The sequence below is a fragment of the Eucyclogobius newberryi genome, unplaced genomic scaffold (assembly GCF_026437365.1).
Source record: "Eucyclogobius newberryi isolate DKJ021-1_F unplaced genomic scaffold, fEucNew1.0.hap1 SCAF_8, whole genome shotgun sequence".
Classification (NCBI taxonomy): Eukaryota; Metazoa; Chordata; class Actinopteri; order Gobiiformes; family Gobiidae; genus Eucyclogobius; species Eucyclogobius newberryi.
The window spans coordinates 6,392,341-6,536,519 of record NW_027316500.1 but is presented as its reverse complement, the minus strand read 5'-3'; the positions used below and the strand labels follow the sequence as shown (position 1 = coordinate 6,536,519).

Sequence of the window (144,179 nt, the reverse complement as noted above, 5' to 3'; positions counted from 1 at the left end):
TCCAACCAGAGATATTTCTGTCCTGGTATTTGAGCCTTTTATCATCGTTTGACACGGTATAAAGTCGCATTCCAATTGCATTGTGTAGCAGGCTATTTGCTGTGGTATCTGTAAATTAAGAATGATGGTGAACTACAGTATAACTACAATAAAGTACTGCTAGTTTGTGCTGAAATGTTGCGTTGTTGCACTGATTGTCTGACCGTCAGTTTGACCATTACAGTCAGGTCATTGTCAGGACAAAATTACGTGAAGCGGAGGAAACAGGATGCACCGTTCTGTGAAGCCGAATGTCCAGAAATGTCCGTTGAATGTAAAACTGTCAAATGTTTTGTTAATGTATTTTTAAAACCGTTGTTTACATGTTATTTTGGTGATATCTTGAGTGTTGTAACTAAAAGTTCAAACTCGATTTCAATACTGAGGAAAAGGGCCGATACTTCTTGTTGACGGTAATATATCAGTTATATTTTTAAGACAAGTGACTGTAGTTTTCATCTCAAAATAATGCTTTCTTAAATACTATGTGATCTCGGATAGACATCATTTTCATTCATAAATTGCTTTTTTTTGGCCTAATTTTCGAGGTATCGTTTCGCTCAAAAGGAGTAATTTCTCAGAGCTTACCTAGCTTGATTGCTAACTGTACAGGGAGATAAAGGACACTTCAACTCGCCCCATAACAATTCAATTCCTTTCCTCAACAAAGTCACAAGCTCAGAAACATAGTACTCGCTTGCTTTTCCTTTTAGATGTCAGGGATGAACTAAATATTTACCTAAATTCTATACTTATTGTTATTATTATTAGCTTATTCCCATTTTCCATGTGTTTTGAGCTTTTATAGGACATTTCATTACTCACCATTGACATTCTATTCGGATCAAGACCAACTAGAAACGTCCAATATTGTCCTGTTTATGTCCTACTTTATTATTCATAACATTGGTACTTGTTTGAACTGCACCCGCTCACCCCTATAAGAGATCTAATTCATATTCAGGTAAAAGTCTTCTGGCGTTGCGCTCCAATCATTACATCTGAAGTTCCCCAGCTCTCGTGACTTATGTTTTTAATTACCTGTCCATCAAATCTGTGTGTTTCAAATGTCATAGAAAGGTTTTTTTCTGCGGGGCTGATCTTATAACCTTCCCTCTGTCACAAACACTTTTCACAGGAAGGAAGCTGGAAAAGATCCTCAACAAAGTCCAGGTGCAAAGCTTTACAATGTTATATAAGTAAAGATGTGATTTGAATGGGCACTTTTGTTTGACATTTTTGTTAAATATTGCACTGCGTCTGGAACATTGTGGGGATTTTAACAATTATATAAAGCGGGTAATTATCATGTTTTCCAGCCTGTGTGGGCATGTAAGCACTCAAAACACCACCCTTTTACTCATCTGGGAGAAAATTATGGTTATGAGTAGTTTAACTGTGTATATGTTTCTGAAGCAGTTTGGGGAGACGACAAAATAAGTGTCTAATGTTTATTTAATGTTTTGATACAGTCTTTTAACAGTAGTATTTATTTATTTACTGATGGATTAAGAATAGCCCCTTGAGAGGCATAATCTCTTTTTCGATAGGGTCCAGTAACAAAGAATTACTTGACAACATAGAAAGCATATTACAGTTGCATGTACACATATATTACCACATATATTAGTACACATTATATACAAGAAATCCTGCTCTTCACACCCGAGAGCTCCTCAATATGAGACTATACTGAAATACAGAGCCGTCATACAGAAACATGACGTTTTTAACTCGACAACATATGAACATTTTACCATGAAACATCACAAAGGCTGCGCTCACACTTTATGTCTTTATCTGTTCACAAATAGAGCTCACTTTATTCTATTTTATTCCTAATGTGGACTTGACTTAACGTGGTTCGTTCCTGGTTTTCATCTCGGGTCCAGTCAAAATTTGATGTGGTGGTGTGTGAGCATGAGCGCACCCTTGATAACATGTACGTGGAGAATCCAACTGACATACAGAGCTGCTTTATATAGATGAAATGAAGTTATGGACATTAGCTACGCATATTTTCCGGACTATAAGTCGCACCAGCCCAAAAATGCATAACAGAGAAGAAAAAAACATAGCACTTGAGTATGAAGTATATAAGTATAAATATAAGAATAAGTCGCATCCCGGGCAAAACTATGAAAAAAGGTGCGGAAAATACAGTAATTAGTTTATAAGCAATTAGTACTTCGTAGAGAACAGAAAAAGGCAGCTGATTACCCGACTTGTATTCCATTTTATTTTATATAAGTTAAATAAATGGATATTCGTCTCAAGTAAACATAATAAACAACAAACAAAATTCTACTGATGCAGCAGAAAAAACTAAAGCGTTGTTGTTTGTTATAGTTCATTACGATCAGGATATTTAGACATTTTTATCAGTTTTATTTCATATTCGGACACCCTTGGCAATAGATTGAGCTGCATAAACAAGCTTGATACAAATCTCACTTCTGATTTGAGGAGGATGTGAGACTAAAACCTGCATCGCCCAGTGTTACAAAATAATGAAACCATAGCAACGTGTTATTGACTTAAACGTGCACTGTGTAGCCTAACGTTCCATCTGCAGTCCCTGGGCAGGTAAATACAACGTTAATTAAGAAAAAGAACACATTTCAATACAATTACAACACATTTTTAACATTAGCGCAATAAAATACACAATAAAATGTCACCAGTTCAAAAACATTGGATAATTTCCTAGAATTACAACATCGGTTCACACCAAAAATGCCCAGTTTTACAGTAAAATGACAAATACAATGTAACTTTTTATGAATTATGATATCCCTCATCTCGTTTTGCTTTTTTTCTATTACTTGTTTATTTTTTGGTCATGCATCTCTACGGACGTTTTGCACATTTTCACAATAAAATAAAGTTTCTGACCTCCAATTCCAAGCTCCGTAGGTTTATATAATATAGAACCTACAATGTACCACCCACTGCATTGTTGGTGGTGAAGTGAACCACGGTACATGTTATTCTTGTTGTATAAGTTGTGCATTTCTCGCCTCGTCGCCTTCACAGACAGTGCATCACTGTTGTTTTAGTTTGTTGACCCGTTGCCTGGAAACCACTGAAACCACCACCAATCACATGCCCCCTTCAAAAACAACCAAAACTGTATTTCCTCCTTCTGCATAATGCAAAAATGCCGAACTGTATTTAGATCATGCACTGTTTTGTTAGAGGAACAAATGGTTTGTACATTAATCTAGACTTTAATTGAAGCTGTTTGGCTGTAACACCCAATATATCTTGCCTTAGTTAGTTTTGTATTATGCTTAGTCCTGTTAGATACACAAATACAACCAAACATATCATTATATATGTATTTTGCTTGCTTGTTGTTGTTCATGAAGGGTTAAATGCTCTTGTGGTGAGCGTGCTGCGTTGGTATGAAGTGTGGCAACATTACCTTCGATGTTTCTCTACCTGCTGCTCCTCTGTGTGTCTTGGGAGGTTCTTTCCAGTTAACAATAAGGGATTGTCTCCGAGCGTTTTGTCCATCAGCCTCGGTTGCATCATTTCCTGGGCTATTTCAGGCCCCGGAGCAATGCGGCTGGTTAAGTACATGTTTCAACTCCATTCGAGGGGTAATGAAGCACAAGAATCACAGATCTTCTTATCTCAAATGCCTCTTGGTTTCAGTCCAACTGCTGTAGCCTGAATGCCCCTGAGAGCAGGAGTCAGGTGGGTTTTTATGAAGAGGACGGGGCTGGAAAAATAAGAAATATATAGTGTGTGTCCATTAGTTGGGTTTATGCCAGATTTCTGATACAGAGTGAGCACCATTTTGATTCTATAATATGAACCGAATCTCCAAAATTGCAGCTCATCGCCCTGTGCCAATGTAACATGGAAGTTTATCTCTGCCACAGTTGTTTATTATGCCCCGATAATCACATAATTGCAGTTATTATGATGCCAGGGTCCACCGTCTGAAAGTGTAACCACTTTAGTCATGTATTATAATGCTCTATAATTAGATTTGCATTTACGTTCTTCACTGTTGTGTGGGGATTTAAATGTTTGAGACCACAACAAACAAAACATCAATGTGTTTGTTTGTTTGTTTGTTTGTTTGATTGGATCCCCATTAGCAATCACCTTGACATCTTAAAAACACTTTACATTCACTACTAAAAGCACCAGTAATTGCATTGTTTAAAGTTTAAAGTGTGCTGTAATATTAAGATAAGATAAGATAAGCCTTTATTTCTCCACACAAAGGGGAAATTTCGGTGTTGCACACAAGTACACACTGAAGTAAAAGAACAGATAACTTATAGGAAGCTTTAAAAAAAACACTCTTAATAGAAAAACTCTTTTAAACAAAACTTTTAAAGACAAAAACCTCTCATATTCTTAATAAGGAATAGAAAGAAAAAATAAAAAGAACATAAGACAAAGAATTATAATAATCGTATAATCTTATTTACAGTTATTTAAAAAGACTACGAATTGACTATAAAACTGCACTGTCTTTATACCCATTGCTACACACGTCAATTAAACAATACATATTATATAAATAACACTCATTTGGGTTTAAATTGCGTATAATTGCTTAACAATCAGATTATTAGTAAGTAAATAAGTACATTTTATTTGGATTGCACCTTTCACAGACAGAAGTCACAAAATGCTTCACAAAAACACAGAATAAAACAATAAAAACACACAAAAAACGTACAGTGAGCAATACACAAACAACAATATACAGTCAAATCAGCCCCTAAAGCAAATGCAATAAAAGTCGCGACTAAATCAAAAGGTTTTTGTGAAGACTCCTGCAGTAAATGTCACAGATTTGACTCAGATTGGCTGGTAACGGTCAGTTTTGTCCGGTAAAGCGGGTTTACGCGTGTGACTCGTGCGCTTTGCGCGTCGTTCCCGTTTCCGCCGCTGTCCCGGGGCAGCAGGAGTGATCAAAGCGCGAGGCGGGGCGCGAGCTTCCACTCAAACTCACTCGCTGCTTTTTCCTCTCAAACATTTCTTTCTTTCGTTTTTTTGTTTTTTTGGTGTGCCTTAAGCGTGACAGCAAACTGGTTTATCTAGAACAGAGACGATCAGAGGCGATGTGTCCCGTGGAGCGCAGACGCCGCAGTCCCGTCGGTGGATATTATGCGCCAAAATGAGCGGATCGACGCGTGAGACGGAGCGAGCGTGACGCGGAGAGAGCAACGCGGTGAGTCGAGCTTCTTACGTGGCCAAACGGACCAACTTAAGCCGTTTGTAAAGCTTGTATTTGTCACGAAAAGCGTGGTTTGCGTCGTGGCTGTGGCTGTAAATGGGCTTGCGTAATCGTGCGTAAAGATCTGACGTAAACGGCACAAAAACGCTTCTGAAATAAGTTGGATTTTTGCGCTAAAACTCTGCGCCGTGTTCGTTTGTGAAGCGGGGTGTTGTTTCCCCTCAGAGCAGGTTAGACAAGTGTTTTATTAGCTGCTTTTGGTGCTTTTTTAACATATGTGAGCGGTGACTTTACGTGAACTTGTAAAAGAGCATTTTGTCCGGAGGGCGGAGCCACGCCCTGCAGCAGAAAGTCTCATTCATGACCACAAAATACTGCACTTAGTCAAGTAAAAATACAAATATATAAAGTATTTACTGTTGGGACTGATCTACAGCTGTTAACGACATGAGCTCAAGGGTCAAGGTTTGAGGAGACATAAGCAGAAGATGTGGAACTCTGGGTCTATTCTCTTTACACATTATATAACATTTTCTTTTTTAGTGGCACTTGTTACTTGGCCATGATGCACCATGACATTTTTAAAGAATAGAGGCTGTTTTTTTTATTTATTTGCCTTGTCACAATAATAATGTCTATTCTAAAAAAATCGTTCAGTGAATAAAAGCTGGCACAATATGTTCAATGTCATTTTATTTGCACTTGTGGAGGATTTTGAGTTAATTCTCTGCAGTACAATATGATTTGAGCTGTCGGGGGCTGAACAAGTCACTTTTATGATTCACTAGAATTCGAGGTTGGGCAATATTGACATGAATCAATGTTTAACTGTAAAAATTTAAGTCTAATCATCAAACAAAAGTGAAATGTCTACAAAATGAATTGCAAAAGTGCGGAAATATCACCTTATACTCTCATTTGAAAGTTTTCATTTTGATTCAGGTCTTTCTGTATATATATTTTTAACTATAAACGACATACTTCATGTTCAAACTTTGCATAGCTTCAAAACAACATTCAGGATTTTATCTACATTTCAATATATTATCTACCTCTGCTTCTAACTAACAAGTGACGTGTTTATTCTGCTGTTTATTTATCACAGCTCGTGTTTTTTTAACTACATCTCTCATCGTGACAGGCTTAGCATTCATGCAACTCGGCAGAAACTCTGAGGTGCACATAATATTCTGTCATTATCATTCTATTACTGGTTTCAGCCGTTCAGACTTGTTGGCTTGGCATCGAAATAAATCCCTTCTAATAAATCGTCTTGTCAACGTTCTGAACTTCCTTGTATTTGTTTTTTTTACTTTAAATTCAGCATGATGATGATGTTGAATGATCCAATGTAAGGACAATAATCAAGTCAGTCGAACCTTATTTGTGTAGCGCTTTAAATCAACAGCAAATGAGCCAAAGCGCTCTCCATTTGTGCATTAAAATGTGTAAAAATGACTATACAAAAGAACAGACACACAACAACATAACATCCACCGTGTGACAATTATTAAACATAGATTCTTCTCAGGTTCAGCAGGGATTGTCAGTCGACTTTGTTATATCTGCTTTATTTGATTTGCAGCCGTCTGTTTATAGTGTGCCATAGAGCTGATACATGGTGTACACGCGCTAATACACTGTGGACTTTGTATTGTAGTTACAGTCAGTTAACACCAATTTGCGATCAAATTAAAATAGTGTCAACAAGTGTTAGTGTGTAAGCTCCAAGTACCATGAAAAATACACAGTGGGCCCTCTTTGTTTGTAGCAGTTATTGTAGTAAACAGTATTATTTGTAGCAGCCGACTGTATACTATAAATGGAGCAAAGTGCAGCAGTGGCAACATAATATCCATGTCGCAGTAAAACAAATGTATCGCAGTCACATTGTATTCATTTTTCCAAATTTAAAACATAAAACGACAAAGACCAGAGAGAACAAAATAGATATAAATAAAGGAGAGAAGACATCCAAAGAGAGGGAAATGAAGGCAAGTCCAAAATAAAAGTCCCATTTAGTCCAAAGTCGGTCAAAACTGTCCATTTTCCAAGTCCAAATGTGATAATTATTATTTTATTAATTTTTCGTATGTCAGTTAAATATGTCGGGCCTTAAATGTCAGCGCAGTTTGTTTATTCCTAGTCCTAACATAGCCTTGGTTTGATCAGGGTTTTGTTTCCTTTCCTCCTTTCCTCCTTGTCACCATGGGGATGTGATTTCTTTGGCATTAAATGTATCCGTCTTTGTGTTGCTAAAATAAAAACACCTTGATTCTGATGGTGAGCAGGGCCGCCCGCCTCTCCACAGACCTGACCTACCTGTGACTAGGGCTGGTGGCGTTTGCCTGCTTGTTTCCATGGTGATGAATATATGTAATGCTGTGCCATGGAGTATTCCAGGCAAAGCAGGCACATCTTCATGGAGACAAGCAGGTCGCGGACTTTACACAGTGCACTATCATCAAGTTTTACTCATAACACAGTAAATTAATTGAATAATCGAAATGTTTGCTCTAATTTAACTGAACTTACTGTTATTAAAGTAAATATATCATGTAATGGCCTTTTTCTTATGTCGTGAGCCTTTTATTCAAGAGGCGGGACATATTCACACATTTTAAGATCTTGATATGTCTTTGCATCATCTCGATAATCATATTCAGACGATATTTTAAGTATTAAGTATACGGAAATGGGCTGAAATTTGCTTGTAAAATGTCTTGATTGAGGTTCGAGAGTGGCACAAAACGTGAATGGATCATAAATTTAATCACAAAAGAGCAGAAATATCACTTTATGCTCTCGATTACGCTAGACGTTTCTGTGGAATTTACTTTTACTCATCTCTTTTTGGGGTCATTTTTGTTTTAAAGTACAAACAATATACTCAATATTCTAATTTCGTATATTTCCTCAACAACAATAATGCAATATTATCAGTTTTTTAAATATATCTCCCACTTTTTGAGCTCTTTTCTGTCTTCTAGTCAACATTTATCTGCATTAGTCTTTGTGTTCTACTATTTACTTAGGCAAGCATGTAAACATGTAAAGTGTGTGTAGGCAAATCCCCAAGGAAACAAAGTGGCCTGTGTCCTTTGTGATCGGAATCTGAAAACCCCAAGCGGAGAATGTGACTCAGTGGAGCATTAATAAAAGAAAATTGTTGCGCTTCTGTTGCACAACTCCCATTGAAAGGCAGCGTTACGCCAGGTCAGTCCGAACACGAAGTGCTGCAGGGTCAGCGTGTCTCTGAGATTCAAGTGACGCACCTTTGCTAATTTTGTGTAAAAGAATATTTTGTAAAACTCCTAGAACTGTGTAAATCCCTCCCGGGGGGAAAAGCGTATTTTATGACACAACCTGAAAGCAGCGTGTGTCTAATTTATGAGCTTCACGTCCCGTCTCTGTCTCCTGTTTTATCTTCATTTGACTACATCTCTTTCAAGCCGCTCCAGTGTCATAGCTACGGTTCAAAAGCAAAATAGTGATCGCAATGGCTGGATTTAACTTTAGTCAGTTGTGTTTGGATATTTGGACAAGATGAACAAAAGTCGTCAAGGCAGTTTTGTCAAAGGATTCGAAACACAAATAAGAACGCAGCGTCATTAGCTTAAGTAACTGACGATACATGTTATACTACAGTCATTTTGTGTATTTCGGTATAATTACTCTTTCATCTGGTTCGTAAATCGTTACTTTCCTAAAATCAAAGAAATATATTGTGGTGCTTGATCCAGCAATTGAGGCTTCAAACTTTACTGTTTTAGTGAGAAAAAATTGAAAAAAAAACTGTACTTGTGGTGTGTGGAAGTGCATTTTTTTCCTTTTCTAATCAGTTATAAATAAATACAAACAACAGTGCAACAAATATATAGTTGTTTTAATCAAATTTCGCGTTTCAATTTGTATTCTTTGCAACACTGTTTCTCTTTTGACTTCAAGACAAGTTCCTATATTTGTGAATTTTGTTCTTTGACAATGGCAATAAACCTTTTCCGATTCTGATTCTGATTCTGAGTCTGATTAGCGACTACATGTGAGATAGATGATTATCATGGCCAAAATAATTTCATCACTATTGCTGGCAGGCTAAAATGTTATGAATATTTCAAATTGTAATATGATGAATAGCTTGCGCGTTTTAAAAAAAGTATTATGGACCTGTACTTTGTCATAAGTGAAAACACAACCTTGGCGAGAGTATCGTGCAGAAGAGGCTTTTTTTGGCACGATCTGGTGTTGTTTTTGTCACCTATCATCACGATTGTGCAAAATGTGCCACAAGCTTCCTTCATGCCAACCGCAAGCACGTGCCTGAAGAATAAGAACCTGTCGCAAACCAGTATCAATCAGGCCGAATTCTTTCAATCAAATACATTTAATAATTGAATAAATCCAATAGTGCTGAATATTCCAAACAAATCTATAACATCTCCATGGACACAAGCAGATGGCAAATGTTTAAAGTTAAATCCACTTGAAACCAAGAGCACTTATTTCTAATTATTTGGTGGTTTTGAATATATTTTAAGATGTAACTTGGGGAAAGGATCCTGCAGTATATTCTGTACGACATTGTGCTTTACTGTAATTGCACAGTAATCGTATATTACCTCACCGAAACTTATTATCAACTGCAGACAGACTAATATCTTATCCTGCCAATCCTGTCGTATACGAGGTCCCATATGTTAAGTGGTGTTAGAGACTGTTTTATCAAGGACAAAGACAGTGTAGTAAAGTCACAGAACATGAAAATGAAAGATTAGGTGGCATATTTTGTAGCTTTGTCTGGTATAAGGGCTTTTATTGGCTCATTTGAGAGAAACACAAACCCAAAGATGCTTCACTTCAGAGCGTCCTTTGAAAAGTCTACACTCAGAGAGAGTTAGGCGCTCTTCTGTCCTCCAGAGACTGACATTTTAAATCTTCGAATATCAGCTCATGTCTTTTTAATCAAACGTCTACAGCCAATCCAGCTACAACAGTGGTTTGGAGCAGAGATTAGACTTTTGAGAAAGAAATGTGACTCTTTTTTGTGGTAAATGGCACTAATTAAAAGTTTCTACAGGAATTCAAATAAAAGAAGAAGATATTTATTGATTTTGATTTATTATTTACTGCCCAGCCCTAATCTGGTGTGTGGTGTTTGTAGTACAATAATATAAAAAAACAACAAAGTATTGAAAAGGGTAACACTTTATAACACTTTCATCAGCCTTAATAAACATGAACAAAGACTTCATTCATAATCATAACAAAATCATAGTTTATTATTCTGGGTTAGTAACTGCTTGAAACCCAAAGGTCAGTGAAAAGTGTTGTGAACAAAACAGTCAGAGTAGTTGTTGTTGTTGTTGTTGTTGTTGTTGTAGTAGCAGAAATGTGTAGTTGTCGCGGTTTTACTTTTGTGTACCATACTTGACGTTTCACTTTCTTCTCTCCTCTTTCGCCAGACCTCACCATGGCTCGTCGGTCGCAGTGCTCCGAGTCGGGGGACAATCCGCTGGACCCAAACTACCTGCCGGCTCACTACAGAGAGGAATACCGCTTGGCCATAGACGCTCTGATCGAGGAGGACTTGGACGGATACTACAAATTCCTCCAGCTCTCCGATGTTGTGGACTTCCTCGCCCCCTCGGAGATTGAGTACATTCAGAACTCTATTCAGCTCCCCAAGCAGAGCGCCCTCCCTGACAATAGATACTTAGACACTGGAGATGGGTCTTCCGATACGTATTGGCCCATGCATTCGGATTTGGACGCGCCCGGACTCGACCTGGGATGGCCTCAGACTCACCATTTCATTGGGCCGACGGAGGTGACGACCTTAGTGAACCCTGCCGCTCCTGACATGCCCAGTATAAAAGAGCAGGCGAGAAGACTCATCAAGAATGCCCAGATGGTGAGTTTTTGTACCTTCATATCGGCCCTTGTGGTTTTTGGTCTTTCCCTTTGGGGTTTTGAAAAGTATCGAAAAGCAGATACTCAAACTACGGTAGATACTCACTATTATGAATATTACAGAAACAGCACACATTTTTACCTTCCCTGAACAGTTTTAGGATGAACTAGTATAAGACCAGATGGTAACATAAAGAAAAAACAATTGTTTTGTGTTGAATATGACATTGATTAAAAAGTGTGTTTTTTTATGGTCATTGTTGTATCAAAAATCGGTATCGAGTATCAAGCCTATTTTTTTAGTATTAAATCGAGTTGGATATTTTAGTATTCTAACACAATTTTACTTAAAATGCTTAAAATAACTGCACCATAATTAGCTTTACATAAAGCACGAACAAAAATCTAATACATAATGTAGTAATTAAAGGGTTAGGAGCTAAGGTAATAAGATTGTAGTTACTAAACCTGATAATCAATTTGTTCATTATGAATTAAGGTTTTATACATTTAAAATCCCCCATAGATCCTTAATATTCAGTTCTCTACAGATGAAATCTCCTAACATGTACAGCCTCTGTGATTTGCTAATTGGGAGAATTAAAATTATTCTTGCAGGCCTTAGATTAACTTACAGACTATTCTCATAAACCAAGCAATAGTTTTGTTCTGTTCTCTGTTGGATGGGATTTAACTCACCCTTTAACTTCTCTTTCACTTTCTTTTTTATTTATTTCAATATTTTTTTTAAAGAGCAAGATATACAAACAAAAAACAGGACGGCGTAACAACAGAACAAGAGCACAAGTTATAAAACACGCAAACATATCTGTCCAAATGTGTCATCAATTTTCTTATGATTGCCTTTTCCTCTGTCGCCAAACGATATCCATCCATTGTTTTTATTTCAGGAGTTGTATGTCCCAGATACGTGATCTTCAAGTTTAGTGCAATCCTCTTTAACATTCACATTGCTTGTCCGTTTGCTTGCAGGTGATCGCCGTAGTGATGGACGTGTTCTCAGACGTGGACATTTTCGCAGACATCCTGAACGCCGCCATGAGGAACGTGGCTGTGTATCTGCTCCTGGACGAGGCCAATGTGCAGGACTTCATCAAGATGGTCAACAACTGCAGAGTCAACCTGGAGGCCATACAGGTTACAAAACACTGCTTTTAGACTTTCAGACATTTACTTTTCATGGTATTAAGTATTAAACTACAATATACAAAGATTAGTATTTGACTTCCTGTTCAAAACTGCAGAACTGACTCGTGGCATGTCAGCATAGCAAGCAGCAGATTTTCATGTATGTCTTTTTATTGTTCAAAATTAGCTACGTAACATTTTTTTAAACCTACTGCAGAGTCGAAGTACAGAGCTGAGGGCGGACATAGGAATAGGAATTTTCCAAGCCCTGAAGCTTCAAATACATGAAAATACAGAATAAATCCAAATGAAAACAAATACAACACTGTTATAATATGGTTAGTTCATCAAAAGTACATTTTATATAATTTGTTTAGTTTTACTCTGAAAATAAAATTCAAACAGTTATTTAGATTAAACGCTGAACACAGGTTAAGATTGGAAAAGTGGAGCATGACTATTGTGATCACTTTAAGGGACAGCTAGAGTACATTCCTACACCAAAGACAGTGTTGTTGTGTTTTAGACTAAACTTGGATGAACTAGATTTTTAGTTCCCATTTTTAGTTCCCTTAGACGTTTGACCTACACACTAACTTTTTCCACCGACCTTTTAATCTCGGTTTATGAGATTCTTTAAGAAGTGTATAATTTCTTGAGGAATCCTAATCCTCAAATACAAACTACAGTGTGTCACGTCTGCTCCCTGTGTATAGATCTATGTCTCATGTACCAGCTGCACACTTACTACAGATCATATGGTCCTGAACATGTACTTATGCTTTGTGTTCGCTGACAAAGTATGCAGCCATTTTCTGTAATTCGAGCTCCAAGGCTGTGGGCGAATACTGCCATCTAGTGTGTAGCGTGTACTTAAGTGTCCTTTGTCACAGTATTCCAATCGTGTCCGGAGTAAATGACTAGGTTGGATTTTACAAGGTGACTGATCTTTTTTTCTTTCTTTTTTAGTTTTTACGCGTGAGGACGGTGTCGGGGATCTCGTATCACTGTCGCACAGGGAAGTCCTTCAAAGGCCAAATGTTGGACCGCTTCATTCTCACAGACTGTAGAGCTGTGCTCAGTGGAAACTACAGGTAAAACAGATTCATAATTGTTCATTTGACTTCAGGTAAAATTAAAATGCATTAGACTTTATAATTTTCCCATATTGATACTGGTTTAAAAAGCATAATAACCGTGACCCATTAGAACACATGTTACAAGTATTTAACTGTCTCACAAACAAAAAAGTGAAGAGGCAAAAGGCGTGGAAAAATTTAAAAATGAAAAAATAATCAATTGTCAAATGCATTCCTCTTAAGTCTGAACACTTTTAATGACAGAAGATTAAAAAGACCCAAGCTGATCATTGATGAATTTCAATCTTGATTCAAATTCATATTAATAGCACAGCCCTTGATCTGATACTGTTTTCACTCATTTGTGTTTCTAACTACTCTTCTTATGTCCCAGTTTCATGTGGTCCTATGAGAAGCTCCACCGCTGCATGGCTCACCTCTTTCTGGGACAACTGGTATCGACGTTCGACGAGGAGTTCAGGATCTTGTTCGCTCAGTCTGAACCTTTGGACCTCAGAAACATGGAGGATTTGACCGTTTTACCCAAGCATCCCGGAGACCGCCCCATGCTTCGAGGGAAATATGGACCAGGACAGGCAGAGGAGTGGAATAGACCTACTTACGAGGAAAACAGGGACTGGAGAGGGACGCCGGTTAAAAGACAGACTTTTCACGGACCTTTGGATATTTACAATCGCTATCCATCCCCGCAGTCCAGGCTGGACCCACAAACTAGACTGGAACCTCCATTTGACCAAGGCCCCCCGAGAATAATGGATAAAATACACAGTTTTGGAGAAGGTGGACCAGGTAGATATAGTCTTCCATATCAGCAACCAGGATTACCTGAAATCGAGCCACCTGGGCGGCCGTTTTACAGAGGGCAACAACACCTCCCATCGGGAAACGAGCCAGACTATGGGGGGCAAATGGACAAATTTTGGAACCAGGACTTTCAACAGGAAGAGCCCTATCCCGATCAAGGATACCCACGGCAAATAGACCCACAAAACTTTGATCCTCTCTCAAATTATTTTTCGTCAACAAGAAATACAGACGTTGAACAGAGCTCAGATAAATTGATTCCAGGGCCAGATTTGCCTCACGCCACAACGCACTCACGTAGACATATTGGTCAGACTTATGCTTGTCAAACGTCACCTACTCCTTCGAATACAACGGAGAAAAAGTTCATGCCAGACCATTCAAGCGATCGCAAAGACCCCACAGTGAAAAAAGGGTTAAGAAACTGGAGGATTAGCTCGTATCTTAGCGCTTGCGATTTAGGAGAGCCAGAAGGTTTACCAATGGGACAAGGCCAAGACCCTTTTGATGACTATCCACACCCGACTCAACAACCCACACCTCCACCACCGCAAGCTGCAGATTTAGCTGTCTCGAAAATTCCAAATGTAAGAGAGTACAAGGTTCCGGCGTTACCAAGAGCTAGTCAAATGCTCGCTTATGGCAAAATGACTCACAGAGATTTATCTAAAAAACAGGAAATTCCACAAATAATGGTGCATCCAGAACCTAAAGCTCCTACGCCAACTCCATCCGACTCTTCGTCAACAACCGATGGGGAAAAGCAAGAAGAGGTTGAACCAAGGGACCCCATTACATCTGTACTAAGACGAGATGGGAAGTATAATCCCGCTGTGCAGAGGATTTCAAGGTTAAAATCATCTTTCATATTCACATCGTTGAATCAAGATAATAGTGAACAAGAGGATGATAAAAGTAAAACAGAATCAGACCAGACTAAATTGCCATATGGTAGTCAGAGAAGGTCAGGGCCGAGAGAACCATTTGAGTGGAGGAGTTATATTAAATCATCTGATAATGCTAAAACGGAGGAAGACACTGGAAAACAAGCTGAGAAAGATTCAGAAAATAAATTGCAAAGTCTATCAGAAAATCTAGAACTAGCCAAGTCAACAGAAGCAAAAACAAAAGGGGTTGCTAAGTCCCCAGAAGTTACCCCAAAGGTAGATAATATAGAAGTTGAACCAAAACGTGATCAGCCACCTTTGCCACAACCGTCTGCATTTCTGTTAAATGAGTCGTTTTTAGATATGAACGACCCCAACCAGAGATTGTTGTTTTTCAAAGAGTTAGCTGCAAAACGTCGAGCAGAAAAAGCAGCCGAGGAGGCAAAATTAAAACAAATAAGTGCAACGAAAGAAAAGAAAGAGGAACAGAAAGAAGAGGAACAGGTGCAGAACGGTGTAGCCGGGTCAAAGAGTGAAACATCCAAAGAGGATAGCAAGAAAATTGATGCAAAATCTTTAGGTTTAACTGAAGAAGTTGATAGAGAGGTGAAAGAAAAGCCTTCTTCAACACAAATTCAACAGCAATTACAAACTAACGCTGCAACCGATTCAGAGAAGGTTGCGTTTAAACAAAGCCAACCCTCTCAACCTGCATCTACTGAAAAACTAACCCATGAAAATCAAGCTCCACAAAGAATAGATGCTCCAAAACTCACTGAAAAACAAGACAAGCCAAAAGAAACAAATAAAGCTAGCCTACCTGCTGATGTTAAACAAGTTACTGTAGAAAACAAACCAGCTGATGCGACCTCTGATGCTACCTCAAAAGAATCACAGGTAAAAGACAGCAGTTCACTTCCTGATGTTACAAAAGCTTTAGGGATGGATCAACGTTTGCCATCAGCGAGAATCTACGAACGGTCGCAATCACAGGAAGCTAACAAAGAAGCGATACCTAAGTCTAGGTTATGGACACCATCTATACACAGAAGAGAGTTTCTGAAGCCATTCGGAGATAAACAAAAGATTACGTCCACTGTTATTCAAATTGAGGAGGCAACAGAGGAAACTAGTCCGACCGTGGAAAGCGACGCATCTAAAGAACACGACAAAGTTCGAAAGTTGGAAATTGATGACGAAACGGAGATCGGCCAAGTCTCAAAACAAAGTGAGAGGGAAGAAATTGCAAAAGGAAAACAAACACAAATGTCTAAAAAAGATGATCTGAAATCTAGTGGCACTGAAATTAAGATTGGCTTGGAAAAACCTAGTCCGCCACAGTCAGAGCTATCATCCCAAGACAAGCCAAAAATTGAGCCAAAACAACCAATCGATCCAAGTGGAAACGTTAAACAAGTTGAAGAGGGTGCTCGAAAGTCTACAGACCAAGAGAATGAATCACAAAATACTTCTGAAAAGGTTGAACCCCAGAAACAAGATGAAACTGCAGAAAAAATTAAAAACACTGAAGATCAAAATAGCACCAAAGTGGCCAGTTTAAAGGATGTTGCCAAAACTATAGAAAAGCCAGATGAATTGCCGCCAACATCTGGAAAAGCAACTCCAGCCACATCTGGAGAAGCGACAATTGACAAAAATGTACAAGTGGCAACGTCAAGTAGCAAAGATGACGCTAAAGAAGTAAATTCAGTTGAGAAAAAGGCAAGTATAGCTACTCAAGAAGTGGTAGACAAATCCAACTTGCAAAAAGATGTAAGTGTAATCGAAGAAAAAGCTGGTAGAACTTTGTCATCTGATAAAACAGAGCCAGTTTCTTTGTTCATGGATGAATCCAAACAGAAATATCCCATCACTTATACTGAGGAAGTGCCTTCGCTCGAGTCTCATTCAAATACATCGAGCCCTGCCTCGTTTGCCACGGCCCTCGAGTTTATCTCCTCAGAAGAGTCGGACATGTTTTCACCATCTAGAAATGACCCCCAGCATCTGTTCAAGTCAGGCAATCTTGAGTCGAGTCTGTCCGATATGTCAGATTTCGCAACGCCAAATTCAGAGATAAGCATGTCGCCAATGCCATCTACTCTCGATATGGATGATACGTTTGAAGATAATGTGTCTATCGCGGAAACAGTCATAGAGGCATCTTCGAGGCGGAAAGTAGCGACAACTAAAGAGGTGAAAGGGCCCAAATCGAATGAAAGTGAGCCACAACAAGATCGTCAACCTACAGAAACAAGCTTTGGTAGTTTGAACTCAGCTACCGCCCAATTGGAAGATCGAGTCGGAACTACGCAATTGACAAAAGCGGCAGATGTTACAGAACGTGCTGCACCGACCCAAAATGAAGCCGCAAAATCTAATGAACACGGAAAACTGAAAGACAAGATGGTTGATAGCGCCGAGTTAGAAATACAAGAAGAAAGTAATACACAAATTGAAGTAAACAGTGCGATAGGGGAATCTCCAAGTCCAGCAGCGTCACAAGTTGAACAAGAAACAAAAGCAGCAGAGAAAGCTACGGAAATGACCGCGGAAAGAAACACAAAAGATACACTCTCTAATAAAGTAAAAACTCAAGGTCTAACAGGCCATTCAGAAGCAAGTGCGGTGTTGAGCAAAGACAGTGTGTCATCTCCGGCTACCTCGGAAGAGAAGACAAAAATGACAACCGAAGATGCATTGATGTCTACTGAGAGGAGCAAAGAATCCGTAGATGTTAAAAGTTTAGATCCCAAAGTATCTACGATAAAGAGTGAAGCCGAGACAAGTTCAACTAACGTTACAAAAGACACGACCACTGAGGATGAAGGGTCCGAAATTGGTAGTAAAGACGGTGAGTTTAAATATGAAACGAAAACTAAAAAAGTTCAAATGGAACCGAGCGATGCACTATCGGCGACCGAAGCAAGTACGGTTGCTTCAAAAGTGGCAAAGGAGGTCAATACAGGGGCTCGAACTACTGAAATTAAAGAGGAATCCAAACCTATGACAGAAGAAACTTGTTTGCAGAGTACGACGGAGGGCGTCGGTCCAAACGTCCAGGAATCTGAATCGGAAGCGAAACCAGTCAAAAGTCCTACAAATAATGACTTAAGTAAAGTGGAGACCAAAGCTAGTCCAGCAACACAGGAAACGGTTGACAAAACCTCAGAAATTACAACTCATGAGGCATCTGCAGCTACTGGCAATGTAGCTCATGGAAAAGGTGGATCCAAAACAGTAATGACAAGTAATGCAAGCGAAGTTAACCAGTCGTCAACTTCTCCAATAAATTCCGAAGTTAAAAAAGAAACAAAATCTTTGGATAACGCATCTGCAACTACTAAAGATGTGTCTAAATCTGCTGAAACAACTAATATTAATACACAGAAAGATAGTAGCAATGAAACTGCACCGACAGATGGGAAAAGTGAATTGAAAACTGAGATTTCAAGTGGTGCAAGTGAAACTAACCAATCCACAAGTTCAGCTACCTCAGAAACGACTGCAAAAACTTCAGACAAAGAATCTAAAACGGTCAATAAAGAAATGTCCAAATCTGCCAGTGGCGAAAATGAACAGAAGAGCAAAGACACCAATGACAATACCAAGGAAAACACAAGCGTATCTGAATCGGCGTCATCTGCAGCTCAGCCCAAACAAAGCTCAAAGTCGCGCTACCTTACTTCCACCGCTAATGTGATTTCGTGCAGTAATTTAAGAGACGATACTAAAATATTACTTGAACAAATATCCGCGAATAGTCAAACCCGGAATGAGTCAAGTCCTGCCAAAGAAGCTCCAGTGACCGACGATGAGAAGGAGGATGAGGCCGATAAAAATGCAAAACGCAAAAATGATTTGAGGTCGTCTCTGGGGCAACAAAAGACGAGCCAGGAGCGAGATAAACTACTGGAGAGGATTCAGACCATGAGGAAAGATAGGAAAGTGTACAGTAGATTTGAAGTATGATGATAGTTAAACAAAATAGCAACAGTAGTTAAGGTTTTAAAGCCCCAAAAACAGCAGTCATCGTGTTGGGCTTCGCAAAATTATTGATTGAACAAACAGAAAGTTAGAAAATGGAAGGGTAAAACAGACATGGGTCAATAAAAGATAAGCAAATTAACCAAATTTAAGCTGCAAATTATTTTATGAGGAATGGAAGAAATTATTTCCAGTTAGAGCACCATTTTATATGCTGATTTTTGCATTTATATTTGCCAATTTTGAGGGGCAAAATGATTATAGTTACACCAATGGGAGATTAAAACAATGCCTTCAGAGTGATGTAGTACTTTTATTTATTTATTTTATTTTATTTCAATGTTACAATGAGTTATTTTCTACCATGAACCAGATCTCTGTTTTGTTCTCAGACTTTAAGCTCTGTAACGTTTATGAACTTAAGTGCCCGTGTACGAGACGCTCCAATGCCACTGAGTAGAAAGTACTAGTGTTGCATTGTGGATAGTTTTATGAATAAGAAATGCATAAAGAAAGTGCCAAATTAATTTGTCTTTGGATGTTTGCATTAGGAAGGACTGAGACCAAATGTAAGAGTGAATTGAGGGCGTTAACTGAGGAAAGAAGACTTAGAGTTTATTTTAAATGAATATTAATTTACTACTACTGAACAAGATCCACCTTAAGTAAGAGCAATTAGTAATTAATCGATCCCTAAAAGATGTTGTTTTTGTTTGTCATATAAAATGTTCAAAATCCCATCCATTAAGACAAAAATAAACTATTATATCCTTTAGACCCTTTTATAGGAAGTGTACAATGTTTCCTCTCCGGATATTAGCAGTTCACATTGTGTAAATATGGCCTTACTGAAAATGATCTTGTTTTTAATATGTTTTACAGATATTATTAAATGATCCGTAAAATTGCTGACTTAATGGGTTCAGTGCAATGTAAGTGACTGTTTTGCGTTGTACAGCATTGTCTGAAAATATTAGTATTTCACCAAAACTGTGATTTCTACACGTAATCAATTTGTATAGGCTGATACTTGCATTTAATGATGTTGGTGGACACTGTATTGTGGATGTACTTAGATTAAATCAAGTAACAAATCAGGCACAAAATGTTATGATTTTGAACAATGGACACTGTTTCTTTTTTGTGTGCTTTTTAATGATATTGTTCTCAAACATTGTACGTCATGTGTACGTCATGATTTGAATGTACTGCAATGTTGCCAGTGTCATGTTCATTATAAAAGCAATTTCTGATTCTATTTTCTAGCCTTCAATTTTCCAGCATTTTTTTTTTTCTTCTTACAAATATATGTCTTTTTTTCTTAAGATACTCCAAATACATTATTTTTGGAGATTATTAGTCAGATTCTATAACCACAGCTGGCTTAAGACTTTGTAAACTTAAAAAACATACAAATAAACTGTAAAAAAAACCTGAAACTCTTGTTCAGTGTATATACTATTCTGTTTTAAGTCTCAATTATGGTGTGGGGCGTTTTGTTTTACCCTCTGCCGTTTAAACCAATCATATTTCACCACACTTATGGCGTCACACAGGTAAACCTCAAATCTCCTCGTGAGCTCTTCCTCTCCTCACTGGGTGCGGTGGCGCGCGCCTGTAATCCAAGTTACCGGGAGGTTGAGGCTGAGGACCGTTTGAGCTCAGGAGCTCTGAGCTGCAGTGGACTATGTTGATCGGGTGTCCGCACTAAGTTCAGTATCGATGTGGTTCTCCTGGGGGAGCCCGGGACCACCAGGTCGTCTAAGGAGGGGTGCACCGGCCCAGGACCGAAACGGAGCAGGTCAAAGCCCCCGTGCCGCTCAGTAGTGAGATCACACCTGTGAATAGATGCTGTAGTGCAGCCTGAAGAATACAGCGGGACCCAGTCTTTTTACATTCCTCTTTATTTAACAAACTGAAAACATTCAACACACCAGAGCTTTTCGTGCTGTTTGTGCAGATATGATTGGACTGGAGGAGAGCTAAAACAGCCTGTATATTCTTTTATAATGTTTCAAGGAGTGATGGGCAAAGTGAAGCCTGAAACAGCAAAGCATTTGAACCAAACGTTTTGAGGCTTTTAAACAAAGTTTAAAACACTTATCCAGAGTGATATCTAGTTGTATGTTTTAGTACTACCACATCCACAGTGGTTCTAACCACATTCTATGGTCTATGGTTGCCAATAAAATAACTTTGCATTTTAGTTTAGTGTGAATTATTGATGAAACTGTGTCTTGAATAATATAAAATGATGTGATCAAACAAAGTTATTTTTATTTTTTTTACATTTGAGGTTTTATTTAAAAATGGACCTACATTTTCCTTCTGTGGAGAGACGCAGTCAATTTTATTTCATTTATTTGTGCTTTTATCCTCTTACTTTGGAAAAGCAGCAAAAATTGAAAAGGACAGGGCAGGTCTTGTAACACAAACTTTAGTCCTGTACGGGCCTCGAACTCAGAAAGCCCACAAACAATCACCTTTTTTAAACTTTATGGAGCAGGTTAACACACATCATATTGACTGTGTTATTATCACGCTTGTAAATGCAGAAAAAAGATAGCATATTGTTTATAATTGGCCCATGTTATAATTTGTGTCAGAAGTTAGGGGTGTGAAGTGGGACTGGTCCAGCAGGGGGAGCTCGTACGTCATCAGTCCCTTCTCAGTTCCCTTCTTCAACCTCATTCATAGTTTTACTCCCTCCTCCCCAAAACATAGAGAAAAACCATGAGACCATGATAAATCATTTTCAAAAAATGAAAATGATTTATCATGGTCTCATTTTTTTTTACATCATAAAACCTGACATTAACAGAGGAGTGTAGACTTTTTAAACCAGCACAATCAGGTGGATATTATTTAGACACAATAACAGACAAACAGATTCATTGTGAGCAGGGTTTTAAACAAACAGATTGAAATGAACTTCAAATTGTTTCAACTTCATCTTTTATTGGAAAACCATCCATCCATCTTCTGCCGCTTTATCCGGGGCCGGGTCGCGGGGGCAGCAGTCTGAGCAAGGACTCCCATACTTCCTTCTCCCCAGACACTTCCTCTAACTCCTCCGGGGGGGATCCCGAGGCGTTCCCAGGCCAGAGACATAGTCTCTCCAGCTTGTCCTGTGTCTTCCCCGGGGCCTCTTCCCGGTGGGACATGCCTGAAACACCTCCCGAGGGAGGCGCCCAGGAGGCATCCGGAACAGATGCCCGAGCCACCTCAGCTGGCTCCTCTCAACGTGGAGGAGCAGCGGCTCTACTCCGAGCTCCCCCCGTGTGACCGAGCTCCTCACCTTATCTCTAAGGGAGCGCCCAGCCACACGGCGGAGGAAACTCATTTCGACCGCTTGTATCTGCGATCTTGTTCTTTCGGTCACTACCCAAAGCTCATGACCATAGGTGAGGGTAGGAACGTAGACCGACCGGTAAATAAAGAGCTTTGCCTTTCGGCTCAGCTCCCTCTTTACCACAACAGTCCGATGCAGCAACTGCATCACTGCAGCCGCAGCACCGATCCGCCTGTCGATCTCACGCTCCATCCTTCCCTCACTCGTGAACAAGACCCCGAGATACTTGAACTCCTCCACTTGGGGCAAGGACACCCCACCCATCTGAAGAGGGAAAGCCACCTTTTTCCGGTCGAGAACCATGGCCTCGGATTTGGAGGTGCTGATTCTCATCCCAGCCGCTTCACACTCGGCTGCAAACCGTCCCAGTGCATGTTGCAGGTCCGGGTTTGATGGAGCCATCAGTACAACATCGTCTGCAAACAGCAGAGATGAGATCCTGTGGTCCCCAAACCGGACACCCTCCGACCCCTGACTGCGCCTAGAAATTCTGTCCATAAAAACTATGAACAGAACCGGTGACAAAGGGCAGCCCTGGCGGAGTCCAACATGCACTGGGAACAGGTCTGACTTACTGCCGGCAATGCGAACACAGCTCCTGGTCCGGTCATACAGGGACCGGACAGCCCTGAGCAAAGGGCCCCGGACCCCGTACTCCCGGAGCACCCCCCAAAGGACACCCCGAGGGACACGGTCGAAAGCCTTTTCCAGATCCACAAAGCACATGTGGACTGGTTGGGCAAACTCCCATGAGCCCTCGAGCACCCGATGGAGGGTATAGAGCTGGTCCGACGAAAACCACTCTGCTCCTCCTGAATCCGAGGTTCGACTATCGGTCGGATTCTCCTCTCCAGTACCTTGGAATAGACCTTACCCGGGAGGCTGAGAAGTGTGATCCCTCTGTAGTTGGAACACACCCTCCGGTCCCCCTTCTTGAACAGAGGGACCACCACCCCGGTCTGCCAGTCCAGAGGCACGGTCCCCGACCGCCACGCAATGTTGCAGAGACGTGTCAACCAAGACAGTCCTACAACATCCAGATACTTTAGGTACTCAGGGCGGATCTCATCCACCCCTGGAGCCCTGCCACCGAGGAGTTTGCGAACAACCTCAGTGACTTCAGCTTGGGTGATGGATGAGCCAGCCTCCGAGTCCCCGGTCTCTATTTCCTCTTCGGAAGACGTGACTGAGGGATTAAGGAGATCCTCAAAGTATTCCTTCCACCGTCCGACGACATCCCCAGTCGAGGTCAGCAGGCCTCCACCTGCACCGTAAACGGTGTTGGTGAGACACTGCTTCCCCCTCCTGAGGCGCCGGACGGTTTGCCAGAATTTCTTTGGTGCCGACCGATAGTCCTCCTCCATGGCCTCCCCGAACTCCTCCCAGGCCCGGGTTTTTGCCTCTGCGACAGCACGAGCCGCGGCTCGCTTGGCCTGCCGATACCTGTCGATGACCTCCGGAGACCCACAAGCCAGAATGGCCTGATATGCCTCCTTCTTCAGTCTGACGGCATCCCTTACTTCCGGTGCCACGACAGGCACCGGAGACCTTGCGACCACAGCTCCGAGCAGCCGCATCAACAATGGAGGCGGAGAACATGGTCCACTCGGACTCAATGTCCCCAACCTCCCCCGGGACATGGGAGAAGCTCTCCCGGAGGTGAGAGTTGAATACCCCACTGACAGAGGGCTCCACTAGACGTTCCCAACAGACCCTCACAATGTTCTTGGGTCTGGCAAGTCTGTCCGGCTTCCTCCTCCGCCAGCGGATCCAACTCACCACCAGGTTGTGATCAGTTGACAACTCTGCCCCTCGCTTCACCCGAGTGTCCAAGACACGCGGCCGGAGGTCTGATGACACGACAACAAAGTCGATCATTGACCTCCGGCCTAGGGTGCACTGATGGACACCCTTGTGGAAAACCATTTGTTTCATGTTTAATTGATATGCAAACACATTCTGTTGGCTTGAAAAAAGAAAATTTGATCTATTTTTAGCAATTTATGTCTCAATGTTTAATTCTGTATAAATAAAACAATGCCTTGACAGTTAAGCGTATACAATTAAATTCAATATAGAGTAAATATGCAGGCTACATCCATGAACAGTCTGCTGTTTTCTGCAATGTGGACAAACCTATATCTGTGATAAACTTCTTGTCAATGGGATATTTGCATTCTTGGCATCGCAGTATTTTTACTCATTTAGAAAATAAACAATGTTCGTTTCTTGTTCAGTTCAGATGTTAAATAAAAATCAAAAATAAACTTACTCAGTAGCCAATATAAAAACAGTGCAATTAAAACAAACATAACATTTAATACAAATAAATGATACATTCATAGATGGACCCAAGCTATTATACTTTAGTTATAATTTAAAATTATGATGTAATGTACAATACATTACATCATAATTTTAAATTATAACTAAAGTATAATAGCTTGGGTCCATCTATGAATGTATCATTTATTTGTATTAAATGTTATGTTTGTTTTAATTGCACTGTTTTTATATTGGCTACTGAGTAAGTTTATTTTTGATTTTGAGTCTCCCCAATGTGATGTCATCGATATGTTTTAGAACTCTGCTCCCCAAAAGGGAACAAGCGGTAGAAAATGGATGGATGGATGGTGTGTGATTAATTGAAAGCTATTATCTATATTCATGCCACATATTATCCCAGCAAATTAAGTCAAAATTCAAAAAATCATACAAATTTATTTTTCTTATTTTATTTGTATTTTTTTCTCTGCCTCGTTCTGGCCCAGCACAACTCACAAAACAACCTGGAATTACATTACACAGAGAAAAGCTGCACAACAATAAAACATAATCATATTCACAAAGAACAACACAAAGATACTTGTATATTCTTTTTAAATGGAGTTTAAATTAATTGAAGATTGAAGATTAATTAAGTAGAAATTGATAACTGCTGTCACAGGCAGTTGGTGTTCTACGTAACTACAGCAACAGAAAACTTCAGATGAATGTTCTATCTCCATGGATACGGAATGTTACTCATTGTGACATCATCAGTCCATGTGATGTAATAACGCCTTTGTTTGAAAATAAAGTTTATTCTTTTTTTGTTTTTTCTTGCGGCGTAGTGTAGAACACATACTTTGAAGACGCACAACTAAATGAAGTCTACAGAAGAGTAGATCGGTGGTCGAAGACGTTCTGGACGGCGTGGAGGAGCAGCCTTTTCTGGCTGCACGTGCCCGGAAACGTAAAAAGTCCCTTAGCTCGTCCGAGGGTTCTGGGAATGAGCAGCAGGATGAGGCTGAAGCTATTGATATCCGGGGTGAGAGCAGAGACTGTAAGGTGATCATAAAGCTTGCACAGGATAGTGCATCCTTTAAGGAGTGGAATTCAGTGGCATTGTCAAAGAGCCTAACTGTAGCTGTGGGAGTGATCAAGAGTGCGAGTGTCCTTAGAGATGGCTCGCTGCTGGTCGTGTGCAAGGACGCGGCTCAGCAACGGAAGGCGATTGGAACTAAACGTCTGGGTGGAAAGGACATTCTTGTGTCTGATGCTGAAAGAAACATGGTCAGAGGAGTTATCGTAGGCGTCCCTACGGCGACGTCTGTGGATGAAGTTAAGGAGAATTTGACTGGAGCTACGGTGGTGGACGCTAGGCGGTTGAAGGTGACCCGGTCTGGGGTAAGATGTGACAGCTTGTCGGTAATGGTAACACTTGAAGGGAGGTGCCTGCCTAGTAAGGTGTTCATTGGGTACATGTGCTATAGCGTCAGGCCATATGTTCCGCCGCCCCTGCGTTGCTTTAAGTGCCAGCGCTTTGGGCATATTGCAGCGGTCTGTAGAGGGAGGCAAAGATGTGGTAAATGTGCAGGAGATCACGAGTATGGGAAGTGTGACGTGGGAGCAAAACTGAAGTGCTGTAACTGTGGGGAAGAACATAGCTCTGCCTACGGGGGATGCAGGTTTAGCAAAAGAGCTGCTGAGGTGCATAAAATAAAGGTCTCTCAAGGTATATCCTATGCAGATGCAGTCAAGAAAGTTTCAAGTAACGAGTTTAGAGTAAATACAGAGAGAGGAGCCAGCGCTGCTCCCAGCCAGGGCGAAATGAGAAAGGCCAGCGTGGCTCCCAAGAAGTGTGAAGGTTTCAAGAGTGGAGGTCCCAAGTGTGCAGGTTCCAGAATTAATGAGAATACCCTGGTTGTGGATAGAGAGGATTTTGTACTCTTTATGGTGGATGTTGTAAACTGTGCTGCTCAGACTCAAAGCAGAACTGAAAGGATCAGGATCATTGCTAAAGCTGCAGGGAGATTCCTTGGAACAAAGGAGCTTGATTGGGCAGATATAGAAAACAGGCTAAAGGCGCTAAATGGGAGTCGGAGTGATGGGGGTCTGCTTTTGGGGAGTCAGAGTGATCAGAGTGACGAGATGGGGGTGGGGGTGGTCTCCTGTCCTCGCCCAGTCTCGTAGACGCACGGCTACCAAGCGGCGACATCAGTGGACATATTAAAGCCTATAGAATGAAGCCTAAAGAATAAAGCTGTACGGTGGAAGCACCGAACGTCAAAGAAGGAGAGGAAGATGAAGAAGAGTCTCCCTGGAATAAAGCCGGTTGGTCTCTGAAACAACAACAACTATTCTAGTCACAAAGACATATCATGACCTCATGGGCTTTGTAACACCAAAGCAATGGAAGGAGTACTTTTACGGACTACGACAGAGTCTGAGGACAAAGCACTGGAAGTCAAGGCACTGGAAGAAGAACTTTTAGGACTACGACAAAGTCTAAGGAATAAAGTCTGGCGGTAATGCAACACTCGGATGTCAACCGCCATAAAACAACAACAACAACAACAACAACTACGAAAAGTCTGAGGAATAAAGTCTGGCGGTAATGCAACAATTGGATGCCAACCGCCATAAAACAACAACAACAACAACAACAACTTGGATGCCAACCGCCATAAAACAACAACAACAACAAGACGCACAACTACAGTAGGTGGCGGTAAATGCTTTTCAGTTGGCTGCCAAACGCCATTGAAAGTAAGACAACAACAGTGTGTGGTCGTAGGGGGAGCAGGAGTTTAGCTTTTTAGCCCAGGAATCTCTGAACCAAAGTATTTTTTGAATCACATAATCGAGAGTTAGTTTGGTAGAAGTAGAAAGTTTAAATGGAGATTCAGGGAGTTTCATCCCTGCAAATCCTCCAAGCGCTGTCGGCTTTCATAAATCCACAAACAGAACAAGAGGACAAGGACGGCGAGACACTGACCCCTTCTGCGCGACTGGGACCTGGAAACATTGGACCCACACCAAAGGACACACCAGTTCTAAGTGCCAGTGTCTCTAACAGTAAAGACATCTGGAGCGAGGAGGAAGTGGCAGAAGGATCACATTGTGATGACCACGGCGACACTCGACCTCAGCCAGAATACGAGGTGATCATGAAGCAGAGCGTTGGGGCTGAAGACGTGTTTCTGGGCCTCAGTGGAAAAGATCCCTCGTCCATGAGCTGTGAAGCTTTACTGGTGAAAATCAAACTGCCCGACACCAGACTGGCTGATGTGGTCTTAGACATAAACGAGACATTTCTGGATCTACGGACACCAAAATTTAAGCTCGGTCTGCATCTGCCGCATCCGGTGCTCAGTCAGGAGGGGAAAGCGCAGTTTTTCAGTGAAAAGGAGGAGCTGGAGGTGACTTTACTGATGAAACGACCTCATGACTTCATCAATGGGAGATAAAACTATCTTCCTCAGACAGACAAGAGACTGAATGGAATTTGAAGATATGTTTGTTTTTAGCCAGTTTGTATTCATTAAATGTTTGTCCTAAAAAGAGGAGGAGCGTGGCCCTGGAGCTTTGCATCAGGTCTTTGTGCTGATGGAGAACCTACTGGAGAAGCTCAAGGTGCTGTGCTACGTGGAGCTGCTGGCACGGCACAACATGAGGCCCTTGCACCGACATTACGTTGTCTCCAGTCCGTACCTGATGGCTAAACCTGGGGAGCAGTTCTTTTTGTTTTCCATGCTGGTCATACATCACTTCCTGTGCCACCAGAACCTCCCCGCCCCCTTTTGGGTGAAAAAGTGTTAACAGATAGGCGGGAGATACACATTTTTAAAATGATATAGTTTTGCTCCAAAATACAACAAAACATGGATACTAGCGACACAGCAAACAAACAGAGAAGTTGAATGTTTTAATTTAACAGATACGACACCCCACTATGTGGGGTCATTGTGCAAAAGGATTCTGGCAAGCTAAACGGACATCTCCCAACCCCTATTTCTTGCACTTTTTCTTATAATGATCCCGATATTGGGATTTAATTAAAATAATCACCAACTTCTCTGTCCATGGCTGCTATGTCACCAGTGTCAATATTGTGTTGTATTTTGGAGCAAAAGGATAACATTTTAACCATTTGTATCTCTCGTCAATCTGTTAAAGGCATAATGGACGATTTTTCGCCGATTTGAGAACTCAGGCGGAAGTTCGGATGCGCACTCGCCCTGTGCGGACGGACAAACAAGCAAAGTGCGTTTGTTCGTGACGGATCGTATCGCGTCTCTCGTCTCCCGTAGATTTCCGTCTCTTCTGAGCCAGCTCTAACTGCCTTTCTCTGTCTTCATTTTGTCCCGTACACTGAGGGAACTATATTAAGATAGATCCATGCGCTCAGACACAGGGAAACGTGCTGCTCTCCTGTGGACGAGCCGACGTGGCTGCAGGTGTGCGTTCTATGATTGATACATGGCAGGACTAATCGGCAGTCCACGCCACGAGGAAATAAGACTCAGATTTGGTGCCAAAAATCGTCCATTCAACCTTTAACATAGTTTGTGTTTTCACCTAAAATGGGCGTGGTCGTAGCGCTAGCCCAAAAGTTCCCATATGACCGGAGACCTCTCGCCACGATGGTCACACCTCATGTGGAGCGGCGTATTTTTCCGGTGATCTTTCAAAATAAGGCAGCGTTTTTTTCCAGGGTGTTTTGGAAAGTGGGAAAGTATTGTGGTGTAAACATTAGCATTTCGTCTTTGATTTGGGGTGATATCTGGATTGTTTCGAGCAGATTTGAACAGTCTTATTAATGTGTTAGCTTAACATTTGCATATCAGGAGCTAATTCCACATTTGTATTTCAGTTTCAGTTTTACGGTTGGTCTAAGAGGACAATAGTAATGCTGTTCTTCAATAAATCAGCAAGAAAAAAAAGTCTGTTTATTGGAGCACCGTTATCTCGCAGTCTAGCCTTGCAAAGACAGAAGCTTTGGGCGAGGACAGCACAGAGATCAAACAATGATAACGTTCCATGGAGAACCTCAGTGAAGGCACCTGGAACAGCAGCGGCTAAACTGAACCAGCCTTTGTGAAGCCTCATGGCACTGTGTCTGCTGATTTTGAAGTTTCCCGTTTGGAGCAGCATGAGTTTGCGCTTCGCTCACATTCTCTGGCCAAAAAGGCTAAAGATGAAGGACTGCTGCAGGATGTGATCTCTTTCAGAGTGCCAAACCGTGATATTGTTTCCAAAGACAACAGTATCGTCCTATCCTCCATGGAACAGATGGTTAAACTGAAACCAGTGTCACATGACTGCATAAAGGTCAAGGGTCGTGAATGTCACTTCCTCTTCCTGGGCAGGCCGGAGCACATGTTGGTGGCTGATGAGCGGATGATTGCTTTTGATGTTTTAACCTTGTTTGTAAAAATACTGATTTGTATATTTAATACTTTTTAAAGGGCCTGTGTTGTTTTTAAAGGTACACTTTTATATTTTATATTTTATGTTTAACTAATGTAACTGTCTAATACAATTGCAACCGCATTATGTTTACAGGAGAAGTGCGGGTTGCCGTTTATATAGTCCGTTTTATATAGTCTGTTTTATATAGTTTTTGTACAGTTTTATATTGCTTAGTTTTAACAGTAGTTGGTGTCGGTCCTGAGGGTGCCGGGGAAGATTGGGGCTCACTTTAGTGGGTGTAGTTATTGGTGATGGTGGCACAGAGTGTTTTAAGTTATGGTAATGGTTTGTTTTCTTTAATCTTGTTTCTTTTGTCACTCGTAGTAGGCCTCTCCCTCCCCAGCTAGAGTGGACCCTCACCAACTCTTTATCAGACCTTTTTATATGGTTTTAAATAAAAGCTGCCTTTAAGGCTTTGACCCACACTGACTGACTTGTTTTGTTATCAAAGCAGACTCGCACCCACAGAACACCTAACCAGTGTTACACCAGCCTTTGTGAAGCCTCATGGCCCTGTAACTGCTGCCAACTCCTCCTGACTGACTGAGCCTCTACTGTTCTCATGTCAGAAGAGAAGGCTTTGACCATGGTGTAGCTGTCACAGAAAATGTTTTTGTAAAGAACATATTCGGTGTTTTTTGGTTCACAAGTGGGAACCGTTATCTTGTGCTCTGCCGCTGACCACTCCTGAAAGTTTTGGTCAGAAGGCGCACACGGTAATTGTACTTTATTTTGTTTCAACCTGTGGGACGGCTCTCTTTCTCTGGGCCGTCCGTCCGGTGCCACCGGCTGTTTTTTATATATACATTTTGTTGAAAAAGCCTGTGGTGTATTGTTCCATTTTGTAATAAATATTTTAGTTAAATTGTTGTGCCTTTTTAATACATCAAAATACAACTATTTAACATGAAGATAGAAACACTTGATGAATTGACAGACAAGATGCTTGCACACCAATTTACAGCAGATATCATCTTTAAATAATACATTTTAGCTTGGTAAATTCTATACTAATTATATAATGTGTGTTTTCACGGTGTATGGGATTTGCAACAGTCTAAAATTAGCCCTGTTTAAACCATCACGGTGCTCTTAATGCTATAAATATCTTTACAATTCTGTGTAAATAGTTTGGTCTATGAGTCTGTTGTTAAGATTAAAACTCTTGACGTCAGTGCAAAGAAATGTAGATTTATGTAAGAATTAGGCCTGTACTATATAAGGAGCTTAGAAATACTCTACCAGATATTTACTGTTTGAGTCGTCTGTACTAAACCTAGAAAACCTGTAATTAAATAACTGCAAGCTGAAGTTAATGCCATAGATAAAGCAACAGAAAAGTTAGAGCATCTTCCATATGAAAACCTAAATTGTGAAGTGAAGAAACAGCTTTTTCCATGTGTTATTACTGTGATATTTTTATTCTGATGCCATTAAAATGTTTAGGGTACAAGTAGGATTTAGCAGTGGCGTGCGGTGACTTTTATGGATGGACAAGCAGACCCCGGGTGTTCATCAATATTTAGAGCATAATAGAAAAGTGGAAAAAGAAATAGGGAAATAAACTAACTTCACCTACCAATTCATTACATAAATTAGTGTTCTGTGTTGTTAAATTACTGCCTGTATTCCTCACTAACATCTAATCATTGGAGACATGAACAGAGCCTTAGCTACAAACAAAGACTTGTCTCTAAAAGATTGTTTTTATGTCCGTTTGTTGAAACTTCGCACATGCGCAGTTAGGGCAAAACCTGCAAACATCCTTACTTCCCACAGGTTTATTCAGCGTGGTTTGAGCTTAGATCCATGTGTTTGAGGCTGTGTGGTCCTCAGAGCGCATGTGCAGAGCTCTAAAACAAGCTGCTTTCTGCTCTGGTTCTAAAAGCTAATGTTAGAGAGCGGAGCGTGAACGGGCATCTGAACACGATCACAAAATGAGCCGCTGCGGGAGAAGAAGAACCATGCTTCCCGTGCAGTAATGCCCAATAAATAAATTCATTCTTTCTAATGTTGTGAATTGCACCTTTTTCTAAACCAGTCGTAACAGGTCAGAGAGCACTTTCCTTTTCCTTTAACGCAAAAGGGTTTTGTTTATGGAGTATTTCATTTAGATGTCTGAAAAACTTGTTGAATAACGCAATAATAACATGTTATAAAAGTCTGTGTTTTGGGTTCTGGGTCACTGTTTCTTCCAAATGTTATGTCACGCTGAACTTGACACATTTAGGTCAAATCTTCGTTCCACAATTTCCCTTTTTTTTTACTTTCACGCAACTGCCTCATAATGATGTGACTGTTCCAACTTGTGTCTATTTCTGTTCTGTCAGAATTGTAGACCGAATGTTTCCACACAAACCATTTACAAGTCACTGACCGTTTTATGTCCATATTTGATCTCGTGTGTTATTTAAAGGTTTAAATGTTAAAGGTGCACTCTGCAACTGGTGGTTCTGCCATGCTCCTGGAATGTTCCACAGGATGGCATAAAATAATTCTTATCTCCTTGGAGAAAAGGTGAAGCATTCGAGTTACAGCTCAGAGTAGAGACCATTTCACCCACGGTAACAACGCTTTGGTATTTTTGAGCAAGATAAGATCTGTAATAAATAATACAACATACAGTATATGTTTTATGACATACTGTGTGTGGAACATTCCAGTCAAAGCAATAAGAAGGTCAACATCCCATCAGAAAAGCTACATAGTGCACCTTTAAAATGTGAGGACAGGTGTTCCTTGCTCACGTTAAAGCAGAGCTAAGTAACATTTTGGTCTCATTAAACATCTTTGTAAGTCCCTGTGATTGTTAGCTCGTTTGAAGTGTCCGTCGTCGCCTCTTGCTGTCTCTGTGCGGAAAACCTGCGGAAAAATTGACCTGAAGACAACTCTCCTGGAAAACTCTATATTAATAAAATATTATAATATATATACATACATAAATATTTGGCAATGTGAAATGTTTTTGTAAGTGATTATACTGAAAGAAAGAAAGACTGACCATGGAGATGCAGAGGAAGCTCTATCGCTAGGGTTACTTAGTTCTGCTTTTTTCACCTACCCCCTATTCCCGTCCACATCTCTGCACTTACTCCGAGTGATACATGTAGGTTCGACTATGTCATGTAGCCTCTTTTCAAAAATAAAAACATGTTAATGACAAGCTGCTGCTTGTTACAGTGAAATGTGACTATGAAGAGGCGGGGCTTATCAGTTCGGCCCCTTTGAACAAGAAGCCAATTAACCTGTTTCTATTACTAAGCCTTTTTAAATCAAAATTGTGGTTTATAATGAACAAACTATACATGTGTCATTCAGCCTCAAAATCATGTGCAATACTGTGACATAATGTCAATCATCCTGGTGCAATATTGTCTGTCCATATAACTTATTACACCATTTTCCAGATTTTTCAATTTATCTGTTTTTTATTATGATACTTCTGTTCCTAATCTGTCAAATCGTCAAATCTATGTTGCAACACTGGAATATCTCCATTGAGTAACAAATAAAGGTTACAGTTGACATTGGGATGTCATGTGGGCTTGAATCTGTTGGTGACAAATAGTCATGTTTACGTGTGTGAAGAGTCCGCGCAATGATATCAGGACCTACATTTTCTGTTCCCGTGATTGGCTGAACGTCGCCTCACAACTGCATAGCGATCACTACGCTGGTAAAAAGAGCACGCCAATAAACATTTTAGTATGAGACTCTTCAGTATATTTGTAATATTATTAGGGATATGGAATTTTAGTGGAACGGAACTGAACGATAGATCCATGGATACAGCGCTCTGACTGTGGCCTAGCGTCAAGGAGGCCATTTTTGTAAAAGAAAAAAAGAGAATCCCTCAATAAACAGAAATAGAAGTTTAAGGTTCAACTTATCGGTCATATCCAATAATGGTTTGAATCATGGTGTGGGAGGGGAGATTCTGAAGCTCAATGCTTTTGTAAACTGGCTATAAGATAAGTCTTTATTTGAAATTCCAGAAATGGGAAAATTCCATTTTAGGAGACAAAGAAGAATAGTCTCAAGTAAAAATGTAAATGCCTATCATCAGATCAGGTTAAACCCGGTGGGCAGGGCCTACTGCGACAATAAATATCTGAGTTCTCACACTTGATCCGGAGATTGAGAATGACTCTTTGGTGTGAGACGAAATATTTGTATATTATCTATTCTAAAATATATAATAATGATGCACTTTAATTATAGTTCAATATTAACTATCTGGGGGAAACATATGTCTACTTTATGTATGTATTTTTAACGTTTTAGTACATCTGTAATTGAAGAAATGCAAGCTAAACAACATTCTTGACTGTAACAGATGAAGGAAATACTCAGGTCTAGAGTGAAAAATATCTCTCAAGTTGAAGTGAAACTAAATTGTGCAATAATTATAAGATATAAAAAAACAAAAGGAAAGGAGAGTTCACAATTTCCATTTTCTACTTCTCAAACTGCGGCTCACTCCTCTATACTGCAGTATCTTGATTAAGTAAGTCCATTTTATTCGATTCGTGCTCCTTGTCTAATTCCTCCTGGCCTCTGTCTCTTACTAAACCAGATAATCTCACTGTAACGTAACAGCGAGTCACATGTAACACAGGCCTGATTATGAAAGCCCGCCGCGTTTGACAGAAGGCCCCTTGTTTTGAAGTGGCCACCATATAAAGGATCCGAGCCGCACTAATCTTCAAACCCCGAGCAGCAGCTGCAGACAGAGCGGACACAGCCGGTCGTATCGTGCACCCAAATGGCTCTGAACCTGAGGACTGCGTTTCACATTTTAGTTTTCAGCTGGTACGCGTTTGTGGTTCAGAGTCTTGCGGCTAAAGATGGGGAAGAGCTGCCACCGGGGATTTTTGTGTACGGCGGGCCATGGAAATACCTCACGTTCCTCAACCTGGTGAGTAAGGCCGCAGTTATTTTATTACTTGGTTTACGGATTTTGAAATGAAATGTATTGCACAGGCGGACGGAATATAAATATGAATATAATTTCAATTTCAAAAGATGTTTTCTTCCGGGTTTGCACAAAACGCACCACGGGAGGAGAGGGGGGGAGACGCTGCAAGAGTTTGGCGAAAAATTGCTTCACGCGCTCTTGTCTTTTGACTTAAAACCGCTTTTTACATTAAATTTTTTACATTTTATTTTGCTTCGTCGGCGGTACTTTATAAAATAATAATAATAATAATAATAATAATTTATTTTATTTATATTGTAAAATCAATAATCTAAGTGCGGCGGATCCGTAAACCAAGTAATAAAATAACTAAGGCCTAATTAGTGACATTCTTAGTTTTCCAATAATAATTGTTAACTCTCCACTTTGCTGAGGCTGAGTTTGTTCTACGTAACACTTATTATCTCGCATTTATGGGGTGTTTCGACTATAACGTGTATTTTAAATGTGCAAAAAGTGTTATAATGGTGTCATGTGCAGGGCCGGCCCCAGGCACTCGCCTAGTGTCATGTGTAAAGTATGATGTTGCCCTGTTCGTTCCCAGTTGTTGCAGATGACATTCTTCGGCCTGGCTGCAGCCTCGGACCTGCAGGACGGGAAGAAGTCTCAGGGCGCTCTGAACAAATGCAAAGACCTGCTGTTCGCCGTGTTTGGGTTTCCGGTGGGAATGGTGAGCGACCACGACCACACACCACTTCTAACTGTAATTATTATCCGAAACGAGCAGTGACGGTGTTAATATGAACCTACCGAATAAACTGTGGACAGTAGATGGAGAGCCGTGCATAAGATAAGATAAGATATGCCTTTTTTTGTCCACACATGGGGAAATTTTGGTGTTGCAACGCATGTAGATACAGAAGAAAAGGAACAGATAACAGTCTTAATAGAAAAAACCCTCTTATAAACAAAACTCTTATGTACAGAACCTTTCATATTCTTAATAGGGAATAGAGAAATATTTTTTTAACTAAATAAAATAAATAAAATAAATAAAATAAATAAAATAAATAAAATAAATAAAATAAATAAAATAAATAAAATAAATAAAAATAAGCTAACATAAGACAAAATAATACTAATAATAGTGGTAAAGTAAACACTCTTATTTACAGCAGCTATGTGCACATGAATATGACATTATTTCGTCTGGGTATTACACGTGAATGTGACATTATTGCGTAAAATATGACAGTAATTGCACATGAATTCGTGTGCAATTCGTGTTCAGGGCTAACAGTGTTTGTTTGCAATGCAATCGTTGCCTTATTTGAGAGGTTAATGCAGAGATTGTTGCACGGAAAAGAAACTGAATCTTTACTCCCGTCGGCTCAGGACAAAACCAGCAGTGCCATGAGTGTACCTGAGTTAAAATTAGCACAATCATATTTAACGTCTTCAGGCGCTGCCAACAATTCTGTCAAACTGAACCAACAAACCGCAATCGTCTTTTCATCTTGTTGAGATCAAACTGGTTTCATTTTTGTGTGACGAGGCCAATTCAATAGAGATATTTGTGCTCTGCTGCCATGGATTGTTTCACGGTATGGCACTAAATATAATCTATCTATGGAGACGATCAGGTCACGTTACAGGCGGGATCTGCGGAGAGACGGCCTCGCTCACAATAAGAATGTGTGTTATTTTTGAGCACTTCAAATTGAATAAATGCAAGATCAACGCGTTTACTGCCATACTGCGGAACATTCCAGGCAAAGCAATAACATCTCCATGGAGACAAGCAGGAAAAGTTGCTGCGTTCACCTTTTCATACCGTTTGAGCATGGATTATGAAAAGTTATTGATCGTTTCAACACAGTATGCTCTGAATTGCCGTAAAATCTGCCGCGTTTCTTACTCTTAAGCACTTTGACTGGCTTTTTGTCGTTTATTTTGACCGTTGTTAACCACCCTGACTTGCTTTTATGACCGGTGCTGGTATAAATCCGTTTCCGTTGTCCTGTCTTAAGTGTCTTTTGCGTTTTCTGCAGTTCGTCGTCCTGCTGTTTTGGTCCATTTTCGCCTACGACAGAGAGTTGGTTTACCCGGCCTCGATCGACGCCTTCTTCCCTCCTTGGATGAACCACGCCATGGTCCGTCGCTCTTCATCCTCGCACTTTTTGAAGGTTCACGACCACATTGTAGACACATGTTTTGACAAATGCTGACCCTTCTCTCCGCAGCACACGTTCGTCTTCCCCATCTTATTAGCGGAGGTGACGCTTCAGCCGCATTTTTACCCAAAGACCAAACACGCTGTGACCGCCCTGAGCCTCGTGGGCGTGTCCTATTTATCCTGGTAAGTGTCAAAACTCATTTAGATGAAAAGAATCGGATGTATCATGTGCTTCATAGAGATCTGGGCGTGGAAGGCAGGCCAAACTATCCCTATACGTCTAATACATCTCAAAGTTAAGCTGTAACATGGTAGACTTAATAGTATGCTTAATAATAGACTTCTGACATATTTTGTATGCATTCATTCCCAAAATTGCAACTTAAACGGGAGAAAAGCAGTTCATTGTTACACAGCCCTGGGCCCAGATCGAGCTGATTAAAGGTGCATTTGAGTGTCACATGAGTTGTCACGTTCTCATGTGATTGAAATGAAGGGGAAAACACTTTTAAATGAGGTTGTAGTGCACTGTTTTCTCCCTGTAGAACCGCGTCTCCTTTTATGATGTTATTGATGTTATTAACCAGAGAACGCTCCAGAATCCTTATGAAAGAGTCTCAAGGAATGTGGCAAGGAGTTAAGTCCGTTTTCCACTAGGATTAGGGCGTAAAATATGAACATAAACCAGAAAAATAATCCAACACGGCAAAATTATACCTTCTTAAAACCAAAAAAATGCACCTGTTTTAGGCAGAATTGTCCTTGAAATAAGTGAACTTATCTGCAGCAAGTGAAAAGTACTTGAAATATGCTTAATAATCCTACTTATTTAGCGTTTTAGTAGAAATGTCTTGAACCTAGACAAAAAATCAGAATTATTTAGTTTGAGGTGAATAAATCCTGGTTAGTATTATGACATTTGTAGTACAATATTAAACGACCGTACCTGCTTAATTCTGTTGATGTCGGGAAACAAAAGTATTTTTATTTATTTATATGTTTTGTTTTTATCTTTGAACGTGTTCATACAATTTACTTTTATTTTTATTTTATTTAGAGTTTATTTTTTTGCCAAAGAATGTCATTTCAAAGCAAGGAATTAATTTGGCTTAAATATAGTTGAGTTATAAAACATAAACATTTACATCACATAATCCATCATAAAACCGTTTTAAATACCACAGTCAGAAAATCCCTCTTTCCAACAACAAATATGTCTTTGTACTGATCTTGAATTGCAGTAAAACCCGTAACTGTTATAGAGATGCCATCTCTGCACACACTGACTGCTTCACCGACCATGAAAGATGTCTTGTGCTTTTAGAACAAACTGTTTCACCTGGTTTCATGAACTGTAACGCACATATTTCACATATTTCACTAATATTTCAGAGCTGAAGTGTCATGGCAATTCCAGTTACATAACAAGACTCCACGTGCTTTGCAAAACTCACTTTGAATCAAATAAAAATGCTTTGAGGATATAGTGTTACATCATTTAACATTTACGCTGAGCAAAAGTGTTGCGAGTAGTTTGGTAATAAACCCTTTAAAATGAAGACATTGCACATTTTAAACCTGTCCAGGAGCATTAACATTTTAGATAAGGCTCAAATATGAACTGACAAACTAATTACGATATAAAATGCCTTTCAAAGCATGAGTGCAGAGCTCTGAAGAAGAACAAGAGCAGAATTTATCTACTATATAATAATACAATGTGATTTGCAGAAGACATTACGTGACTGAAATAATTGCAGTCTTTAATTTTATTTCCTACCGCAATTGCAAAGATGTTTATTTGGTTTTGATTCATCTTGAGGCCAGTAAATGTGATTTTTTTTCTTCATTTTTTGAATTGCACAAGCCTTAAATTAAAAGCCGTTTGTTCATAGTGTCTTAAATATTTATAGCATTTTTTAAAGTGCTATTTGCAGCCATTGGAGTTGTAATTCTGATTTGATTGCGTCAACATCTCATCGCACACCACAAAAGTTCTGACACAATAAATGCATTTAGTCAAAAGCATGTTTATTTTGCCCATATCTTGCATTACATTAGTACATACGTCTGCATATTGTCTACAGCGATGGCACTTTTGCACCTGAAAAAACAGTTTCCTTGCCGTTGACGACGTTTGCTCTTTTGTGCTCCGGTTTAGGATCATCTGGGTCTATTTGTCGACCGGGATCTGGGTCTATCCCCTCCTCAAATACTTCAGCGGTGTGGGACTGGTGGGATTTTTCACCTTCAACATGACCGTGGTGACCCTGTTGTATGTGGTCGGAGAGAAACTCAACTACAAACTGTGGGGTAAGACACGGGCAAAGGGAAAACGCATTCCAAGTGTTCATTTAAGAAAGTAAAAAAGGCAATAAAATGTAACCGCGGACATTTACAGGAGTCTCAGTGAACATAAACGTTGCTCTTGACAAGAATGGGTCAAATGCAGAGGATAAATGTCCCTCAGGAGACTATGAAGTGTTCCTCACGTCACCTTTTATAAACATGATGTAAAACAGTGTGTTATTTTAGTGCCATAAACTAATAAACCCTTGCTCCTTGATTAAATCCTTTTTTCATCCATCCATCCATCCATTTTCTACCGCTTGTTTTTCATTCACTTCAAAACTAAATACATACTTTAAATACATTCAATAAGTCATCTTTCTTCTTGATGTTAGTTGAATGTATACATTGTAGATATATCGTCACCAAAAATGTATTGACATGTATTTTAAAGGTACACAATGTAATTCATCAGCCGCCTGCTTGACATAGTGCACCTTTAAGTAAAAAAAAGTTATCTGTTGAACAAGCACATCAGGACATAATTGAACTGGGACAAAGTTCACCGTATTTGACGACGAGAGAACATTTTGTCATCAAAGTTGACAAGAATCGTGCGTGAGAATTTGACTTAGTTTTGTAAATGATGAATTGTAATTGCTTGAGAGACGATAGACTCACATTTTAAAAGATTAACAACTGAAGTGTCAAATAGTTTGATTGAAATATGACAAGAAAATGCCCGAAACGACACCATGTTTTGCCCGGTCTCTGCAAATTGACCCGTACAACTTTCTATCACGATTTTTTAACATAATTCTTTTTCTCTCTAGGTAAAGACATTGAACAGGTGACTTCAAAGTTACGATAATCTCTCGACAGTCTCAGCATCTCTGGGCCATCGCTGGACTTGCAAAACAAGCTTTACCGAGGACAATCACGGTGCAACAATCTTCATATGCAAAGCGTGACTGAGAATCAATGTATAGTACTGTTAGTATAATAAATATACACTTATAAGGCCGTCGCAAAGAGCTACAAAGTCCTTCTTTTGAAGCCTTTTATCCACATTCAGTGCGTCATCGACTTGTCTGCGATGCTTTGACCGATGCCGCCGCTCGCCGTGGCATTGCCGCATCTCCAGACAAAATCGGGAGGGAATTTCTGTCTCGTCCAACTCAAACGGAGAAGTCGTAGATGAGTGTTCGGACTTCAGCCTCCTCGAAGGTCCCGGTAGCCTTTCAGGTGGTGGAGATAGTTGGGGTCGGCGTCCACCAAACCCAACGACAGGATCCGGGCCAAAAGGTGAACGTCCTCGTCGCTCAGAGGCTTCTGCGGGAAAGACGAGGCGGAATTATTCACAAACGGTGTCGATGTGAAGCGTCTGTGTGTCAGATGATGTTTGATGTGCACTTGTAAATACTTTTGAACTTGAACGTGCGCCTTTGGGCTGCACGATGCATGTGTTCTGTCACTATAATCTGTCATCTTTTAGTCCAGAGACTCACGACGGTTAAAAACGCACTCCTCCGACACGACACTCGAGAAACTATGAAGAATGTAACACTGATCAGTCTTATAATAGCCATAGTCACCAATGGGAACAATTGAAATGTTCTTTAACAAACAAATAATGTTTTAAAGATATTGTATTGTGAAAATTGTAATGTTTTTTTCCAATAACGCTTTGAAATAATGTTCCTTAATCATCCATTTAGCCTATAAAGCATTAATAAGCACTAGTTATTTGTTTATAAGCGCTTATAAAGCATTTACCACTTAACTCATTTAATAAGAGGCAAAATGAGTTTAATAACACACACATGTTTCTGTTAATGTCTTATTAACATTTATAAGGTATTATAAGCAATATGCAAATGCTAGAGAATGCTTTTTAAGTGCTTATAAACAAATAACTAGTGCTTATTAATGCCTTATAAATAGTTTTCCACGAACCTTACTTTAAAGTGTTTTCCAATTAAATGTTAATTAAAATTTGGAGGAGCCGCTTTGTAATAATAATAATAATAATAATGATAATATTAATAATAATGAATGTATTTGTTTGAACTATTACTGCAATTGTGTAAATACAGTACTTTGGTATGACATGAAAATTGGGCACAATTTGTTTTTTCTCTCTCATATTCGATTTGATTTTGTTTTGTCAAACCAAAACACCTTTTTACATTGATTTCCTGAACATGAACGATACAATCCGATAATCCGTGTCATTCTAAACAAACAAAACAGTCAAACGTCGTCTTCCAAAGTCTGAAATCCGCTCCAAACCACACGCTTTTTCCTGACAGAGGATTGGCTGTAAACCTTTAAAAAGATGATTATTACAGCTAATTTAATCTAGATCTTGATTAGAATTCCATCAGCTGCACAGCCCTTATTTCTACGACTCTGTGGTTAAACCTTCTTGCCGATAACCATCACTAAAGTGCATTTAAAGTTAAAAAAGAGGTGTGTTTTCGACTGAATTACCACAGAAAGAATGCGCTCGAACCACTTGTGCAGAGACAAGCCCAGTGGTGTGATTTAAAGGCTTGTCAATGCAACACCCAAATAAATGTGCACGACCGGATCAGCTCGTCCAAATTAAAGCGCAATTAATTAATCATCAAGTCCTTTTTCAAACAGGAAATGAAAGTTGACAATGATCTTCTGTCACTTTTGTCACTTTTGTCCCGCATAATGTTCCTACCGCACGCTCACAGTTGTTTTCTCAAGGTGTGTTTGAGCTGTAAAAACATCTGTAACTGAATAAATGCAAGATAGACACGTTTAATGCCGCACTGTGAACATTCAATGCACGTTCGATTTGCCTTTTCTAATACCACGTTGTCTTTTTTTGTCGTATAATTTGTCATTTTTACACCTTAACTGTCACAAATGTTCATTATTATACACCGCCCATGTCAAATGAATACATAAACTGCATTTGTACATATGTGTTTTCACATTTTGAGGTGGTAAACTAGATTTTAGAGCATATTTAAAGCAGGAAAAAGTCCATAGTTATCGACAAAATGTAGTTAAACAGGAAGGAAGTCGGTCGTTTTATGCCTAGACGTTAAGGTAAAACATGAAAGTGTGTAGAAAAACCCCCTGACGTCTTTGTGTCGACAGAAAATGACAACTTAATCACTGAGAGAAACCTGGAAAATGCCACGAGTGTTTATCATGTGATGAGCAAGAGTCGTGTGACAGAAACAGCATTTCGACACGGCAGTTTCCACACGAGGCTTGTTTTGAAATCTACCTGAGGAAATAATGTAAATGACTAGGCATATAAGATTAAACTGATATAAACTGGCCTTTTTTGTCTTTCCGTTTTAATAGTTTTAAATGAAAAGTCGATTCATTTGTCCGAATAATTGACTATTTTCTATTATTTCTCTGTGACTTTTATCGCAATAACTCCACTGTCTTTATGAGCTGCTGATATTCTACAGAAGTGGTCAGTAACTATAGATTTACTCAAGTACTTGGGCTGTGTTTTAGCTGTGTACTTATTACTTTGACTCCACTACATTCGAAAGGCAAATATAATACTTTCTAAAGTCGTTTTGTGGAGGATTTTTACACTTCTTTGTCCCATTCAAAGCTTTTCTCCTGCACATCTTCTGGCTTTTTGTTCAGCTTTCATCCATTTTGAAGGTCGTTAACAATATTATTCCACTTAGGTGCCTAGTCTGTGTTGCAACAGTGCAATTCCCCCGTCGTGGGACAAATAAAGGTTCTCTTATCTTATCTGTTGAAGTTCTAACGAGCTTTGAGTCGACTTAATCTTGCTTTTGTTTTGGAAAAAGTAAATGTAAAAACTATTGTCTGATTTAATTCCTTAATCCAATGTTCCTTTTATAACCAAATATGCCTTTCTAATGTTATCTTTTACATAATTTATAATAGTTTTACACGATGGACTGAACAGGATGTGACAAAAACACAATTTGCCAATTTTTTTTAGAAAAAGACGACTTATATTTGTATTATTTCTTTGAAACTGCAGTGGGAAAATCATGTAAACATTCATCAAAAAGTATATTAGATACTCAAGTAGATTCTACAGTACTTTAACTTAAGTAATCATTTCACTGAGCTACTTTTACTTGTACATGAGTAATATTTGACAAGTACTTTTACTCGAGTCATGCAAAACAGTACTTTGACCACTGATATTATGTGCTTGTTTTAACTCGGGATTACTACCAATTTAATTGAATTGAATAAACAGTTTTAACGAATGCATTCTAATCTTAAATCTTAAACTCCTTCCATGGACACAGTAAATTGATACTTTGAAGCAAACCTTAGGCGGCAGGAAAAAGAAAAATAAGGCCATAAAAAAAGAACCGTATGACACAAAAGGAACCAACAATCATGGCCTGGACTCGTATAATAACTGCTTTTGTACACAATTTGACAAACTTTGGACTAATCGGGACAAAAATACCAGACTTAAATGTTTGTTTGAATGTTCCGTCGCTCATAAACTGATAAAAAACAAAAGGACAATCTTCATAAAATGTTGAGTTGCCGCGAGGGCATTATCAACGTTCATTATCTGAGTGAAAATCGCACTGATCCAATGTGTTTTTCTTACCGTTTTAGTGGCGGCGGGAGATTCGGGCACCAGGGACTTTTGCCACTGATTTCCCTGTTGGATAAAACACAACGTTACTTTCCTTCAGTGACAAATACCATTTGAGAGCAAAATGCAGTAGTTTGACCAGTGACGTATCACAGGTTGAACCGAGCAAAGTCGAGAGCAGTTTCTGATTCAAAAACTGCTCTAAACTACATAATATCGCTATTGTTGATTTGTAAATGTGCAAAATGCCAATGTTAAGTGCTCTGTCTATATGCATGTATTACAAATGAGTTCCAAAAGAGTGTGAAGTGATGGTTCTGCACTTTTAAGGTTCATTTTATGGTTTTAGGCTTGACTTGCATCTCAACCAAGTGCAATGACAGGCACATTTGAACCCTCTGAGCCCCAAAAAGCTGGAAAAGAGCACATTTTATACCAAAACGGCCACTCAAAGAAGCAGAATATAGCGCCATCATCGAAGAATGCCTTACAAAGTACCATTAACAAACAAATACAACTGTAAAACAAGACGAATCCACGGCCAATTCAGCACAAATCTTAGTTCATTTTGTGTACATAATAAGCCTATTTTTATTTTTATCCTATAGCAGATTTAAATTGTTATTCTTTTTGATTTTATACAGGTTATTTTATCACTGTTCATTGTTTTATGTTGCAACGTATCACCAGAGCATGTTCCTATGTTTGTGAATTCTGTTCATTGGCAATGGCAATAAACCTTTTCTGATTCTGAAGTGACTAAAACGCATCAGGAATGTGGTACTTAAAGATGCCTTGACTTGACTTCAACGTGTTAAAATAAGACCACCATTTTAACTTACCTCATTGAGTCCTTTTGAGAGCCACATTATGACCATCAGCAGACCGACCGCGGCCTAAAACAAAGAAAACGCTCCAATCAGCATCCAAAGTCACATCACTTTAACCTTCAAACTGTTTACATCAAAAACATCTCAAAAACACATCAAAAACACATCAAAAACACCTCAAAAACACCTCAAAAACACATCAAAATCACATCAAAATCACATCAAAATCACATCAAAAACACATCAAAATCACACAAAAAACACATTAAAAACATCTCAAAAACACATCAAAATCACCTCAAAAACACACAAAAATCACACAAAAAACACATCAAAATCACATCAAAAACACACCAAAAACACATCAAAAACACACCAAAATCACACAAAAAACACATCAAAAACATCTCAAAAACACATCAAAATCACCTCAAAAACACACAAAAATCACACAAAAAACACATCAAAATCACATCAAAAACACACCAAAAACACATCAAAAACACACCAAAAACACATCAAAAACACACCAAAATCACATCAAAATCACCTCAAAAACATACAAAAATCACATCAAAATCACATCAAAAACACACCAAAAACACATCAAAAACACACCAAAATCACATCAAAATCACCTCAAAAACATACAAAAATCACATCAAAATCACATCAAAAACACACCAAAAACACATCAAAAACACCTCAAAAACACATCAAAATCACCTCAAAAACACACAAAAATCACACAAAAAACACATCAAAATCACATCATAAACACACCAAAAACACATCAAAATCACCTCAAAAACATACAAAAATCACATCAAAATCACATCAAAAACACACCAAAAACACATCAAAATCACATCAAAAACACATCAAAAACACACCAAAATCACATCAAAATCACCTCAAAAACATACAAAAATCACATCAAAATCACATCAAAAACACACCAAAAACACATCAAAAACACCTCAAAAACACATCAAAATCACCTCAAAAACACACAAAAATCACACAAAAAACACATCAAAATCACATCATAAACACACCAAAAACACATCAAAAACACACCAAAAACACATCAAAAACACACCAAAATCACATCAAAATCACCTCAAAAACATACAAAAATCACATCAAAATCACATCAAAAACACACCAAAAACACATCAAAAACACCTCAAAAACACATCAAAAACACATCAAAATTACACCAAAAACACATTAAAATCACAATCGTTGCTCACCCCGACGAGGTGCAGCATCTTCTCCGTCTTTGTCTGTCTTCTCACTCTGCTTTGAATGTGTGGAATAAAAACACGGGGCCAAACTGCGACAGGTGAAGCAGAAAACACCCTGAGGAAACCGGCCGTACAAGATCAACCGCAAAGACACGAGACAAAGACGTTGCGCAAACCGTGTGAGTGAAATGTGAAATGTGGCTGCTTGGAACCAGGTTGTGACTGACGTTGCTGTAAATAGCACGGGAAGACAATACAAAAGGGTGTATTTATTTATTTAGTTGTTGGCGGAGTCTGGTTTGAGTTGGTGAGTCAAGCTTTGATGCACGTTTAAAGGTTAAAATTAGACGTTGTATTTGTCTGTTGGAGCTGAATAAAGAGCAGAATAATAATCAGTGATGCACAAAGATGTATGACAGAACAGACTATCGCGTCAATGTGTCTTTCAAAATCACAACCTGCCTTTATTTCATCTTTAAGTTTGACCAGTTGATGTAGCTATATAGGAATCGTGATTAAAGGCGGGAGGACTTGATGAAAAGGAATATCTTGATCATTTTTGGAGCAGCCTGATAATAATAATCAGGAGATATTGTGGCAAATAATTATAAATGTGCTAAAACAATGTATTTACTTCTATTACCTCCATTAAATTAAAGTGAATTAAGCAAAAAATCTCTTTGAAATTAGAACATTAATCTTCTTAATCAGCTCTTTTTGACGCAATTTTAGTTAGATTTAAAAATAATAATCAACAATAGACCTGATATTCAAATGATATTATTATAAATATTTTAGATTTCTCCATCTCTAATCATAATCCTCATAAGTGGAGAGAAACATCTATTATTATAGTAGAAAAAGCTTCAGTTGTAGTCATCTGGACTCAGTTTGAAAAAATATTTTTTTCAAACTGAGTCCAGATGACTACAACTGAAGCTTTATCTACTATGGAACACGCCTGGACGAATGAGGGATTACACCGACATCTATTATTATGTCAAATCCATGCACTTTTTTGAGCTTTTGACTTGGTTATAATGTTGTTCCTGCATAATTTGTTGTAGCCCCTATCCCCGCCCACTTCTCTGACCTCACTGGAGCAGCTCAGACGCTGAGTGAACCGTGTAGGGTTAAAACATTTCACTTTTCAGCCACTTTCCAGCAGTGATATGATAAAAATGCATACATAAAATGCTTGGTAGAAGAAAATGTCACGTCAGTTTTGCAGTTTCGAACATGAAGTCAATGCACTTGTTTCTATTTTCTGGCAGTTTTAGGTCAATATTGCAGTTTACAGTGAACACAATGTCAAATGATGATGTACATAATGTTAAAGTTGAATGCTCAATAACTGAAAAAAGTCTGAGATGCTTTTATTTTTGCTGCGAGGTCAAGTTAAGCACAGAAACACTTGAATTCAAAATATAGCTGTGAACCTTTCCATCTAGACCACACAGAATTGGCCAAAACGTCTGCTTTTATCTTCTTTTTTTAAGAAAATTTTGAAACGTACGGTGTCAGAAAGCGTGCAAAGAAAGTCTGTACGTAGCTCCTTTCATTTCTTGTGATTCGACTCTGGGTAAGTCCTCAGAACCTCACTCAAAACCTCAAAACCTTTTCTGATTCTGACCTTTCTCCAGTCCTTTGAGAATAAAATCTGCAAATAGTCTTTCCCCGTCTCATGAAATACTTTAAAAACTCTGTATACACACATTATTTCATTTTTCCTTAATATGTAATTTATCTCTGTGCGTGTTGGCTTCACATCACAGTTTGAAAAGGAAATTTGCTCTGGAAATCTCTGCTTTTGACTCAAAACCGCCGGGAAAACACGTCTGGAACATCGCGACCGAGGACTCTTTTCCAGACCACGACATTGGTGAGGAATATTTGAGAATTGTGCTTTTTTAAAACCGAGATTGACTTCAAATATTAGAGAGAGTTTGTGAGTTCTCCGCAGTGGGAGCAGCTCTGATGATGAAAGGTCACAAACAGGGGAAATGACTGTCATTGATCAAAGGCTCAAAACCGGCTTAAGTGAGTAAAGACACAGAGTAAACATAGAACTACCAGGATTATTTTAGTATTTCTAATGTACACACAGAGGAAGACATATTGATTTACTGTTTACTTTAAAATATTTACTATTGGCTTGAGTTGTGATGATTAGATCTGGTTAAAGAAGTTATTTTCTCATGCGTTGAGGACAAAATCAAATTAAAAATGATAACAATTTGTGTGCAGCGTCTTTGAGCGTTTATGACAATCTTTTACAAAAACTATGAATAAACACCTCCATTTGGTTGTAACGTTATGTCTCTCAATTTTTCTTTAGACTTTTGGTTATTAAATTTTCACATTTGAAAACATTTACCATTGGGCGGAGCCTTCCTGAAGTACTACTATTACTTCAGGAAGGCTCCTCCCAATGGGCTGGTCTTACCACAGAACAGTATTAATATCGGAGTTCTCGATCTAAATTCTGTTATTGACAATGACTCTTGGATGAGAGTCGAAACGTCTATTTTTTCTAACTGAGTCCAGATGACTACAACTGAAGCTTTTTCTACTATGGAACACGCCTGGACGAATGAGGGATTACACCGACATTAATAATTAACTGTACATCCTAAATTTAGAATCAGATTGTTGGGATAATCTGATAAAAGTGACACAATTAATAAAGCTAATCCTCTGTTGGATTATGAAGCCTGTCAAAATAACAGTTATTTTTGGTTTAGTTCCATACTATTTGAGATTAAATATATGATAAGGTGGATTTCCCATGATCCTCAGCTCCGGTAAATTTGATCATGTTTCTCACCTTGATTTCCTACAGTTCTGTTTAATACTGTACATCCGCATTGATGATTGTAAAAACATCCGTATCATACAATGTGCTCTTTGTTTAGTGTTCATTCTCTTCCTGTTATTGTGGAGTCAGAGTCGTCTCATTCTCTCTCTCACTTACAAACTCACTGTTACAAGACTTTGGAGATGTATGAATGAGGCCCAAGTAATTCACTTATATCTGCAATGTCACAAGTAAAATGTTTGTGTTATGGTTATTGGAAGAAAAAAACGTCATGTTTTTAAGATTATTCATGATTATTGACACACAGATGCCCAAAAATGATTCAATTCTCAATTTGTTCTAATTCAAACAGTCTGGGTGACTCATTTCTCTTCTATATGTGACAAGCTGCATAAAATAATATGGCATCAAAGACAAACTACTTAAATGTTTCAAGAGTTCACATAAAATTAAAATTAACCTTTTTTTATTTTTTTACATTTAAAAGTCCACAATGTTGTGACATATGAATAATCAAGATAATAGATGAATTGATTAATTTTGACATCCTCAAAAACTTCATATTTGTTCTATTTACCAAGCAAACAAAAAATACAACACAATTTGATAATGACCTGCAGAGTTCAAACTCCACATGACTCCATGCCACCCGGGAGTCAAACACACAACCTTCTCATTGCAAGGTTGAAGCACTAAATACTGTGCCACCGCATCACCCAATGTAATATAAATTCACCCTAAAACTTTATTAAAATATATAAATTAAAAATAAAGTCAATAGCTCCACAATGTTGAGGCCAAAGCTGCAGTTCACGTTTACCACCAGCAGAGGGAGACAAAGAACAGTGTCTGGAGAAAGCTGAGGACATGAACTGTTTTATTTCATTGAGATGACTAATTAGATGAATATTTTTTTATGTAATATCATAAGGATTTTAAGCATGTTTTTAAGTGATTTTAGAAGCAAAAAGTGGTCGTTTTTCAGTGTTATTAATACTTGATAATAATAATCCAATGTAAAAACGCTGTCTCATGCATCACTGGGCTAGATATAGACTTTACATCAGCGTAATGTCGGGTTCCCTAAATAACAAGCAGGTTTTTGCTCTCCGAGTTTGGAAAACACCCTTATAAAGTATTATTGTGTAATTCTAGGCATGCTTCATGGATCGTTTTACTACAGAGAGGTGCGCATGCGCGGTCTGTTCCCGTCTAGAACCTTTAGGATGGTTCGCGACATTTCTTCACTCCAATGAAAGACAGATCGTTACGACAGGTGAACTTCCGGTCTGTCCAGGGCAGCTCCAAAGTAAAAGTCCCTTTGTATGTTAGTCCAATCTGCAAATAGACTGCAAGAGACACAAAAGCTAAACAAAAAGAAAATAGCCAGAAACAAAGACTCAGTGAGAGCTACAGATGGTGAAAATATCAAACTACTGTCGACAAGGTTTGTAATATGAATGAATGTATTATTGAACAATTTAAAATATCCATTGTACAAACAGCTATGCTAATGTGATGAGCTAGTAACAGTGATTATATGGACAAAAGTTTAATTATCTCTCTCTCCTTTTTTAATGGTATAGTGTAAAACAACAACAACAACAACAACAACAACAACAACAACAACAACAACAACAACGTCTGTGCATTCGATTCCTTTCCACTTTGATCCCGTGGGCGTTGAAGACATAAACAGAGGTACGAGTCAGCTCTCTCGTCTGGCTCTCTCTTTCTCTCTCTCCTTTTTCTTTTTTACAGTATAGTCTAAAACACACACTTTGAAGATGTACAACTACAGCAGGTGGTGGTAAATGCACCTTTTCAGTCGGCTGCCAAACCGCCACACAGAGAGCGGTCTGTGTGTGACGGTTGTGGACCCGCAGTGGTAAAAGTGATCCACACTGACGAGAAGTACCGTGAGTGCGTCTTCTCCTTAAAACGCTGTATTTACGACAGTGAGGGGCCAATTCTGCCTGTCCCAGAGGCTGTGGGGGGCGTGGATACTGTTTTATCTCCCAAGGGGGGCGCGCCAGAAAAGGTTTGAGACGCTCTGGACAAATAGATCTAAAGGTTACAGTTTAGAGGAGATTCAAAGAAATAGGGCCGGTCCTACTCTATATACACACCAGCAGCTGCATAAGAGGCCCCCAAAATCAGCAGAGGGCCCCCAAGAACTCCTCACATTTGATTGCAAATGATGGAAAATGTTGCTTTGCATTTAAACCAACTGGGTAACTTTAAACATTGTCAAGACCTCATACTTCCACCTCCGCCGCATCGCCAAAATCCGACACTGCCTCACCCTCCCCGCTGCTGAATCCCTCATCCATGCCTTCATCTCCTCCCGCCTTGACTACTGCAACTCCCTCCTCACTGGCATCTCCTCCCATTCCCTCCATAGACTCCAAATGGTCCAAAACTCTGCTGCCCGCCTCCTCACCCACACCCGGTCCCGTGATCACATCACTCCCGTTCTCCGCTCTCTCCACTGGCTCCCCATCAAGCAGCGCATAAACTTTAAAATACTCCTCCTCACCTTCAAAGCTCTTCACCACCTTGCCCCCCCCTACCTGTCTGACCTCCTCATCCCCCACCGCCCCACCCGAGCTCTCCGATCCTCCTCCTCTCTCACCCTGACTGCACCAACATCCCGACTCAAAACTTTTGGCGACAGAGCATTCTCCCGAACAGCACCCCGACTCTGGAACTCCCTCCCCCAACCTGTCCGCCACTCTCCCTCACTCACAACATTCAAATCCCGCCTAAAACATACCTCTTCACCCAAGCCTATGACCTCCCCTACCCCTAGCCTCCTCTACCCCATTGCCTACTCTTCTACCCCCTGTTACATCCCCATCTTTTTCTCTCTACTTCTTCTGTCTTGTTCATTTTATCTGTATATTAATGTGTTCTGTACGTGTTGTCCCCCCTGTCTGTAAATACCCCCCCCCCCCCTTTTTTATTATGTTCAGCGTCTTTGGGTCACTGAAAAGCGCTATATAAATAAAAGTTATTATTATTATTATTATTAAACATTTTTGTTTAAAGTTACCCAGTTCCAGGTAAAGCTAAAAAATAAGAAGACTATCTCAATATTTTATATGTTCTAATATTGTCAAACGTGCCAAAAGGTGTCTTTATCAGTTGAGATTTAAGTATCAGACAAATGTGAACAAAAATATGCACTTCACCGTACACCCTTGTTTAAAATATTACAACGTAAGACCATTTTTCTTTTTTTGGCAACATTTGAAGCAATTATTATATTTTCTTATGTAACTGATGTACCTGATATTCAATTTGATATTTAACGCGTCGACTTTTATTTTGAAATGTGCCGGAAGTCGCCTCGCGCTCACTGCCGTAAACTGCACAGACGTCTCCACACCGCTTCTCACTACAGCGGTTGTTGACATCTAACTAGCCTCAGAGTTGTGGCTGTTCCGGACTTAAAACCGAACTGTGCGTGACTCTTCTGTGGTTTTGGACAATGCGCTTCTGCGGCTACAATGTCCAGTGCTAAATGTCCAGTGCTAAATGTGACTTTATCCAGCGAAACGAAACGAAAAGTGAGCAGATAACTGGCCGGTTTTGGTAAGAAATGTCTGTCATACTCGTGCTAAATGCATTACGAACAGCCCGAATAAGCCTGTTATGGTCAGAATTACCTTAAGTCCATGTCACGAACTCGTATATCCAACAACGGAGCTAATTTCTTACAAATTAGCCCAGGCTTGGTGTCAGATTGTGCTAACATTAGCCGCTAACACTTGACAGTAAAGCGTGTTTAAATCGCCTCTTATAATTCTTCCTGTTGGCAAACCTGGGTATTTTTCTTCGTAGTTGCTAATCCACAGCTTGCTTATGTAGTATTATGGTTATTTAAGATTGTTATTTGCCATAAAAAGCTTGCAGTAGTAGTTGTAGTTGGGCTTGTCAATAGAAGGAGCCACTTCAGCAGAATTAAAACATTTGCTTTGTAGTTTTGGCTTCAGGGGTGCTTGTAGCACTAGCACATATATTAGCATATTTTCAATAACTAAACGTCTTTTAACACTTTTGCAGGTGTTATGTCGCAGTGCTGTGGTGTTCGTGTGGGGGTTTATTCATAGGTGTTCGTAAATATGTCCTAAAAGTCTGAGAAATTACTGTCAAAGTAAAGTTACACCTCAAATTAAGCTGAAACTGTCTCTGAACCCTTTGGAGTACAAACAAATGACTGAAATCTTTGTAAAACTGACAATCAGATTTAAACCGTGCTGAGATTTGGAGAATAAATGACTTGTAATAATGTAAAATGTTTGATTTGACAGGAAATGGGTGAGTTATAGCTTTGATTATAGTCTCACAGGCCCAAAAATTACATTAGCCATAAAAAATTTGACATAATGGCTTCAAATTCCTTCATCTGGTTTTAATGTTTTCGTTGTGAACCGCAAAACTGTTCCATATTTGACAAACTGGGATTAGAAATATTACTGACGTTGCATGACATTGTAAAAAGACTATGATTTGATGTATCTATATTGTAATAATCCAGATATTTTAAACAACACTCTTTTCAGGATGAAAACCGTGTAAAGGACTTCACAACTTCACTGCTGAAAATCAGATGGGACTGTTATGTCTCAGTATGTAACGTATTCAACATTTCTAAACATAAACTTCCAAAAAGCTGCTTGAATGTGAATATTTTCTGTCTAAATACGACTGCTTTGTTTCCATTTTCCTGTTTGATAAATATTAAAATGTATATTGTGTTAATAGAGCTCGACTTCTTTATCTTCTGGTTAAATCATAAACAAAAGCACAACTTCAGCACCGGATATGCATCTTTTCAGACGTTATTTGAATTCAGGACGATGTTTTCTTTCATTATTTCGTTAGATCTAGTCAAATATGACACAGTGAGTTCTCTTTTACTGTATTGTGACTTTTCAGGACCAAGATCAGCTCACGTTTGAGCTTGGCCTCATTTGTAATCTGCTTATTCAGCTACAGGAAACTTCTAGAAGGACGTTCCTCACAGTGAAGGAATTTAACAAGGCTGTACATGTAGACACGGTAGTATCTTTTATGGGAGCATGGACAACACAGTAATGAACAAATATAAAGTTATACATGTTGTAAAAGGTGACTTGAAAGGCTTTTAACCTTGTATTAACAATGTCCCCTCCTGATTGGAGAACTCTTTTCTTTTGTACTTTTTTATGATTTATGTATGTCTGAGTTATCCTGTGTTTTCCTGTATTTGTGATTTGTTTACGCCTATCCCCTATCTCCGCCCACTTCTCTGCAATTTCTTGCGATTGTTTTTAAAATTCAGAATCCAAGTCATACATGTAGGGTTAAAAAATGTTGCGTAGTCATTTCAACAATAAAAACACATGAAAAATGGTCACAGTTCTGCAATTTTGAACAGGAAGTCAAGGTGCCCATTTTAGGTCAATATGCTGAATAATCTTCTGCAAATGATGAGTTTAATATCAAATACTTCAGCGAAAGAAGAAGAAAAGCACAATACTGTATGTGTTCTTTAACGGAATTAATTTGTTGGGACTAGTTATTTCTGATTTAGAGCTGTGACATTTGGACAGAAGGATTGTTTTGGGGATTCGGTATGCAAGTCATACTAGAATCACATGCACTTCAGAAAATGCTTCGCTGCATAAATGCTTTATAAATAATAAGAGACAGTCAGACATTATGAGGAGAACAATGCTCACATCTTGACTCAATAGTACTATAAAAACTCTTATTTTGCTCCTCTTTTCAAAACAATTAGTCCTCTTATAAACTTGCTTATTACAAAGACAGAATTAATTGCTTTTCCTCTTTCATTAAACTTTGATATCACTCATCAGTACCAGATTTTGTGTATATTATTAACACGTGTAACTTAAATGTGTGTGTTTTGACAGAGACGGTGGCACGTTGGGTTGGCCGTGGAAGGGGGGGACGACCATGCTGTGTTGGGGCAACGCTTCGTACGGACAACTGGGCCTGGGCGGCATCGACGAGGAGATTGTAGTGGAGCCGCGCAAATGCGACTTCTTCCACGGCAAGCGGGTGTGCGGGGTCGGCTGCGGCACCCGACACTCGGCCTTCCTGCTCGACGACGGAACGGTCTACACCTGTGGCTGCAACGACCTCGGGCAGCTCGGCCACGACAAGGCCAGGAAGAAACCAGGTGAGGATTGAAGTTAAGGTTAGTCAGGTAGTAGCTATGGTTAAAGGACACATTATGTAATGTTTCCTTTTTTAAACTTTTTAAAAAACAACTTTTAACCATGTCACAACATTGTTCCCTCATAAATAACATACTCGAAGTTGTATTTAGCTTCATTCACACATCTTTGTCGTCCTCCTTACTAAGTCCTCCTTTCTGAGCCGCATAAAAACTCCGCTCCAAGTTTGCCAGTTTTGTGACATCAGTTGAGTTCTGAGCTCTTATCTACTGTTTTATGTCCATAACTCATCACCAGACTTGTTCAAAGCATTTTTGCCGTCACATTGTGTTTGTAACAACCATTTGTCTGCATTAGCATGACAGAGGAAAGCTAGCTTTTGTTTATGGTAATTCCCCCTGGTGCCAGTAAATGGATTTCTAAAACCATTCTAGATTAGGAAACGCCTGACTAAGAGTAAGTCCTGTGTGCTAGATTATTTTAAATTCTAAAACATGCGATGACAAATAAATTAAAGAGTTAGCTCTAACTCAGGGGTGTTTTTGACTGGGGGCCGCATTCTGAAACCTATACGGAGCAGAGGGCCACAAACAAACCTGACAATGTTGAATTTGTCAAATGTGAATAATTTGAAATGTTGCATTTGACATAGTTTCGATGAGCCTCTACACCTTTAATAAGACTTTGACCATTAATATTAGGTTGGTATAACATAAACATGAATGAATTTTCCAATTTCACAGTAAAAAGTACTACTTTTTGTTGTTTGGACAAACCGCATCAAGCCAGAGGGCCAACAAATATTGGTATGAGGGCTGTAGTTTGGACATGCCTGTGCTAAATAGTCGGGTCCAGAGGGATGGAAGTGACCTGGTTGTCATGGTAATGAGTTGCCTTCTGTTGCTAAACTATATTTGTGACTGATTTATGTTTTATTTTATAGCATAAGATGAGATAAGGCTAAGAGTTTTTAACCATTTACCTTAATGTTGTTCCTGACCTTATGCATTACCCTAAACTTCATAACTTTGAATGATCAATCAGCGCTGACTGTTCCTCCAAAGTAAAGGTACTCAAGAGCATGTTTAAAGGTAAATAAGAATACAAGCATAATATGTGTCCTTTAAGGTTAGGATTGGTCTCCAGGAAGATGATGTTTAAGTCAGTGTAAGTTCTGGCTCATTCCCAGTGTTCTTTTCTTCCAGAGCAGGTTGTCGCTCTGGACGCACAGATCATCGAGGCGCTGTCGTGTGGAGAGTCTCACACTTTGGCGCTGAACGATAAAGGGCAAGTCTTCTCGTGGGGCCTGGGCTCCGACGGACAGCTCGGACTCAACAACTTTGATGAATGTGTTCGTGTGCCTCGGTAAATACTGAAGGGATTAATGCTAATGTTGTGATTCATGCTACGGCAAGTATTGTGATATCAACCCAATACCAATACAAGTGAGTTTTTATTAAAATGCATTCAAACTCAAGAACTCATTTTACCTTTGCAAATAGAGGCTTTCAATAACTTTGCTCCTCCCCGGCTTGAACTTATTAAGAATTAATTATACGCCCCATGTGCAGATAAACAAAAATTTAAACAGTGTATTTCAAAAAAAGATAAAAATTAGACTGAAAAACAGAATGTATCGACTGTTTGAATTAGATAATTGATTGTTTTGATGTGTTGTTGTCCAGTATAATCACCTTGTACCTATTCATTCATATTAAAAAGCAGATTAATAAGGTTAAAATCATCATAAGTCCTACATTGGCAGCAATATTTGATTTGTGAATTGATTTGAGAGCAGCAGGGTGACGTATGTTTTGTTCCTTGGTGTTGTGTGACATATGTGGCTCAAATGGCATTTTGAAAATCCCTTGTGCGTCACTAGAAAAGCAGGGTTTTAAAAGTTTCCGTTGTTGTGTGAGATTATTACAGTATGTAGGTTGAGAGTTTTGAAACGAAGGCACATTCAAATATAGTTTAGGAGTAGACGAGGGTAAAATGAATGGGTTAATGTTTTTTCTTTCTTAATTCATTTTTGTTCCTTCTTTTCAGTAACATCAAGAGTTTGTCAGATGTACAAATCACTCAGGTCGCTTGTGGATACCGACACTCCCATGCACTTTCAAAAGGTTGGTACACGTTATAGGCATGACTAAACCCAAAACTGAACCTGGACGACATCAGGACTAAACAAGGACTTGAACAGGACCAAACAAGTCCAAATCAGGATGAAAATGGGCTCAATTTAGGACCAAATAAGGACAAGTGTGAACAATACAACAACAGGTTTGATCTCCACTCATGGCATTGAACACTATTGTAATGTCCTTGGGCAAGACACTTATGAACGTGTCACTGTATCTGTGGGAAACCGAGGGGAAAACGGCAGCCACACCTCTTGTCAGTCTGCCCCGGGCACCAACAAGACTGAAGAGTTCTCTATTAGTATTAGAATTTGTCGAAAGAGTATTTTTCCATGTTTCAAGTTCAGTTTATTTGTCATTTGCAGTTTAAAATCACATTGGAAAGACGTGCAAAAAAGCTAAAAAGAACAACCACACAAACACACAATGGACATAACTTACAAAACACAAAAAGTACCATGACAAATTTGACACTGTGAAAGTAAACAAGCTAAAAAGATAAAGTTTATGTGATATTTTTGTTAGATATTATGAATGAAAATAATGTCTAGTGGATTTTATTAAGGAGTGATGGAATAATAATTTGATTGCAGTAAAATACATTTGGCTTTTGAAAACATTACTTTACAAAGAGCAAACTGCAAGCCTCTGATTACGTTTTAAAATGGCACTTATCTGTCATTGGAGTGATTTAAACTAGCTGTACTGTAATGGAGTCAAAGGTGTCCTGCTTCAGTACAGATTTATTGTAAAAGCAGCTGTTTTCAGGTCAAAATGAGACGACTGTGTGCTGTCGGCATCTAATGACATGGAGTTTTATTCTCCGTGAAATTAGCTTTACTGTTATAGAAAACTCTTGCCTGGGATCCAGAAGATGCACTAGAGTTAGACAAACCCAAAGAATATCGTTTGTATACATTGGACATCTATTAATAATGCTCAAAATGTGGTATTTTCATATGATGGACATGGAAATGAGAACAAAATAATTAATATTTGAGGGAGTGGTGCAAGAAACGCATGTTCAAACCATCTCATATTATTCAATGTTGGTGTGAAAGTAGGATGTCTGAAAACTCCTTTATCATTACAGAGTTTACGTTTTTTTGAGTAATATTTAGTTAAAGTATGAAGTAATCACCTCTGCAAATGTTTTTATATATCAGCGTTTTCCCCGACCGTGTGCTTTTGTTCCGTAGGCGGCCACATATTTTCGTGGGGCCAAAACCGTTCCGGTCAGCTGGGTCTGGGGATAAACGGCCAGAGCATCTGCACGCCTCAGCTGGTCCAGTCTCTTCAGGGCATTCCCTTTGCTCAGATAACAGCAGGGGGCGCTCACAGCTTCGCACGCACTTTCTCAGGAGCCGTGTTCGGCTGGGGATGCAACAAGTTTGGTCAACTCGGACTCAGCGACACTAATAGTAAGAATATTTACTGGTATTTGTGTTTCCGTTCACTTTATAAACAAATATAGTTGGAAGACCTACATTTTATCACGTTAATACAGTGTTTTTGGTCCACACTTTCATTGAAGTAAATCAGTGGTCCCCAAACTTTTTGACTCGAGGGCCACATTGGGTTCTAAAATTTGACCGAGGGGCCGGGCCAGGAAAATATGGATGGTGTGTTTGTGTGAACTAATGAATTACTATAAATTACACGCAAGATTTGACCTGTAACTTGTAACAAAGCAACAAATGCAAGGCTCAATGTACAAATTGTTTTCCAAATGCATTAAATAATGATTAATTTAATTACATTTCAGTTGAATAAACACAGCAGGAAAATTGACCTTCAATTTCAGTGGGAACAGTGTTGTTGATCTCCCTGTTTTGCATCAAAGTCTGGTGTAAGTTTTGTTGTGGGAATTCTCAGGATCGATCCTTTAGTGTTGATCAGTGAAACTGGATCTGTGACGGGCTTTGTTCATGTTCATGACACTGAATGTCTCACATATGCAGGTCGAGCCAAACAAGACCAGCATCTTCTGTACGTCCTCCGGAGGTTTTGTTTCGTTCAGTGAAGCATAAAAGTCGTTAAGTTTAAGAGTGTTGGACCGTTTTTTTATTAGCATTTCTTCTACCCATAAATTATCTAGTAGTAACAGCATGGAATGATTAATATCCATAAATAAAAAATCTTAATAAATGTCACCAGAATATGCAAACATTTTGACTTTAATGTTACATTTTTGCACTTCTGTCCTTCTCACGTCTCCAGTGGTTGGACACTTTGTCCAGGTTGATGCTTCGTTTGCTTCTTGCTTTGACTTTATGCTCATCAACTGCTCCAAAATGTGCCACTTCAAGACCATTTCTGGATGATATTATTCATAAACTAACAGGGCCGCATCTGTCATAAACCGCAGGTGCCCACGTTGTAACATGAGATATTTACACATAAATAAACGCAGTTTTTATGCGTCTTTTAAACCGGGGCCTCGTGGCACACGCGGCGCACTGGCGGTCCGCTTTAGTCCTGCTTTAGACCCGCTTTAGAACAAATCACAGCTTGCAGCTCCTTGAAGACTCTATGAGAGCTGATTTACCTGTGTCTTCACATCAGGATCATCTGCTCCTGAGCTCATACTCATCGAGTGAGTGTTACTGTGACATGAGATATTTACACAAATATGGTCCAGATAATGATGCACATGTGTCTTTTGACTCGTGAGTCAGGTCTGGCCAAGAAAGTCTCATCTACACAATAGTGACACGTCAGTTGTCTATTGAACGTGCCCGCGGTCCGCGCTGCGCCCCGGTCCGCGCTGCTCCGCGGTCCGCGCTGCGCCCCTGGTCGCTCTGCGCTGCGGGACTAATAAGACTAATTTCTCAGTGAATATGATTCTGATTGTAATAAAACACACAGCATTTTGAAACTAAAAATGTAGAGAACACGACGTGTCCCCTGGACAGTGCTTCTACTGTCCACAAGATCTACAGTGTGTCAAAAACTTGCGCTTCCTGGTTGATTGACCCCTGTGGCCGTTTGTGGTGAATTTTATTTTCTGCGCGCCATAGATCTTATGTGCGAGCAGTGCGCAATCGCGCAGGCGCAGCTTAGAGGGAACAGTGCCATCGCTTGGGGAAGTATGGGCATTATAGGCGAAATGTAAAGTGAACGGCCAGCCACAGTATCGCGAGTTTGACTCCAATATTTGCTTTAAAAAAAAAAAAAAATATATATATATATATATATATATAATATATTATATATATATATATATATATATATTATATATATATATATATATATATATATATATTATATATATATATATATATATATATATATATTTTATATATATATATATATATATATATATATTATATATATATATATATATATATATATATATATATTATATATATATATATATATATATAATATATATATATATATATATTATATATATATATATATATAATTTTTTTTTTTTTCCAAATAATTTTTTTATTTAACTTGGACAAGCTTGGCGGGCCGGATTGAAAGGCCCAGCGGGCCGGATGGTTTGGGGACCACTGAAGTAAATGATTGTGTGCTGATGTGCTATAGGCTAAGGCCAACAAGCTAATTAAAAAAAATAAATCAAAGGCTGAAATGGCCGTTTTTGTCATTTTTAATCATATCATGCTCTAATTTTGTTGCATTTTTTATTTAGCAAAACCATAAATCTAAAATAATATTGCAATAAAAATAAATGCAAATAAATATTCAGGATGCTTCGCTCAGTGACAGGACCCAAGCTCCGCCCCTGGGTTAAGTGTTTAATCGTTAACCATGAACACTCCTAGTATTTGTAAAGTTACCATCTATAATGAGTAATTGGAGCTACTTTTTTGACCCTCTACACCAGGCAATTATTTTCCTCCGAGGGCCATATTCAAATCATTGGTGTAAAAAAAAGAGAAAAATGTAAAATAAAATAAAATATCACTTTTCTGTCAAGTATAGGCTATTGAATCTATTATTTAATTAATTTCATCTCATCTTTATTAAGTATACAAGTGCAGACAGATGTTACAAACAGTTAGAAAATAGAAACTAAAATCTTTCCAGGGGCCGGATTAAAACATGCCGAGGGCCACATCTTGCCCCTGGGGCCACAAATGCCCGGGTCTGGTCTACACAGAAGTGATGCTAGACTTTTTTTTCTACCGGTCATTTGAGAAAACGGCTGCTTAAACATTTTAATTATGAAATAATAAATAAAAGAACTCACATTGTTGTTTTTATTTCTTAGATCGGTATTTCCCTGCTCTGCTGAAGTCGCTGCGATCACAGAGAGTGGTTTATATTTGTTGTGGAGAAGATCACACGGCGGTGCTCACAAAGGCAAGTCACGTTTACAGCAGGGATTTTCCTAATGTTTGTTATTTAATGCTTCACTATGTAACTTTCTGTTCGATAAGCGGTCCACGAGTGAGACGCTTGAGATGTTATTGCTAGTAGATGGTGCCACTTTTTTCTGGCTGATCATTATTTCCCAAAAAAGTACATCTTATTTATAACGTGTAATATTTAACTACAGCAGCCCAGCAGTGGTGAACTCTTAATTCATGTTTATTTGATTCTCTGGATTTGGGGACGAGCTGCTCATTTTGAAAAGACTCGCACACTTCTTTTGACTCTAGACTTGTAGTTGTTTTCCTTTTATAGTTTTTTTTGTGGTTGTCGGCTTTTGATGTGAATTTTTCTGTTCTTTGCTGCAGAACAAAGAACGGGTCAGAGTCGGGCTTGATTAAATGCATTTGAACGTTTTCCTGTATAAAAAGTGAAATCGGATGAATAAAAATGCATCTTATTTTTCATAACGCTTTTCAGGACACTCAAAGATGCTTCACAGAACAATGATGAAACAGTCAGACATTAAAACAAAATAAATCAACCAATATAATGTGATCAATTATCTGTATAAGAGGATTAGACATCTATGTTCAGGACATTTTAAGCTTGAGAGGTTTTTGCAGCTTTACAATAACTCTGACTCGGCATAAAACGATACGCTGTAGTTTTCACTTAAGAAAACGACGGCTTGTTTTTGCCCTTATGATGACACGACCCTGTGGTTTGGTGTTTGGGGTTGAAATGTGTTTTCCAGGAGGGAGGTGTGTTTACTTTCGGAGCTGGGGGATACGGGCAGCTGGGACACAACGCCACAAACCACGAGATCAACCCCAGGAAGGTCTTTGAGCTCATGGGAAATGTAGTCACTCAGATTGCATGTGGAAGGTGAGGAAACGGGTCAATATATTACTGAAATGAGTACACTCTTAGTCACCGCTACGACAATCATATTTATTATGATCTATTTAACGACCTTGAAAACATTATCTTACCCTCAAGAAAAGTGTTTTTATTCACTTCACTGGTTCTGATGAAAATGTGCCAGTAGAAGGCAAGCGAATGAAAGGAAATAAGACTGGTTTATAAAAGTACACAAAGAGAAACTGCAGCTGAGATGAACAGTTTTATTAAACATACAAAAAAGCAAGTAGAGTACTTTAAAAGAATAAGAAATCATAGAAAAAAGTTTCAAAGGTATTTTAAAACATTGTCCAGACGTCTACCTTTGAAACTGTTTATGAGTTAATGTAATTGGACGGACAAAACCTAAAATAATACACAGATTTTACGCATTTCAAAAGAACACACAAAAAATACCACAACAAACAATTTTTGAAAGCAACGTGTAAGAAACAAAAACTTAAAGCTTTGTCACTTTTTCACAGTGGGACAATTAACCACAACTTTCATTAAAATTAGAGCACGTCAAACTAAATATCACTATAGTAAAAGTATGGTGTTAGAAAAACTACTCTTAAAATGTATGGTTTATTCAAAAGGTAAATGTAACTTCCCACACAAACAAAACACAACTATGTAATTGATGATGAAATTGGATAAGTTCAGCGTGCCATACTGTGGGACATCTTTCTTCCAGGCAGCACACGTTGGCCTACACGCCATTGTCTGGGAAAATGTACTCGTTTGGCCTCGGGGGAAACGGACAGCTCGGCCTCAAAGCCACCTTCAACAGAAAGAGTCCGGCCTCCGTGAAGGGGCCCTGGACGATCAACGAAAACATGGAAAACAGCTCAGGTGAGGACGGGACGGTCGGCCATTTTAACCAGGCCTAGGTTTGACCCCTGCTGCACTCAAACCACGACGCAAACCACTGTATCCTGAGCCACAGAATACCCTTTGTTGTTGTTGTTGTTTTATTGTTGAGTGTTATCAATTATTATAAATCGATTTTTAAGCAATTTACAATGCTTAACATCACGCCCAGGAGTGAGCAATAGTGACAGAAATGAGTATCTCTGCAGTTTGTCCATGATCTCTTTGAGGATATTCAGACAATATTTCAACAATGCATCAGGAATTTGCCAAAATGTGAATTTAAATGTCATAGTTGAGGTTCAAGTCCAGCTCAAAATGCGAATGGACCATAAAATAAACCATAAATCTAATTTTGCAATTCTCCAAAGCAACAATGGTGATATTATACATTTTTCTAAACATCTAGCACCACTAATCATGCCTTGGAAGCGTTCAATATATTATTATTATAATTTTTATTACCCGTATTCTCTGGACTATAAGTGGCACCGGAGTATAAGTCGCACCAGCCATAAAATGCATAATAGAGAAGTAAAAAACATAAACATACGTTTTTTTTCACATATGAAATTCACATATGAAATTTCCCCATGTGTGGACAATAAAGGATTATCTTATATATAAGTCGCACTGGAGTATGAAATGTGGTTGCAAGTGTGAAAATAACAAATAATATCACATATAAGTTGCTCCGGAGTATAAGTATATAAGTATAAATATAAGTAGAAGTTGCACCCCGGCCAAAACTATGAAAAAAGCGATTTATAGTCCGGAAAATACGGTATTTAGTTATTTTTTTTATTCATGCCTTATTATATATATATTTTGTTTATATTTTGCTATTATATTTATACTGAAGAAAGTTCCTAGTTCTTGTTTTTATTCACTGACGATAGCAATAAACCCTTTTTCTGACACTCAAAGCACTTTACTGTACATTGCATTATTCATTCACTCCTCAAACTCTGAAGACGCAGCTGCCTTGGGGCTGACAAACAGAAATGTGGCTGAAAATCTGCACCAATCCCTGCGAGTGTGAGCTGTAACTGACCGTGATTAGTCATCGCTCTGCCACTTGTTTTGCAGAGTCGGAGGAATGCTGCCTCGTCAAAATGATCTTCGCTGGAGGAGATCAGAGTTTCGCTCATTACCGAACTTCAAATGTACGCGTCTGTGTACTTTCACATACTTTTTTATTACAGTATTTTCATTTCTGTGTTAAAGTCTGATTCTTTTTATCCTTTTTGACAGAGTACTCCGGTCACAGACGATGAAAACAGCCAAAAAAAGATTTGCACCTTAGACGGAGACTTGATTCAGAAATGGCATTCGTACTCATCAGGGCGACTCCCACTGGACATAACCAAGTAATTTAGCTTTATTTGGATTGCAATTCCAATTATCTTATACTTTTACATGAACATTTAAAGTAAGAAAACTCTCTCGTCCCTGTTTAGCCGTTTATGTGCATCAAAATGTACTATTACTGCTAATACAACTAATACTTTGACGTCTGTGTTTTACTGTGATATCCTGCAGTGTTTCTAGTCCAGGGGTGCCCAAAATGTTTACTTTACTATTGCTATTAAGTGTTAAAAAGTTAATCTGCAAAGGCATTTGGAAAGACAGATTTGGTCTCCTTTGCAACTACTGACTGTCTTTTCAAACCGCAATTTAATCAAAATAAATAGTCTTTACAAATCCCGCTGCACCCATGTTCTAGTTCAAATAATTAACCTGTTTTGTCATTTCTGATGTTTATGTTCTAGTGAGATCGACCTTGTGTTTTCGTCTGCGAGTTGTCTAAACGGATCATTTCTCTCCACGAGGTAAACACACTTTATACGCATAATTTACTGCCTCTAATTTGTTTGTTTTGTTTTAGTTCTTCCTCAATAATGGGACTTTGTAGAGTATCTGCCTTTGGTGAATTAAATGATTTCAGATTGATGCATTTGAGAATACATTTGCTGCTTTGAATATTAGATTTTTTTATTGAATGTTAATCTCCAGTAAATCTATTATGATACATCAGCCACAACATTACGACTACCGTATTTTCGGGACTATAAGTCGCACCGGAGAATAAGTCGCACCAGCCAAAAAATGCATAATAGAGAAGAAAAAAATATATACCGTATTTTGCGCACGAAAAGGCGCACCGGATTATTAAGCGCACCATCAGCTATCTGTGTACCATGTGTACTGGTCCATACATAAAGCGCACCGGATGATAAAGCGCATAAGATAAACAAAACAGACCGATAAGTCAGTCAGTTGAGCTTTATGAAACACGTTCAACTCATTCAGATCAACATTGTTCAACATCAAAACACACTCTGCTATCGCTAACAGATATGTTAGCATATCCAAATCAATTCTCAGTCAAGATCACTTGTAAACCCGTAAAATACAAACACAGAACACACTCTGCTACCACTAAAAGACACGTTAGCGTATTCACAACATCTCCCAGCCTCGCTCAGTTGCAACACGTAAAATACATCACAATACACTCACTTTTTCAGTTCATTCCTCGTCATCAAATCCTTCAAATGCAGCTGAAGTACATCCCGCATAGCTATGACCAGACGTCCCGATTTACCTGGGACAGCCCCGATTGTTTACGTCCCGTGTTCCGGTGCATTTGTCCTGGTTTCGCACAGACTTTGTCCTGTGTGTCCCGGTTTAATGTCTGCTGGGGCGCATAATGGTAAAAGCAGCCAAAACGCCGATAGTGCTCCGTGCTAAAATCTCTTTGGTCATGTGATGCCGCTTCTCGGATCCACGCGGCAGTTCAGTCATGATTCCGGCCTTCCTGCCTTCCGGCCTCTGACCACAGTTGACTGATAATTGTCCGTAATAGTCCGTAAGCGCATTTCTTGGGATAATATAACAGATCCAATGGTCTCTTGGCAGCAGCCATCTTGGGACAAGATTCTTGGGGTCCTTCATTTGTGCCTGACTGAAAATGTTGTTTACGTTTTGACAGTTTTGCGTGCGCCGCGTGTAGCAGAAGACTACTGTTCCCAGAATGCTTTGCACACATGTTGTTGGGACTTCCGGTTCCGGAGTACTGTAATTCTAGTCGCGCATCGCGTCTCATGTCCAAAATCTTCTGTATATACCGTGTACCACACAAAATATCTTCGCGGTCAGTAAGCACAACCAGAAATAAACCATATATTAAGCGCACCGGACTATTAAGCGCACGGACGGCTTTTGAGGATGTTAAAAGACTTCTACGTGCGCCTTATAGTGCGAAAAATACGGTATAAGTTGTACTGGAGTATGAAATGCGGTTGCAAGTGTGAAAATAACAAATAATATCACACATAAGTCGCTCCGGAGTATAAATATATAAGTATAAATACAAGTATAAGTCGCACCCCAGCCAAAACTATGAAAAAACGTATAGTCCAGAAAATACGGTCATTCAAAACCAATTGCAAAAAGGAAGGTTGAATTCTGCAAACATCTATAGAAAGGCTTTAGCCAAGAAGATGTATCCTAAGCTAAACAGCAGACGTCTGAGCCTCTTGTGTCCTGTGCTCATGCTGTTTTATTGTTCATTTCTCTTCATCGTTTGCGCTCTATCGTTCGACAGTAACCCAGATCACTACAGCACGAGCGGGAAATGTTCGGGAGTCGACACGACCACGGCTCGACTCCTGTTCGATCGACTCATTCAACAAGATCACTCCGAGGTCTCTCAACTGGTCAGTATTTATGCGTTTGTGCACTCTAAATGAAAAAAGATCCAAATTATTACAAAAGTCTCATCATATAAAAACCGTACTGCATTTTTCTTCTTTTCCACAGCTCTTAAATGCATAAATATCGGAACTAAAACGCACATACGGTACACAAACTTGCTACATTAAAATCCAAGAATCAGACGTCTGTTGTTGAATAATGCACCACGTTTTGAAGTTGTAGTGAAAATATTTTTGTTGTATATGTTTGTTTATGTGGATATACTCAGTAATTGAGTATATTAAGCTTAAACCAGGTAAAAAAAAAAGTCAAATCAAAATCACTTAATTTATCGACACAACACATCCATCCATAAAAATCAGAATACAAAGGAATCAGAATAGTAAATGGCAAATTTGACCATTCTCCAATTCTGTCCTGTCTCCATTTAAAATTTAAACTATTTGTTCTAGATTGTTGTGTATCAAAGTGAATTTCCCAATCTCAACCTTGATGCAAACACACCCATAGAGCACTTTCCATACTTTACCCATCCCGTGTTGTCTCTGTAGATTGCCGCCAGTCTGGAGAAGAACCTGATTCCCAGATTACCCAGCTCTCCTCCCGACATCGAAGCCCTCAGACTCTACCTCACGCTGCCCGAGTGCCCGCTCTTCAGGGACAGGAACAACTTTGTGACCATCACCATCCCCTTTGCCAAATCTGTGCTCAGCCTGAAAGAACCGCCGCTTAAAGTCCTGGGTACGTTTAGGAACAAAAAGTGCCCCAAACATCTAAATAGTGCTTTTCATTGCTTTCAGCTTCTTGTTTTATGCAACATTTTGATGTTTTTTTTTTCATTCAAATTATATAATATTTTGTTTTAAATGGTTTATAGCTATGGCAACAGTGTTTTACAATTACGGTAGTTTTAAGTGAGTAGGTTATTATAGGAGTGTTAAGCGAGTATGTTGAAATTGCCAAAATGTTCCTTAGTTTTACTATTTCATTTACATTTCCGTTTAATATCTTTCGTCTTGATGTTTCAGGAAACTGGTGGAGCTGCTTGGAGGCCCCGGTCTTCCAGCACCTGGTGGAGCTTTACAAAGAGGTGGTGGTTTATCTGCTGCAGATGCACAAAGTGGGAATCCCTCATGTCGAGCAGAGGATCTTCTCCTGTTTTTTAGACACATCTCTGCAACTCTTAGAGGCGCTGCATATGGTGAGCAGATTAAAAAACGTGGGATAAAAAGACACTTGGGACAAAATCATATAGTCGCCAGTTTAATTTACTTGGAGGGAAACATTTTTACAGTCCGAGAGGCAAAAAATTTCAAAGTACAGCAAATGTGAAAGGAGCGTTATATTTATGTAGAAGGTGAGTTGATATGATTTAATGTCTTCTGATCAGGACGAGACATTTTACTGGAGATTATGCATATGTCATTTTATGTTTTACCACAAATATGAATATAGTATAATGATGATTTTAAAAAAAAATCTTACTAAAGAAACTCAACATGTTGTAATTGAAAAATACAATTCATTTCCTCCTGTTTTGCCCCTCAAAAGCTGGAGAAACACCACTTTTCTAATCTACTAAACTTTTACAAAAAATGTAAGACAAATAATTGTGGATATGAATTTGTTTAGTCCTTATTTGGTCCTTGTTTAGTCCTTATTTGGTCCATGTTTGGTCCTGGTTTGGTCCTTGTTTAGTCCTTGTTTAGTCCTTGTTGCGTTTTAGACTTAAATCAATTTTAACTTTTACATTTCTCTTTGAAATAATAGAACCCAAATGAAATAAATACACTGTAATATTTATGTTGCCACACGTATCTTTTTCTTCTAAATACTATCTGTCCTCAAACTAATTCTGTTGTGTTTTCTGCGTCAGGTGAACGAGAAATCTGGACAGATAATCCAGTACGATAAGTTCTACATTCATGAACTGGACGACCTCATAGACATACGGCACGATTACGTCATGTGGGCTCAGAAGCAAATGTATCCAAGGGTGAGTTAAATATATTTAACCCACAGAGACGTCATTTATTCACTACTTTTTAAATTTGTCGCAGGAGCACGACGGCCTGGTGACTTTGTGTCGGTATTCGTTTGTGTTTGACGCACAAGCAAAGACCACGCTTCTTCAGACCGATGCAGTTTGGCAGATGCAGGTGAAGAATCTAATGCACGAGTTTTCTTTTTTTTTTATGTATTTGTAGCAATTCTTGACTCCCATTTTTTTTCTCTACATTTAAATATTTTTTGTAATTTATCTGTACATTTTTCACTTTTAATTAATTTTATGAGCGTGAACAAGACATTTTAATCAGGAATAAAACACAAATATGAGTGCTTCAAGGTACTATTTAGCAGCCGATTAAGTCATGTAATCAATCGGCCTGCCAAATGGGACAACCGTGAATACAATACAAATAAAACTCAATTGGAGAAATGTATGAATGATGAATGATCAGTGGCAGAGACAGTGAGCGTTAACATCATCATAAGAGCCATAACTGTTTCCGGTTGCTATTGTTTTTTAGTATTTTAAGTTTTTTGAAGGCTGGGAATTTTCCTTTTCCTCCTCACTTTCTCCTCACTCATCATCAGAGTTCCTTCATCAGAGGCAAAGAATATTTTGATCTCGGTGGCTTCTTAATAACAAATATAGAGATAAAATAAAGTTCTGAGAATGTAAATGGCCTATAAAGTGTGCATGATGTTAATATAGTCACAAATGATGAGTAACACAAGTTAAAATGCCTTATATTCCAGACTAATATTAATATCAGTGCTTCTTACACATCGTCGTGATAATTTAAAAAAGCACAATTCACTTTTTTGAGGTGACAGACTGCGACCATTTTAGTTAAATTCAGTTAATGTTACGTGTCAAACGCATAGGAATTTCATAAATACAGTGTTTTCCAGAGCAAATACTGTGTCTCAGCCTGGGTTTCTCTTTTATTTTGAAATCCTCACTCTTCTTTCAGCACAAACAGGTCAAATTTCTCCCTCCAAAGTCTGAACTCTGCTCCAAACGACTCGGCTTTTACTGACAGTGTGTTGGCTTTGTCGTTATGTTTGCGTCAGATGGCGGTGGACCAGGCGCAGATGCAGAACTTCAGCTCCATGTTCCATCCCGCGGTGGAGTCGGTGAATCCCTGCCTAATCCTCATCGTACGGCGAGAAAACATCGTCGGAGACACGATGGAAGTGCTGAGGAAATCCAAAAATGTCGACTATAAAAAGCCCCTCAAGGTAATAAAGAGAGAGATGCAAGATATGTATACATCTCTGTTCAAATATGCGACAATTATAGCTGAGGTCTCGTTTATAAAGTTACGTACGGGACTTTCTATGCAAGTCTGTGATGTTAAAAAGACAAGTTCAGCTGGAAATGAGTGATGTTCAGTCCAAAAACGAAGCAGAAGGAGGTCTGAGCTCAGAGAACAAGTGTGAGGAACTTTGTGTCGTTTGTGTCGTTTGCCTACACTTATAGTAAGAATTCCACCTAAAGCTTTATAAACAAGACGCCTGGATTGTAGCTGTGAACTTTTCTTACCTGCCCAGGAAATCTAATACTGATGTACTAAAAGTGTGTGGTATTGGCAGGTTGGTAGTTTGAATTCCCACGTTATAGGCATATCATACTTTTGTTGTGTCATTGGGGAAGACATTTCAACCGCCATGCTGTGTATTAATGTTTAGCATAAATCTGACTTCTGGAGTTATCAGATTATTGAAATATGTAAACGGTTACATCTGAAGTGAGTAAATCTGATTTCTTTCTGGTTTTGACAAGGAAAATTAAGCAAAGAGGGCAAAGTAATGTGGGCAAAAACAAAAATGAAACGGAAAATGTTAAAGATTGTTTTGTGTCTTACAAATGCCACACTTTGGGCTTTTAAAGTTATAAGTGTGCTTTATAAATAAACTTTGGCATTGACACTAAATTATAAATACATACTCCATTCATCCATTGATTTTCTGACACATTTCTCCCTAGTTTTGATGATCAGATACTTTTTCATGTAAACATACACCAAAAACCAGATTTGTACTGTCCATTTTCAGCATTTTTATATTTGTCTTATTGATGTTCTAATTTAACGACTTCCTGGTCAATAATCTCCTTGCTTCTTCTCCTGTTTCATCTTCTTGTTTCACCCGTCGCTGCTGTTGTGTGGATCGCAGGTGATCTTCGTCGCCGAGGAGGCAGTCGACGCCGGAGGAGTGAGGAAAGAGTTCTTCCTGCTGATCATGAAGGAGCTGCTCGACCCCAAGTACGGCATGTTCAGATACTTCGAGGACTCACGGCTCATCTGGTTTTCACACAAGGTTCGTTCGCTCGCCGATCCAAAATAAACTCGCCGCGACAGGAGGGCAAGCCGTTTCTTCTTTTTCCCCCTCATAGACGTTTGAGGACATCGACTTGTTCAACCTAATCGGAGTCATCTGCGGTTTGGCCATTTACAATCTGACGATAGTCGAGTTGAACTTTCCAGTGGCGCTTTATAAGAAACTGTTGAAGAAGAAACCAACGCTGGACGATCTTAAAGAGCTGATGCCAGACGTGGGAAGGTAAGAAAAGGTTACAAATATGAATCATATTAGCCAAAACCATTTAAATAAGTAAAGGAAAAGCTAAAGAACAAGGAAGAAATCATACTTTTTGGAGTAGTTTTCAGATTTTGTGCTACTTTTACCACTCAAAATGTTTACATCACTGACAATTTAAAATGATTTGTGTTTCTTGCACTCTTCCTTCAGATTCAATTTATTTTTTCTAATTTTTGTCGTCTGAATTTGAAATACTAGATTTTTTTTTTTACATATCCAATGTTTATCCATCCATCCATCCATTTTCTGCCGCTTTATCCGAGGCCGGGTCGCGGGGGCAGCAGTCTGAGCAGGGACTCCCAGACTTCCTTCTCCCCAGACACTTCCTCCAACTCCTCCGGGGGAATCCCGAGGCGTTCCCAGGCCAGCCGAGAGACATAGTCTCTCCAGCGTGTCCTGGGTCTTCCCTGGGGCCTCTTCCCGGTGGGACATGCCTGAAACACCTCCCGAGGGAGGCGCCCAGGAGGCATCCGGAACAGATGCCCGAGCCACCTCAGCTGGCTCCTCTCGACGTGGAGGAGCAGCGGCTCTACTCCGAGCTCCCCCCGTGTGGCCGAGCTCCTCACCTTATCTCTAAGGGAGCGCCCAGCCACACGGCGGAGGAAACTCATTTCGACCGCTTGTATCCGCGATCTTGTTCTTTCGGTCATTACCCAAAGCTCATGACCATAGGTGAGGGTAGGAACGTAGACCGACCAGTAAATAGAGAGCTTTGCCTTTCGGCTCAGCTCCCTCTTCACCACAACGGTCCGATGCAGCGACTGCATCACTGCAGCCGCTCGTCGATCTCACGCTCCATCCTTCCCTCACTCGTGAACAAGACCCCGAGATACTTGAACTCCTCCACTTGGGGCAAGGACTCCCCACCCACCTGAAGAGGGAAAGCCACCTTTTTCCGGTCGAGAACCATGGCCTCGGATTTGGAGGTGCTGATTCTCATCCCAGCCGCTTTACACTCGGCTGCAAACCGTCCCAGTGCATGTTGCAGGTCCGGGTTTGATGGAGCCATCAGGACAACATTGTCTGCAAACAGCAGAGATGGAATCCTGTGGTCCCCAAACCGGACACCCTCCGACCCCTGACTGCGCCTAGAAAGTCTGTCCATAAAAACTATGAACAGAACCGGTGACAAAGGGCAGCCCTGGCGGAGTCCAACATGCACTGGGAACAGGTCTGACTTACTGCCGGCAATGCAAACACAGCTCCAGCTCCGGTCATACAGGGACCGGACAGCCCTGAGCAATGGGCCCCGGACCCCGTACTCCCGGAGCACCCCCCAAAGGACACCCCGAGGGACACGGTCGAAAGCCTTCTCCAGATCCACAAAGCACATGTGGACTGGTTGGGCAAACTCCCATGAACCCTCGAGCACCCGATGGAGAGTATAGAGCTGGTCCAGTGTTCCACGACCGGGACGAAAACCACTCTGCTCCTCCTGAATCCGAGGTTCAACTATCGGTCGGATTCTCCTCTCCAGTACCTTGGAATAGACCTTACTTGGGAGGCTGAGGAGTGTGATCCCTCTGTAGTTGGAACACACCCTCCGGTCCCCCTTCTTGAACAGAGGGACCACCACCCCGGTCTGCCAGTCCAGAGGCACGGTCCCTGACGCGATGTTGCAGAGACGTGTCAACCAAGACAGTCCTACAACATCCAGATACTTTAGGTACTCAGGGCGGATCTCATCCACCCCCGGAGCCCTGCCACCGAGGAGTTTGCGAACAACCTCAGTGACTTCAGCTTGGGTGATGGATGAGCAAGTCTCCGAGTCCCCGGTCTCTACTTCCTCTTCGGAAGACGTGACTGAGGGATTAAGGAGATCCTCAAAGTATTCCTTCCACCGTCCGACGACATCCCCAGTCGAGGTCAGCAGGCCTCCACCTGCACCGTAAACGGTGTTGGTGAGGCACTGCTTCCCCCTCCTGAGGCGCCGGACGGTTTGCCTGAATTTCTTTGGTGCCGACCGATAGTCCTCCTCCATGGCCTCCCCGAACTCCTCCCAGGCCCGGGTTTTTGCCTCTGCGACAGCACGAGCCGCGGCTCGCTTGGCCTGCCTATACCTGTCGATGACCTCCGGAGACCCACAAGCCAGAGTGGCCTGATAGGCCTCCTTCTTCAGTCTGACGGCATCCCTTACTTCCGGTGTCCACCACCGGGTTCGGGGGTTGCCGCCACAACAGGCACCGGAGACCTTGCGATCACAGCTCCGAGCAGCCGCATCAACATTGGAGGCGGAGAACATGGTCCACTCGGACTCAATGTCCCCAACCTCCCCCGGGACATGGGAGAAGCTCTCCCGGAGGTGCGAGTTGAATACCCTACTGACAGAGGCCTCCACTAGACGTTCCCAACAGACCCTCACAATGCGTTTGGGTCTGCCAAGTCTGTCCGGCTTCCTCCTCCGCCAGCGGGTCCAACTCACCACCAGGTGGTGATCGGTTGACAACTCTGCCCCTCTTTTCACCCGAGTGTCCAAGACACGCGGCCGGAGGTCAGATGACACGACAACAAAGTCGATCATCGACCTCCGGCCTAGGGTGTCCTGGTGCCATGTGCACTGATGGACACCCTTGTGCTTGAACATGGTGTTCGTTATGGACAATCCGTGGCTAGCACAGAAGTCCAATAACTGAACACCGCTTGGGTTCAGATCGGGGAAGCCGTTCTTCCCGATCACCCCTCTCCAGGTGTCACTGTCATTGCCCACGTGGGCGTTGAAGTCCCCCAGTAGAACAACGGAGTCCCCGGTCGGTGCACTGTCCAATACTCCTCCCAAGGACTCCAAGAAGGCTGGGTACTCTGCACTGCTGTTCGGCCCGTAGGCCGCCACAACAGTGAGAGACCTGTCCCCCACCCGAAGGCGGAGGGACGCGACCCTCTTGTTCACTGGGGTGAACTCCAACACGTGGCGGCTGAGCTGAGGGGCTATAAGCAAGCCCACACCAGCCCACCGCATCTCCCTGCGGGCAACACCGGAGAAGTGGAGCGTCAAGCCCCTCTCGAGGAGATGGGTTCCAGAGCCCAAACTGTGCGTGGAGGTGAGGCCGACTATATCTAGTCGGTATCGCTCAACCTCCCGCACAAGCTCAGGCTTTTTCCCCCCCAGCGAGGTGACATTCCATGTCCCCAGAGTTAGTCTCTGTGTCTGGAGATCTGGTCGTCGAGGCCCCTGCCGTCGACTGCCGCCCAGATCTCTCTGCACCGGCCCCTTATGGATCCTCCTGCGGGTGGTGGGCCCACGGGAGGGCGGCCCCACGTCGCTCTTTCGGGCTGTGCCCGGCCAGGCCCCATGGGGTTAGACCCGGCCACCAGGCGCTCGCCATTGAGCACCCATCCCAGGCCTGGCTCCAGGATGGGGCCCCGGTGACGCCGATCCAGGCGACGTAAACAGCCTTGTTTTTGTTGTCATCATAAGAGGCAAATTTATGCAATACAATTTATAGCTGGGTTTGCTGATTATTCACACCTCGAAACCAGAAGTGTCCAGCTCATCTTCAGCTCTCACGAACCCTTTGGCGGTGGATCTGGAGTGGCTGTGCTTGGGAGGTCCAATCAGAACGCTGAATTAAGCTCTTACTTCCGGCTTGAAGGAACAAAAAACACTTTATTATTATCAGCTGCAGACGGGACGTCTCATTTTTGTCCCAACGTGCTGCTTTTTCAACATACGCTTTGAGGGAAAACACAACATTTACCAGAAAAGTCAGGTACCCCCAGCTTTAAATCGACAGTCACTCTTACTTTTGAGTCTTTTCTAGGGCCACTACTTTGTACTTCCGCTTGAGTCATCTTATTTTGAAGTAACTTTTACTCATGGTCAAGATGTCTAACACTGTGGTTCACCAAGTACCACCGTAAGACAGATTTAGATTCCGAGAGTACCACCAGCTCTAAATCAGGTCTGAACTGGGGCTCTGGTGAAGAAGCTGCTGGTCCCAACTGTACAAGCACTTCAGACAGATTTATTGTCTTGATTTTAGGAAACATTTGAAAACTTTGACTTTGAACTTAGTTTAATTTTATATTGTTGTTCTTACCACCTATATTTTATTGCATTTTTATTGTTTAATTGGGTCTGTCACGTTGCACTGGAAAGCACTTTGTTCAGAAAAGTATAAAGAGTATTATTATTATTATTATTATTGTTGTAAACCAGGTCTAAAATTGGACCTAAACTATTGGTACAGTTGTTGTAATCAAGAACCAGAGGACGATAAAATGTACTCTAAATTAAGTAAATATTAAAACTGTAGAGGAGCTTTTGAACCACGAGACGGAGCTCTAACTGATGTGTGAATGAAAATAATAGACAATAATAATAATAATAATAATAACTTTTATTTATATAGCGCTTTTCAGTGACCCAAAGACGCTGAACATAATAAAAAAGGGGAGGGTATTTACAGACAGGGGGGGACAACACGTACAATACACATTAATATACAGATAAAATGAAGACAGACGAAGTAGAGAGAAAAAGATGGGGATGTAACAGGGGGTAGAAGAGTAGGCAATGGGGTAGAGGAGGCTAGGGGTAGGGGAGGTCATAGGCTTGGGTGAAGAGGTATGTTTTAGGCGGGATTTGAATGTTGTGAGTGAGGGAGAGTGGCGGACAGGTTGGGGGAGGGAGTTCCAGAGTCGGGGTGCTGTTCGGGAGAATGCTCTGTCGCCAAAAGTTTTGAGTCGGGATGTTGGTGCAGTCAGGGTGAGAGAGGAGGAGGATCGGAGAGCTCGGGTGGGGCGGTGGGGGATGAGGAGGTCAGACAGGTAGGGGGGGGCAAGGTGGTGAAGAGCTTTGAAGGTGATGAGGAGTATTTTAAAGTTTATGCGCTGCCACAAATATGAGATGACTATTATTTAGGTTATTTAAGCTTGTATCTCTTATTACTATGTTCGTTTTGACATACAGGTACTTTGTTCTGACTGGAGTTTTTTGGCGTTTCGTTCCCGTTGAAAGTACTTGTTGGATAACTGGTCTTTTGTTTTGCCGACAGGAGCCTGCAGCAGTTACTCGATTACACAGAGGACGACCTGGAGGAGACGTTCTGCTTGAACTTCACAGTAAGAATAAAAGAAAGCACCAGGACTGAAAACAGTGATCCTTTAACTTCAGCCGTTCGTCGCGTATTTACTCCTTTTAATAGCCACTAAATCCATGTGCCATGTGCAATACTGAATTAACCATGTGCAATACCTGTAAATAAGAGTGTTTTTTTTTTTTTTTTTTTTTTTCGGTTTACTTACCTGCTAATAGTATTACCTAGTCTTGTGCTAGCTATTTTTACTTTATTTTATTTTTATTTTATTCTATTATCATTATTTCATTATCTTATTTTTATCTTTTTATTTTTATCAATTTTATTTTATTTCCCCCCCTCAATTCCCTATTAAGATAGGAGAGGAGTTTTTGTTAATAAGAGTTTTTTTGTTTTTGTTCATAAGAGTTCTATTAAGAGTGTGTTTTTGAAACTTCCTATAATCTGTCCTTTCCTCCTGTTCTACTGTGTTGTAAGGATTATCTTATCTTATCACATGAGTGTTTAAAAGTCCAGTATATGTGTTGTACTTCGATACTTGCTCCCATTATTTGGTGTTTCTCTTTTTGAGAGGCACTCTATAAGGGTCCGCCCCCTGCTTGTCTCCATGGAGATGTTATTGCTTTGCCTGGGATGTTCCTAAATATGACTTTAAACGTATCGATCCTGCATTTATTCAATCGCCAGTGTTTTTATTGAGAGAGTACTTTGAAAATTTGCATTCTGGCAGCCAGACGCTCACAAAATCAATATATCGACTTATTGATTGATAAAAGGCTGGAATTTTTGTCCATTATTTTAGTTTTCTTGTAATACAGCAATAATTGAGCTGCAGAGGGTGAAATATGACTTATTATAAAGACTAAATAAGTGTTTAGTTCTGCTGTTTATTTATCACAGCTTGTGTTTTTTTTTTTAATATATCACATATATTTGCTGGGTCTGTCCTGCTTTGGAGTTTTTTTTTATTGTGATATTTTTCTGCAGTGAGATTTTGCATTTCAGAATTTTTTGGTATCGTGACTGGCCTCGTCGCCGCTCCAGAGATCTGACCTGTAACCCTGGCGATAACAGACTCTCCACCTGAAAATGTACAAACCTGTTTTCCCAGATCACAGAGGAACACTTTGGTGCCACTGAAGTCCTGGAGTTGGCGCCTAATGGAGAAAATATCGACGTCACCAAATCAAACCGGTACAAACCAAACTGTACATTATACGTTTGACAATATATACAGTGTTTTATGTGTTCACATATGTTTCATTTAGATTTTATTGCCTATAAAATGTCTAAATGCTGCAAAATGAGGAACATAAACATGCTTTAGGCGTGGTTCAGCCCATTGTAAAGGGAATAAATTAAGATGTTAATTTTTGTCAGTATCGCTAATTATGGCTGCGATATTTACACATTTTTGGGAATTTTCTGATAATGATAGTCAAACGAAATCAGGGCAGTCCAACAGAAATGTGTTAAAATGTGTCTTTTAAAAGTATTAGTTGTGTTATGTCAGTAAGATGAATCATAAAAGTGCATAAATATCACTATATATGCTTATTTTAAAGTTTACAACTGAACTTTTTATTTTTAATCCTTTCTTTTTGCAGCATTTTTCACTATAAACGACATAAACGATGTTCTAATTTAGCGTATCTTCCCAACAGGGTTCACAATATTTCCCACATTTCGATTTACTGCCCCCTTCAGGCCCTAATTAGAAGTGCAACATAAAATGGATATGTTGTTGTTTGAGACGTGCAAAAATATATCGTCTATATTTAAAACTATTACCATTTAATTTTAAAGAATAGATGGTGAGTATGAAGTGGTATTTCTGCACTTTTGTGGTTTATTGTATGGCCCAGTCACGTTTAGTGCTGCACTGGAATTTACATTCCAGCACATTCCCGACACATTGTCTAAATATCGTTATTGAAAGATTCATTTTTGTCAGCATCGTCGTCCGTAGCTGTATTTTCGTTGTAAATCGGTACTTCTCCGTGCAGGCAGGAGTTTGTGGACGCTTATGTGGACTACGTGTTCAACCGAGCGGTGGCGCCTCTGTTCGAGTGCTTTTACGCCGGGTTCCACAAAGTCTGCGGCGGCAAAGTCCTGGAGTTGTTCCAACCCAACGAGCTGCAGGCAATGGTCATCGGCAACACCAACTACGACTGGGCCGAGCTGGAGAAGGTGTCCGTGTTTTTCAATTGGGTTTGACGCTGAAGCTGAATAACTGAACAGTGTGTGTGTGTGTGTGTGTGTTTATTGTCCGCAGAGCACTGAATATAAAGGGGAGTACTGGGCCGAACATCCGACGATACGCCTGTTCTGGGACACGTTTCATCAGCTGCCTTTAGACAAGAAAAAACAGTTTCTACGTAAGTCACCGGTGTTCTCACATAAAAAAACACACACACATAAAAAAACACACACACATAAAAAAAACACACACGCATAAAAAACACACACACATAAAAAACACACACACATAAAAAACACACACATAAAAAACACAAACACAGAAAAACACACACACAGAAAAAACACACACACACATAAAACACACATAAAAAAACACACACACATTAAAAAACAACACACACATATACACAAAACAAAACGTAGAAGTAGGGAGGATGGGGCTGTAGTACAGAGTTCCTAGATGATAACATACTTTGGATATTTCATAGTTTTATATTTTCCAACATCATGAAATTAACCTTTAATAAACTTTTATGTATTGATTTACCTTGAATGTTCCGCAAGGCATTAAACCCATCCATCTCTCATTTATTCACTTAGTTAGTTTATAATAAAAATATGTTTATAGCCGTTAGCATTAGCCCGCAAAAAATGTATAAAGAAGATTTTGGCTGGTACATGTGGCGCCTTTTTGAAATGTAGTTGAATCTTACAAAACCTTTATTTTCTCTAATATTTGTTTCGGCGTAACGTCTTGTGCCTCCAGTGTTCCTCACAGGAAGCGACCGTATCCCTATTTTGGGCATGAAAAGCCTGAAGTTGGTGATCCAGCCGACGGGAGGAGGCGAGCATTACCTCCCCGTGGCCCACACCTGCTTCAACCTGCTGGACCTGCCCAAGTACACCAGCCTCCAGACGCTCCGCCTCAAACTGCTGCAGGCCATCGACCACAACCAGGGCTTCAACCTCGCATAAAAGACTGTTCTCAGACTCTAGCTGCAGTCGCTTACGTACTCAAACCAGTACTCGGAGACAAGTACTCGCACCTGTAACTTTTCCACATTTGATCACGTCACGACAAAAAACTTGAATAAATTGTGTCGGCAATATTTGTGAAAGAGCAACAAAGTGGCAATTGTAAAGAAGGATTTCATTCTTTTTTTCCCTCAGAACTATAAAACTAAAAAGTGCCGTGTGCTAAAGTGTTCAGGCCCCTGAGTCAGTACTTGATGGAGCCGCAGTCACAGCTGAAAGTCTCTTCCAGCGTTGTACACCTACCAACAGTTTTCCTGTGGAGATTAGATTACAAACATGTCATCATTGGGCCACTTTCATTCAGTTTCACTCAGGGAAAAGAGCCTGAATACTTTTGCTCACTGCACCTTTCTTTTTTGTCATTTTTCCATTTTTCATTCTTCACAATTGTGCGTCGCTTTGTGCTCTTTCTCTTTAGGTTTGTGGTCGTGACGTTACATGTTTTGAGTTTCTTCCGTGCCGTCTTCAGTCTGATGCTCTAAAAGAGGTTCCAGTTAGACGAGGCTGTTGTAAATAGGCTTTTATTAGTTTGGATGTGATCTGAATGACAATATAAGAGGTATGTATACAACAGCATTAATGCCTGTAAAACTTGTGAAAAGTGGTAGAGTGGGAATAAAATACTACTTTAAAGTAGCTTGTATTGACAACTGTACCAGAAGACATAAAATACACCTTTACAGCTGTTAATGATGGTGTGTTGCATCCAGTGTCTGAAAATGTCATCTTGCACTTGTTCAGCATAAATTCTGTTTTGATGATAATTGTGAGTTGTGTGATTTTGCTTTAAATCGAGCTACACATAAAAATGTAGATACATTTGTATAGTGTCTTTACACGCATTAACAATAATGATAATTGCCATAAGCAAACAAGCTGAACGATATGGAACTGATCGCGAAATGGCTAAGTACTGCCATATAGATATAATATATAATATTATTATTAGGCCCGAGCGTCGAGAGGCCTATTAGTTCCGTAAGGCCGCGCAAAGCACGGCTGCGAAAGTGCGCACGTAGTGCACACGAAATCGAGCGCGAAGCGCTCGCCCACTTCCAAACACTCACTAACGCACTCCTCCACTCATGCACGCCCAGCGCATACTAATTAGTAGTAGGAAAATGGAACATTGCCGTTGTAAACGGGCGGAGCCCGTGCAAAGGTGCACACTAAACGGGCGCTTTACATTGTCGCGGTCGTCATCCCCTTATAAAGCACTCATTTGCGCTAAGTAGCTCACGAATACGTTCCCCATCTCTTGCATGTTCCGTGCATATAAGCATGTAATGCAAAAATTGAACATTATTACTGTATAGAGGGCCAAAAACAAAGTGGGCGGAGCCCACTCAAAATTAACGAAAGTACCCTTCAGTGACCAGGGACCCACACCATGAGGCTCGCGCTTTCCGAAAATGTATAGTTTATGATATTTGAAAAATGGGAAACATTGTTTTCGCATCAGAATATTCTTCTTCTTTCTTCTCGGGACCAACCCCCCTATTTTTCACCCAGTGAACATTGACGAAAAGTCACAAAAATTTGCACACCTCTAAAAATCGTGCCTCTCTACATTCTGGCTATTTCCCTTTTCTAAAATAAAAAAAATCGCGCGTCAGCGCCCCCAAATGTACCAAAAATGTATTGAGAGATTGGAAATGACCCCAAAAAAATCTGATCGTAGAATCATGAAATTTGGCGCAGAGGTAGACGAGAGAAGTAAAAAATATTACCAAGGCAACGCCGTCCGCCCAACCAAATGTCGGCCATATTGGTTCAAAAATGGCTAAGCATGACTCGGGAGTGTTTACAAACGTCGTACTTTTACAAACTCCTCCCAGGGCGTTGGCCCTAAAAAGCTGAAATTTTGTGAAAATGTTACTGAGGAGTGGGACATCAAAAAATATTCAAATTACATTGATACATGCAGGGCCGGCCCAGCCTATAAGCGAACTAAGCAGCCGCGTAGGGCCCCGAGGCGTTAATAGGGCCCCCAATCTGGCAACCCGTCTTATGCGAAGTGCAAGCGCAGCGTGCGCCACTAGTGTAGTGGCGCTGATAGCGCGGCAGCGCACACAGCGGTAACATAACACACAAACCGCATTTATTTGTAATGACAATCTGGCAACCAAGGCACCAGACCTGCGCTGATTGGGCAACTTCATTGTGCGCGAGGAGAACGAGAGCAAAACATAAACACAACAGAACCTCATGGTCATCATGTCCAGAGGAATATATCTCCTGGTGCCGAAAAACGAAAGAAGAAACTTCTTGACGATGTAAAGAAACTGCAAACTCAACAACACTCTCCAGGTATTGAACTTCTCTTACAAAGAGACGGTTAATGCTGCTGTTTGAAACAACACGATTCTGTCACGTTAGTTCGCTCAGGCTGGAGGCGACGAGAGCTCTGCCCCGCGCACAATAATATGTCTGAATGAAAGATAATAAGCTTAACATTTACACCAGCCCGGGAGTGTGAGCTGCAGGTGAGGCCGGTGAGGGGCGTCTATGCCCCGGTCACTAAGAGGCGGAGATCCGGTCCGGACGAGCGGCGTCTCGTCCAGAACCTCTGACGTGAAACTTTGGAGTGAACAGTGTGCGGCCCCTGTCCCGGTCCCCTGTCCCGGTCCCCTGTCCCGGGCCCCTGAGCAGCCTCAGTTAGAGATGAGCGGGTTTGAGTTTGCGTCCCTCTCTCTCACATCACCATGTGTGAGATCAATCGTGACTCGTGATGTCTGTTTTACTTTGACTTCTTAAAGTGCAATAAGAGGAACGTAAAGGTTTATGCACGTGAGGTCCATCAGCCAATCACATCGCAGCATTGTTTCATGCACGAGTCCAGTGTGTGATGTTCTGATCAGAACAAACATGACATTACATTTATTTAAAAAGCATCATTAGACTATTTGTTATAAATCATAATAAATTGATAGTGAAAAATAACCAGACATATTATGATTACGTCTGTCATAGAATAATACTATATATTTTTATATAAAAGTGGCAAAGTTGCAGAAACGCAGTCTCTTCACTATAGCGAGGTTTAGACCTTCACTTCTAGTTCTGTTCATTCTCTGGGAATAACATGTTTGCACTGTTTTATCAGTGTTAATTGTTAATCAAGCAATGCTTATGCCATCTGTTTATTTTAATATAACTTGTTTAGTCACTTTGGCAAGAAGGAACAGTTGGGGGCTGTAAAAGATAAATTAGTAAGGATAACTATTACTTTTACATTTTCAGTTAAAATGAATCAATTTGACCATAATTATTTTTCATAGCCAATATTGTATTGAGTAATTAAGTACACTAATGTATTAATAACTGGCTTTAGTCATTTTCTCCTGGCACAGTTTCATCACATCATCATTTTATAGCATTACAACCTCAACATTTTACTCTTACTTTAGCCGGCTGGACCACATTAAAATGCAGCAGAAGACCCAAAAAAGGTCTGAAAATTTCAGGGGGAGGGCCCCCCAGACCCCCCTGTTCATTAATTTAAACTAATGTGCTAATGAGGCTGTCGACCCTTAACGCCCCCAAATACGCCCAAAAACATATCTGGGACGTGTGTTATTTGTACAGGGAGTAGAGGTGATGTCAGCGGAATACCAAGTTGCATTGTGGGATTTAAGTTATCAATATTTGAGCTTGTGAGGTGCTGAGAATAAACTAACTGGCAAACGGATGCCCTGGAGTTTTGGTGCGCTTTGTTTGCGTTGAAGAAAGTTCCCATATGTGAATTGTTTACTGACAATGGCAATAAAACTGATTCTGATGACGTGGTGAGGGGCCCCCAAAAATGTTTTCGCTTAGGGCCCCCTGAAGGCTTGGGCCGGCCCTGGATACATGTCACGGTCTCTGTGCGGCGAAGCCGCAAACTTTAGCTAGACTTTCAGAAATTTCCCAAATTTAAAATTTCTGCCGTTTGCGCAGTTAAAGTCGAATTGCGTCAAATTAGAATCAGTTGTTAAACTCTTTGCCCTGAACCTAATTGAAGTGAAATAAATTAATTTGGCGCCACAGCGCCCCCTACAGATTTTATATGGAGGTTAAATGTTTAGTTTTGCGAAATTATATGAAATTTGACACACAACTCAATTTTAGCATCCCCATCAAAAAAGTCAATGAGACCCATGTCATAATTGTTACGGCTTTGCCAACAATGACCGAAACCTCCCATGTTATTCCAATGGGGAAATTGCCAGGACATGCTTATACTTTATACTTTCACAAACTCCTCCTAGGGCTTTGCCCTATTATCCTGAAATTTGGTGAGACTCATCTTCGGGGGTAAAAGTTATACACATTTTTATTCAAAGAGTCACGGTCTCTGTGCGGCTTTGCCGCACATTTTGCCAAGACTTCAAAATAAAATTTGCTTTTTGAATGGTAAAACAAAGGGGAGAAGATGTGACAGCGTCACAGATTGTGCAGTAGATGTAATAAAAGGACAATTGGGGCGCGTTAGCGCCCCCTCCTCTTGCGGCGTGGCGGCGGCGTGGCGAGGGCCGATCATTGCAGCTTGCGGCTATTTATTATTATTATAGACTGTCCGGGTGTGCGGTCAGGGTAGGGTAATCAAGGCACGCATTGACCATTAAAATCTAAAATGACAGTGTGTCACAATTGTATTTATATATTTTGTATCTAAGGCTGTTTTTCTTCTTTTCCCCCTCACATTTGTGTGTGAAAATGTAAATATTGATGATCAGCCCGAGCCTGCTTGCTCCTGTCTCAAAATCACGGCTAATTTAGTCTGGATAATTTATTTTTATTTTTTTTAACAGTAAATGCACCTAGTGATCCAACTTTTTCAATCAAGAGGACCAACGGTTTGATGAGTTCAGTGGTTTTACAAATTATTGAAGTTATTATACCCAGATAGATTTAAACGGGGCCCTGATGTCACTCACATGTGATTCAGAATCCTTGATTTGATATAATATGAGAAAATGTCACTTTTGTCCAGTAAGAGGCAGTGTAAGAGTGATAAAACTCCACTGTCTCCAACACTAGGGACAGAGGAAGGCGCAGGCTCAGTCCAATCAGATCTGCACAAACAGCACGAAAAGCTCTGGTGTGCTGAATGTTTGGAATGCATCACGACGCACACGTTGTATTTGTAGGCTCTCCAGCAGTGTTGTGCCACCATCATTTTGGTGAACGTGAACTGAACGAACAGTATTACTGCTGACGAACGATAATATGAACGCGTTGGTGTCTGTGAACGGCACGGCGTGTTCGTTCTTTTTAATTTCGTTCAATAAGGTGTCGGATTTATAGAGACTTCCAGGCGAGAAACACACCGTTATGTTGCTCAACCAGAGCTTAGTGTGAGAGCTCCAGAGTTGTCGAGGCGATAGATGCGGAGACAGAGATTTCGCGTGTCGCACCACACTGCGCATGCGCATCAAAACAGAGCAGCCTGGGTAAGGATTCAAAATTGGATGAAGATGAAATCTGACACATAGTTTCAGCATTAAACTAATAAAAAAAAATGCTGCCTGTGGTTGAATATGGGCTGTGGAAATAATGTAGAAACATTATAGCATAATATTGGAAAAAAAACTGAACTAGTTCAAAATTTTGAATTATAAACTATGAACTGAACTAGTTCATTTTAAAATGTGTGAACTATGAACTGAACTAGTTCATGTAGAAAGTGAACTTTCCCAACACTGCTCTCCAATAGGGATCATGTCACATTCTTGTTTAACGATTATTATGAGAAGAAACGCCACAATTTTACGATTATTCCCAATTGTTTGCTCCCTGATGATCAAACGACAGTGGAATCTTCAAGTGCTAACAAGTCTAATCGTTCATAATGCTTTGCAATCTTTATTAAATCAAACTTTGTAAATGAAAAACAAGTACTCTCATTTTCACAGAAACGGCCAGATTAAACAATACTTTAGGCTTTTTTTCTGTTTTTCTTTTTGGAGTATAGCTTAAACTGAAATGAATAATTAAAAAATGTTGGGGTACTTTTGATGATATTTTGACCTGAATTATGGCGATTCTTGATGATCTGAATGATGCCGACGGCCCTGGTCTCCGGTGTTTCTTCTGCGGAGCCCTTTGCACCAGGAGCGGTGGTCGACTGTGGCTGGTGAGCAATTACAGTTGTAAGAAGTGTAGAAATTAAGTTTAAATTGTCTTGACAGGCAGCACATGCAGATTAGTGCTCAAAAGATCTTTTTAGTCATGACATATTATCAGGTTTATATATTGTTTGAATATATCAAGATGTGTTAAGTTGCTGCTGTCGTGTTCATTTGGGGGCAAAATGCATTGGAAGTGTGGATATTGATCAAATTATTGTCATGCATTTATATGTAGAAAAAGCTTCAGTTGTAGTCATCTGGACTCAGTTAGAAAAATTAGACGTTTCGACTCTCATTCAAGAGTCATTGTCAATAAAAGAATTTAGTAAGTCCAGCCCATTGGGCGGAGCCTTCCTGAAGTGGAAAGAGTTGTTTGTTTCAACAGAAACTTACCCTCTTGGTATCTACCGAGCCTATTCAGACTTTTAATGGGCTATTAGTCTCCCCTTTGTCTTTGTGAGACCCTGGCTCACCCACCCTGAGTACTTGATTAGCATCTGAATGTCCTCTACCTTTCCAGGGGTTCAGTAACCCATTATAAATAACAGGAAGATTAAACCTTAGCCCTCCATTTCTGTTTAAAGAAGGTCTTTCTTTTTTAACAAAAATAGCTTCCTTGACTCCTCTTTCAAACCATCTTTTCTCCCTGCTTAAAACCTTCACCTCACCGTCTTCAAACGAGTGATTAGAGGCTTCAAGATGGAGATGCACGGCGCTCTGAGGTCCTGAACTTGTATTTCTTCTGTGCTGATAAAGCCTCTTGTGTAGAGGCTGTTTTGTCTCCCTATGTAACGTTCTTTACAGCTTTCTTCACTGCATTGGATCGAATAAACTACATTGCTCTGTTTTTGAGTCGGCAACTTGTCCTTAGGGTGAACCAGTTTTTGTCTTAAAGTGTTTCCTGGTTTAAAATAAACAGGGACTTCGTGTTGTCTAAAAATTCTCTGCAGTTTTTCCGACAGGCCAGACACATAAGGGATAGAAACACCCTTCCTTCTCTGTTCAGTTTCCCTTTTGTCCTGCTTCTTGGTTCTCTTCACTCTGTTGAGAGCCCAAGCGGGGTAACCACAGGCTGAGAGGGCATTTCGGACATGTTTTTCCTCTTTCTTCTTGCCCTCTGAGCTGGTGGGCACACCTTGAGCTCTGCGTTGTAAGGTTCTGATCACCCCCAGCTTGTGCTGTAGTGGGTGGTTGGAACCAAAGAGCAGATGTGTGTGTCGGTTTCCTATATACTTCTATTTGGAGCTTCCCGTCCTCTCCTCTGATTGTGGAACAATCAAGAAAGGCCAAGCGGTTCTCCTTCGAACCGTAAGGAGAACCGCTTGGCCTTTCTTGATTGTCCAAGACCAAGAACAGTAGTAAACACGTGCCTACATACAACAGTTGCAGGAAAATATGAAAACCCTTTGGGATTACTTGGATATACATCAAGGAGACGTAACTACCTACATGACATGTTTCAGGCAGATACTAGCTAATGGTTAAAATAATATTTGTGTTTTTGTCTTTAGGGAATCCATCCTGAGCCAAAAACGGTTGGGAAAAGCAATCTTCATTCCACACTCTACAGAGCATATACAGGTACAATTTGATTGTTTAAGGCGTTTGTGCTTAAGAGGTTTGTTTCCATTCTGTCATGTGTTTCAGGACCACTTCCTGACCCTGATATTCTGGCATCTGGGGAGAAACTACGCCAGCGGCAGCAGCCACCTCCTATGGCTCTTGTTCTGGATGGGCTGCCTGAAATGGAGCTGGTTCCATCTAAGTTTTGGCCTGCGCCACAGAAGTCGCCTATGTCATAGTAGTGCCCTCCTGAGAAGTCCTCCGGTATCATCCTCCACCACATTACTCCTGAATTCCCTGCTCTTCCTCTGTTGCAGCACAGTTTATCCACCTTTTGTTTTGTGCTCACCTTGGTGCAGCTAATCGTCACCAGAGATCTCTTCTGAAATTGGCTCTGGAACCAGGGAGCAGTCCAGATGTCCTGATATCCTGCATGGACACAGCTTCGCAGACCAAGACTGACCACTAGCCACTTCCGTGATGCATGCAAGGGAAGTGCAGAGCCTGCATCTGCTGCTACAGCGAATGCAGCTCAGTTGATTAGAGGGTCGACTTTTCAGATATCTGCCACGAAGCATGGTCTGCAAATGGAGTCAGAGGTGCTGGTGTCAATGTGCTCCCTGTAGGATTCATCATTCGTCCTGATGCACCACATCTTGGAGCGAGTCCAGATGGCAGTGTATGATCCATCAGAGTCGCCCTCATTTGGACTGGTTGAGGTAAAAAGCAGCACAGAGAATGACATTTCCATGGTGGCATATCTCAAGGTTGTGGATGGAAATACCAGTCTGAGGCGTTCACACACTTACTGTACTGGCAGGTGCAGGGTCAGTTGGTAGTCCCTGGCTTGGAATGGTGCGTCTTTGTCACTGACACACTGTCAACAGTCACTGTTGAGCAAGTGTGGCTTGACGACGCTTTTATTTCCCAAATGAAATCCAAACTGGACATGTTTTACTTTTATGGATGTGTTTATTTCTTTGCTGTAAGAATCATGTAAAATATTCAATCAGTTTATATTATTATTGCTCCGATTTCAGATGTAATTGTGGCAGAATGGTCTGCGGGCAGACTATGCCACTTGGAGGCTGTTCCTATTGGCTAATCGCTATGGCTGTTGACCAATAAAAAGCACTTGCTGGGTCCTTGGCTGTTGCTCCACGTACCTCCGCTCTCCAGGTAGTTGTTGTCCTCTGTTCATAAGATTTGATGGTGTAGTTTTACTCATAATGTAGTTTCTATGGTTCAGTGCCGTGGCCTGTCACCTGGCGCCGCTTTGGTTAACGCTCCGATGTGATCTCTGCTGACTCGGGATTGTTGTGGTCTCGCTGTCATAGCCCCACAACGCCTTGTCCCGTGCAGCTAACGTGCTACGTCCTGAGCTGGAGACATTAGTCGGCAGCCTAGTGTTCGGTCGGCTATAACCAGATCTTTTTTCAAGATGTAATTGAGTCCATGTGATTTAAATATGAAAAGTTGTACAGCAGGGCAAAAAGAGGTGAAAGAAAGATATAGAGGAAAACTATACAGAATATAAACTGAATGTTTAATTATGTTTTTGGTTTTTCTATTGGTCTTTAAATGTTTGGTGGTGTTTTTTTTCTCCTTCTATTAATCGTGGATTGTTTTTTTCTTTTACATTTCTGTGTGTTTATATAAGTTTATTTTTTCTTACATTTTTCAGTTATATAAGGGCTAAGTATAAATATTGTGTCTCTAACTGTTATAAATGTGGATTATAAATGTTAATATCTTAATATCAGTGTTATTATTAATATTAATGATGATATACTATGTTATTGATGTTTTTTATCAACAGTGATGATAAATATTCATAATAAAAAATGCCAAATACAATTAAATATATGAATGGGTTCCTTGAGTGAAGATACACAAAAATAATAATCCCCTTTATATCACATTTTGAAGAGTCACAATCAGCATATTGCAAAGACTGAAATTATTTAAGTAACACTTCATCCCTTTGCAAACAACAAATGATCCTGTCTTATTTTGTAAATGTTACAAGAGGGTTTTATTTTCCTCTTTTTGAGCCTCAGTGTATTTCAACCTTGTAGTTTAGACTTCTGTTGTGAAATGTGTGTGATTTTTGGATTTGTTTAGGAGTTCATAATTTTAAATGTTTCAAATGAGTTTTTATCAACGTCATATTCTTGCCAGACTAAAACAACATAAGACACAAACTATGAAACTACATACATTTCCGTCAACAAAAAACATGACTAAAAATGTATATTTTTGTCGACTAAATCTGACATTTTTGTCCAAGAATGAAAAGTGAATGAAAGGAACGAGAGATTAGATCCAAATTCACCTTTTCAATCCCAGAGCTCTAAACCAGAGCAGAAACAAACTCAACATGCAAAGAACATGACTTTACATGTCGTATGAAGCAAAGCAATACCAGGTTTATAGTTCAAATTAACAATGTACAAGATTTTCTAGTTGACTAAAACTATTATGGATCAAATCAAATTTATTTATGAAGCACAATTCATACAAATCGCAATTCAAAGTGCTTTACAATGTTGAAAACACAATTAAAAAAAATAAAACACAATGCAGTTTATAAAAATACATTTTGTTTATTAAAACTAGGTAGTTGGCTAAACCTTGAGTCCAAGATTGTAATAAAAAAGTGAAAACAAATTCAGCCTGTATTTATATTTCATATAAACAATGTTTTAAGTTATTTTGTGTGACAATTTTACTGCCTCTAAGTTTTCTCTTTTGAAATGACTATAATCATTTACAGTAGAAATGATAGCCAATTTAAACACTTCTGAATAGGACACAAGGGTTAATATCATCCAAGGATCTTACATATTTGTATCAGTCCCAAATACATAATAGATGTGTGTATCTTTGTAGTGTAATGTTTTTTCCCCTATGTATGAAGAGGGAATGCAACTTTAGTTTTCAGGTAACCTTTTCAAACACTTTGTATCTGACACACTGGAAGTTCCCTCTGCCAAGTGCTCAGGGACTCTCTTAGGTCCTCGTGATCTGCAGAAACTGAAATGTAAAATAATAAACCCTAAAATTCTGCCTAAATAGCACAAAATCACACACACACAGAGTAACGTTTATGGTTTTTATTTTGAGGGAAAAGGCAATGTTTGGAGGTGGCTGGAGATGTTTTATTGTATCTGGGGCTTCCTCTCTGCTTCGTCCAGCCGAGATTCTTCAGCCTCTTCTCCTGGTTGGATCTCTGCTCTTCGCTCTTCTTCAGCGCGTTCTCCAGACCTTTCTTCTGTTCAATCAGGGTGGACATTTGGCCCTGCAGTATGCACAGCTTACTGGAAAGCTGCTCCACCTTCTCGGACAGCTCATTTTTTTTCTTTCATTGTTTCATCTAGAGCAGAGTTACTTTGACAGGTGTAGGCTCCATCGCTCTCCTGATTCTTCTCTGTTTGCAAGGAGGCTGAGACGGTTGGCACTTGACTCCGTGTCTTCTTTGGAAGCTTTCCACCATAAAACCTAGTCTTTGCATTTTGTTCCTTGTGAGAATATTTTGATAAACTGAAAATGATCTGACTTCCTTTGTTGACATCATCATCAGTGTTATTTAATCAAATTGCTTGCGGAATATTTATTCAGTGTTTCACTATTTCTATCACAATTCATTCATCCTTTTTTTTAAGTGAATGCCCCAAACTGCAGCTCTTATTGGTGCAATAGGGAACATAATGATCACCATAAGCAACCGAGCTGATGCATACGACATCCAAGAAGGTTTAAAAAGCCAAACAAAATACCAGAGGGGCCCACACCAAATAAAGAAGACGTTTCGTAGTTAACTACACCTTTATTGTACTTTTTCCAATGTAGAAAATGAATTTTAATCCAAGCATTTTTTTCCTCTATTGAGGGAAATAACATAAAACCACAATGGGTCAAAAAGACAAAGAAATATATCAGTTATGGTAAACAGCTTATAAACAGGGAACAAACCTGGATATTGTTAGAAAACAGAATATAAAAGCATTGAGTGAATTATTTGCTTACATAAGCTCATGTCAAATCAAATGAAAAAGATTGTTAAAAGAGGTAGGCAAGCTGCCACAGAAAAAGCGGGCGTGTCCACACAGCTGTGATCCTCTGGGTGCTCAAGCTCAGCAGACAGCAGCAGCAGCTCGCCTCCTTCATGTCATAAAAGTTCATTACAGTCCTCCACGGGTCCTGGATCCATATTTCAAAAGGCAAAACGGCTTTGTTTCAGCACGAGGAGAGGCGCATGCTTTGGGGAGGTTACCACTTTACGACTGAGTTTGTTGACAAGTCTAGGCAATGGTCCGGGCACAGGAGTGAATGAGTTCAACAACTGCGCCTCCTCTCGAGATGGGAGGAATAACAAGAGTCACCCAGACAGCCACCAATGGGTGTGGCCTGGACAGGGATGCCATTGAGGATGATGGTGGTCTTCTGGTTGTTCTGGCTGTGAGACGTGTGGTAAGAATGAGCCTGGTTGTTCAGGGTCTGGTTAGAGAAACTCATGGGAGCAGTTGCATTCCACATCATCCCAGGCCTTTGATTGGCAGGTGCCACAGGAGAGGCAACGTGGTGGTGGTGGTTTAGAGGAACTGGAATCTTGTCAGCTCTCGTCCTCTTGGGCTTTTTGCCCTAAAATGACAAAGATTAAATTCATAATTTGTTTTTAAAAGTATGTGTACAAACACAGCATCTTTAAAAGAATAGGTGGTGTGTAGGTGTATTTGAAGTACTTACATAGCTGTCTTTGTAGGACCATCCCGGGTACTTTAACTCGTGAGCCTTTTTCTCTCTGTGAGCCTGGTCAAAGTATGGCTTCTTCTCCTGCTCCGACATCATCTTCCACTGGAGACAAAGCAGACACATGTTTACTATAGTGAAGCACTCTACCATGTGAGCCTCTGTCTTCCAGTGTCCTCCCGGTGAATGACCCGAGTTAGTCCTACTCTAGTATTTAGTCAGTCCCACTCACCCTCTTGCCGAGCTCCACGTTGACTTTAGCAGAGTTTGTGATTTGGAGCTCATCAGCCACATTCTGTCTCTGCTCAGCCTTGAACAACATGAAAGCATTAAGAGGCTTTTTAGTGTATGGTTTGCCCTCCGTTTCATCCAGCTTCCTACAAACACAAGATTAGGTTAGAATGATGTGAAGGGGACTTCTGTTAGGGCTGAACACTGACTCATCAGAATATTCACTTTGTAATGTATTGTGCAGCCTTAGTCAAAGTATTTTTGGGCTGTTTTTGATTTACCTTGAAGCTACATTGTCAGTAGCAGAGGTGGAGGGTGCTGCACCCGTGTGCAGCTCTGGCCTGTTGCTGCAGCAGATAAGAATAAAAATACATTCATTAGTTCAGTCTGCAATGGGACATCAGCACTTTGGTGAGAAGATATGTCTTTAGTACTTACAATGTGCTCCAGTGATTCAGGGGATTAACATTCGCCTGGAAGGAGAAAGAAATGTCACTTTGTTTCTGAGATGTTAAGAAAATACATTAAATTCTTTGTAGTATATATATATATATATATATATATATATATATATATATATATATATATATATATATATATATATATATATATATATATATATATACACAAACTAGGAACGTGCTTTGACATTAAGGTGCAACATAGAGCAATGCAAAATAATAGTAGCAAAATATATCAAATAGAGCATGCATAACATTTTGAATTTTCAAATAAAGTAAAATAAACTTATCTGAATATATACACAATTTACAGATGGTCAGAATAGTGCGTTATTAGTGCGTCAAATTAATAACATCAGCAGCTTTTTACCATCTAAAAAACATTGCCAAAATCAAAAGTACAGTGTCTAAACTAGGCTTGGAGAGACTTATCCATGTGTTTGTCTCCAGTAGATTAGACTGTAACAGCCGCTCACTGGCCTCTCCAAACGAGCTGTAAAACAGCTGCAGTACATCCAGAACGCTGCTGCTCGGGTCCTGACCAGAACCAGGAAGTACCATCACATTAGTCCTGTTCTCAGGTCTCTGCACTGCCCCCTGTGGCTCAGAGAAGAGACTTTAAAGCAGCTCTGCTTGTGTACAAGTCTCTCCATGGCCTAGCACCAAAGTACATCTCGGACATGTTGGTGCCATATGAACCATCTCGGACTCTGAGGACCTCAAGGACCGGCCTCCTGCTGGTGCCAGAGTCAGGACTAAACATGGACCGGCCTCTTGCTGGTGCCAGAGTCAGGACTAAACATGGACCGGCCTCCTGCTGGTGCCAGAGTCAGGACTAAACATGGAGAATCTGCGTTTCAGTTTTATGCAGCTAAAATCTGGAACATTCTTCCTGAAGATGTGAGACCGGTTCTACTCTGACAATGTTCAAATCCAGGCAAATGAACAGTTTTGTTTAGCTGTAAATGACTGAAAGGATTTTATTTGCACATTTCTGTCTTGATGATTTTACAAGATGATTGTCTTGTAAAATCCAACATATTATTAGATATTCATTGTTACTTACTGTAAAACGAGGCACACAGGAAGAACCAGCCTTGTCCTGATTGTTCGTGGGCTGGAAATCTGACACATTCTCCTTTTTGGGACTGGGACACAAGTCACTTTCTTGGGGCTCAGATTTACCTCTAGTCAACAAAAATTCCAACAATTCTTTGTCATCTGTGAAGCTCTCTTTGTCTAATGAAGACTTATAGGGCATGAGTTCTGTCAAGTCTAAAAATGATGGATCAGCCTGTTCCACCGGTGCAGGAGGAGTAGGAGTAGGAGAAGGTGGAGATACAAACTTCGCCAGACCATCTCCATCCCAATAATAATATATCAGGTCATCCTCACAGAAGTGCTTCATGCTTCGTGTTGAGATATTTGGAAAGCTGTAAAAACATAAACTGATTTTATATCTGTTTGTCACAAAATGTCAAATAATCTAAACCTAAAAGTTTTCAAATCTCAGTGAGTAATGATCATTATTTGCATCGTTTATGGGAATTTCCTGAGGGACAGTTTCCCCTGCACATCGAGCTGCTCCAGCACTAGACTCTTCTAAATCTGCCCCAAAGACATGTCACATTCAAGTTGTTTTACCCTTGTCCAAAGTAAAACATGATCACATTTCAAAGTTAAACATAAAAATACATCTAAAATCTACTAAAATGTCACCAAAACTAGTCTAACAACAATGAAGTTTGATTTGTGTTTGTCAATCACACCTGGTTCTGGGACTGTGGTGAAGAGATGAGACCAAAACTAACGCGTTACTCATTTGCAAAAAGTAACTAGTACTTGATTACATGGATGCACAAAACTAACGTGTTACATCCCTCGTTCTTCTAAAAAAATGAATTTGAGTCCTCCAACGCGTTCCCCCCAAACTCTGCTTGAAAAGGATGAACTGTAACTAGTGTGAAGTACTCACCAGCGGCACCAGAGAGAACAGTGTGAGGACACACAGTGTGAAACCAAATGAGAAATGATTCTGATCAGAACCAAACTCTCACTCAACTTTATGACGTTTAGCATCTTGACCTTTATGACACGAGCCACGTCTACGTCACATTGACGTCACGGCTGCAATACAAGAATACGAGTTTGAAAAGACAAAACTTTATTAGTCAATTCATATTACATCAATATTAGACAAAATGTCTCTGTCCCAATAAAGCTGGGGATTGATATGGAAACAGTTCATTTGTCAAGTTCCTAAACAATAAGTTTCATGGGAGTGTCTACAGAGCCGCGGCGCGTGTTTCATTTGAGTCCTCACGATTCTGGACATAATATTTAAAAGTTGGTTGATTAAATTCAACATTACAACATATTTAGGAGCAGATTGGACAATGCTGTTTCCAGCTGAAAGAGAACAGAACGATGTGCAGGGTGAAAATGTCATGTACAGGATGTGTTTACCTTGAAGCGGGTCCGGGGTGTTCCACATTTTCTGGGGCTAGTTTAACTGGGGCTGTTGTTGGGGGCGTGTCTTGCCTCATTTTTCAAAGACTTCGCCTGTAATTGTTCTGCCAGTGTTTTTCTGTCAATCCCACATCTCTTTTAACGTGCTGTGAACGCGGACGCTCCAATGTCCAGATTTGTGTGTCGCTGGTGGATTTAGAGCCGCGTGTCTCACGTGGGTCCAGCCAAACGATGTCACGTGATCAAGTGTTTACCTGCAGGACACGCGTCTGACGGACTTGATTTTTCATCTTCCCTAAAGCGTATTTTGAACTTCAAAACACTGGGAAGACGACTAAAGCAAGGTTTGTTAATACAGGCCTTTCCACGTGGGATGTTTACGTGTTTACTCCAAGTCAACTTGGTACAACTGAACTGAATGTCACCTCTGTTTGATCAGCTCAGAAGAACTCACTTTTACTGTGTTAGTGATTCAGTGGCAATTGACACGGGATTTGAGTTTGTGGCAAAGAAATGTCTGATTCCAGCTTTAACATGAAGCTACAGCCCAAACAGGGAGCGTTTGTACTTCTGATGTCCCCTATGTGTCTTTATGTATTGTGTACATGTCCTGTGAATAAATAAATAATAAAATAAATCTCTTTGCAAATAACGTATGCCAAATGTATTATAAAATAAGCAATTCAGTCGCAGTCACAGAACACAAACTCTGCCTTTCAATGGGCTAAAGATTGGTTGGTGTAAAGCTTCGGTGTGATACAGTGATACATGGACTTAATAGTGAAGCTTTGCGTTATTATGTGTGAAGTGAATTGTACAGATTAAAGACTGAATGTATCGCACTTGGCGCAAAGGAAAGACTAAACAGGCACAAGACAAACGGTTTATTGTACGTGCATCACCGGAAGTAACATGCAGGTAAACACTGGATCACGTGACATTGTTTGGCTGGATCCACTCGAGACACGCGGCTCTCTCTAAATCCACCAATACTTGAAATTGGAGCCTCCACTTCCACAGATTCATGTTTCGAGTAATAATGTATTGAATTCAATAAAATGCTGTACATATTTTATGAAATAAATGTATCCAGTACAACGTGCAAAAACAAAGATTTAGCTCGTGGTTGATTGGCACCATCTAGTGGATATTTTCGGATAATGTTGGTTACAACAATTTCTGATTAAAATACTCCACACAAGTCCAAATCAAATACCGTTAAGGAAACCACCTCAAATTGTAATACAATTGAGACAATTTGTGCAGTCAGATGGACATGGAGGAACATGCATAATTAATAAACTATGATGATACAAATGTTATATGTATTTTTTTTTTATAGGAGCACTTGATGAGGCTTTGGAATACATCAAGCAGCTGGAGGCTGGAGAAAGTAGCTTTGTCACCCACCCTTTTCAGTCGCTACTGTGCCTCAGATGAACAGGTCCGGTTTGACACTAAATTCCCATCGGTTGGGAGTCCATTGCACCGCCTGCCTCTCGTATCGTGTACTGGACCAGAGCACAGAAGATTGGAGCGGAAACATGCCCAGAACCCAGCCCTGCATGCAACACTCCTTTAATAGAGGAGTTTTTGATGTACTCATTCAGAGTCGCAGTTGGCATGAAGGAGCAGCTGATTGCTGACATGTTTAATGTGAGTGTGAGTGTTGTTACTGTCAGCAGAGTTACCATCACCTGGGCAAACTACCTGTTCATTGTTCTATCATCCATTAACATCTGGATTTGCTGGGCTACGGTAGAAATCAAGCATGACTCAGGGATTTCAAAAGTTCTCTCCAAATGTGATTCTGAACTGTACAGAAATGGCTCTGGAGACAGCTTCATCCCTCACCTTGCAGTCAGAGACATTCTCAACCTACATGGACCACACCACTTTGAAAGGACTGATCAGGGTTGCTCCTCAAGGGTCGGTCACATTTATTTCACCGCTTTACAATTTATATAAACTCAACTGGACATAATCCAAACGCAGTAGCTTCAACTTGTATACAGATGATACAATTCTTATTTTTAATTTTTTCAAAGTATATAATATGACAGGCTAGCACACAATCTTTAACTGTTTGATATTTGTTGCCTTATAGAAATGTAATACTCAGTTTGACAATTGAAGTTGGTCAAAAGGCAGTGGCAATAATCATACATACAAATGTGATTTCATATATTTGCAAATATAAAGCCTATATTATTGTTAAAATTATTTTTTCTCTCATTTATTCTATCCCTTTTGTGTCCAGCAGATGTCCTCGTAACTCTTTTTAGTGCTGTGTAGATAATATAGTAGTAGTGCAAGTACATTTGAGTATATAAAGCATATTTCCCTATTTTAAATGTGGATGATGTAATCAATATTATAATTTCACACCATAGCTGTATTATCAATTTCTTATTATACAGTCACAAGAAAAAAGTAGTTGCACCGTTCTTGATTTTATGTTTTACTTAAATGTTTGAAATCACCAAACAAATTGTAATGTCTCACAAAGACAACACCACTAAACTCGCTAACTCATTTTAACAGATGCAGATGTGTATTTTGCATCACTGTGGAGTCATTTTTGACCCTTTCTTTTTCAGAACTGTTGAATGTCAGCCATATTGTATTCAGGTTTTTGAGGATGAACAAACCACAACATCTCACCATCCGGCCATTGTCCTGCAGCAGAATTCAGTCAAAGCAACACAGCATCAAGTCAATTTGAAGCTCTGAATCATTTAGGTGTGATAAATATGCTAATAATCCTAATACTTGGAACTGTATTTCTCACCCTCTCGACACAGTCATCCACACTGTTCAATCAAACGAGACAGTTTAATAAAGTTTTAGTCTTAACTGAAATCATTTTTAGTATTGTATTAGTAAAGCCCTCACTACTGGGCGAAACCTCCTGAAAATAGCCTGTCATGTTTATCTATTTGTTTGCACTGTTTGAACACCATTATATGCACAAACACAAAAAATCACACACATAATTATACATATTGTAATTATACCCCGGCAACACCTATGGCTAGAGAGAACTTCTGTTGGTGTAGAATCTTGCGAGTGGGGAAGCCACAGTATTTGGCTTAATTTGATTAGCTATGTTCACGAAGAACTGCTTATGTGAGTGGATTATGATTTGTTATCGGGATGCACAAATTACTGCAATTGAAAGCTTATACTTCTACAAATATGTTTTGAAATGCATGAGGTTGTTGTATTTGTAAAAGCGTACAAATTAAAACAAAACAAGGTTAAATTGCACAAAGTGTATTTATTAAGCAGACTGTATATTTAGGCTGTTGTAGAAAAAGCTTCAGTTGTAGTATACTAATAGCCCATTAAAAGTCTGAATAGGCTCAGTAGATACAAGGAGGGTAAGTTTCTGTTGAAACAAACAACTCTTTCCACTTCAGGAAGGCTACGCCCAATGGGCTGGACTTACTAAATTCTTTTATTGACAATGACTCTTGGATGAGAGTCGAAACGTCTATTTTTTCTAACTGAGTCCAGATGACTACAACTGAAGCTTTTTCTACAATGGAACACGCCTGGACGAATGAGGGATTACACCAATGTATATTTAGGCATTGAAAGAAAGTCAACAAAAATACAGATGATGTGGGTGTGTCCATCTGTATAATAAAGTGTGTGAATGAGCGTGTGCTGTAGTAGAGTGTAGCACAGGGAGACAAACTTAAAACTGCATAAATGGTGAGATAGGGTTTGCAGAGTCCAGCAGCAGAGCAAGAGGCAGAAAAATGGCCAGGTAAGGGTTGAAAGGAGCATTGATATAATATCTATGATGGGCTATGCAATGCAAAATATTGTAATTTCTAGCTTGACGTCAAGTTGTTGTCAATGTGTTATTTTTCCATTTGTCCACAGAGGGGCGCTGTAGTCTGCTCTTGTCTCAGGTATGAGCCAGGTGAAGACAGATTTTTGGGCACATTTATATGAAATATTGACCCTGTTGGCATGTGTACTTTAATCACTAGGCAATAAAATTGAAGATTTCACAATATGACAGGCCAATGGATTCACTGGATGAGTCACTGTAGTGGCCGGTGGTGGCCTATGATTCCTTCTCTCACTCTGCGCTATGGCCCAAACATCCATTAAAAGTCCATATTAATTGAAGTTTTGAGTGCAGGCATTTCTTTGTAATTCAACTTTTTATTGTGTAAATGTTTTGAGTAGGAAAATGATGTCTGAAAAAAGACACAATCAAATGGGACATGTAAAACAAAGTCGTCATCTCTGCAAAAGGTCATCGTACTTTGTCAAAGAAACATATGGAACTGTCCTAAATGGGAAAAAACACTGCCTTGTCAAACCCTCACAGGCTTTTAGGTGACAAGAGTGCATTGGACCTTCAATGACTGCATTTTGCACCAGTCCATATGTTTGTTGGTTAAGATAAGATAAGATAAGATAAGATATTCCTTTATTGTCCCACATGGGGAAATTTCAGTGGTGCAACGCAGGTAAATACAGAGGTAGATACAGGTTAGTTAGTTGTTTTAGATTTGCATTGCACATTTAATCTGTAAACGTTATGTATCTTAGCTTTCTCACCTGGTTCTCTAGATTGACCTCTGTACAAATGTTGGCCCATGTACCCCTCCTCTTCACCTCTCCCTCATTGTGCTATGATCAAAATATCATAAATTAACAAAACATTTAGCATTATGACAATTATTTAGCCTTTGAATTGATGGCTAAAGTAAAATGTTTGTTTGTTAAATGCCCAGGGCTGGCCATATAATTTTAAATGAAGTGTATGCATGTAAAACGTACACAGTGAAATAGGGGTAAAACAGAACTTAAGGGAGAGTCATCCATCTCACCTGGTTCCTCTTCCATCAATGTACTGAGCACATTTTGGCCTGTGTCTGTGTCTCCTTCATCTCTCCCTCTTCCTGCTAACAACATCAAAGGCGTCATAACATGATATTGTATTATGTAGCATTGGATTCACATTAATTAATACTTCTTTCTGATTTTCCCCTTACCTGGATTGACCTGTTGAAAAAAATAAAAACAAAAACTACTGTCCATGGTGGGGACTATAAAAGATGAAGTTTAGGTTGCATAACTGACATAGGACTAAAATAAAAAGGCAACTAAGAAACATTTTTACACAAAATATTGTTACTCTGCAATCCATTCAAATATTGCACTGTATCACTTTGATTGCTTCAAAAGAATTGATGGATTAGCCAAGAAACAATGTTCAAGCTAGTGCTAGTCAAACCAGTGTTAGCTTAACACCCGAGACACGCACAGCTTAAACACCGAAAGAGCTGTGAGGGTTCATCAGTTTGTGAGTTATAATTAGTTGACTAGACTAGCTGACGATAGAGAATATCTGCCGTTTACGTGAATAAACAGAACAAAAGGGCGTGAGAGTGGCTCCTCTGTCCGTGACAGAGTTCTAGAAACACCGGGGACGTCTTGAGCTTGTTGGACCGTACCAAATGTGGGGCGTTATTTTTAATACAGTATATGTATTAATTTGCATGGATACCCATTACTTCTTTCACATGTTAAGCGAAAAAAGTTACACAATTAAGTGTAAAATATATATTTTAAAACGTTCTAAACATTCGGGCGTTGCTAATAACATCCGGGACACTAGCCCTAAGCTAACCCCGCCCCCTCGCCAGGGGAAAGTGCTGAGCCCCGATACACTTTGAGCGGGGGCGGGGTTAGCCATTTAAAACATGCTTTATTACATGTCATGTCGCTTCATGACATGTTAAACGCTTCATGACATGTTAAACGTCATAAAGCGTTTGAGCGGGGGGCGGGGTTAGCTCAGGGTTCTGTTCTATAAAGTCCCAAAAACCTGTCTGAAGCTCATTACTTACTCATTACTCTATCACTACTTTTGATCGAGACACTGACAGACAGACATACGTAGCAGAATGAGACCCTGGTATAAATTCACCTTTAAGGAGGATAAACTCTTCTATGAGGAGACCTTGGAGGCTGTGCTCAGAAGCTCCACAACAACAGGGGGCACTCCAGAGCCAGCTCCCAAAGAGAGCCCGCAGGAGATGTCTGCAGCCCCCATCATGGAGCCACCTTCTCCTCCCGAGGAGAGCCCGCTGGAGTTGTCTGCAGCCCCCATCATGGAGCCACCTTCTCCTCCCGAGGAGAGCCCGCCACCTTCTCCTCCCGAGGAGAGCCCGCTGGAGTTGTCTGCAGCCCCCATCATGGAGCCACCTTCTCCTCCCGAGGAGAGCCCGCCACCTTCTCCTCCCGAGGAGAGCCCGCTGGAGTTGTCTGCAGCCCCCATCATGGAGCCACCTTCTCCTCCCGAGGAGAGCCCGCCACCTTCTCCTCCCGAGGAGAGCCCGCTGGAGTTGTCTGCAGCCCCCATCATGGAGCCACCTTCTCCTCCCGAGGAGAGCCCGCTGGAGTTGTCTGCAGCGCCCATCATGGAGCCACCTTCTCCTCCCGAGGAGAGCCCGCTGGAGTTGTCTGCAGCTCCCATCATGGAGCCACCTTCTCCCCCCGAGGAGAGCCCGCTGGAGTTGTCTGCAGCGCCCATCATGGAGCCACCTTCTCCTCCCGAGGAGAGCCCGCTGGGGGTGTCTGCAGCCCCCATCATGGAGCCACCTTCTCCCCCCGAGGAGAGCCCGCTGGAGTTGTCTGCAGCTCCCATCATGGAGCCACCTTCTCCCCCCGAGGAGAGCCCGCTGGAGTTGTCTGCAGCTCCCATCATGGAGCCACCTTCTCCCCCCGAGGAGAGCCCGCCACCTTCTCCTCCCGAGGAGAGCCCGCTGGGGGTGTCTGCAGCGCCCATCATGGAGCCACCTTCTCCCCCCGAGGAGAGCCCGCCACCTTCTCCTCCCGAGGAGAGCCCGCTGGAGTTGTCTGCAGCTCCCATCATGGAGCCACCTTCTCCCCCCGAGGAGAGCCCGCCACCTTCTCCTCCCGAGGAGAGCCCGCTGGGGGTGTCTGCAGCGCCCATCATGGAGCCACCTTCTCCTCCCGAGGAGAGCCCGCTGGGGGTGTCTGCAGCTCCCATCATGGAGCCACCTTCTCCTCCCGAGGAGAGCCTTGAAGTTCAGGACCTCAGGAAACTGTATGCAATATTGAAAGCTCGACTTGATGACCAGGTTCGGGTCAATAAGTCCCAAGAACTGAGACTAAAAACCCAAGAGAGACTGATCAAACAAAAAGACTCAAGACTGAAAAACACAGAAATGGCGTACAAAGAGATCCGATATCTGTACAACACATCCATGAGGACCACTGTCGATCTGAAAGTGGAACTTGCTTGGGCCAACAGCAAAGTTTCAGAAATGGAAGAAAAAATTAACAACCAGAGCAAGGCCATAAAGCTTCCAAAGAAGACACGGAGTCAAGTGCCAACCGTCTCAGCCTCCTTGCAGACAGAGAAGAATCAGGAGCTCGACGTATCGCAGGGACTAAAAAACGGACTTGATGACCAAGCCCAAGAACTGAGACTAAAAAAAACCCAAGAAAGACTGGTCAAACAAGACTCAAAGCTGAAAGAGCTGAAAATTACGCTGAGAAACACAGAAACTGAGCTACAGGCTCAGACCACCGCGTACAAAGAGATCCAATATCTGTACAACACATCCGTGAGGAACACTGTCGAGCTGAAACAGGAACTTGCTGGGGCCAACCGTAAAGTTTCAGAAATTAAAGAAAAAATGAACGACCAGAGCAAGGCCATGGAGCTTCCAAATATATACACACTGTCAAAGTAACTCTGCTCTAAATGAAACAATGAAAGACAAAAAAGAGCTGTCCGAGAAGGTGGAGCAGCTTTCCACAGCAGATGTCCACCCTGATTGAACAGAAGAAAGGTCTGGAGAACGCGCTGAAGAAGAGCGAAGAGCAGAGATCCAACCAGGAGAAGAGGCTGAAGAATCTCGGCTGGACGAAGCAGAGAGGAAGCCCCAGATACAATAAAACATCTCCAGCCACCTCCAAACATTGCCTTTTCCCTCAAAATAAAAACCATAAACGTTACTCTGTGTGTGTGTGATTTTGTGCTATTTAGGCAGAATTTTAGGGTTTATTATTTTACATTTCAGTTTCTGCAGATCACGAGGACCTAAGAGAGTCCCTGAGCACTTGGCAGAGGGAACTTCCAGTGTGTCAGATACAAAGTGTTTGAAAAGGTTACCTGAAAACTAAAGTTGCATTCCCTCTTCATACATAGGGGAAAAAACATTACACTACAAAGATACACACATCTATTATGTATTTGGGACTGATACAAATATGTAAGATCCTTGGATGATATTAACCCTTGTGTCCTATTCAGAAGTGTTTAAATTGGCTATCATTTCTACTGTAAATGATTATAGTCATTTCAAAAGAGAAAACTTAGAGGCAGTAAAATTGTCACACAAAATAACTTAAAACATTGTTTATATGAAATATAAAAACAGGCTGAATTTGTTTTCACTTTTTTAATTACAATCTTGGACTCAAGGTTTAGCCAACTACCTAGTTTTAATAAACAAAATGTTCTGCTAATATAATTTAAGTGTTACTTAAATAATTTCAGTCTTTGCAATATGATGATTGTGACTCTTTAAAATGCGATATAAAGGGGATTTATTATTTTTGTGTATCTTCACTCAAGGAACCCATTCATATATTTAATTGTATTTGGCATTTTTTATTATGAGTATTTATCATCACTGTTGATAAAACCCATCAATAACATAGTATATCATCATTAATATTAATAATAGCACTGATATTAAGATATTAACATTTATAATCCACATTTATAACAGTTAGAGACACAATATTTATACTTAGCCCTTATATAACTGAAAAATGTAAGAAAAAATAAACTTATATAAACACACAGAAATGTAAAAGAAAAAAACAATCCACGATTAATAGAAGGAGAAAAAAAACACCACCAAACATTTAAAGACCAATAGAAAAACCAAAAACATAATTAAACATTCAGTTTATATTCTGTATAGTTTTCCTCTATATCTTTCTTTCACCTCTTTTTGCCCTGCTGTACAACTTTTCATATTTAAATCACATGGACTCAATTACATCTTGAAAAAAGATCTGGTTATAGCCGACCGAACACTAGGCTGCCGACTAATGTCTCCAGCTCAGGACGTAGCACGTTAGCTGCACGGGACAAGGCGTTGTGGGGCTATGACCGCAAGCCCCCGGAAGCCAAGATGGCCGCCATTGAAGCCTATGGAGCTGCTCATTGGCGCATGGTTCCAAAAAAGTTTTTTAGTTCCGCATTACTTCCTGAACAGTGGTATATCTCCTCCCACTTTTGTGACGTCATCGCCGTGAGGCTTTGGCGTCGGGAGCGTGCACGTCACAGCAGCGCGACAGACTGAGAACAGTCAACACGGACTTTTGGAATAATTCGGCTTGAAATAGTCTGTTTACGTAACGTATAATGATGAATTGTTATATCCATCTATAAATATACATGTATCATGTTGTAAAGCTCTGATATTTAAGAGAATTATAAAGAAGTGTTAAGATAAAAAGTCTGGTTTAATGACAATGAATTACATTTAGAGGTGGAATAACGTCCTCATCATTTTCTGTAGTTTTTGGTTTGGGTATTTATTTTGTTAACTTTTCAGTTATTTATTTACATAATATAATTTGGCCAATATGCATTTTTTTTAATCAGATGAGAAGAAATATAAAATATAATCATCGATTCTGTTACATAATTGAGTTAAGCAGTATTTAATTATATTCAGTTTCCTTTTGTGTCTTTTTTATCATGTCAATCTTTAATAAATACAAAACACATTTGTTTATTAATGTATTTAATACGAATAATGAACATGAATGAACTTGTTCAATAAATGTAAATCTGATTATAACTACAAATGATAAATTGATTTTAGCCAGTTTTAGTTGAGTTTTAAAGCTACAGTGAGTTTTAAAGCTACAATGTGGGAGTCCCTTATTAAGATGTTTTGGAGTCTGTACTGTTTATTATTATCATCATTAATAGAATCAGAAAATGTATTGCCATTGTCAAAGAACAGAATCCACAAACAGTGGAACTTGCTTTGGTGATTCAGTGCAACATAAAAATATTAACAATGATAAAACAACCTGTATAAGTCAAATAGAACAAACTGAATAAGATAAGATATCCCTTTATTGTCCACACATGAGGAAATTTTGTTGTTGCAACACAGTAGATACAGAGGAAAAGGACAGATCACTTATAGGAAGTTTAAAAAACACTCTTAATAGAAGAACTCTTATAAACAAAAACTCCTATAGACAGAACCTCTCATACCTTAATAAGGAATGGAGGGGGAAAATAAAGATAAAGATAAAATAAAAACAGCGTAGGACAAAATAATACTAATAATAATGGTAAAATAAACACTCTTTTTACATCAGTTATATGCACATGAATGTGACATTATTGCGTTAAATACTGAATATCTCAGTATTTAACAAGACTTTGTTTCCATGGCTACGCAGTCTTCTGTACTTCAGTAACTGCACCGTTCAGCTCCATCGTATGACTGAGGGACAAACAGAACATGTCACAGCTTTAGATTTATACAAGTCATATAACATACACTTCATATGTTTAGATTATACAAGTCATATAACATACACTTCATATGTTTAGATTATACAAGTCATATAACATACACTTCATATGTTTAGATTATACAAGTCATATAACATACACTTCATATGTATTAGATTTATAAAAGTCATATAACATACACTTCATATGTTTAGATTATACATGTCATATAACATACACTTCACATGTGACACAGCAGTGGCTCTTTTGAAGAACAATTATCATTTAGTTTTTTTGGTCATAACAAAACAGACATTTTATAAATTCAAAATACTGATTCTACACTGTTTACTTTTAGTCGAGGCACAAGTTATTATTAAAATACCTTTTGCTTTGGAGTCGTCAGGAGTTTACTTGAGAATACACTGTGTCTGCAGTGATTAGGTCTGCAGTGACCTGTAGTGACCTGCAGTGACCTGTAGAGCTCTGGACAGCACAGACAGACTAAACTCACTGGTCAGCACTCTGAAGATGAGAAAGATACTCATTAGAACATTGATATATTCTGCACATTTAACAGAGAAAAGCCCCTGTAAGTACAGGACTGTCACTTTTAAACACCTTTACATTTATATATGTAAGATATGACCCATTATAGCAGGTTATATTTGAATTATTGGTTGTTTTTTATAGCACATAATACAAACATCACTTTATTTCCCTTCTTTCTCTAGTTTTCCTTGATCTGTGCTTAACCTTTTGTCTCTTAGAACATTTAGTAAGAGAAATAATTAGTTATTTATTTGCAGAAGCACGAGCCATCATGACGTGTTGTTGCATCTTTGTGTAGCTAAACTTTAGCTTACGTTAGCTCGTGTTAACTTGTGTTAACTGTGTAATCGTTGATTTACACTTCACATGGAACAATGTGTGAAACGTGAGGAATGACATACAAACAACTTACGTGTATCGTGGTCTCGTCTCGTGACTTTCTTCTGCTTGTGTTTAGTTTCCGTCACGTGTTCTTCTGAGGCTCGTTCATGAGGGTCACGTGCGCGCTCGGTGCGCGTACACCATTCACCGGAAGGTTAAAAATGTATTTTTTAAGTATTTTAGAAACAGTTGAAGAGTGAAATTCCTTCTATTTTATTTTTAGACAAAAAACAATTTAGCATGTTTGGTAATTTTAGAGGCCGAACTCGTGAAATGGTCCGACCAAAAGGCTGCATTCTGCGAAGTGGCCACTACTCAATTTGGAGCCAGAGGCAGAGGGGGCGTACCCTATCCAGATATTATAATAGATCCATGGCTATGACAGCGAGACCACAACAATCCCAGCAGAGTCAGCAGAGATCACATCGGAGCGTTAACCAAAGCGGCGCCAGGTGACAGGCCACGGCACTGAACCATAGAAACTACATTATGAGTAAAACTACACCATCAAATCTTATGAACAGAGGACAACAACTACCTGGAGAGCGGAGGTACGTGGAGCAACAGCCAAGGACCCAGCAAGTGCTTTTTATTGGTCAACAGCCATAGCGATTAGCCAATAGGAACAGCCTCCAAGTGGCATAGTCTGCCCGCAGACCATTCTGCCACAATTACATCTGAAATCGGAGCAATAATAATATAAACTGATTGAATATTTTACATGATTCTTACAGCAAAGAAATAAACACATCCATAAAAGTAAAACATGTCCAGTTTGGATTTCATTTGGGAAATAAAAGCGTCGTCAAGCCACACTTGCTCAACAGTGACTGTTGACAGTGTGTCAGTGACAAAGACGCACCATTCCAAGCCAGGGACTACCAACTGACCCTGCACCTGCCAGTACAGTAAGTGTGTGAACGCCTCAGACTGGTATTTCCATCCACAACCTTGAGATATGCCACCATGGAAATGTCATTCTCTGTGCTGCTTTTTACCTCAACCAGTCCAAATGAGGGCGACTCTGATGGATCATACACTGCCATCTGGACTCGCTCCAAGATGTGGTGCATCAGGACGAATGATGAATCCTACAGGGAGCACATTGACACCAGCACCTCTGACTCCATTTGCAGACCATGCTTCGTGGCAGATATCTGAAAAGTCGACCCTCTAATCAACTGAGCTGCATTCGCTGTAGCAGCAGATGCAGGCTCTGCACTTCCCTTGCATGCATCACGGAAGTGGCTAGTGGTCAGTCTTGGTCTGCGAAGCTGTGTCCATGCAGGATATCAGGACATCTGGACTGCTCCCTGGTTCCAGAGCCAATTTCAGAAGAGATCTCTGGTGACGATTAGCTGCACCAAGGTGAGCACAAAACAAAAGGTGGATAAACTGTGCTGCAACAGAGGAAGAGCAGGGAATTCAGGAGTAATGTGGTGGAGGATGATACCGGAGGACTTCTCAGGAGGGCACTACTATGACATAGGCGACTTCTGTGGCGCAGGCCAAAACTTAGATGGAACCAGCTCCATTTCAGGCAGCCCATCCAGAACAAGAGCCATAGGAGGTGGCTGCTGCCGCTGGCGTAGTTTCTCCCCAGATGCCAGAATATCAGGGTCAGGAAGTGGTCCTGAAACACATGACAGAATGGAAACAAACCTCTTAAGCACAAACGCCTTAAACAATCAAATTGTACCTGTATATGCTCTGTAGAGTGTGGAATGAAGATTGCTTTTCCCAACCGTTTTTGGCTCAGGATGGATTCCCTAAAGACAAAAACACAAATATTATTTTAACCATTAGCTAGTATCTGCCTGAAACATGTCATGTAGGTAGTTACGTCTCCTTGATGTATATCCAAGTAATCCCAAAGGGTTTTCATATTTTCCTGCAACTGTTGTGTGTAGGCACGTGTTTACTACTGTTCTTGGTCCTATGCTTGTATTACAACACAAAATAACAAAAAAGCTACAAGTGTGAAGAGACGTTGCATTGTCTTACAAAAAACATACTTGAGTCAGTGGCCTGTGCCATCTTTGTAAATCACTTGTGGAAGCCAGAGCAGAGGGAACAGCCTGCAATTGGAGCTGGGAATAATGTGCAGTTTGGTAAAGAAGTGCAACTTTATGGTTGCAAAACACTTGACCTGAGCCACACAAGCACACGATGAGGCTAGAAATTCATCCTTTTCTGCTCTCAATGTGATCTATAGCACTTGATAAGTGTTAGAGTAAATGCACATTAAATAACACAACAAGTTGGTGATTCAATTATACATTATAGTTTGAAAAAGGACCAAAACTGAAAAAAATATACAGCAAACGCAGCAGAAAACACCACTGAAAACATATTAACTCAATAGCCAACTTCTGAACATCATGAGCCAACCGGATTACTGTCCGTTTCCAAAGCTGCAGTCTGAAGCTCCTGTTTTTTCTCATGGACCTAGAGCACCTCGCGCTCACAACTAGCTCGCCCTCCTCCACATTTGATCCTAGACATGCAAAAAGCAATGTCTAGTATCACATGTTCTATCATCCATTAACATCTGGATTTGCTGGGCTAAGTTAGAAAGGAGAATGTGTGAAATTGTGTACTAGTAATCTGGACTTCAGCTGCACAATTCATTTGCAATAATACATGTCAAGCGTATACCATGTCTACATCATGAAATTTATTGTATTTTGATACCCTAAATTATTTGTATTAACCTATTTACTCATGACTTCTATGGTTTAGCTACATTAAACAGGCTAATGCGTGAGTAGTTGCTAATGCTAATTGTTGTTAGCCTTAAAGGTTTTGTCTTTTCTTACCTTGATAGTCGTGAATAAATTCTTCATGAAAGACTTGCTATCTTTTGTCAAGTTTATTTGTTGGCAACTTGGACGTGGTGATGACCGATAGAACAGCGGTAACCGGACGGTCCACGGCGCTTTGGCTTGTTACTTCCGGTCATTTTGAGCCTTCAATCAAGCGCCCGAGCTTTGCGTCTGACGCGTTCTGATGACGTATTAATTATTTGAGTTAAATACAAGTTATCTATTGTAGTATCTCGCGGAGGGAACGTCGGTGCAACGTTGCTATGCACAGGTGGATGCAGAAGCCGATATTCGACCGCATCCGTGACCGGGCTCCACTTGCTGCTGCGGGCATTTACAATATTAAAATCATTTTACCATTGTACATTTTGATTACAAAGGTAGTCTTTGCTGTGCGCGAGCTTTAAAGCAGGAGGTGGCGGGTACGAATCCCGTGCGTGGCAAGATTTTTGTGGTGCACAAAAACAACCATATCTTTCATTGGATTCTTCGGCCCTCCACCCCGGAGGATTTTATCAGCGGATCCAACAACCGTCTCAAAAGTGGAGTTGTTCCAAGTCTTTCCCCGTGGAATCACTTCACTAACCCACCTGTTTGAAAGGGATGATAAAAGACTACACCTGACCACAAGTATGTAGCACATCCACCCACGGTTTTTAACTATGAGATTGAAATGTGAAAGCGTTTTCCAACAAGACAGATTCATGTTTCGAGTAATAATGTATTGAATTCAATAAAATGCATTTTATCCGCAAGATCTGATCTGATATTAATTTGATTTGTATTAATCACTTGACTTTAATTATTATCCTACTGTTGGGAAATTCTTTCTTAGAAGACAGTAAAATGTTGGGAAGAATACTGAATACTTCAAATCAAATGTATTTTGTATGAAATTCCATTACATGGGCCAAGCACTCACGTTTGTTATTTATTGTACTGGATTCTGAAGACTTTTGTGTTGATTTGCATTATATTATTATGTAACAACGTGTTTTAGGATTAAAACTACTTTGGGCCTTTTTCAATTTGACCATTTGTAATGCACTCAAAATCTGATGAGAGATTGATTGTTTTATTTACAGCTTATAGCATAGTGTAGGACACATATACTTTAATATCATTACATGCACAGCCATATCAACATACAGGTGCACAGACAAGTGCATATGGAAATGCACAGATACAATGGAATGTCCATCATGTGTCCATGTTTCAAGTCAATGAGAAAAATGCTGATATTATCAGATGTCTTTTGTAAGAAGTGTATTACAATTGTATAAGCCAGCTCCAACTCGAGTTGCTTACGTTGCAGACGGCATGTTAGTTGTTGACACGCTAACTCACTGTTTTGTTTGATCCCAGAAAGTTCACCGAGGCTGTTCCAAAGTTCATTGTATCCTTTATTAATTACAAAGAGTCTTAAAACCAGTCCAAGCAGTGCTTCATTTCATATCAATAATAAAATCCATCATCACCAGAACGCTTTCACTACATAAACAGTTCCGCCGTAAGCGGTCATCAAACTGTGTGCTTGTCCGTCTAGCAACCGATAATATAATAGATCCATTATACCTGTCCCACCCATATAGATCCATGCTCCCACCACCAAGGTTCCCACCCATATAGATCCATGCTCCCACCACCAAGGTTCCCACCCATATAGATCCATGCTCCCACCACCAAGGTTCCCACCCATATAGATCCATGCTCCCACCACCAAGGTTCCCACCCATATAGATCCATGCTCCCACCACCAAGGTTCCCACCCATATAGATCCATGCTCCCACCACCAAGGTTCCCACCCATATAGATCCATGCTCCCACCACCAAGGTTCCCACCCATATAGATCCATGCTCCCACCACCAAGGTTCCCACCCATATAGATCCATGCTCCCACCACCAAGGTTCCCACCCATATAGATCCATGCTCCCACAGCGACACTTTGTGGCCGCTCCCAACACTACATCTCTATCAGGGCTTTTGGCTCCTACAAAAATGATACGTCAACAATTTCGATTTATTTCTGATCATAATCCATCTGATTACCCAAATTAGATTTTGAGTTTTGCTTGTCATTTAAATACTATTAACATCCAGAAATCAGATAATGATCACATTCTGGTGTGCGTGTCAACATGGAGCGGGTTTTCGGTTTTTGTAGTTTTTTTTTTAGGAATGTATCCATATTCTGAATACTACCAAATAAAAGTGTAAATGTAATAAAGTAAAGTTACTGTGAATGTCTATTTTAAATATTTGGCAAATTGTGTGTTTTTTATTCAAAGGTGCACTAAGTAACATTTCAGGTCGAGTCTGTGACAGTGACAGTGACTGACACAACCACATCATCTGTGTTTTTGTATGTTTAATAAGCAAACTGCATAAATGGTCAGATATCATCTTTCTATCTCTTTACCCAATATCACAGCATCAATCCTTTTGCCATATTGTTCAGCCCTAATCAGCAGTAGGAATGGTTTATTACCTCCTTATGAACAATTCATAAAATAATAACACTCAAAGTAATCCATGGTAAAAAAAATTATATGATATATCTAGTATTTACACGGCTCTCTTGTCCCAAAGGAGGAGTTTCAACGTGAAGCTGCTCTTGACCTTGTGATTCTGAATGAAGGTCGAAATGTCTCAGTTTCCTCAGAAATCTTGCCAGTTTGCCAAGTGCTCCAGGCTTGTGTTTGGGTGACTTTTCTGGCTGCAGCAGAACTTTGGCATGTGGAATGTGGGCACTACTGCTGTCGTTGGTGGGAGCTGCTGGGTGGGCTGTAGAAGATGCTGCCTGGTTGGTCGGTGGGTTGATTGCTATAGGTGTTGGTGGTACCATATTTACAGTGGGGAAGAGTGTGTGCTGAAATGGAGCTGCAGAACCTATGACATTTGTGGCTTGTGTTGGGTTGGTATTTGCAGGGCAATGTGATAGTACTCCTGTGATACCATCGTACAGGTGTAGTAAAGTCCTGCCTGTACAGGGGCTGCACGAAGGCTGTAATAATGTGGGAGTCACTGTGTTGGCCTTTCTTCTCCTCGTTCTCCCAAAGTTGTCGTTAGCGGACCACCCAGGGTACTTGGCTTCATGCTCCCTCTTGGCCACTCGCGCCTTTTCGAAGTACGGGGCTTGGTCCTCCGCAGAGAGCATACGCCATCGCTCCCTCGCTCATTTGTTCACTTCCGCTGAGTTTCTGATGTTGAATTCCAACATGATTGTCTCCCTCTGCTCCTTTTTGTAGATCATGAAGGCGTTAGGAGGCTTCTTGGCATATGGCTTGTCAGCATCTTGCTTTCTCATCCTATAAATGGAAAAATAAAGACAAGTGGGTAAGTACCGGCATGTTACAAAACACTGACAAAGACAAAACATCAGGAATTTCCAGTTTGGATGGATACAGACCAAAAGGCTGCACAATATATTGAGGTTGAAGTTTGTATATGGACACGCTAGACTAGTCAAATGGACCTAACCAGGTGAGTGGGTGAATGCTCTCCATTTATTCAATGGTAAACTCAACTTTTTCCCCTCTTTTAGGGAGTTTCCTGGTGAATTGTGTGTATTTTATGCACACCTAATTCAAGTCACAATTGGCTCTTAATGGATGTTGTTGACCCAGCGTTACCTCAGAAAAGTAAACCGATTGTTCTGTTGATGTTATAATATAGCTAGCACTGCTGGAGCATTCAGCTCGCAGGTGCCTTTAGCATTCTGGCATAATTATACACATTTGAGCCATTTGACCATTTTATTCTTTTTCCGTCTTTGTGGCTGCATTTTGATTTGATTTGTGAGCTGTCCCTCAGATTCTGCTCTGTGTGTTTGTGTGTTTATATCACGTTACTTACCCCGAAGTGACTTTGCCGGCTGCTGCTTGGGGCTGGATTACCGGTAAATGGTCCCGTTGTCTGGAACATAGCTTTCTCATTGGTCATAACGGGACAATTGATGGGACTTGATGATTGGGTCATTCCAGGTACTTGCAGATCCTTCTTTTTGGGTGCAGGTCCAAGTGAACATGAAGGTGCCGCTGGAGGAATTTGACTCTCGTGTCCGTAATAATGACATCCAACATGGCTTCAAGAGGGACTACCACAGCGTCTATATCGCAACTGTCCGTACTACTGCTGCAGTCCAACATGGCTTCAATAGTCGCAGCCATAGCGTCTATATCGCAACTGTCCGTACTACTGCTGCAGTCCAACATGGCTTCAATACTCGCAGCCATAGCGTCTATATCGCAACTGTCCGTACTACTGCTGCAGTCCAACATGGCTTCAATACTCGCAGCCATAGCGTCTATATCGCAACTGTCCGTACTACTGCTGCAGTCCAACATGGCTTCAATACTCGCAGCCATAGCGTCTATATCGCAACTGTCCGTACTACTGCTGCAGTCCAACATGGCTTCAATAGTCGCAGCCATAGCGTCTATATCGCATCCGTCCGTACTACTGCTGCAGTCCAACATGGCTTCAAGAGTGGCTTCCATCGCATCTTCATCCCATTTGTCCACCATCTTTTCCTCCCTTTCAATTTCCAGATGAAGAAACTGTAAAAATACAAACACGTTACATTTTTGTCCTTGTATAAGTAAAACATATGTTTGACTGAAAGAGAATTTTCTGCACAAAAAGGAGATGCTTTTCCCTCCAGAATCTTAGAATGAAACTATACAAAAAAACATACTGAGACTCACTTATGTGAAATGAATGGTTGATAATATTAATAAATCATAAATTACATAAAAGATTGTCCCTGTTTGAAGCTTGGGTGGTATACATATATATATAATTTTGGTGCCTTTTGAACACAAACATTATCTGCACAGGGACAGTGAGCTGCTGCATCTGGAATGGATTAACGACTACGACTCTCGTCTACTCTCTGATATTATTGTTGTTGCGGACCTGTTTGAGGTGCGTCTCTCAGTTGACTCGGACGTTGCAGATCTCACAGTGGAAAATGCGTTCCTGAGAGTTTGGGTCCAAGTGCGGGTCCAAGTCCTGGTCCTGGATCGTTTTGTGTTTGTACCTGCAGGAACAGCACAGACATAGTACTTAAAGAAGCACAATCTACTCACTTGAACACGTATCAATACTGAAAAATGTCATATTAAAAAGCACAAAATGAGACATTTCATGGACAGTTTTATATAAATATTATTATATTATTGAATTATAATCATCTTTATCTATATCGAGACCAAAAAGTAACATTAGAGAAACTATTATTATACAATGATGAAAGTAACTTCAAAAGTAAAAGTATCTCTGTACTTTACCCAAGTACATTTTACAGTAGATATTTTTTGCTTTTACTTCACATTTGAAAGGAAATATCTGTACTTTCAACTCCATACATTTTTAAACTGGAAAAAAGTAGAAAGTTCTTTTTTTCTGATTTGAGGTGTTGTTTTTTTGCAGCTTTGAGCAAACAAAACAGATACATCAAATTCACTAGAAAAAAAGGAAATTGATTCTAATCAATAACGTTGACCAAAAAGTACATTTTAAATGGGTACTTCAATACTTTTACTCAAGTAGATTTCCGTATGTGCTACTTTTACTTTTACTCGAGTATTTTTGGCATCTTTATCTAGTGGCGGCTGGTGGTACAAATTATAGGGGGGGCTATTTGACATGACCGCGTTTTTTTGTTTTTTTAAATGTCCAAAATTGAAATCTTTAACATTGACTGTATGGATGCATATTTTAAATACACATTTATAACTGAATTAATTAAGTAAACACACTTTATTTCCACTTTTGTTAATGATAATACAATGACTTAGAGGCAGATTCTATTTGTGAGAAAATACATTTGACATAAAATTACATTTGACACTTTATAAAATACCAGATTGAAAAGAGCAAATCAAAAATCTCAGTGATACTGTCACTTATAGTGCAGAGTAACAATTACTACATGAAGAGGAAATAAAAACACAAACAATTGTTGGCATAAAACAGCTTCTGAGTGGCATTATTTTACCTGAACTACATGTGTAACATTTACATTTTTATATTTAATCATCACAGACATTATTGCTGTATGGAAAGTTGTCATGTATGGCTTTCTTTCATAGGTTTTCTAATAAGAAAATCATATTTTTATCAATAGACGTTAAGCGATACCTAATGCTTAGCGTTAGCCTCATGCAAGTAATAAACTTAAAAAAAACTGCGTATTTGTTGTCATGGTAACGGAGCACGGAGTTTGATACGAAATCAGCCGCTTTCACTTCAACACAAATAAATCCAGCAAACAGTCGAGCAGATCATTCTGAGTCGTTTTGGACGTACCTTTTGTAACAGACGTCTGTAGATGCAGTTTTAAGATGTAAACACGGAAAACACGGCGTGTGTGGCACTTCCGCATAGGCGCGCGCACATGTCCGTGTCTCTAGCGTAAAAAGCGTAGCTCCATGGCGTAAACACTACGTTCAAAAGGGCGCTCGAGATTGCGCCCATCAGTCGCTATTTTGGAGAAAGCAATAGTGACGTAGTCACTTTTGATTGTGATTTGATTGGCTAAAAATCCCATTGTTTTTCTATGGGACTCTTTCAAACCGCCTCACGGGTACGTAGAAAAGTGACAGACAACGCGATATATATATATTATTATTTTACACATTCACACTAATACAACTATAAGATATTTTTGAATAAATTATATTGTTTTTAGACACACAAAAAAAATTACGTAGTTGGCAGATTGACAGGGGACCAGTCGCTACTGACGTCATGGTTACGTTTCCCGCGGCCTCGTGGGGTGACGTCGCTCCAGGACGTGATTCGCGTTGTTTACATTTGAGTTGTAGCGTCGTGACGTCATCTTGAGTATAAAGCCTGCGCTCCGCGAGTCGAACAACAACAACAACACAACAACGAACAATACCTCGTGCACTTGGATGCCAACTGCCATAAAAAACTACAACGACAACAGTTTGGATATTACGACAACATAGAGGAACGCCTCGGTCCGTATGACGGGGAAGAAGAAGAGGAAGCGTGACCTGGTCGGTGACGATATGAACAGCGGGGAGGACTCCCCTGGAGCCACTGATCCTGTGCAGCGTAGGGCGTCTTCTTGCTCGTCTATGGAGGGCTCTCTCAGTGAGGAGCAGGGCGGGGGGGTTGCAGATGTCGGGGATGTGAGTTCAGAGTGTAAGGTGTTCATAAAGCTCGCGCAGGATAATGCGTCCTTTAAGGGGTGGGATCCGATGGCGTTGACAAGGAGCCTGACTGTAGCTGTGGGAGTGGTCAAGCATGCGAGTGTCCTTAGGGATGGCTCGCTGCTGGTTGTGTGCAAGGACGTGGCTCAGCAAAGGAAGGCGATTGAAGCTAAGTGTCTGGGGGGGAAGGACATTCTTGCGTCTGATGCTGTAAGAGGCACGGTCAGGGGAGTTATAGTAGGCGTCCCTACGACGACATCTGTGGATGACATAAAGGAGAATTTGACTGGAGCTAAGGTGGTGGATGCTAGGCGGTTGAAGATGACCCGGGATGGGGTAAGGTGTGACAGCCTGTCGATAATGATTAGATTTGAAGGTGGGATCCTGCCTCGTGTGGTGTGCGTTGGGTACATGCGCTATGGCGTACGCCCATATGTTCTGCCGCCCCTGCGTTGCTTCAAGTGCCAGCGCTTTGGGCATATTGCAGCGGTCTGTAGAGGGAAGCAGAAGTGTGGTAAATGTGCAGGAGACCACGAGTATGGGAAGTGTGACGACGGAGCAAAACTCAAGTGCTGTAACTGTGGGGGAGAGCATAGCTCTGCCTACGGGGGATGCGTGTTCAGCAAGAGGGCTGCTGAGGTGCAAAAAGTTAGAGCCTCTCAAGGCATATCCTACGCGGATGCGGTCAAGAAGGTGTCTGGTAGTCAGGTGACGGTGGATGCAGTGGGGGCTGCCAGTGCTGCTGGTGTCCTAGGCAACAGGGGAGGGGGCAGCGTTGCCCGCAGCCAGGGGGAGGTCCCCACTGGGATGCCTGTGAGTGTGGCTTCCACGGGCAGAGGCCCTGTGGGTGCGGAGGATGTACTGGTTGTGAAGAGGAAAGATTTCTTCCTCTTTATAGTGGAAGTGATTAACTGTACTGGGCAAACCAAGAAGAGATCCGAAAAGACTAAGATCATCGCTAAGGCTGCAGGGAAGTACTTTGGAGCTGGGGGCCCCGAGTGGACGGAGATAGAGGATGCGCTGCGGGAGGGCGCCCTGCCCCATTCTGGCAGTGGGAGTGGGGGGGCTCCCGATGCGCCGTCAGGTTCCGGGGGCTCATAATGGCGGTGGTTGTCTTGCAATGGAATGCGCGTAGTCTTCGTGCTAATGGCCAGGAATTTAAGCATTTTGTCTCTACCTTGTTGAACAAGCCTCACGTTATGTGCGTGCAGGAGACTTGGTTACGACCTAGGTGGGGTTTTGGGATACAAGGGTATGTGTGTGTTAGGAATGATAGGGAGCAGGGTAGAGGCGGAGGTGTGGCTGTGTTTGTCCGAGATGACCTAAATTACGTTGTTGTCAGTGTGTGTAAAGCGCCGGAGGCCCTGGCGGTGAGGGTCTGGCTGGGTGGTGAAGCTGTTACTGTGGTTAACCTTTATAATCCGTGTGGTGAGTTAACGTTAGAGTCCTTACATAGTATCGGTAAGGATGTTCGGGGAAAGGCCGTGTGGTGTGGGGATTTTAATGCGCATAGCGCTTTGTGGGGCGGTAGTGGTACCGATAGGTATGGGCAGGTGGTAGAGGGTTTTATCAATCAAAGGGAGTTGGTTTGTCTGAATGATGGGGGTGGGACCCGCTATGATATGGGGACCGGTGCGGAAAGTGCAATAGATCTTACACTTGTGTCCAAGGAGTTAGCTGGTGTTTGTAGTTGGGAGGTTCTTGGTAATCTTTCTTTTGGTAGCGATCACTATCTAGTCCGCACCGTGATTGGCTTTGGGAGCTGTGTGGTCAGGGGGACGAGGATCCAGAGGTGGCAGTTGGCAAGGGCGAACTGGGGGGCTTTCCTGAGGAAAGCTGATGATGGTTCTAGGGTTCTGCAGGAAGGAGGATTGACTCAGGTGGATGATCTCAATAGTGCAATTGTCTCGCTCATCACGCAGTCAGCGGTAGGCACGATTCCTAAGAGTGGTGGTAGTGGACATAGGAAGCGGGTGCCGTGGTGGACTGAAGCATGTGGTCATGCTGTTAGGGCGAGAAATGCGGCGTTTCGCCGGCTAAGGGTTGCCCACACTGAGGGTGCCCTCATTGACTACAAGAGGGCCCGCGCTGTTGTGCGGAAAACTGTGAGAACGGCCAAGAGTGCCTATTGGAGGCGGTATTGTTCCAAAATTGGGAGAGAAACGCGTCTCGGGGATGTTTGGGGGATGATTAAGCGGATGCATGGGGTTGAGCGCCGTCGTGGGACCCCGGTCCTAATACTGAATGGTGTTGAAGCAGTCAGCGACGTTGACAAAGCTGAACTGTTGGCCAGCACCTTTGTGTCGGTGCACAGCTCTGACAATCTCTCACCTGCGGAAAGGCACTACAGGGAGAGTACTTTGGCCCAGAATTCTGAGCTGATTGGGCACCAGCCTTCGACTCAAGATGACCTTGACCTTCCGTTTAGTTTGTTTGAGCTAAGGAGAGCACTTTCTAAGGCGAAACAGACAGCCCCGGGTAAAGATGAGGTGTGCTATGACATGCTCTCTCATTTGACTGATGACACGCTTGGGCTAGTCCTGGGTCTTTTCAACCGTGTTTGGGATTCAGGTTGTGTTCCATCTGCGTGGAAACAGTCTACGGTGGTGCCGGTTCTGAAGCCGGGTAGGCCAGCGTCTGACCCTTCAAGTTATAGGCCGATTGCCTTGACGTCGCAGCTCGGGAAAACGATGGAGCGCATGGTTACCGAGCGGTTGGATTACTTCTTGGAGAGTCAGGGTTTGCTTCCCGCGCACCAGAGTGGTTTCCGTAGGGGCAGGAACACCATGGATTCCGTGTTGTGTTTGGAATCTGATATCCAGCTGGCCAGGGCTCAGAAAGAAAAGGTTATTGCGGTGCTCTTTGATGTGGAGAAGGCGTACGATATGGTTTGGAAGGATGGGCTCCTCATTAAGCTGCGGAAGTGTGGTGTGAAGGGTAAACTGTTTAACTGGGTCCGGAGCTTTCTGTCTGGCCGGCGTATCCAAACCAGAGTGGGCGCTGCTTACTCTGGGGTCTATGGGGTGGAGAATGGGATCCCGCAGTTCAATGTTATGATTAAGGACATCTTTGACGACGTGGATGGGTCTGTTGGGAGGAGCCTTTATGCTGACGATGGCGCTCTATGGGTGAGAGGGAGGAATCTGCAAAGGGCGATACAGCAGGTGGAGCAGTGGACCCTGAAGTGGGGGTTTAAACTGTCCGTACGGAAGTCTCAAGTGATCTGTTTCTTCAATGGGCATAGGGACGTCTCCCTTCGACTGCATGGGCAGGTGCTCGAACAGGTCAGGGAGGTGAGGTTCTTGGGGGTCACCTTTGACGAGAGGCTTAGTTGGCGTCGGCACATTGGTGAGGTCAGTGGTAAATGCAAAAGGGTGAATAACTTGCTTCGTTGTCTATCCGGCCAGGACTGGGGGGCCAGCAGAAGGTCGCTCCTGGGTATCTATCGGGCCGTCATGAGGGCGGCTATTGATTATGGCTGTATAGCCTACATGTCTGCGGCTGAGACTAACTTAAAGAAGCTTGATGTGGAGCAAGCCCAGGCCTTGCGCATCTGCTGTAGGGCTTTTAGGACCTCCCCTGTCTCGGCGCTGCAGGTTGAGTTGGGGGAATTGCCGTTACGGCTCCGGAGGCTAGAACTTCTGTTGGCTTACTGGGTGAATGTGCAAGGTCATATGAGCTCTCACCCGGTGAGGGACTTTCTCAGGGTTGATGGGGGGCAGAGTGAGGCTGGCGGTATGGTTTTCAGCCAGGTAGGAAATGCGAAGGCGCGGCTTGCGGGGGTTGGTGATCTGCGTGTGAGCCCGTCGGTGGCTTTGTCTGCTATAGCTCCGTGGAAGTTTGTCCCGGCTCCTGTTGATGTTAGCTTGCATGGCAAGCTTAGAGGAGTCGCTGGGAGGGCACCGCAGTTTGCCGTTCAAGCGCTCATCGATAAGCACTCAGGTGATGTGTTTATTTATACCGACGGGTCTAGGGATCCTGAGAGTGGGCGTACTGGCGCCGCTTATTTTGTGCCTGACCTGGGGCTAGCGGTCAAGAAGAGGTTGACAGATCGCCTTTCTGTTTTCACGTCGGAACTTATAGCGATACGGTTGGCGTTGGAATGGGCGGAATCTGCTTTGCAGTGTTGCGGCATTGTGGTGGCCTCTGACAGCCTTTCTGCATTGCAAAGCATTAAATCTGGGAAATCGGGTTGCAGACAGGATGTGTTGAATGGCATCTTCTGTCTGATGCTCTCCCTGTCCAGGAAGGATGTGAGGGTTTCCTTCATTTGGGTCTCTGCGCATGTGGGGGTGGATGGTAACGAAATGGCTGATGCACTGGCTAAACGTTCCCTTCGGCGGCCATCAATTGATGTGGCGGTTGAGTTGGGCAAGTCTGAAATCAAGCCCGTTATCAAGAGTCATGTGGTCGGCCTTTGGCAGGAATTTTGGAGCCACTGTGTTACTGGACGGCATCTCTATCACATACAGGGTAGTGTGGGTCCTTGCGGGTCTATGGGCAGGAACGCGTGGGAGGAAAGGGCCTTCGCCCGCATGAGGATTGGCCATACTGGACTCAATTGGTCACTGAGTAGGATAGGCAAACATCCGACCGGTCTGTGTGGTCACTGTCGGGTGCCAGAGACTGTCGAGCATGTGCTGATTTGCTGTGAGGCTTATGATAGGGAAAGGGCCGGGTTGGCCTTGTGGTTTCGGAATAATGGGCGGGAGTTCAATCTGCGGAACGTTCTGGCGATCCAGTCACAGGGTTTGTGTCAGGCTGTGGTTGCTTACTTATGTAGCACAGGGCTGGGTAAACGTTTATAGAGGTGGGGGGTGTTGGAGACTGAGCCGAGGATGAGGAGCAAGAGGATGTTCTAACGCGCTTGGACTTCATGGGCCTAGAAACGCCAAAGTGATGGAAGAAGGACTTCTAAAGGATAAAACGACAAAGACGTCCCATGACCTCATGGGCTTTGTAAAACAACAAAGACGTCCCATGATCTCATGGGCTTTGTACTTCCAAAGCACCGAACGTCAAAGAGGGCGAGGAAGGTGAAGAAGAGTCTCCCTGGAATAAAGCCGGTTGGTCTCTGACACAACAACTATTCTAGTCACAAAAACACATCATGACCTCATGGGCTTTGTAACGCCAAAGCAATGGGAGGAGTACTTTTACGGACTGCGACAGAGTCTGAGGACTACGAAACGTCTGAGGAATAAAGTCTGGCGGTAATGCAACACTCGGATGCCAACCGCCATAAAACATCAACAACAACAACAACATCGTTGTCATTCTGGCCTCTGATTGTGTTGATGTGACAGATGCAAGCTCACTTTATAATCCGCTTCCAGAGCGTCCGGGACATGATCGACATGATGAACCGAGAGCCGCTACAGAGCCACCTCAAGACCCTCAACTCCCTCCAGGAGAAGAACTTGGACAGCCTGGTACAGAGCGTGACCGCGCTGTGTCTGAGTGGACTCGAGCTCTGCTCACAAGTGTCCGAGGTCACGGAAACCACAGAGGGCGATTTCCCGAGCGTCGTGGACACGACTGTGGCAGAAGGAGCCAAGGCGAGGAGGAGGTGGCAGATCACTCCGAAGCGATCGCAGCGGTGGCATCGGGGATCTGGAAGAAGCACCCGGCCTTCGGAGAGCTTTTCCTGGCTCACCTCCACCAGCTGTGCCCCTACTTCACTCTCAATCCGCAGACGACTGTTTTCTGAAGCGCATGTTGGGGATGATCCGGCTCTACGCGGCCGTTATTCTGCTCCGGTGGCCCCACGGCTCACGGTCTGAGCCGCGGCTGGACGTGGATCGAGGTCGTGATCCCAAGTAAACACCAAATTGAACTTTCAAGGACTTGAAGTTGAAATGTGATTATTCTCCAGTTTGTATCATTTTACCAGATTTGTTTTTAACCAGTTTGTATTTATATTTATAGTGTAATAAATACATTTTTAAAAAAAATAATATTTGTTGTTGTTTCCTGATGCATTCAATTCCCTTTTTTATTTCAGGTTTTTGTTCAAGTTAAAGGTTGAATGGACGATTTTTTTTGGCCCAAATTTGAGTCTTATTTCCTCGTGGTGTGGACTGCCAATTAGTCCTGTATGTAGTTTCATAGTTTGTGTCTTATGTTGTTTTAGTCTGGCAAGAATATGACGTTGATAAAAACTCATTTGAAACATTTAAAATTATGAACTCCTAAACAAATCCAAAAATCACACACATTTCACAACAGAAGTCTAAACTACAAGGTTGAAATACACTGAGGCTCAAAAAGAGGAAAATAAAACCCTCTTGTAACATTTACAAAATAAGACAGGATCATTTGTTGTTTGCAAAGGGATGAAGTGTTACTTAAATAATTTCAGTCTTTGCAATATGCTGATTGTGACTCTTCAAAATGTGATATAAAGGGGATTATTATTTTTGTGTATCTTCACTCAAGGAACCCATTCATATATTTAATTGTATTTGGCATTTTTTATTATTATTTATCATCACTGTTGATAAAAACCATCAATAACATAGTATATCATCATTAATATTAATAATAGCACTGATATTAAGATATTAACATTTATAATCCACATTTATAACAGTTAGAGACACAATATTTATACTTAGCCCTTATATAACTGAAAAATGTAAAAAAAAAAAAAAAAAGTATATAAACACACAGAAAGGTAAAAGAAAAAAACAATCCACGATTAATAGAAGAAAAACACCACCAAACATTTAAAGACCAATAGAAAAACCAAAAACACAATTACATAACATTCAGTTTATATTCTGTATAGTTTTCCTCTATATCTTTCTTTCACCTCTTTTTACCCTGCTTTTTTTTTTTGCAGTGCTGCTTTTTACCTCAACCAGTCCAAATGAGGGCGACTCTGATGGATCATACACTGCCATCTGGACTCGCTCCAAGATGTGGTGCATCAGGACGAATGATGAATCCTACAGGGAGCACATTGACACCAGCACCTCTGACTCCATTTGCAGACCATGCTTCGTGGCAGATATCTGAAAAGTCGACCCTCTAATCAACTGAGCTGCATTCGCTGTAGCAGCAGATGCAGGCTCTGCACTTCCCTTGCATGCATCACGGAAGTGGCTAGTGGTCAGTCTTGGTCTGCGAAGCTGTGTCCATGCAGGATATCAGGACATCTGGACTGCTCCCTGGTTCCAGAGCCAATTTCAGAAGAGATCTCTGGTGACGATTAGCTGCACCAAGGTGAGCACAAAACAAAAGGTGGATAAACTGTGCTGCAACAGAGGAAGAGCAGGGAATTCAGGAGTAATGTGGTGGAGGATGATACCGGAGGACTTCTCAGGAGGGCACTACTATGACATAGGCGACTTCTGTGGCGCAGGCCAAAACTTAGATGGAACCAGCTCCATTTCAGGCAGCCCATCCAGAACAAGAGCCATAGGAGGTGGCTGCTGCCGCTGGCGTAGTTTCTCCCCAGATGCCAGAATGTCAGGGTCAGGAAGTGGTCCTGAAACACATGACAGAATGGAAACAAACCTCTTAAGCACAAACGCCTTAAACAATCAAATTGTACCTGTATATGCTCTGTAGAGTGTGGAATGAAGATTGCTTTTCCCAACCGTTTTTGGCTCAGGATGGATTCCCTAAAGACAAAAACACAAATATTATTTTAACCATTAGCTAGTATCTGCCTGAAACATGTCATGTAGGTAGTTACGTCTCCTTGATGTATATCCAAGTAATCCCAAAGGGTTTTCATATTTTCCTGCAACTGTTGTGTGTAGGCACGTGTTTACTACTGTTCTTGGTCCTATGCTTGTATTACAACACAAAATAACAAAAAAGCTACAAGTGTGAAGAGACGTTGCATTGTCTTACAAAAAACATACTTGAGTCAGTGGCCTGTGCCATCTTTGTAAATCACTTGTGGAAGCCAGAGCAGAGGGAACAGCCTGCAATTGGAGCTGGGAATAATGTGCAGTTTGGTAAAGAAGTGCAACTTTATGGTTGCAAAACACTTGACCTGAGCCACACAAGCACACGATGAGGCCAGAAATTCATCCTTTTCTGCTCTCAATGTGATCTATAGCACTTGATAAGTGTTAGAGTAAATGCACATTAAATAACACAACAAGTTGGTGATTCAATTATACATTATAGTTTGAAAAAGGACCAAAACTGAAAAAAATATACAGCAAACGCAGCAGAAAACACCACTGAAAACATATTAACTCAATAGCCAACTTCTGAACATCATGAGCCAACCGGATTACTGTCCGTTTCCAAAGCTGCAGTCTGAAGCTCCTGTTTTTTCTCATGGACCTAGAGCACCTCGCGCTCACAACTAGCTCGCCCTCCTCCACATTTGATCCTAGACATGCAAAAAGCAATGTCTAGTATCACATGTTCTATCATCCATTAACATCTGGATTTGCTGGGCTAAGTTAGAAAGGAGAATGTGTGAAATTGTGTACTAGTAATCTGGACTTCAGCTGCACAATTCATTTGCAATAATACATGTCAAGCGTATACCATGTCTACATCATGAAATTTATTGTATTTTGATACCCTAAATTATTTGTATTAACCTATTTACTCATGACTTCTATGGTTTAGCTACATTAAACAGGCTAATGCGTGAGTAGTTGCTAATGCTAATTGTTGTTAGCCTTAAAGGTTTTGTCTTTTCTTACCTTGATAGTCGTGAATAAATTCTTCATGAAAGACTTGCTATCTTTTGTCAAGTTTATTTGTTGGCAACTTGGACGTGGTGATGACCGATAGAACAGCGGTAACCGGACGGTCCACGGCGCTTTGGCTTGTTACTTCCGGTCATTTTGAGCCTTCAATCAAGCGCCCGAGCTTTGCGTCTGACGCGTTCTGATGACGTATTAATTATTTGAGTTAAATACAAGTTATCTATTGTAGTATCTCGCGGAGGGAACGTCGGTGCAACGTTGCTATGCACAGGTGGATGCAGAAGCCGATATTCGACCGCATCCGTGACCGGGCTCCACTTGCTGCTGCGGGCATTTACAATATTAAAATCATTTTACCATTGTACATTTTGATTACAAAGGTAGTCTTTGCTGTGCGCGAGCTTTAAAGCAGGAGGTGGCGGGTACGAATCCCGTGCGTGGCAAGATTTTTGTGGTGCACAAAAACAACCATATCTTTCATTGGATTCTTCGGCCCTTCACCCCGGAGGATTTTATCAGCGGATCCAACAACCGTCTCAAAAGTGGAGTTGTTCCAAGTCTTTCCCCGTGGAATCACTTCACTAACCCACCTGTTTGAAAGGGATGATAAAAGACTACACCTGACCACAAGTATGTAGCACATCCACCCACGGTTTTTAACTATGAGATTGAAATGTGAAAGCGTTTTCCAACAAGACAGATTCATGTTTCGAGTAATAATGTATTGAATTCAATAAAATGCATTTTATCCGCAAGATCTGATCTGATATTAATTTGATTTGTATTAATCACTTGACTTTAATTATTATCCTACTGTTGGGAAATTCTTTCTTAGAAGACAGTAAAATGTTGGGAAGAATACTGAATACTTCAAATCAAATGCATTTTGTATGAAATTCCATTACATGGGCCAAGCACTCACGTTTGTTATTTATTGTACTGGATTCTGAAGACTTTTGTGTTGATTTGCATTATATTATTATGTAACAACGTGTTTTAGGATTAAAACTACTTTGGGCCTTTTTCAATTTGACCATTTGTAATGCACTCAAAATCTGATGAGAGATTGATTGTTTTATTTACAGCTTATAGCATAGTGTAGGACACATATACTTTAATATCATTACATGCACAGCCATATCAACATACAGGTGCACAGACAAGTGCATATGGAAATGCACAGATACAATGGAATGTCCATCATGTGTCCATGTTTCAAGTCAATGAGAAAAATGCTGATATTATCAGATGTCTTTTGTAAGAAGTGTATTACAATTGTATAAGCCAGCTCCAACTCGAGTTGCTTACGTTGCAGACGGCATGTTAGTTGTTGACACGCTAACTCACTGTTTTGTTTGATCCCAGAAAGTTCACCGAGGCTGTTCCAAAGTTCATTGTATCCTTTATTAATTACAAAGAGTCTTAAAACCAGTCCAAGCAGTGCTTCATTTCATATCAATAATAAAATCCATCATCACCAGAACGCTTTCACTACATAAACAGTTCCGCCGTAAGCGGTCATCAAACTGTGTGCTTGTCCGTCTAGCAACCGATAATATAATAGATCCATTATACCTGTCCCACCCATATAGATCCATGCTCCCACCACCAAGGTTCCCACCCATATAGATCCATGCTCCCACCACCAAGGTTCCCACCCATATAGATCCATGCTCCCACCACCAAGGTTCCCACCCATATAGATCCATGCTCCCACCACCAAGGTTCCCACCCATATAGATCCATGCTCCCACCACCAAGGTTCCCACCCATATAGATCCATGCTCCCACCACCAAGGTTCCCACCCATATAGATCCATGCTCCCACCACCAAGGTTCCCACCCATATAGATCCATGCTCCCACAGCGACACTTTGTGGCCGCTCCCAACACTACATCTCTATCAGGGCTTTTGGCTCCTACAAAAATGATACGTCAACAATTTCGATTTATTTCTGATCATAATCCATCTGATTACCCAAATTAGATTTTGAGTTTTGCTTGTCATTTAAATACTATTAACATCCAGAAATCAGATAATGATCACATTCTGGTGTGCGTGTCAACATGGAGCGGGTTTTCGGTTTTTGTAGTTTTTTTTTTAGGAATGTATCCATATTCTGAATACTACCAAATAAAAGTGTAACTGTAATAAAGTAAAGTTACTGTGAATGTCTATTTTAAATATTTGGCAAATTGTGTGTTTTTTATTCAAAGGTGCACTAAGTAACATTTCAGGTCGAGTCTGTGACAGTGACAGTGACTGACACAACCACATCATCTGTGTTTTTGTATGTTTAATAAGCAAACTGCATAAATGGTCAGATATCAACTTTCTATCTCTTTACCCAATATCACAGCATCAATCCTTTTGCCATATTGTTCAGCCCTAATCAGCAGTAGGAATGGTTTATTACCTCCTTATGAACAATTCATAAAATAATAACACTCAAAGTAATCCATGGTAAAAAAAATTATATGATATATCTAGTATTTACACGGCTCTCTTGTCCCAAAGGAGGAGTTTCAACGTGAAGCTGCTCTTGACCTTGTGATTCTGAATGAAGGTCGAAATGTCTCAGTTTCCTCAGAAATCTTGCCAGTTTGCCAAGTGCTCCAGGCTTGTGTTTGGGTGACTTTTCTGGCTGCAGCAGAACTTTGGCATGTGGAATGTGGGCACTACTGCTGTCGTTGGTGGGAGCTGCTGGGTGGGCTGTAGAAGATGCTGCCTGGTTGGTCGGTGGGTTGATTGCTATAGGTGTTGGTGGTACCATATTTACAGTGGGGAAGAGTGTGTGCTGAAATGGAGCTGCAGAACCTATGACATTTGTGGCTTGTGTTGGGTTGGTATTTGCAGGGCAATGTGATAGTACTCCTGTGATACCATCGTACAGGTGTAGTAAAGTCCTGCCTGTACAGGGGCTGCACGAAGGCTGTAATAATGTGGGAGTCACTGTGTTGGCCTTTCTTCTCCTCGTTCTCCCAAAGTTGTCGTTAGCGGACCACCCAGGGTACTTGGCTTCATGCTCCCTCTTGGCCACTCGCGCCTTTTCGAAGTACGGGGCTTGGTCCTCCGCAGAGAGCATACGCCATCGCTCCCTCGCTCATTTGTTCACTTCCGCTGAGTTTCTGATGTTGAATTCCAACATGATTGTCTCCCTCTGCTCCTTTTTGTAGATCATGAAGGCGTTAGGAGGCTTCTTGGCGTATGGCTTGTCAGCATCTTGCTTTCTCATCCTATAAATGGAAAAATAAAGACAAGTGGGTAAGTACCGGCATGTTACAAAACACTGACAAAGACAAAACATCAGGAATTTCCAGTTTGGATGGATACAGACCAAAAGGCTGCACAATATATTGAGGTTGAAGTTTGTATATGGACACGCTAGACTAGTCAAATGGACCTAACCAGGTGAGTGGGTGAATGCTCTCCATTTATTCAATGGTAAACTCAACTTTTTCCCCTCTTTTAGGGAGTTTCCTGGTGAATTGTGTGTATTTTATGCACACCTAATTCAAGTCACAATTGGCTCTTAATGGATGTTGTTGACCCAGCGTTACCTCAGAAAAGTAAACCGATTGTTCTGTTGATGTTATAATATAGCTAGCACTGCTGGAGCATTCAGCTCGCAGGTGCCTTTAGCATTCTGGCATAATTATACACATTTGAGCCATTTGACCATTTTATTCTTTTTCCGTCTTTGTGGCTGCATTTTGATTTGATTTGTGAGCTGTCCCTCAGATTCTGCTCTGTGTGTTTGTGTGTTTATATCACGTTACTTACCCCGAAGTGACTTTGCCGGCTGCTGCTTGGGGCTGGATTACCGGTAAATGGTCCCGTTGTCTGGAACATAGCTTTCTCATTGGTCATAACGGGACAATTGATGGGACTTGATGATTGGGTCATTCCAGGTACTTGCAGATCCTTCTTTTTGGGTGCAGGTCCAAGTGAACATGAAGGTGCCGCTGGAGGAATTTGACTCTCGTGTCCGTAATAATGACATCCAACATGGCTTCAAGAGGGACTACCACAGCATCTATATCCCATTTGTCTGTAGAATTACTGCAGTCCAACATGGCTTCAATACTCGCAGCCATAGCGTCTATATCGCAACTGTCCGTACTACTGCTGCAGTCCAACATGGCTTCAATACTCGCAGCCATAGCGTCTATATCGCAACTGTCCGTACTACTGCTGCAGTCCAACATGGCTTCAATAGTCGCAGCCATAGCGTCTATATCGCAACTGTCCGTACTACTGCTGCAGTCCAACATGGCTTCAATACTCGCAGCCATAGCGTCTATATCGCAACTGTCCGTACTACTGCTGCAGTCCAACATGGCTTCAATACTCGCAGCCATAGCGTCTATATCGCAACTGTCCGTACTACTGCTGCAGTCCAACATGGCTTCAATACTCGCAGCCATAGCGTCTATATCGCAACTGTCCGTACTACTGCTGCAGTCCAACATGGCTTCAATAGTCGCAGCCATAGCGTCTATATCGCATCCGTCCGTACTACTGCTGCAGTCCAACATGGCTTCAAGAGTGGCTTCCATCGCATCTTCATCCCATTTGTCCACCATCTTTTCCTCCCTTTCAATTTCCAGATGAAGAAACTGTAAAAATACAAACACGTTACATTTTTGTCCTTGTATAAGTAAAACATATGTTTGACTGAAAGAGAATTTTCTGCACAAAAAGGAGATGCTTTTCCCTCCAGAATCTTAGAATGAAACTATACAAAAAAACATACTGAGACTCACTTATGTGAAATGAATGGTTGATAATATTAATAAATCATAAATTACATAAAAGATTGTCCCTGTTTGAAGCTTGGGTGGTATACATATATATATAATTTTGGTGCCTTTTGAACACAAACATTATCTGCACAGGGACAGTGAGCTGCTGCATCTGGAATGGATTAACGACTACGACTCTCGTCTACTCTCTGATATTATTGTTGTTGCGGACCTGTTTGAGGTGCGTCTCTCAGTTGACTCGGACGTTGCAGATCTCACAGTGGAAAATGCGTTCCTGAGAGTTTGGGTCCAAGTGCGGGTCCAAGTCCTGGTCCTGGATCGTTTTGTGTTTGTACCTGCAGGAACAGCACAGACATAGTACTTAAAGAAGCACAATCTACTCACTTGAACACGTATCAATACTGAAAAATGTCATATTAAAAAGCACAAAATGAGACATTTCATGGACAGTTTTATATAAATATTATTATATTATTGAATTATAATCATCTTTATCTATATCGAGACCAAAAAGTAACATTAGAGAAACTATTATTATACAATGATGAAAGTAACTTCAAAAGTAAAAGTATCTCTGTACTTTACCCAAGTACATTTTACAGTAGATATTTTTTGCTTTTACTTCACATTTGAAAGGAAATATCTGTACTTTCAACTCCATACATTTTTAAACTGGAAAAAAGTAGAAAGTTCTTTTTTTCTGATTTGAGGTGTTGTTTTTTTCCAGCTTTGAGCAAACAAAACAGATACATCAAATTCACTAGAAAAAAAGGAAATTGATTCTAATCAATAACGTTGACCAAAAAGTACATTTTAAATGGGTACTTCAATACTTTTACTCAAGTAGATTTCCGTATGTGCTACTTTTACTTTTACTCGAGTATTTTTGGCATCTTTATCTAGTGGCGGCTGGTGGTACAAATTATAGGGGGGGCTATTTGACATGACCGCGTTTTTTTGTTTTTTTAAATGTCCAAAATTGAAATCTTTAACATTGACTGTATGGATGCATATTTTAAATACACATTTATAACTGAATTAATTAAGTAAACACACTTTATTTCCACTTTTGTTAATGATAATACAATGACTTAGAGGCAGATTCTATTTGTGAGAAAATACATTTGACATAAAATTACATTTGACACTTTATAAAATACCAGATTGAAAAGAGCAAATCAAAAATCTCAGTGATACTGTCACTTATAGTGCAGAGTAACAATTACTACATGAAGAGGAAATAAAAACACAAACAATTGTTGGCATAAAACAGCTTCTGAGTGGCATTATTTTACCTGAACTACATGTGTAACATTTACATTTTTATATTTAATCATCACAGACATTATTGCTGTATGGAAAGTTGTCATTTATGGCTTTCTTTCATAGGTTTTCTAATAAGAAAATCATATTTTTATCAATAGACGTTAAGCGATACCTAATGCTTAGCGTTAGCCTCATGCAAGTAATAAACTTAAAAAAAACTGCGTATTTGTTGTCATGGTAACGGAGCACGGAGTTTGATACGAAATCAGCCGCTTTCACTTCAACACAAATAAATCCAGCAAACAGTCGAGCAGATCATTCTGAGTCGTTTTGGACGTACCTTTTGTAACAGACGTCTGTAGATGCAGTTTTAAGATGTAAACACGGAAAACACGGCGTGTGTGGCACTTCCGCATAGGCGCGCGCACATGTCTGTGTCTCTAGCGTAAAAAGCGTAGCTCCATGGCGTAAACACTACGTTCAAAAGGGCGCTCGAGATTGCGCCCATCAGTCGCTATTTTGGAGAAAGCAATAGTGACGTAGTCACTTTTGATTGTGATTTGATTGGCTAAAAATCCCATTGTTTTTCTATGGGACTCTTTCAAACCGCCTCACGGGTACGTAGAAAAGTGACAGACAACGCGATATATATATATTATTATTTTACACATTCACACTAATACAACTATAAGATATTTTTGAATAAATTATATTGTTTTTAGACACACAAAAAAAATTACGTAGTTGGCAGATTGACAGGGGACCAGTCGCTACTGACGTCATGGTTACGTTTCCCGCGGCCTCGTGGGGTGACGTCGCTCCAGGACGTGATTCGCGTTGTTTACATTTGAGTTGTAGCGTCGTGACGTCATCTTGAGTATAAAGCCTGCGCTCCGCGAGTCGTTGTCATTCTGGCCTCTGATTGTGTTGATGTGACAGATGCAAGCTCACTTTATAATCCGCTTCCAGAGCGTCCGGGACATGATCGACATGATGAACCGAGAGCCGCTACAGAGCCACCTCAAGACCCTCAACTCCCTCCAGGAGAAGAACTTGGACAGCCTGGTACAGAGCGTGACCGCGCTGTGTCTGAGTGGACTCGAGCTCTGCTCACAAGTGTCCGAGGTCACGGAAACCACAGAGGGCGATTTCCCGAGCGTCGTGGACACGACTGTGGCAGAAGGAGCCAAGGCGAGGAGGAGGTGGCAGATCACTCCGAAGCGATCGCAGCGGTGGCATCGGGGATCTGGAAGAAGCACCCGGCCTTCGGAGAGCTTTTCCTGGCTCACCTCCACCAGCTGTGCCCCTACTTCACTCTCAATCCGCAGACGACTGTTTTCTGAAGCGCATGTTGGGGATGATCCGGCTCTACGCGGCCGTTATTCTGCTCCGGTGGCCCCACGGCTCACGGTCTGAGCCGCGGCTGGACGTGGATCGAGGTCGTGATCCCAAGTAAACACCAAATTGAACTTTCAAGGACTTGAAGTTGAAATGTGATTATTCTCCAGTTTGTATCATTTTACCAGATTTGTTTTTAACCAGTTTGTATTTATATTTATAGTGTAATAAATACATTTTTAAAAAAAATAATATTTGTTGTTGTTTCCTGATGCATTCAATTCCCTTTTTTATTTCAGGTTTTTGTTCAAGTTAAAGGTTGAATGGACGATTTTTTTTGGCCCAAATTTGAGTCTTATTTCCTCGTGGTGTGGACTGCCAATTAGTCCTGTATGTAGTTTCATAGTTTGTGTCTTATGTTGTTTTAGTCTGGCAAGAATATGACGTTGATAAAAACTCATTTGAAACATTTAAAATTATGAACTCCTAAACAAATCCAAAAATCACACACATTTCACAACAGAAGTCTAAACTACAAGGTTGAAATACACTGAGGCTCAAAAAGAGGAAAATAAAACCCTCTTGTAACATTTACAAAATAAGACAGGATCATTTGTTGTTTGCAAAGGGATGAAGTGTTACTTAAATAATTTCAGTCTTTGCAATATGCTGATTGTGACTCTTCAAAATGTGATATAAAGGGGATTATTATTTTTGTGTATCTTCACTCAAGGAACCCATTCATATATTTAATTGTATTTGGCATTTTTTATTATTATTTATCATCACTGTTGATAAAAACCATCAATAACATAGTATATCATCATTAATATTAATAATAGCACTGATATTAAGATATTAACATTTATAATCCACATTTATAACAGTTAGAGACACAATATTTATACTTAGCCCTTATATAACTGAAAAATGTAAAAAAAAAAAAAAAAAGTATATAAACACACAGAAAGGTAAAAGAAAAAAACAATCCACGATTAATAGAAGAAAAACACCACCAAACATTTAAAGACCAATAGAAAAACCAAAAACACAATTACATAACATTCAGTTTATATTCTGTATAGTTTTCCTCTATATCTTTCTTTCACCTCTTTTTACCCTGCTTTTTTTTTTTGCAGTGCTGCTTTTTACCTCAACCAGTCCAAATGAGGGCGACTCTGATGGATCATACACTGCCATCTGGACTCGCTCCAAGATGTGGTGCATCAGGACGAATGATGAATCCTACAGGGAGCACATTGACACCAGCACCTCTGACTCCATTTGCAGACCATGCTTCGTGGCAGATATCTGAAAAGTCGACCCTCTAATCAACTGAGCTGCATTCGCTGTAGCAGCAGATGCAGGCTCTGCACTTCCCTTGCATGCATCACGGAAGTGGCTAGTGGTCAGTCTTGGTCTGCGAAGCTGTGTCCATGCAGGATATCAGGACATCTGGACTGCTCCCTGGTTCCAGAGCCAATTTCAGAAGAGATCTCTGGTGACGATTAGCTGCACCAAGGTGAGCACAAAACAAAAGGTGGATAAACTGTGCTGCAACAGAGGAAGAGCAGGGAATTCAGGAGTAATGTGGTGGAGGATGATACCGGAGGACTTCTCAGGAGGGCACTACTATGACATAGGCGACTTCTGTGGCGCAGGCCAAAACTTAGATGGAACCAGCTCCATTTCAGGCAGCCCATCCAGAACAAGAGCCATAGGAGGTGGCTGCTGCCGCTGGCGTAGTTTCTCCCCAGATGCCAGAATGTCAGGGTCAGGAAGTGGTCCTGAAACACATGACAGAATGGAAACAAACCTCTTAAGCACAAACGCCTTAAACAATCAAATTGTACCTGTATATGCTCTGTAGAGTGTGGAATGAAGATTGCTTTTCCCAACCGTTTTTGGCTCAGGATGGATTCCCTAAAGACAAAAACACAAATATTATTTTAACCATTAGCTAGTATCTGCCTGAAACATGTCATGTAGGTAGTTACGTCTCCTTGATGTATATCCAAGTAATCCCAAAGGGTTTTCATATTTTCCTGCAACTGTTGTGTGTAGGCACGTGTTTACTACTGTTCTTGGTCCTATGCTTGTATTACAACACAAAATAACAAAAAAGCTACAAGTGTGAAGAGACGTTGCATTGTCTTACAAAAAACATACTTGAGTCAGTGGCCTGTGCCATCTTTGTAAATCACTTGTGGAAGCCAGAGCAGAGGGAACAGCCTGCAATTGGAGCTGGGAATAATGTGCAGTTTGGTAAAGAAGTGCAACTTTATGGTTGCAAAACACTTGACCTGAGCCACACAAGCACACGATGAGGCCAGAAATTCATCCTTTTCTGCTCTCAATGTGATCTATAGCACTTGATAAGTGTTAGAGTAAATGCACATTAAATAACACAACAAGTTGGTGATTCAATTATACATTATAGTTTGAAAAAGGACCAAAACTGAAAAAAATATACAGCAAACGCAGCAGAAAACACCACTGAAAACATATTAACTCAATAGCCAACTTCTGAACATCATGAGCCAACCGGATTACTGTCCGTTTCCAAAGCTGCAGTCTGAAGCTCCTGTTTTTTCTCATGGACCTAGAGCACCTCGCGCTCACAACTAGCTCGCCCTCCTCCACATTTGATCCTAGACATGCAAAAAGCAATGTCTAGTATCACATGTTCTATCATCCATTAACATCTGGATTTGCTGGGCTAAGTTAGAAAGGAGAATGTGTGAAATTGTGTACTAGTAATCTGGACTTCAGCTGCACAATTCATTTGCAATAATACATGTCAAGCGTATACCATGTCTACATCATGAAATTTATTGTATTTTGATACCCTAAATTATTTGTATTAACCTATTTACTCATGACTTCTATGGTTTAGCTACATTAAACAGGCTAATGCGTGAGTAGTTGCTAATGCTAATTGTTGTTAGCCTTAAAGGTTTTGTCTTTTCTTACCTTGATAGTCGTGAATAAATTCTTCATGAAAGACTTGCTATCTTTTGTCAAGTTTATTTGTTGGCAACTTGGACGTGGTGATGACCGATAGAACAGCGGTAACCGGACGGTCCACGGCGCTTTGGCTTGTTACTTCCGGTCATTTTGAGCCTTCAATCAAGCGCCCGAGCTTTGCGTCTGACGCGTTCTGATGACGTATTAATTATTTGAGTTAAATACAAGTTATCTATTGTAGTATCTCGCGGAGGGAACGTCGGTGCAACGTTGCTATGCACAGGTGGATGCAGAAGCCGATATTCGACCGCATCCGTGACCGGGCTCCACTTGCTGCTGCGGGCATTTACAATATTAAAATCATTTTACCATTGTACATTTTGATTACAAAGGTAGTCTTTGCTGTGCGCGAGCTTTAAAGCAGGAGGTGGCGGGTACGAATCCCGTGCGTGGCAAGATTTTTGTGGTGCACAAAAACAACCATATCTTTCATTGGATTCTTCGGCCCTTCACCCCGGAGGATTTTATCAGCGGATCCAACAACCGTCTCAAAAGTGGAGTTGTTCCAAGTCTTTCCCCGTGGAATCACTTCACTAACCCACCTGTTTGAAAGGGATGATAAAAGACTACACCTGACCACAAGTATGTAGCACATCCACCCACGGTTTTTAACTATGAGATTGAAATGTGAAAGCGTTTTCCAACAAGACAGATTCATGTTTCGAGTAATAATGTATTGAATTCAATAAAATGCATTTTATCCGCAAGATCTGATCTGATATTAATTTGATTTGTATTAATCACTTGACTTTAATTATTATCCTACTGTTGGGAAATTCTTTCTTAGAAGACAGTAAAATGTTGGGAAGAATACTGAATACTTCAAATCAAATGCATTTTGTATGAAATTCCATTACATGGGCCAAGCACTCACGTTTGTTATTTATTGTACTGGATTCTGAAGACTTTTGTGTTGATTTGCATTATATTATTATGTAACAACGTGTTTTAGGATTAAAACTACTTTGGGCCTTTTTCAATTTGACCATTTGTAATGCACTCAAAATCTGATGAGAGATTGATTGTTTTATTTACAGCTTATAGCATAGTGTAGGACACATATACTTTAATATCATTACATGCACAGCCATATCAACATACAGGTGCACAGACAAGTGCATATGGAAATGCACAGATACAATGGAATGTCCATCATGTGTCCATGTTTCAAGTCAATGAGAAAAATGCTGATATTATCAGATGTCTTTTGTAAGAAGTGTATTACAATTGTATAAGCCAGCTCCAACTCGAGTTGCTTACGTTGCAGACGGCATGTTAGTTGTTGACACGCTAACTCACTGTTTTGTTTGATCCCAGAAAGTTCACCGAGGCTGTTCCAAAGTTCATTGTATCCTTTATTAATTACAAAGAGTCTTAAAACCAGTCCAAGCAGTGCTTCATTTCATATCAATAATAAAATCCATCATCACCAGAACGCTTTCACTACATAAACAGTTCCGCCGTAAGCGGTCATCAAACTGTGTGCTTGTCCGTCTAGCAACCGATAATATAATAGATCCATTATACCTGTCCCACCCATATAGATCCATGCTCCCACCACCAAGGTTCCCACCCATATAGATCCATGCTCCCACCACCAAGGTTCCCACCCATATAGATCCATGCTCCCACCACCAAGGTTCCCACCCATATAGATCCATGCTCCCACCACCAAGGTTCCCACCCATATAGATCCATGCCCCCACCACCAAGGTTCCCACCCATATAGATCCATGCTCCCACCACCAAGGTTCCCACCCATATAGATCCATGCTCCCACCACCAAGGTTCCCACCCATATAGATCCATGCTCCCACCACCAAGGTTCCCACCCATATAGATCCATGCTCCCACAGCGACACTTTGTGGCCGCTCCCAACACTACATCTCTATCAGGGCTTTTGGCTCCTACAAAAATGATACGTCAACAATTTCGATTTATTTCTGATCATAATCCATCTGATTACCCAAATTAGATTTTGAGTTTTGCTTGTCATTTAAATACTATTAACATCCAGAAATCAGATAATGATCACATTCTGGTGTGCGTGTCAACATGGAGCGGGTTTTCGGTTTTTGTAGTTTTTTTTTTAGGAATGTATCCATATTCTGAATACTACCAAATAAAAGTGTAACTGTAATAAAGTAAAGTTACTGTGAATGTCTATTTTAAATATTTGGCAAATTGTGTGTTTTTTATTCAAAGGTGCACTAAGTAACATTTCAGGTCGAGTCTGTGACAGTGACAGTGACTGACACAACCACATCATCTGTGTTTTTGTATGTTTAATAAGCAAACTGCATAAATGGTCAGATATCAACTTTCTATCTCTTTACCCAATATCACAGCATCAATCCTTTTGCCATATTGTTCAGCCCTAATCAGCAGTAGGAATGGTTTATTACCTCCTTATGAACAATTCATAAAATAATAACACTCAAAGTAATCCATGGTAAAAAAAATTATATGATATATCTAGTATTTACACGGCTCTCTTGTCCCAAAGGAGGAGTTTCAACGTGAAGCTGCTCTTGACCTTGTGATTCTGAATGAAGGTCGAAATGTCTCAGTTTCCTCAGAAATCTTGCCAGTTTGCCAAGTGCTCCAGGCTTGTGTTTGGGTGACTTTTCTGGCTGCAGCAGAACTTTGGCATGTGGAATGTGGGCACTACTGCTGTCGTTGGTGGGAGCTGCTGGGTGGGCTGTAGAAGATGCTGCCTGGTTGGTCGGTGGGTTGATTGCTATAGGTGTTGGTGGTACCATATTTACAGTGGGGAAGAGTGTGTGCTGAAATGGAGCTGCAGAACCTATGACATTTGTGGCTTGTGTTGGGTTGGTATTTGCAGGGCAATGTGATAGTACTCCTGTGATACCATCGTACAGGTGTAGTAAAGTCCTGCCTGTACAGGGGCTGCACGAAGGCTGTAATAATGTGGGAGTCACTGTGTTGGCCTTTCTTCTCCTCGTTCTCCCAAAGTTGTCGTTAGCGGACCACCCAGGGTACTTGGCTTCATGCTCCCTCTTGGCCACTCGCGCCTTTTCGAAGTACGGGGCTTGGTCCTCCGCAGAGAGCATACGCCATCGCTCCCTCGCTCATTTGTTCACTTCCGCTGAGTTTCTGATGTTGAATTCCAACATGATTGTCTCCCTCTGCTCCTTTTTGTAGATCATGAAGGCGTTAGGAGGCTTCTTGGCGTATGGCTTGTCAGCATCTTGCTTTCTCATCCTATAAATGGAAAAATAAAGACAAGTGGGTAAGTACCGGCATGTTACAAAACACTGACAAAGACAAAACATCAGGAATTTCCAGTTTGGATGGATACAGACCAAAAGGCTGCACAATATATTGAGGTTGAAGTTTGTATATGGACACGCTAGACTAGTCAAATGGACCTAACCAGGTGAGTGGGTGAATGCTCTCCATTTATTCAATGGTAAACTCAACTTTTTCCCCTCTTTTAGGGAGTTTCCTGGTGAATTGTGTGTATTTTATGCACACCTAATTCAAGTCACAATTGGCTCTTAATGGATGTTGTTGACCCAGCGTTACCTCAGAAAAGTAAACCGATTGTTCTGTTGATGTTATAATATAGCTAGCACTGCTGGAGCATTCAGCTCGCAGGTGCCTTTAGCATTCTGGCATAATTATACACATTTGAGCCATTTGACCATTTTATTCTTTTTCCGTCTTTGTGGCTGCATTTTGATTTGATTTGTGAGCTGTCCCTCAGATTCTGCTCTGTGTGTTTGTGTGTTTATATCACGTTACTTACCCCGAAGTGACTTTGCCGGCTGCTGCTTGGGGCTGGATTACCGGTAAATGGTCCCGTTGTCTGGAACATAGCTTTCTCATTGGTCATAACGGGACAATTGATGGGACTTGATGATTGGGTCATTCCAGGTACTTGCAGATCCTTCTTTTTGGGTGCAGGTCCAAGTGAACATGAAGGTGCCGCTGGAGGAATTTGACTCTCGTGTCCGTAATAATGACATCCAACATGGCTTCAAGAGGGACTACCACAGCATCTATATCCCATTTGTCTGTAGAATTACTGCAGTCCAACATGGCTTCAATACTCGCAGCCATAGCGTCTATATCGCAACTGTCCGTACTACTGCTGCAGTCCAACATGGCTTCAATACTCGCAGCCATAGCGTCTATATCGCAACTGTCCGTACTACTGCTGCAGTCCAACATGGCTTCAATAGTCGCAGCCATAGCGTCTATATCGCAACTGTCCGTACTACTGCTGCAGTCCAACATGGCTTCAATACTCGCAGCCATAGCGTCTATATCGCAACTGTCCGTACTACTGCTGCAGTCCAACATGGCTTCAATACTCGCAGCCATAGCGTCTATATCGCAACTGTCCGTACTACTGCTGCAGTCCAACATGGCTTCAATACTCGCAGCCATAGCGTCTATATCGCAACTGTCCGTACTACTGCTGCAGTCCAACATGGCTTCAATAGTCGCAGCCATAGCGTCTATATCGCATCCGTCCGTACTACTGCTGCAGTCCAACATGGCTTCAAGAGTGGCTTCCATCGCATCTTCATCCCATTTGTCCACCATCTTTTCCTCCCTTTCAATTTCCAGATGAAGAAACTGTAAAAATACAAACACGTTACATTTTTGTCCTTGTATAAGTAAAACATATGTTTGACTGAAAGAGAATTTTCTGCACAAAAAGGAGATGCTTTTCCCTCCAGAATCTTAGAATGAAACTATACAAAAAAACATACTGAGACTCACTTATGTGAAATGAATGGTTGATAATATTAATAAATCATAAATTACATAAAAGATTGTCCCTGTTTGAAGCTTGGGTGGTATACATATATATATAATTTTGGTGCCTTTTGAACACAAACATTATCTGCACAGGGACAGTGAGCTGCTGCATCTGGAATGGATTAACGACTACGACTCTCGTCTACTCTCTGATATTATTGTTGTTGCGGACCTGTTTGAGGTGCGTCTCTCAGTTGACTCGGACGTTGCAGATCTCACAGTGGAAAATGCGTTCCTGAGAGTTTGGGTCCAAGTGCGGGTCCAAGTCCTGGTCCTGGATCGTTTTGTGTTTGTACCTGCAGGAACAGCACAGACATAGTACTTAAAGAAGCACAATCTACTCACTTGAACACGTATCAATACTGAAAAATGTCATATTAAAAAGCACAAAATGAGACATTTCATGGACAGTTTTATATAAATATTATTATATTATTGAATTATAATCATCTTTATCTATATCGAGACCAAAAAGTAACATTAGAGAAACTATTATTATACAATGATGAAAGTAACTTCAAAAGTAAAAGTATCTCTGTACTTTACCCAAGTACATTTTACAGTAGATATTTTTTGCTTTTACTTCACATTTGAAAGGAAATATCTGTACTTTCAACTCCATACATTTTTAAACTGGAAAAAAGTAGAAAGTTCTTTTTTTCTGATTTGAGGTGTTGTTTTTTTCCAGCTTTGAGCAAACAAAACAGATACATCAAATTCACTAGAAAAAAAGGAAATTGATTCTAATCAATAACGTTGACCAAAAAGTACATTTTAAATGGGTACTTCAATACTTTTACTCAAGTAGATTTCCGTATGTGCTACTTTTACTTTTACTCGAGTATTTTTGGCATCTTTATCTAGTGGCGGCTGGTGGTACAAATTATAGGGGGGGCTATTTGACATGACCGCGTTTTTTTGTTTTTTTAAATGTCCAAAATTGAAATCTTTAACATTGACTGTATGGATGCATATTTTAAATACACATTTATAACTGAATTAATTAAGTAAACACACTTTATTTCCACTTTTGTTAATGATAATACAATGACTTAGAGGCAGATTCTATTTGTGAGAAAATACATTTGACATAAAATTACATTTGACACTTTATAAAATACCAGATTGAAAAGAGCAAATCAAAAATCTCAGTGATACTGTCACTTATAGTGCAGAGTAACAATTACTACATGAAGAGGAAATAAAAACACAAACAATTGTTGGCATAAAACAGCTTCTGAGTGGCATTATTTTACCTGAACTACATGTGTAACATTTACATTTTTATATTTAATCATCACAGACATTATTGCTGTATGGAAAGTTGTCATTTATGGCTTTCTTTCATAGGTTTTCTAATAAGAAAATCATATTTTTATCAATAGACGTTAAGCGATACCTAATGCTTAGCGTTAGCCTCATGCAAGTAATAAACTTAAAAAAAACTGCGTATTTGTTGTCATGGTAACGGAGCACGGAGTTTGATACGAAATCAGCCGCTTTCACTTCAACACAAATAAATCCAGCAAACAGTCGAGCAGATCATTCTGAGTCGTTTTGGACGTACCTTTTGTAACAGACGTCTGTAGATGCAGTTTTAAGATGTAAACACGGAAAACACGGCGTGTGTGGCACTTCCGCATAGGCGCGCGCACATGTCTGTGTCTCTAGCGTAAAAAGCGTAGCTCCATGGCGTAAACACTACGTTCAAAAGGGCGCTCGAGATTGCGCCCATCAGTCGCTATTTTGGAGAAAGCAATAGTGACGTAGTCACTTTTGATTGTGATTTGATTGGCTAAAAATCCCATTGTTTTTCTATGGGACTCTTTCAAACCGCCTCACGGGTACGTAGAAAAGTGACAGACAACGCGATATATATATATTATTATTTTACACATTCACACTAATACAACTATAAGATATTTTTGAATAAATTATATTGTTTTTAGACACACAAAAAAAATTACGTAGTTGGCAGATTGACAGGGGACCAGTCGCTACTGACGTCATGGTTACGTTTCCCGCGGCCTCGTGGGGTGACGTCGCTCCAGGACGTGATTCGCGTTGTTTACATTTGAGTTGTAGCGTCGTGACGTCATCTTGAGTATAAAGCCTGCGCTCCGCGAGTCGTTGTCATTCTGGCCTCTGATTGTGTTGATGTGACAGATGCAAGCTCACTTTATAATCCGCTTCCAGAGCGTCCGGGACATGATCGACATGATGAACCGAGAGCCGCTACAGAGCCACCTCAAGACCCTCAACTCCCTCCAGGAGAAGAACTTGGACAGCCTGGTACAGAGCGTGACCGCGCTGTGTCTGAGTGGACTCGAGCTCTGCTCACAAGTGTCCGAGGTCACGGAAACCACAGAGGGCGATTTCCCGAGCGTCGTGGACACGACTGTGGCAGAAGGAGCCAAGGCGAGGAGGAGGTGGCAGATCACTCCGAAGCGATCGCAGCGGTGGCATCGGGGATCTGGAAGAAGCACCCGGCCTTCGGAGAGCTTTTCCTGGCTCACCTCCACCAGCTGTGCCCCTACTTCACTCTCAATCCGCAGACGACTGTTTTCTGAAGCGCATGTTGGGGATGATCCGGCTCTACGCGGCCGTTATTCTGCTCCGGTGGCCCCACGGCTCACGGTCTGAGCCGCGGCTGGACGTGGATCGAGGTCGTGATCCCAAGTAAACACCAAATTGAACTTTCAAGGACTTGAAGTTGAAATGTGATTATTCTCCAGTTTGTATCATTTTACCAGATTTGTTTTTAACCAGTTTGTATTTATATTTATAGTGTAATAAATACATTTTTAAAAAAAATAATATTTGTTGTTGTTTCCTGATGCATTCAATTCCCTTTTTTATTTCAGGTTTTTGTTCAAGTTAAAGGTTGAATGGACGATTTTTTTTGGCCCAAATTTGAGTCTTATTTCCTCGTGGTGTGGACTGCCAATTAGTCCTGTATGTAGTTTCATAGTTTGTGTCTTATGTTGTTTTAGTCTGGCAAGAATATGACGTTGATAAAAACTCATTTGAAACATTTAAAATTATGAACTCCTAAACAAATCCAAAAATCACACACATTTCACAACAGAAGTCTAAACT

General features: G+C 40.7%; 4 protein-coding genes and 1 long non-coding RNA gene across 7 annotated transcripts in view; 4 read left to right on the top strand and 1 right to left on the bottom strand.

Moving 5' to 3' along the window:
• Positions 1 to 20,484, top strand: part of fam83ha (family with sequence similarity 83 member Ha) — a 27,706-nt gene extending 7,222 nt beyond the window's left edge. The window contains exons 1-5 of one of the 2 annotated variants that reach the window (XM_072436522.1): positions 5,084 to 5,239; positions 10,708 to 11,156; positions 12,149 to 12,313; positions 13,274 to 13,398; positions 13,778 to 20,484. In XM_072436522.1, coding sequence (XP_072292623.1) covers positions 10,716 to 11,156; positions 12,149 to 12,313; positions 13,274 to 13,398; positions 13,778 to 19,067 — 6,021 coding nt within the window. In that variant the 5' untranslated portion in view covers positions 5,084 to 5,239; positions 10,708 to 10,715 and the 3' untranslated portion in view covers positions 19,068 to 20,484. Of the gene's footprint in view, positions 1 to 5,083; positions 5,240 to 10,707; positions 11,157 to 12,148; positions 12,314 to 13,273; positions 13,399 to 13,777 lie in introns of those variants that run through there. The other variant, XM_072436523.1, reaches the window with a different exon arrangement.
• Positions 20,485 to 27,503: 7,019 nt separating this feature from the next.
• Positions 27,504 to 28,224, top strand: LOC140351256 (dynein axonemal assembly factor 6-like). The gene has a single exon (XM_072437028.1). It carries the CDS (start codon positions 27,594 to 27,596, stop codon positions 28,164 to 28,166), a length of 573 nt encoding a protein of 190 aa, XP_072293129.1. The 5' UTR covers positions 27,504 to 27,593; the 3' UTR covers positions 28,167 to 28,224.
• Positions 28,225 to 34,923: 6,699 nt separating this feature from the next.
• Positions 34,924 to 40,994, top strand: LOC140351102 (androgen-dependent TFPI-regulating protein). The gene is made up of 6 exons (XM_072436793.1): positions 34,924 to 35,089; positions 35,694 to 35,819; positions 37,141 to 37,242; positions 37,333 to 37,448; positions 39,427 to 39,578; positions 40,388 to 40,994. The coding sequence occupies exons 1-6, from the start codon at positions 34,937 to 34,939 to the stop codon at positions 40,423 to 40,425; spliced, it is 687 nt and encodes a 228-aa protein (XP_072292894.1). The 5' UTR covers positions 34,924 to 34,936; the 3' UTR covers positions 40,426 to 40,994.
• Positions 40,995 to 52,486: 11,492 nt separating this feature from the next.
• herc4 (HECT and RLD domain containing E3 ubiquitin protein ligase 4) lies at positions 52,487 to 80,873 on the top strand. Of its 2 annotated transcripts, XM_072437106.1 has the most exons (25): positions 52,487 to 52,652; positions 53,624 to 53,689; positions 54,980 to 55,248; positions 56,452 to 56,611; positions 57,296 to 57,372; positions 58,587 to 58,808; positions 61,631 to 61,722; positions 62,489 to 62,619; positions 63,332 to 63,489; positions 64,597 to 64,673; positions 64,762 to 64,877; positions 65,280 to 65,339; positions 67,118 to 67,229; positions 67,779 to 67,968; positions 68,256 to 68,428; positions 69,104 to 69,223; positions 69,288 to 69,386; positions 70,309 to 70,476; positions 71,413 to 71,556; positions 71,633 to 71,799; positions 76,833 to 76,899; positions 77,986 to 78,068; positions 78,881 to 79,064; positions 79,150 to 79,252; positions 79,843 to 80,873. In XM_072437106.1, exons 2-25 carry the CDS (start codon positions 53,682 to 53,684, stop codon positions 80,049 to 80,051), a joined length of 3,189 nt encoding a protein of 1,062 aa, XP_072293207.1. In that variant the 5' UTR covers positions 52,487 to 52,652; positions 53,624 to 53,681; the 3' UTR covers positions 80,052 to 80,873. The 2 variants fall into 2 exon arrangements, with proteins under 2 accessions (XP_072293207.1, XP_072293208.1); XM_072437107.1 differs by lacking the exon at positions 53,624 to 53,689.
• Positions 80,874 to 105,871: 24,998 nt separating this feature from the next.
• LOC140350768 (uncharacterized) lies at positions 105,872 to 107,273 on the bottom strand. Its single transcript, XR_011925324.1, has 3 exons — positions 107,223 to 107,273; positions 106,644 to 106,783; positions 105,872 to 106,247 (listed from the first exon to the last, which is right to left on the bottom strand). It is a non-coding gene; the product is annotated as an uncharacterized lncRNA (long non-coding RNA).
• Positions 107,274 to 144,179: the final 36,906 nt, after the last annotated feature.

Bases quoted from the DNA above. Each gene is read 5' to 3' on its own strand.
- LOC140351256 (XM_072437028.1), top strand. From the start codon at position 27,594: ATGGAGATTCAGGGAGTTTCATCCCTGCAAATCCTCCAAGCGCTGTCG.
- herc4 (XM_072437106.1), top strand. The intron at 79,065-79,149 runs GTGTCCGTGTTT...TATTGTCCGCAG, and splicing joins ACTGGGCCGAGCTGGAGAAG to AGCACTGAATATAAAGGGGA. The intron at 79,253-79,842 runs GTAAGTCACCGG...TTGTGCCTCCAG, and splicing joins CAAGAAAAAACAGTTTCTAC to TGTTCCTCACAGGAAGCGAC.
- LOC140351102 (XM_072436793.1), top strand. From the start codon at position 34,937: ATGGCTCTGAACCTGAGGACTGCGTTTCACATTTTAGTTTTCAGCTGG. The intron at 35,090-35,693 runs GTGAGTAAGGCC...GTTCGTTCCCAG, and splicing joins ACCTCACGTTCCTCAACCTG to TTGTTGCAGATGACATTCTT. The intron at 37,243-37,332 runs GTCCGTCGCTCT...TTCTCTCCGCAG, and splicing joins CTTGGATGAACCACGCCATG to CACACGTTCGTCTTCCCCAT.